This window comes from Aythya marila, assembly GCF_965140915.1.
Source record: "Aythya marila genome assembly, chromosome: 1".
NCBI lineage: Eukaryota > Metazoa > Chordata > Aves > Anseriformes > Anatidae > Aythya > Aythya marila.
The window spans coordinates 133,922,852-134,067,030 of NC_139042.1; the positions used below are offsets into that span (position 1 = coordinate 133,922,852).

General features: G+C 40.0%; 1 protein-coding gene across 6 annotated transcripts; it reads right to left on the reverse strand.

The window, feature by feature from the left end:
- Positions 1-16,851: 16,851 nt before the first annotated feature.
- On the reverse strand, positions 16,852-96,468 carry SHISAL1 (shisa like 1; the record flags this gene model as incomplete). 6 transcript variants are annotated; one of them, XM_082752742.1, is made up of 7 exons in its annotated part: positions 96,303-96,468; positions 89,496-89,709; positions 81,077-81,373; positions 62,167-62,265; positions 54,045-54,258; positions 47,608-47,913; positions 41,538-42,247 (listed from the first exon to the last, which is right to left on the reverse strand). In XM_082752742.1, exons 4-7 carry the CDS (start codon positions 62,231-62,233, stop codon positions 42,172-42,174), a joined length of 663 nt encoding a protein of 220 aa, XP_082608868.1. In that variant the 5' UTR covers positions 62,234-62,265; positions 81,077-81,373; positions 89,496-89,709; positions 96,303-96,468. The 6 variants fall into 6 exon arrangements, 5 of the variants coding, with proteins under 5 accessions (XP_082608870.1, XP_082608868.1, XP_082608867.1 ...); XR_014316855.1 differs by lacking the exons at positions 41,538-42,247; positions 81,077-81,373; positions 89,496-89,709 and adding exons at positions 16,852-20,783; positions 21,260-21,313; XM_082752741.1 differs by lacking the exon at positions 89,496-89,709.
- Between the last annotated feature and the right edge of the window lie 47,711 nt (positions 96,469-144,179).

A 144,179-nucleotide genomic window follows, 5' to 3' on the forward strand; every position in this document is an offset into this window, starting at 1 on the left:
TCGCAGATGACACCAAGTTAGGTGCGTGTTTTGATCTGCTCAAGGGTAGGAAGGCTCTGCAGGAGGATCTGGACAGGCTGGACCGATGGGCTGAGGTCAACTGTATGAAGTTCAACAAGGCCAAGTGCCGGGTCCTGCACCTGGGGCACAATAATCCCAAGCAGTGCTACAGGCTGGAAGATGAGTGGTTGGAAAGCTGCCAGGTGGAAAAGGACCTAGGAGTATTGGTTGATAGTCGGCTGAAAATGAGCCAGCAGTGTGCTCAGGTGGCCAAGAAGGCCAACAGCATCCTGGCTTGCATAAGAAGCAGTGTGGCCAGCAGGTCTAGGGAAGTGATTGTCCCCCTCTACTCAGCTCTGGTGAGGTTGTACCTCAAGTACTGTGTTCAGTTTTGGGCCCCTTGGTACAGGAAAGACTTGAGCGAGTCCAGAGAAGGGCAACGAAGCTGGTGAGGGGTCTGGAGAACAAGTCTTATGAGGAGCAGCAGAAGGAGCTGAGTTTGTTCAGCCTGGAGAAAAGGAGGCTCAGGGACGACCTTATCGCTCTTTGTAAGTACATTAAAGGAGGCTGTAGCAAGGTGGGGGTTAGTCTACTCTCCCACGTGCCTGGTGACAGGATGAAGGGGAATGGGCTAAAGTTGCACCAGGGGTGTTTCAGGTTGGATATTAGGAAGAACTTCTTTACTGAGAGGGTTGTGAGGCATTGGAATGGGCTGCCCAGGGAAGTGGTTGAGTCACCATCCCTGGAGGTCTTCAAAGGCGTTTGGATGTTTAACTTAGTGATATGGTTTAGTGGAGGACTTGGTAGTGTTAGGTCTGAGGTCAGACTAGTTGATCTTTGAGGTCTCTTCCAACCTAGGTGATTCTGTGATTCTGTGATAATTGGGATGCATTCATTTGCATTCATCTCAGAATCTTTTCCCCTAGCTTTAGCCCTACAAGTTATTTTTTCTTTGATATAGGTATTTTGGTAACACAGGCATTTACATATGGATAGCTTACCCCGTTCATTTATGTCTCTTTATCCTGGAATTTTTATTTTTGTGTGTGTATGTGCTTTTGGCCATAATCAGTTAAGTATCCAGCACTCAGCACTCACTATATTATCATATACCAGGTACAGGTACATGAACTGGGCTAATCTGTGATTCTGTGATTCTGTGATATTTGCAAATCTATCTGGATGTAAATCTACCATGAACTACTGAAACTTTTATCATATAACTTAATCAATTCAACAGTAGGTTTTCCTTCTTCACTTCCCTTTTGAAGTCCCATCCTCTACAGCCAAGTGACTGCTTGAGAACTTCAGATTTCATTTATTAAAAAGAAGTTTTCAGCTCTCATAATCATAGGTAGATGTTTAGAGAAAAGTCTCCTAAAGGATCCAGGAAGAGTAGAAGCTTAAGAAGAATTGAACATTGTTTGCTTACAAGTAATTAGTTTCAAAAGTAATCTCCTGACTAGCTGGATTTAGCTTTTTTAGGTTTCAGAGTGCCACAGGCTGTCAATACCTGTCTCTACTGAGAATCTTTTCCTAATACAAGCAATTTTGATTGCTGTCATTTTTAAGCCTAATCAGTCTTATGCTAACCTAGTTTTCAATTCATTTTGCCCTTGTTTATGCAAGATAACAAGATGTGTTCCACATTATGCTACTAGTAAGCTGCAGTTGTTGCATTTTCCCCTTCATGTGTTAAGAGTTGCTCAGTGCAGACAGGAGGGCCCAGATACCTGTATATTGCATGGGGTTTGCAATGCCTGGGGTGTACATAAAAGGCTGCTGTGCCTTCTGTCTTTACAATTCTGGTTCAGGTCTGGCCCCCAGTCTGTGGTGATTGAAGTGCCCTGCTGATTTCTTTTACTCTTTCAAGCCAGTGTGATGATGAGACTTGATGATACATGGACACCATTTTTGCAGTCTTTTTTTTTTTTTTTTTAGCCCCAAAACTACCAAAAATCCTGGCTGGAGTGGATTTCTTTACTTCCCATCAAATGTTGTTTGACCCCAGCTGGCCCAGGTTTCTGAGGGACCTTGCTTGGCTGCTGTGATGCAGTGAAAACTCAATAACCAAAATTATTAAGCAGGTATTCTTTATTATGGTGACAGGTGTGGGGGAGATCGCTCCGCCTAACACATACACCAAGGGTTACTGGCAGTGTGCTTATATTAGTGGGACAAATACATGTTCATTTCATTTCCCATAAGTCTCTTGCATATTCATCAAGTCTCTGAAGAATCATTAACATAGTTTTCTGCACCTATTTGCATGCCTACTGGAGTCCTTGGGTGGTCATCTGGTGTACTCTGGTGGTCTTTTGATGAAGGCCAGGAGTCTTCTAAATTCCTGACCCTTCCTTTCTTTGACAGACTTCACCAGTTAAGCCAGTTCTTTCTGGTTCCATTATCTATGTATACAGACTTTTACTCTCTTATCTTTGGGGTTGTTAAAATACAATTGTGCTAGCTAAGACCTATGGAATCAACATCCTTTATCTTGTTCCCTGTCTCAGCTGCATGCCATGCAGCTTGAACTGGGTGCTGCATGCAGGCAGAAATTTTAAGCCCCTGGCAGCATAGCAGATAGCTAACGCATGGTGACTTCCTCTGTGTGAGGCTGTGAGTCACCATAGGGCCCAAACCTTCAGGAATGAGTAATGGAGAAGTGTGGCAGGGGCTGAAAGGAAGGTTTGACAGAGGGAAGCATGAACTTTTTTGCTTCATCTTTAAAGAGTAGTTTTGTTTGTTTTCTGTTTGTTTTTAGAAGGCAGGGGCTTAACATCTTTAAACAGACTTATTTTCTCTCCTGCTTGTGGAGTGTCACGATCTGTTGGTGGTAACTGTGAATTTGCATTGTACCAAAAGGGACTCTTTTGCCTGGCTCATTCAAATGCAGTAGTCATCCTTTGAAGTGTCTGATGTGAGCATCTCCATGCTGCACTTGTCTTCTTCACAGCTGTGCATTACTCCCCTTTCAGTGGTGGAAATCTCTTGTAATGTTGGTTGTAGCTAAGTGTTCAAAAAACATTTTACTGATGGCCTTTGCAGCTGCAGGAGGCACCGGCCAACAGCAGTGTGTGACCAGCCTGGTTCCCTGGGTTTCTCCAAAGATGTTCACTGCCCATCACGGTTGTCCCAGGACTCTTGTGGGAAGTCTTGGATAAGCTTTTCTCACTGGCATTTGGTACTTGGTGACATTTTTGGCCTTCAAAGTATATGTTGGGCTTTGCTGCTCAATAACTTATCCCAATTTGATATTTTTAAGAAAGGTGAGACATAAACCTGCCATTTCTGATAGGTATTTTAGCTTCACAGCTGTCTCTATGCTGGGATAATAATTTGGAAAAGTTGTCCTTTGCCCCATAATGATTATTAATATGGATCACACCAGGTTTCTGCAGAGCGATACGGATATGACTAATGTGGGATGGATAAGAAAAGCAGGGGTTGGGGCCTCACAGGTTAGCATGAAGAGTGCTAGTCATCTACAGACAGAGATGGGGTTGAATGAAAATTGCATGACATTTGAATTGAGCCTCCTCTCTACTGTGAATCTATACTTCTGGAAAAAAAAAAAAAAAAAGAAAAAAAAAAGAAAAAAAGAAGAAGAAAACAACAACAGCAAAAGAAAAAACAGCCCTAGACTACATTTGCCAGCTGCTTGACTGATTTAGCTGAGCTCTCACAAGTGTTACCACTCAGTGTCTGTTTGCGGAAACCTTTTGGGCACACTGGACTTCTCATTTGTGTTTGAAGACAGGTTGATGAACACCAGCAGACATCTCTGCTCACCTTGCCTGGCCAGTGGGATTAAATCATGAGTGGCTTGTGAAGCTCACACTTGGCAGGGTTTTGCTTTTTGAAAAGAGAGCCCTGGCTGATGGCTGCTCAGTAGCACTTCAGCAGACTTAAATGCGAATAATTAAAAGAGCCAAAGTTAACGTGTGAAGACCATCACTCTTCTGTTTTTGTAACACTTCTGTGGTTGTCCTAAGCAAAAGCATGTCCTTTAACACAGTGGTAAAGTGGCAGGCAGTGGGGCTGTAGCATTCCTGTGAAGGCTGTGAGGTTTTCTGATTAGTGATGATTACAAAAAAGAACTGCTGTCTCTAGTCCCAGGTAGAGCTCTGCAGGTTGCTAAACAGCAAAATATAAAAATGCAAGTAGAAAAGTTCAATTGCAATATATATCTATTTGGAATCAGGGAACTTTCTGAACAACCCCACAGGCACAAAAGAAAGTCCTTAGGCTATTTTTGCTGGGGTGGGTTGGCATGATAATAGCAAACCTGGGAGGCAGCTCCACAGTTGGAAGTTTGTAAGCACAGGTTAGGGCAGCTCAGCAGCCGCTTCGTCCTGCTTTGTGCTCTGGAAAAAGATGAGGCAACCAATGATATTTCTGCTAGCACTGTTTCTTGTGATTTGATAGTTTATAAATGTTCTGGGTAATCTGGGCATCCACAGTCATTGAGACAGAGAGGCAAATAGAGTTTCTTTGCAGATCTGCCTGCATGTAAGCCTGCTGGAACCTAATTGTGTTACAGTGGAAGAAGAACAAAACAAACAGACCACAACAGGGTGCATGTAAGTCTCTTTTAATGCTGAGAGGGGACAAATACATTCCTTTTGTGTAAGCAGTTTAGAAGCTGTAGCTGATCTGTAATGTGTTTTTTATTGTTATTCTGGGGCAATAGTAATTTATGTGTCTTTAGCCTGATGCCTTATTTTTCCTTTAAAATGTAATATAATCCTTTAAAAGCTTTGATGCAGCTATATAATTGAGGAAAGAAGGTAATAAAGGGGAAAAAATGAAGAAAAATTAGTAAAGGTGAAATCAAGTCGATAGGAAAGCGAAGGAGATGACTATTTCTTAATTCTGTCAGCAACGTAGTATGGAAAGTCAGAGATGGCCACAGCTCCTTGGCAATGGAAACCTATACCTGTGGGCACCTTTGCACCCCTCCCAAGTCTGAAAAACCCTCAGGAGCTGGGGTATTGCTTCCACCCCAAGTGATGTAGGTGCCACTGGCAAACCCTAAGAGGACATGGGTGAATTCTCTTCATTGTCTTTTCTCAGCTGACAACTGATAGGATGTGAGGAAACAGTCTCAAGTTGTGCCAGGAGAGGTTTAGATTGGACATTAGGAAGAATTTCTTCATGGAGAAGGTGGTTCAGCTTTAGAACAGGCAACTCAGGGGAGTGGTGGAGTCTCCATCCCTGGAGGTATTCAAGAGATGTGGATGTGGCACTAAAGAACATGGTTTAGAGATGGGAATTGGTAGGTCAGGTTGATGGTTGGGCTTGGTGATCTTGAAGGTCTTTTCCAACTTAGATGATTCAATGATTCTGTGAACTGAGGTGGAGGACAGCTTCCACTGCTGCTGCTGCAGCTGGGCTGCTGGCCAAACTTGTGCACTACTGAAGGCAACAAACGTGGTGGTGGCCAGGCCACCACTCAGGCGTTTCTGAGTGCCACAAGCTTCTCAACAGCTTGCTTGTTTGGCAGCATCTTATTTTCATGATATGAGACTTCTGCTGTGCAAGTGAGCACCACACCAGCCTCTGAGGCAAATGTTGCAGAAGGTTCTCTGTGTTGCTGGAAAATAGCCCGACAAAATAGATGCTGTCAATAAAAATAAAGCAGAAGGAAAGCCTGCTAAATAGAGCTGCCCCTGAAGAAAAGGAAAACGTTTCATGCAGCATACATTGTATTTGCTAGGTTTTATTTTGGTAATTTTGACCTGCTTGAGGTAGGGTTACTGAAGCTCCAGTCATGTGCTTGCTGCTGCCATGCTGGGGAGGGCTGTGGACACCACGCTTTGAAAATGCAGCACCTGAATTTTTCAATGATACCTCAACTTTGGCAGAGTGCATGCTCTGACTTTTTAGAGGAGTTGTCTATTCAATTTTACATGCAAAGAAAAATAGTTGAGGCATTATATAGTTTGAACTCAGGAGACCTCAACTATTATTTTTTTAAATCTTATTTGTTATTTGAAGAGAAGGAGGCTGCTCCGTATGGAGCAGAAAACTTGCCAAGATGAAATTGGTAGGAGATGTTGAGAGTAAGCCAGTTGCAGGGGGGATGCTGAAGTGGAAACTCCTCTGCTTTGGGGCAGCCTCAGCTCTCTGGAAATAGGATGAGGACAGCATCAGCCTGTGATACTTTCTGAGGATGAATGTTACAGTAGTTCAGAGGAAAGAGCAGAAGTGCCTCCACAGACTTGGGAATGTTTTCTCAAGGGAAGTTAAGAAGAGAAGTAATCCTCCTTTGCTCAGTGGTCTACTGACACAAGCCAGACATCAGTGTTGTTGAGAAGACAGCAAATGATTTAGTGCATATTAAACCTGCCATATTAAACCAGCTGTATGCCTATGTGGCTGAATTACTGCTTTACCTGAAGGATGAAGCAGGGACTATTAATGAGCAGACAGGGAGGAGGTAAAGTTGGTATGGTACCAGGGATCCAGGAACAGCACTAATAGCCAAGCCTATTTTCAACCCCCTCATATCATGTCATTCCTAGTTTTGGCTTTGCTGACTTCTTATTTTGTCCAAGACATTCCCATTTTAAGTTCTTGCACTCTGTGTGATTTTTTTTTATTGGACCTTTTTTGTTACATTCTAAAACAGGTTTGTTAAGATAGACTGCAGTTAGCAGTCTATTTGCCAATGAGGTGCTTGGATACTGCAGTGCTCTGGCACATCTGGGAATGTATTTACCTCTTTATACAGCTTTTTGAATAGTTCCTTAGAAAAGGCTAGTTTGAATGTGGTTGGATTTGTGCTCTCATAGTTATCCTACAGGGAAATTTGATCAGGCCCAAAGTCCAGCAAACAAATTCATGTTTTAAGGTTTCTCTGATTATTGTTTTTACAGATGTTAGGGGAATTAATTCCATAACTTCTGTGAAATTTGAATTTCCCATTCCTTGTCAGCACTTCAGCCTCTTCAGAGGTTTTTCATCCTCCCGAGCAATTTTCCTAGTAAGCTGATGTTGGAAAATCTTTCCCTCATTATTTTAAAGAAAAATGAATTAATAAACAAAAGCATCATATGCTATAACATTGAAGGCTAATCTTTTTACAACTCCACAAAAGCAAGGAAATGGAAAATGGCACTCCATATTGGTTCATGTGCTAGTTGCTAACAGAGGGAACTCCCAACCTGAGAGTATGAATTTCTTCAGCTTGAGTTAAGATTCCCTTTACCTCTGACAGATGTTTATTTTCCATGGATCAGGGCAGAGAAGGACCTGAGAAGCTAAGGGTATATCTGTGCTAGTAGCTCTGATCAGAGAACAGATCATTTGATCCTGAAAAAAGCATTGAAATTTTGAGGGAGCTCCCCCTCCTCACTAAAAATCAAGCATTTCCAGAGACTGTGCAAATGACAATGACTGATATGTGACAATGCATTTTATTTCCATTTTAGACTTTAGAAGAAAATGTGATATGATACATACAGCTTGAAACTGAAACTGTATGGTTTATTTAAATTCATGTTGGAATATTTTTTTCTGAAACATTTGTATCAGAATAGGGTTCAGCTTCATTTTCATGAGATTATTTCTCTATACTTTCTTCCAATTTTGGTAGAATCAAAGTGGCATTTCCCACTGAAAAGCTGTCAGTAAAGAAACCATCATGTTTCTGGCCACTTCCTGTGTGTACCCCTTCCTGTGGACCTCCTGGGAGTTGTGGAAGAGGTGCTCTTTACTTGGTGGACTCAGCCTTGTCCTCAGGCAGCATTCCTTCATAGCCTTCCTTGAACCATGCGCAAACCTTCTCTGTTCTTGGTGCTCCTCTGGGCAACTAGCCTCACCTCTGTATGTTTTCCATAAAGATGGAATCAGGTTCCTTGTAATCTCAAAATGTGAAATACCTTTTCTCACGGGGCATTTGTGAATGTTGTGACTACTGCCAATGAAAAAGTTGTTGTTGGTGGTTAATCAAATGTGGAAGGACAGTAACTCTACTATTAAAAGTATATTTCTTTTTCATGAAGAAGAGGGATACTTGTAGTTACCATTGCCTAGCTATGTATTATGAAAATAATTTGCACAGAAAAAAAATATCTATATAATGAATACATAAATAAAAGGTTATAAGTAAAAAGAAAAAAAAAAGTGTAATTAACTTATAAGTGAAAGGTTATAAGTAAAAAAAAAAATAAGTTAAATACACTTAAATTATGTTTGACAGTGCATCAAGGAATCCAGGAAGGCTTAGAAAGACAGCTTAAAAACTGGCATGTTGAGGCCAGATCAAAGTATGTTTTTGGTGCCATCTTGATGTTTTTTATGCCCTTTGTTCTGGTTAAGGATGTTCTTCCTTAACTTTTCAGCTTGGATATATGCATTTTAAGCAATGGTACAAATTAGCAAAGTTTTTTTTTTTTTTTTTTCCTCTCATCTCATCTTATTTTCCTTTGGCAAAAAAATTCAATTCACTTTATTTTTCTCAAATGAAAGGCAATGCCATGGGAATTGTGTCAGGATTGAAATTGTGCTTTTCTGCTAATATGTTTTTGCCACTAGTTTTTTGCTCAGTGTGTTTTAATTTTTGGATAAAAAGGAAAAGTCCAGAGAGAGCTGGATATACATTAAACTTAGATAAAAGCTTGTCAGCAGATTAACCCTGGAAGGCAGAAAGGATGTGAACACAGCTGGACTGAATGATTGTTTTTTATTTCAAAGGAATATCCATAAAGCTCTTTATTTTGGGGTCTCACAGTATTACAAAATTATCTCTCATTGCCTTTCTTCAGACTTCCCTTTAGAAGTGTCCCAAGACTGACATACTATATACATTTATTTCTCTTGAGCTGTCGAAATACTTTCCCAGAATTCTTCCAACCCCTCTTCCACACTATCAGTGCTAGCTACAATTTCTTAGGGATTTTTATCTGTTTATGGTAAATTTTCTGTTAATCCATGAGCTGTAAGACTAAAATCCATATCACCAAGCATATGCATAGCTTGGTGCTTGTGTCACACTACTGTGTTAGTAATCTAGTTTCCTAAAAAGTGCATCTTTAAGTGTTTATGCCTGAAGGGCAGCCAGAATCCTCCCTGGGGTACGAGCTTTAGTTACTAACCATCTACCACCAAAAAAGAGTCAGAAGTAAGATGTCAGAATTTAATCTTGGAGGCAGAAACTGAAAATAGAGAAGAATAGTGTGAGGGAGTAAAACAACAACAACAACAACAACAACAACATTTTAATCTTTGAACAAAATCGTTTGCTCTGCAGGTGTCATGATATGCATGTGCAGATGTACTATCCCACCCAGGCACTTGAGAAGAGAAGGGTCTGATTCCTCTGCCACACAGCATCTACCCAATACCCTGCCTCCACCAGGCTGGGGAAGATCTTGGTTTCATGTTGGCTTTACGCTGGTGAATTGGACCAGAAACCAAACCCAGATTCACTCAACCTCATGCTACCTTTTTGGTTGGTTCGTTGGTTGGTTGAATTTGGCAAGTACAAGCTCTTGTTTGTACTGTGCTTATGGACAGATGATCCCTCTTTCTGTGCACAGTTCTCCTCCTGCAAGGTGGGGGCACAGCAATGCTTCCTTTGGCCCTTTCATATCACCAGCTCTCTAGTATCGAAGCTCACAGTGTGCCGAGTGCTAACTGTGGTGGGACAGGTGATGAATTGTTGTAGAGAAATCCATGAACATGCAACCTTGCAGAGACTGCCATGTTGCTTTGATCCTGAATTTTTCTACCTCCCCTTTACACAAAAGTGGCTTCTGTTGGCTTTCAAAACAACAACAACAAAAAGAAGCTCATCACAAAGAAACAATTCAGTTTGTCTGGAAAGGGCAGTTTCAAGTGTCAGCTAATGACGCCGGACTCTATCTGCTGCTTTGAAGGCAAAGAGCAGATTGAATCCTGAGAATCCTGAGAAAATATTGCAGGGTGGATTTGGAGATGGTAATTTAGATGGTATTAAGGAGTATTCTGAGGCAAACATCCAGTGGTGACTTTTGACAAATTGTTTATTAACCTGCATTTTTTTTTTTCTAATTTTCATGTGGGTAAAACAAACAAATAAAAAACAACAATAAAGAAACCACAGGATAATTCAAACCTCTAAAATTTTCAGTGCCCATATGGCATGAAATTTCCTGTAAGGGTTTTGATGAGAAAATATTGCAATTACATTTTATCTGATTATTTAATGTCATTTTGGTAGGGGTTTACCACTGTTGCTGGCTGAGGATGCATGTGCTTGAGCTCTCTGCTTTCTAACAGAGCTGCAGCCCCTTCAGTTCAGAGGGGAAGAAAAGTTCATTTGTTTCTGACAATTGAATCACTCTTTGCTATTCTCGGGCTGAAAAATTATGAGAAAGACTGATGGCAGCAGCACTGTGGGCATCCCCGCAGCATTCTCCCATTGCCACGGCTCCTGCCTTCTAGGCAGAGCACACCAGGCACCTCAGCTGGCTGTGTCAGTGCCTGGGGCTGGAGGCACAGGGACTGCAAAGTCCTTACTGAATGGCCTGACAAAGAAAGAAGCCTTCCCTCTTGTTCATTTATCAACATTATAAGGGATAACTCAAGCTCTGTGGGGAGGGGGACCTTAGTACGCTTCTATAATAGTGTAAGCTCATAATGAAATTTTGGCTTTGGTTTCACAGTAGGCATTTATCTCCTTTGTGCATTTAAATTTGGGTGAAAAAAATGGAGAAAAACCTCAGACAATCTATTTTATTATTTCCTGGGGTTTATTAATGACCAGAAAACAAGCAATACTTTCTATAGAAGGTGGTTATTATTGTTTTGTTCTTGCTTATGGTATAAATTTGTGTAAGGTGTCCCAATCTTCTGAATATGTTTGCACTAAATCAGTAGTTCTATTGTGTTTATTAAAATGAAGCTCTTCTTTATTGTCTATTGTTGAAGAATTAATTACCACCCTTTTACTAAGTTCCTTCCCTTTTCAGCAAGGGAGCATTCAAGCAGTAGACAAGACACTGAGGGTACTTAAACTACAATGGTTTTCATAGAACTCTGACTTGAATTGTCCATTTTGTTGTGCACACAACTTGACCAATAAATTTTCTGCATCATGGTGTTAGAAGAAAACCCTTATATTTACATTCAGTAAGACCCTTCTAGGATGACCTGAGAGGAAGACAGTGCAATATTTTCAGATATTTTCTCTGTTTCCTCCCTCTGATACAGCTGATGGCAAGAAGTAGCGTAACCTTTTTCTTTTTACTCTCGTCTGTGAAAGTCCCATGAACTGCAGCACCATGCTGACCTGTTGTGTCTGGTTGACACCAATGTGGTACACCCAAGCTGTCTGCATTATTGTCACACCCTGCCTTGGCTTTTTGGGACCAGACAGCACATAGAAACCCATGTGTGGTTCTGCTAAAGCCAATGGTTTGGGGTAAACCAGGGTATGTTTTTTTTGGCTGAGAAACCTGGCTACTTCCCTGAAATGGCAAACCTTGCAGCTGCTTTGGCAAAAGCCTCTTGTTTTTGCAGAAGTCCCACCAATGCCATCCATGTATTCCTGTGACTTCTGACATTTAGCAATTCAGGAGGTATTTCTGGTATGCAGGCTGGAACAACAGGGCAGAGGGGGTGGCTCACACTTAGAGCTGGCACAGAGGAGGGGAGTCCAAGCCTTGCACACCCAGGCCAAGCAGGCTGAAACTCTTTGTCCTCTACTGGCTTGGGTCAGATCACTCTTAATGCTTTCATATGCATCCTTGGTATGTGCTGACACATATCAAGTGAGTGGCTATGCCTTTTGATCTGAGGCATCCTCTGAATGTTTGACTTTGCAGTGGGAAAAGGAGCATGGCTGAGGTATGCCACTGTTACTTAGATACGTGTAAATAGCCATGCTAACAGGAGGCACTTGGGTTCCCTCTAGCTTAAAGGGTATCAGTTCACAGTGAGTAGATGTGCAGTTTGGCCTTCCTTCGGACTCCACTATTTTTACTCTGCTCTTCTCCAAAGTTTATTTGCCAGTTGCCAGCTCACTGAGATTTGTCTCCTCGATTCATCCGTGCTGAGCCTGGGCAGTAACAAACCCACAACTTTGGTATAAATGGGGTAGCATTTGGGTAGTAGAGCCTGGTTTTAAACTGCAGACGCAAGACATGCACTTAAAAGTGTTTTCAGTTTGAACAACTGCTTGCTTCCTTTGTATATGCACGTTTCTGTCCTAAAGAGTAAACAAGGGAATTGCATTGCTGCCAGCTGATACAGTAAGGTCCACAAGCCATGGTGGGGTGAGTGGGGGCTGGAAAAACCAACCTGCAACAAGGCAGGGTCCTGGCCAAGGCAACTGTAGTGTTTCAGGAGTAGGGCCTTTGGGGAGAGGACAGCACTAGGGGACCCTGGATCAAACCACAACATGCAGTGCAGAAATACAGCTGCAAGAGCTCATCACAGTTCTGTCAGTCTCTTTTGGGAAATGCTTGGTCCAGAAGCATGCTAGACCTGTAGCACTGGTCCTGTGCTGCAGGCTCATGCAGGAGGTCTCTGCGTCCAATGACTGCAGATGTGGGCTTGCAAAGAATGCAGAGGAAAGCAGTCTTTTAGCACCAGCTGGAGAGAGATGTTGAGTGCAGACCATGATCCAGCCAATGTATCCTTCATTTAAATGTTAGGGAGGAGAAATGAAGTAGAAAATTAATTTGCCCAGTTTGTCCATTCCTACTGAGAAGGAATGTGTGTGCTTAATGATGATGGAAGATTTAATGCATACTTCATCTGTGGGGCTAGAGAGAAGAAGAGGTGATAAGAAAAGGAGATTTCTTAATACTGGTTATTCTGCCCTGCAATACTATGACCTGATTTCCTGTTGTTTAAGCACTGGGAAATAGGAGGAGGAGTTAAGAGGAAGTTGCAGTGTTCAAGTAGCCCAAGTATTCCTATTTTATTTCATCCCTGAATCAGTTCCACTTCTGAGTGTCTGTGGTACCTGTTCCCTCACTGTGAGGCTGAAACTCTTTGGGAAAAGGAACAGGACTGCAAACAAGTCCATGGTAGGTGATGTCCTGGCTGGAAAGGGTTCACCTGCAGCTGAGGAGGGAAAATGTTTTAGCAGACAGGGTGGTTGGTTCTTGCAGCTATGTGTGTAGTTGCTCAGCACTAGGAGGCATGGCTCTGCCTCGTGGAGGGTGAAGAGGATGGCAGCATAATCAGGTGGGTTTTCACCCCTGCCCCCAAAAAAATAAAAAAATAAGAAAATAAAAGCACTTACTGCTACAGTTAGAGCAGGAGCTCATTGTATACAGGCAGTGCTGGAAAAAAGATGTGGAATAGAGGAATAATGACTGCACAGCATGAACAACCAGAGTCACCTACCGTGTAGCTTGGCTGCAGCCTGGGGACTCAATAAAAACTTGACTGTGGGCCTACATGGAGCTTTTTATTCATCTGTTGTTTGTACAAGTAGTGTTACAAAATATGAAGTCTGTAAGACTGACAGTGTTGCATGCTTCCTTCTCCTAGGGCTTGGGACTTTTTAGTTACTCTGTTTAAATTTTTCCTTTTATTTATTTATTTATTTATTTATTTATTTTTATTAGCTAGAGATAAGTTGCTTTTAGAACCATCCATGTGGTTAGCAAACACAGAAAAGGGAAAGGATGTGAAACGTCTTGGAGCTCCTATATCAGCATAATAATAGCAGATATAGTGCAGGGATGCTGTGTGTCTTTGCCAGATAAATTCCCAATTGACTTTTTCTGGTGAGGTTCATTCAGGGAAGAGGAGGTCTACTACGTGGTTACAGTGATGAAGGAGCTTGTATAGCAAGTCCTAGCTATCACATATTCACCACAGGTGGTACTTCCTGCCAGGCTGCCACCTACCCAAGCAGCACTCTGCAGCATAGAATTTCCTAACAAAATTGGTAATGCTAGAGGAAACTGAGTTCACAGTGTTATCAGTGACATAATATATCTAATTTCTAGGCCAGCAAATACTGGAGAAAGAAGCTAGTAGATCCTCTTTTTTATTTTTTATTTATTTATTTTTTTCATCTCCAGCAGATGTCAAATGAAACATAGCTTTTTAGTTGCAAAGATAAAGAAGCAGAGAGATGGTCAAGGGGTATTATGTTCATATCCCTAGCTTAATAAATAAATAAATAGGAAAAAAAAGTTGCTTGCACAATAGTAGAGGCAAGTATGCAGGCACACGCCTCACATTAAAGTGTGTTGTTTTAGTTTTTGTGATGAGCATAAGTCACTGGGGAGATGTGAACTGCATTCCTGCTGGAAAGCTTGGAGACCATGTGCTTCAGAAAAGATTTATTCCTAAGAGTGGTGTCCTGCAAAGTGGGGATGCAAAAGGGAAGTGCAGGCATCTCTAATGGGAGGCTTTGTCTGTAGCAGAGCAAGTCACTTTATATTTTTGTTGGAAACGTACATAAAAAGAAAGGTGCAAAGACTAGCTGATGAAAATATATTGAAGAGAGCCACAAGAGTTTCCCTCTCTTTAGGTGACCTTTCAGTTCTTCATAAAATCATTTTGATTTCTCATTAACCTCACAACTAAAAACCAGTGATGGGATTGCACTTAAGGATGGATTGATAAACAGAAAATTTAGAAAAGCTTGAGCCTCTGTACAATCCAGCAAAGAACGGTCAGAATTCTGATTCAGAAATTCAAGGTATTATATGTTTACACATGAATGCCCACACATGCCTAAAATATTAATGTCTCCCCCACAATCTCCCTTTTATGCACAGATTGTATTAAATATTGAGAACATCTTGAGTGAGATGGACAGGGGTTTGTGTTCTTGGAAGTAAATATCAACACTGAGATAGGCTTTTTCTCCTTGTCCTTCAGTATGTGTGAATGACAAGCAGCTCAACACCATCTTTGCTTTCCAGTAGGAGTGATCTCTTAATTTAAAGGAACTGAAGCTCCTTTTTGTTTATGTGTCAGTGATAATGGCTTGGTAATGTCAGTCTCTGTCACTATCAACATCCTAACACCTTTTGTGGAATTTTCAGAGATACTTAATTTGCTTGCTTGGTATTTAAAAGCTGTTCCTGCTGAGCATAATGTGTTGAGTATAATGCTTACTCAATCACCAGAAATGTGCTGTAAAAAATGTTGAAATTTGGTAAGCATACCGTAACATACTCAATGCATCAATTTATTTTTTTCTTCTCATTTGTCTGGCATTGTAAATGTATTTATTTTCAGAATTGTAAATACAGTTTGAGAACGGAAGTGGGTTATCATTGTTTGTAGTTATTTTTAAAATTGTCTTTTGTCCTCTCTTTCTGCAATATGTCTCCACAACTCTTAGCACAGTGGGAGGTAATGGTAGTCTCTTACTGTTGCAAGTAAACTAAGAATTATCAAAGTGTTGCTTTAAAGAAAATTATCTTTCTCCATTTCTGAGCTGACGTGTGTAGTTACAGAAGCTGCAGGAATGATCTGCATTGCATGAAGTAACTGGCATTACAACGGATTTCTCACATACTTTAATTTTGCTTTAAAATTCCTCTACTTTTTTGATCATTTAGGTATATTCCTGCAACTCAGTCTCTAGTCTGGGGCTAGTTACCTGATACTATAGCCATTATTTTTAATTTGAAAAGGTACATTTTGTGTTTATAAATTCTTGTGTTTCACTGAGACATGAATAATGCTGGATGAGTCAACAAGGCTAGACAGAGGACGGCAGCTTAGGAAAACCTACACTTGGGAACTGTAGGACAGAGAAGAGAAAGAACAGCTTCTGCCTAGGGAACCAGAGGCAAGAAGCCCCCCGTGACTCTCCCTCCTGTCCATGTGTTGTGCTAGGACCTAGGCTCACTGTGTATGTTACCGCAGATACCAGTGAAATTTTCTTGAGGATTGGGTGAATGAAGGAGAAACTTTAAGTGTAAACAAGGCTACCAACATAAAACAGCTGTTGCGTTTCTTTTTGTGTTTGTGGAATCCAGGTGTCAAAAATGTCTCATTTTACTAGTTCAAAAGCTGAAATTTCAGCTAGGCATGTGGAAGATTTTTTGGAATATTGTGAGTGATGCTTCTTAAGTGGTCTGTTACAAAGGGACTTGAGAGCACAGTGTGTTTAGTAGGTCTAAGCCTTTCTGGAAAAACTCTGTTCCCTTCAGCCCATCAGAGGAAGAAAAATGTACATGTAAGTCCTGCCTTTGTGAGCTGTTGATCCTACCTTTTTACAAAGCAAGCTGAACTGTATTTGACCCTACCTCATCTGGGCAGGTGGAGCTGCCATCACATGCATGTGTGACACTGCATCATGTATGGAAAGCAAAATGTTGTATTCTTTCTTTCTCCTTAGTTGCACATTTGGTCTTTTCAGCTTATCCTGAGAAGTGTAAAGGTGATGTTTATTTCTAGCAGTCTCCTCTCCTCTCCTCTCCTCTCCTCTCCTCTCCTCTCCTCTCCTCTCCTCTCCTCTCCTCTCCTCTCCTCTCCTCTCCTCTCCTCTCCTCTCCTCTCCTCTCCTCTCCTCTCCTCTCCTCTCCTCTCCTCTCCTCTCCTCTCCTCTCCTCTCCTCTCCTCTCCTCTCCTCTCCTCTCCTCTCCTCTCCTCTCCTCTCCTCTCCTCTCCTCTCCTCTCCTCTCCTCTCCTCTCCTCTCCTCTCCTCTCCTCTTTCTGGTTCTTCAGGTCCAAACATCATTCTTTGCACTGAATATGCTTTCTTTCTTTCCACCTGTATAAACTATAGAGTATTGGTATCTAGGGATTTCCCTGCAGATGGAAAAGGAAGACAAAAAGTCTGAAGCTACTGAAAGAAGTTGGAAACTAGGATCTATAAAGCTATTCCAGAAGGTCTTGAAACATTAAAGCAAGTTTTATTACAGAGATTAGTTTATGTTACACTCATTTATTAAAACCTAAGGACATCTTTATAAAAACTACTGTATATAAAGACAAGAGCAGTGCAATAGCAGTGTAAAACACATTTTTGGTTTACTTGGCAATCACTTTAGAAAGACAACATGATTCATAATATGAAGTTATAGTATGCTGCAAAAAATAGGACAGGATTAGATCAAAAACTAGATTAGCAAATCACTGGACACTGGCACGTATTAATTTAAAACATTGAGTATTATGTAAACAGTATTATTGTCAATGCATCAATAAAGAGTGAGTAATCACTGTAACCCTAGAATTTCTAGTTAGCTTAATTAGCCTAAAATTTGATTGCAGACTATTAAAATAGACTATTGTACTGCATATCCTAGCTTCTTAGTTATTTACTATTTATGTAAAAAAGGACTAGAAGAAATGCCTCTTTTACAAGAGGATTTTCAAGGGTGAGAAAAGATGTTTCTTCCCGGCAAGTTGGTAGAGGTTTTTTTTTTTTTTTTTTTTTTTTTTTTTTCCCTAATTTTCATACATCATCACTGGTAGTAAAATAGAACTGAGTTTAAAAATCGCTTTGATGTATTACTTCAACGCTTCTGCAAGTGGACAGTCCTCATATAGAAATTACAGCCATAATAAAACTATTAAAAACAGTTATCTAAAATAGCTGCTACAATACGCTGATGTATACATTTAGAGGCCAGGTTGTTTTCACTTTGTGTTCTTGTAAGATCGATAACCAGGCACAACAGATGGTTAATTACAACACCAAGTCCTGCACAAGCTTTATAACTTATGAACTTATAACTTTTAGAACTTATGTTCTATGTTATACACAGCAATTATTAAGAAGTTGGACACTCAGTTCTTAGTAAAATATGGACGAGAAAATGAGTTGGAAAGGGAAGGAGGCTTCTGGAGCACAAATGTCATTAATAGCCACTGAAATAGTTGCTATTGGTGAATGGGATGAACAATGAAATTATGTGCTTTCATTAATGTTAATTTTATATCCCTTATTTTTCCAACTATATCAGGACGGGCATAGAGAAATATATCTATTTTAGTCCAAGTCTTTTATTTTAGAGAGAGATTGCATTTGAACCAGGCTCTTTCTGCAGAAATAATATAGTGATTAATTGCAGTTATCTGGTTCGCAATAAGTACTTTTGATCAGGTGAATGCATAAGGATATCAGAGCACTGCTATATGGGTAGTTGGGATGTTCAGCCAGCACTCTTCTGCAATGTCTAATCAATAAGAGAGAAGGGTGGATAGTAATGGTGGTAGGGAAGTACATGTGGTGCAGTGTTTCCGTTTAGTTTGAGGCCTGGCAAGCATTAGCCTTATTCAAGATCTTATATTCTGCCAAATTAGGTAGGATATCAGATGATTATAACAACACAATTGATGAACGTCATCAGCTACGATGTGGATTTATCCATAAGTTAATTGGTAGGCAAAATCAGAATTTCAGCCAGAGAGTATCCACCTTATATTAGCTGGCTCTCTTTAGAAAATCAAAGGAAAACAAACAAACAAACAAAAAACACATCGATTACAAAGTATACATGTACTAGAAGTAAAGCATAAAACTGCTCATTAATAACGCACAGTTCCCAAAGGGAAAAAAAACCCTTACAAAATACAGTAAGTAACACAAACCAGTATGTAATACAAATCCCTTCATGAACATAAGCTTTTTACAAAGCTCTCTGTGGTAGTTATCACCTCACAATGAAAGTAGGTGCTGAAGGTAAAAGGAGCAAAGCTCCAACTGATTACTGGAGATATGTATTTTGGTGGCTGTCTACAAGGGTTACGGATCTTGGAGCCAAAGTGGGAGTGGGGAGAAGACATGATGTCTGTAGAGGCATTGATGGCACAGTTCCCAGCTACTTGGTTTCCTTTGCTTTTCTTGCAAGTTGGCACCACTTTACATCCTCATTGGAATAGGTCTCCCAGCACCAGGAGCTCCAACCTTTTTCCTGCTGAAGTGCTAATCTCCGAAGAGAGAGCAGCCAGGACTGTCTGCCACTATCTGCAAGCTCCTTACAGTGCTTGTTTGCTGGAGGTCCTTTTTGTGACCACTCGAAGTGCTTTAAATGCTTCTGCAATGCTCTAATTAAATGTTCATGTTAGAAAACTAAAGTCTCTTATGTTTAGAGTGAAACAAAGTTTAAAAAAATACTGTCTGCTTTTTATTTGAAATGCTGCATTTCTTTCAATGTCAAACAAGCCATTTGCACTACGACAGCTCTGCAAGCAGGGTTGCTTTCAGAGGAGCATGCACAGGAGCTTCTGTGAAGAGCAAGAGTGGGCCAGGCGTATGCTTACCTAGAACAGGTTGGAGCCTAATGCCTGGAGGGTGACACACTTATCTGTAGCATTTGAATTCTTGCTAATTAGCTGTTATCTGCCCTTACACAGTGATACTCTGCTTTTACTTATTTATTGGGTTTTCTTTGGAGGCTGGATACTCCTATGCCCTCCAGTCTTGGCTCCCCCAACATTTTTTATTCCTGGGTAGGTTTGGTCATGTACCATTATACACTCCAATAACTTTAAATTAGCTCATATCACACTCAGTAGTCTATTCCTGTTGAGTTCAATGGAAGGCTAACATGCACTCAAATCAAAGAGGTACAAAAACCCACCCCAACTTGATTGTTCACTAACAAGGTGTTTTTTAATACTCATTGGCAAGGCATTCCTCATGCTGGTTGTACAATAAAATATAACATTATTATAAAATTACTGATTTGTGCCATGCCTCAAAATATGAGGCACGAAAAATTAATGTGGCATTAGCATGGCACTGTGCTACAACTTCTAGATGAACTACTCTGTTTAGTTGTCATTGCCAGGTTCTCCATTTCTCTTTCTCTCTCTTAATAAATGATTAAATTTCGCAGGGTCTGCCCATATAATTGATACTGTATGATTTTAAAATGAACCTGTCCTGTGGAAAGTTAAGTCAAGCTATCGCAACTTAGTGACCAAGTACTCCACATACTTCCATAGTAGCATCATTGCCCTTTTGGCTTACAAATGAATCCTTAGATTTGTGAGGGATAAATTCTGACGCCAGTCAGTGGATGAGGGAATTGGATTATTGCCTTGTAAAGCAGAGGGACAATGGTATTATTGCTTTTGTAATACACAGTTTGTTGCTTTTCTTCTATTTTTCTTTCAGCTTCAAGGAGTACGGGGGAGGAATGGGGTATCTCTTTTGCTTCTTAATGAAAGCTCCCCTCTTCAGGAAAGCATGTCAAGCTGAAGCTGAGCTGTGCTCAGGTATTTTATGTCTTATCAGAATCATTGCCAATGATCCTAAAATGTGTACTAAGGCTGAACTATTGCTACCCTGCAGTTTGATTGGGTGTGAAGGTTTTACTCATCTTGAAGTTCATGACAACATGGGTAGCAGTGACGGGGATTGCCAGCATCTACCCCATTGTGACAAAATATTCACCAGAGAACTTTGCAAAAAGTCACATTCAGTATTCTGACACTTAGATTAGGCTCAAATGGCAATAGATGGATGGGGAGGCAAAGAAAAGTTATCTACCAAAGGTTTGTCTTATGATCTTTTTCCACCTTTGTGTGGATTTGCCAGAGCAACTTAATTTTCTTCCTACTGAGCATTTTCTAAAACATGATGATTCCTTTGAAAGACAACATTATCAGTCAAAAATTAAAATATTGCTTACTGACTACTTTCTTCTGGAAACTCTTTCTTATCATTTGCCTATAGAAGTTGTCTGAAAGGTGTTTCTTTTCAGGTGACTTGATCAATCTCCATGCTGTAGTTTTTCTCTCTCTGTTGCTTATCAACCATTTTAAAGTCTTTGTCATTTGACTGGTTTTCTTGAAAGCTGCTCCGTGGAGTCTGATCTTACCTCTCCCATCTTGAGGCACATCAATGTATTTTTCTGGAAGACATAAAACACACATGTTCCTGTAATGTTTCATAAGCATTCAACATCAAAGCATTTTCTCTAAAGATAAATGTGTTGTTTTCTCAGATGTGGATTTGATCTGTGAAGAAAACAGGTGAGAAAGAAAGAAGAGGTGTTGGGAGGCCTTTACCTTCCTTCATTAGCTTTATTTAGCCTAGTGTGAGCTTATGTGCTATGGAGGTTGCATCCCCCTTCTTTGTTTTTTGTTTTGTTTTGTTTTTACAGTCAGAGTGGGAGGTTAACCCTGTTTCTCCTTATTCATTATAAATTGGTCCTGGTCCTGGACATCAACCACATATGAGGTGTGCAAGTTGCATGTGCTCATCTGAGCAGGGCTCAGGTGTAGGCTACTGAGCACCCTTGGCCCACAGAGATGTGGATAACAATCAAGCCTACAGATATGGCTGGAATCTGAGACAGAGATAAAAATCAGATTTTATTCCAAATACCTTTTTCTGTGCGTATACCAGCATACTGTTCCATGTTGCTGAGCTGTCTGCTACCTGTGAGATAAAATGATCAAATATTTGCCTGAAAAGGTAAAAGAGGAAATACAAACAACTGCTAAACTCTTCATTCCTACTGCATGAAGTCTATTTTGAAAGTGCAGAGTGCAGAGGGCTTCCTTCTGCAACCAGAAATTTACTTTGAAGCAAATTTTATTTGCTTATACAGTCTCACTGGGCTGGTTTTCCTGAGTAAAGTGTATTCTCATGGCCATATGGTAAAGCCTTTATCAAATGTCATGGAGTGTTCCTGTTGTACTGGTTACTAAGGTGTGCATTGGACCAAACACAGACTGCTTACTCTAACCCTGATTCCTTTCACGTGATGAGAAAATGCATTTCTGTTTGCATGTATGTAAATGAGTAATTATATTCATGTGCTTTCCTCATAGAAGTGGTTTGTTTGTTTGTTTATTTATTTATTTATTTATTTATTTATTTATTGCAACTCGCCTGGAACATAACAAATGTGTTAAATCTGCCCATCTTCACCTTGTGCAGAGAGGGCGTGTGTACCTGGCTATGTTGATCCTTTTGTTTTTGAGGTAGACCATTATTATTAATCATAATAATAAATTAAAGTGATCCATCTGTTTCCTGGAGTAGGAAAGCATAGCGGTATAAACACAAGCTGCTGGAGGCACAATTTGGTATCCTAGTAGCAGCGACATTTAATTAACTTTAATTAACTTTTCCAAACAGTGTTCTTTATATGTTGGGTATTCCCAAGTCTGTGCACTACATTATACATATTGCATTTCTCTAATGTATAAAATATAAAGAAACACCTGGTTCAAACACCAGGATATCTGTGGGAATCAGCATGTCTGAGGTTATCTAGCGTTTCCCATCAAACCTGTTGAGTACATGAGGCTCGATCTCTAACCTTTGCCTCAGTGTCACACCACTGAAATGGCAGGGGTGGGCTTGCTGGGATGTGCAAGTCCACCGGGCAACTGCCTCTGATGCAGCTGAAGTATGCTGCCTTTGTCCAGGTTCAGGTCTTCCTTGCAGTCCTGCTTGTCAGGAAGAACTGCTGCAGAAATACGCAGTCCTCCCTCTAGATAATGCTGAGGATCTAAACCTTTATCCAACACTCAAAGCAAACTTATGTCAAGGTTTTATTGATAATTGCTTTCTAATAATTAAATATCCTAGTCAGCCTTGTTTGCCTCAAAAATACGGCAAAATTACTTTGGATTTTGTTCTTTCACTGTCCTTTTTTGACCTTGGTAGAAATGGGCACTGAAGAAACATGCAGATGTGCCTCTTGTAAGGTCTGCAGACAGAAGAAGTTTAACAGAAGTTTGTTTGTATCTAGAAGAGAACCTCCTGATACCTTGCTATACGTAATTAAATAACAACAACAAAACCAAACAAAACAAAACCAAACCAAACAAACAAAAACAAAAAAACCTTGAGAGAGGGGAAACAGAAGAGCAATAGCACGTCATGGCTTGGAGACACACATGTTCTTTGCAGCACCTTCAGTTGTTTCTTTTCACTCTTCTGTAGAGTGCTGTATGTGCTCTAGCTCAGATGAAGTGTTTTACAAATCTGCAGTCTACTTAACTTAAATTCATTTCTCTTTCCTTCCTCCCCTCCCCTCCCCTCCCCTCCCCTCCCCTCCCCTCCCCTCCCCTCCCCTCCCCTCCCCTCCCCTCCGTACCATTTCCTCTTTGTTTCCCCTTTCCCTTTCCCTTTCCCTTTCCCTTTCCCTTTCCCTTTCCCTTTACCTTTACCTTTTTCCTTTCTCAAAGTATTCACCCTCTATTCTCTCAGCTCTTGTCTAAGGCTGGTGCCAAATCAGTTGCTTCGGGCTGAAACCAAACCTTGGCAGCACAGGTGCCAGGTAAAAGCTGCCAAGCAGTGCTCACTAAATGGATGACAAGCTGTTGAATAAAAAAATGACCCAACAGAGCCTGCTTTCTGCAGGTGTTCTCCTTCCTCTCAGCATGATCCACTTCTTATAGTGAGGAGTAAGCATGGATGGTGAACAACAGATTGACTGATGATGGATCAGTAAAACTGGGAGATTCTGCTTTAGATTGATTGCTCTGCAACAGTGGATCATTGAAAATACTTGCATTTCCTAAGAAAAAGAAATGCTGATTTCCACATGTGGTCAGCCAGAGTACAGAAACTTTTGTCACTTTTGGTCACTTCTGGACTTTTATATATCAAGAGAGTGCTCTTTTACATATCAAGATGGAGATGGCTCAGCTTGCTCCTACTCAATGGCAAGGGTTACCACCAATGTGGCACCTCAGACTGCATCGATTTTCATTGTCTGGCGAGGAAGTAGCTAACTAAAGATTGCCTCTTTTATCACATCAATGACTGCTAGGTGCCTTAGTTCCACTGAAAAAAAAATGACATCCATTAATAACAAAAGAATGATTCAGAGCCTCTGCAGACATTTTTTTTTTTTTTTTTCAGGAACTTTAATCATTTTCTGACAAATGAAGTAAACTGTTGCCACACTCACAGTTCCAGGGAATCTTGCTAAGTTAATGTTCACATAAAAGCGCTATCAATCACCAAAGCCCCTTCAGACCTGAGATAACAAAGTAAGTGGTCTCTGAAAATGTCCAGATACTCTCTCTGGTATAAAATTGTATTACGCTGATCTAACAGACCAACCCTAATCTATGACTGCTGAGAGTCTGCAATGCCTTCAACTCTGTTCATACTGGGAGTGGAAGAAAGGCTTTTGCTCTCTCTTGTCACAGGAAGAGCCTAGCTACCAGCCTAACAGGCAGCTTTCTGCAGCAAGTAGCCCATGGCAGACACACTGATTACTATAGGCAATAGGAAAAGTCCTCCTTTCTCATACATGGAAGGACAAGGGAGGACAATGCACAATGCACTAGATTTAAAAAAAAAAAAAAAAAGCCTCACAAGTTCATGAGTTTGAAAGGAAAGGATGCGAGAAATGAATTGCAGGACAAGTACCAAATGAAAAGCCATTCAGTTGTCTAAATATATTGCAACCAGAAAGAAATAGAACATAATCTAATACCTCTGCCTCTGTGGAGGCAGACAAAGATCAGGGAAATAATTTGCATAGCTTGGCATCTGTACAGTGCAATAGTAGTATTATATATAGCATTTAAGATTGTATCTAAAATGTATGCTGAAAGACTGCTCAGGTTACTAAAGCGTAAAAACTATGAAATACAGGAATGTACGCTGCCTGTATGATCTTAATTTGTCCATCTAGTTTGTGTGAAAGAAAGCAGAAAGTTTTAGTCTTTAGATCTTTTCTTTTCTTTTTTCTTTTCTTTTCTTTTCTTTTCTTTTCTTTTCTTTTCTTTTCTTTTCTTTTCTTTTCTTTTCTTTTCTTTTCTTTTCTTTTCTTTTCTTTTCTTTTCTTTTCTTTTCTTTTCTTTTCTTTTCTTTTCTTTTCTTTTCTCTCTTCTCTCTTCTCTTCTCTTCTCTTCTCTTCTCTTCTCTTCTCTTCTCTTCTCTTCTCTTCTCTTCTCTTCTCTTCTCTTCTCTTCTCTTCTCTTCTCTTCTCTTCTCTTCTCTTCTCTTCTCTTCTCTTCTCTTCTCTTCTCTTCTCTTTTCTCTGAGAAATCTTTTCTTTCATTGGGAGAACATCAGAATAGCTGAATGATTCAGGTTTTTCCAATGTAAGGGAAACACTTCAGACACAACTAAAATTTGCTTCAGTTTGGCTCAGTAACTTGAAGAGGTTGCAAATCTTGTTCTTTTGAATTGATTATGAACATTTCAACACTAAGCAGTGGCATGGGATGTTGCTATCTTGCCAAAAAGAAGCAGCAGCATGGCCCCTAGGCTGAGTGATCGTTCTCCTCTGGTGCCACACAATTTCCCCTCTGTTCTAGTGAAATGGGTCATGACACATGCAGGAGGTCAGATGAAAGGACTGCCTTAACTGGTGGCAAATCAGTTTTGTTGCAATCGTCATGTAAAATTACCATCGTCACTGGTAGCCATTGCTAATGTTTCTAATATATTCATTGGCTCGGGGAAGATAGATGTCTGGTGCTTAAGAGTTTAAACAAAAAACAGGCTCTGGAAATTTTCAATCTGATAAGCAGACTCTGAATTTTCAACTCATTTAATTTCCACTTTAGCTGACAATTCTGCAAAGGTGGAGAGAAATGTCTAAATGTGTTTGAAAGCAAATACCTCAGGAAGGTGTTAGGGATTAAACTGAATGAATGTGTAGTGCATGTCAGATTGATCAGATTTAAGCTTATTCCTTAGCTGCAGACCTAAGAAAAGGAGGCAGAAATATCAGGGTATGTGAAGAACAAACCCAGGAGTTTCTGTTCTGATAGGTGTGTTCTTGGCAGGTGGGGGGGACACATAAATGGGGCCAACTGAGAGACCCCTTTTCTAGGTAGTCAGAAATGCCTGAGACATTTCTATCAGTTGTTAACACCAAGGGTCTTATGCCCAGGACAGGCATGGGACTAATGGATATATTGAATTTTGCTCATATTCTGCAGGAGTATTTTGGGGGGGTGGTCCTATTTGTGGGCAGCTACCAAATGTATTAAGCTGGTGGCCTATTGGTTACTCAATGCATGTGTGAATGGCAACTAGAAATATTATTACATGCTCTGAATTAAGCACCAATGGAGAAATGTGATCTCCAGCTTGTGTGCCACAGTTCTGAGGCATAGCATCAAAGTGGTCAGGAAATCACAATAGCTCATGAATCATGATCATATGATAGAGGCTTTCTGCTCATAATGTTTCTTTGCTGGTGGGGGAAAAAATAAATCCTTTCGATTGTTTGTGCAGCTGTGTGTATTTATTTACTCATGCTGCAGTGCCCTAACATCAATACAGTGCAGTACTTGATAATGAACAAGTCAGACAGAGGGCATGAATGGGACTAACTCAAGAGTGCAGGTGGAATAGGCCGTACCTACATGTATCACTCACTGGAAATGGGGCTGCATGTCACCTCTGACAATCTCGTCTCCTCCCTTCTACCAGGTAAGCAGGTAGGTGGGGAAATAGGCCTGTGCTTACTTCAATCATGGGGCATGATGCTGGGCTTATTTCTCAGCCCTGAATTGTCCAGTGTCTGACGCAGGAGATGGTAAAAAGAGTCCATGCGGAGAGCTCATTTATGGTCAGTGTCTTGTTCTACTTGAGGGACTCTGCCACCATACTCTGTAGCACTTTACTCTAGACTGCTCCGGTACCTGTCCTGCAGCCAATTATGCCCAATTCTTCTGTTGCTTAGCTTATTTTTCAGAATCCTCTTCACAGAGGTTCAAACTGGAATTGTTTGGCAAAGACTATTTAAAACTACACTTTTTTTTTTTTTTTTTTTTTTCTTACTTCATTCAGAGGTAGGAAAGGAAGACTTCTTCTCCTTGTGTTTTGGGTCAGAGTACTACCAGAAGCTGCAAATTTATTTCTTGTATGACTGCTTTCATACCATTTCTCTTTACTTACCTCCCAGGTCATTTTGAGTTCAAATTGCACCTTTTGAGACCACAACATATAATTTATTTTAAAAATTCATCAGAGGTAATGGTCTTTATAAGGGAAAAAGATAGAAGAATGGAAGCAAGTGACAGTTTAGGTGCAATTTTTTTGGAAAATATTGGTCTCAAAGAATTGAGAGTGCAAGGAATCGTTCAAACCTCAGCTAGAAAAATATCTATACATGTCAAGCAATTATTTATTTGCCAATAATTAGCATTAAATCTACATGTGGGGAAGGCAAATAATATGTTTGGGATTAAGGTGCAAAGGAAATTGACTTTAAATCTGAGGAAGTACCTTGAGTTTCTCTTGAATGGGGTGTTTCCATCACCAAAGTGTAGAGACAAAAGGGATGGTGACCTGAGATACAGCAGCAAACCTTCATTTTGTGCCATTTTCTGAGAGACTGAGCTGCTAACCTAACAATCTTTATGAAATACTTTTCAACTAATACAATGGAATATGATAATCAGCACTGAGCAGTATTTGAATTGAAGTGCTCGTGTGAAGAGAAACACTGCTGTGCATCAACTTAAAATGCATACACAAATTCTCATTTCACATTTTGATAACTTCATGCTGTAATATGAAAGTGCAAACTATGCACGCCTAAGCAAATCACTGATAGCCATCTTTTCCCTGTGCTGGAATCCATTTTGGTGACTTTGATCTGGAGCTAGCATGGAAATAGTCAACGAAAAGGCAAAATTTTCACCGTCAGTTGAAGCCATTCATCCCTAAAATATAAGCCATGATAATAAATGGATAGATCAGTAATTGGTTAAACTGTTTCATGACCTGATAATAGAGATGGCAGGAATCCTTCACCAGCAGCAGCTCTGAGGCTCCTTTGCCCCTCAAGTCCCTCTTCTGAACCAGTCATTGAACATTGAGGCTGTCCACCACTTTTGCTCAAGGCGCATATTCTTCTGTTGATCCTGGACACTGGAGTTTTTTCCCAGTCTGGTGCTCCCTATGGCCTTGTCCCAAACATAAACCCACCTGATTTCAGAAATTTACCCAGCACAACCCTATGCTCTGAAATCAAATTGCAGGGCAGAAGTTTGGTTGAGATGTGAGAGTAAGGAGCTGATGAGGTGTTGGCTGAAATCTGTTGAAGCACTACCCCAAGTGCTAGGTGCCGCTCATGGGAAATGCTGGTTTTGCACAATCCTGTGTGTGAATTTGAGTATACACACTGGTCCCTGTAAGGACAGAGGAAACAGCTGGAAAAGCAGATGGACACAGACACTGAAAGGTACTCAGCACCTGCAATCAGAACTGGATCTTCTCTAACGTGCAAAAGAAGTGAGAGACAGCACATAAAGAAGCAGAATTTGATGTTGTGTGGAAAGCATATACATGTATGTGCCTGTGATATTCTTCTGTGGGGACAAGGTGGTGGTGGTAGAGTATCTACCTTTTGAAAGCAGATCCAGCCATTGGGTCAATCTGATTTTCAAGTGCCACAATGTTGTCATAGGCAGGATTTAAGAAATAATGATGTTGTTTTCAGAGGCTCCACAGATAAAATAAGGAGGATTAGTACAAAGGAACTGTAGAATATCAGTATGTAAAAACTCAAATCAAGGAGACTGGTAACAAGATTTCTTTTTGTATCTAACATAAATTCACCAATTTATTTAGAGTATTTAAGAACAGTATGCTTTTATATCCTGGGAATACTGGTCTCATGAAATTTTATTTTATTATATTTGCACAGAATATTTCCTAAGAGACGGTGGCTTAAAATTCAAGACTTTTTTGCTGAGTACTGGGAAGAGAAAATATATTGAGCTGAATTGATGATACTTTATGTATGTATATATATATATTTAAATATAGCTACAGGAAATTCTCAGTTTCTACTCAGGAAAGTGTTAGAGCTTGGAGTTTTTCATTACCTGTAGCTATGGGAAACATTAAATAAGATAATCACTTAACAGTTATTTTCATAAATTAAACTGATCAAGCAGGAGGAATGTTTAGAATGTACTTGTTAGTTGGCTTTAAATATCTTTATTTTACATATAAGTTAGCTATGCACTTTCAGGGCAGAATTGCCTGTCTGTATTATGTAAGGTAATTCTCATATATAGGCTTAATATGTTGTAAAAGTGAATGCTGTGTCAGCTGTCTTAGAGACTGGAGCATTGTAACAATACATTCAAGAGCAGCAATGACCATTTACAATACTTGAGAAAAGGTTACTCAAAAAATTCAAGTGCATGAGTTATGAAAGTGCAATTTTAAAGAAATTTCCTTTTTAGTAATTTAGGTTATGCGTGTTGGTAAACCTGGATTATAAATTGCTCTTTCCACTTCTTAAGAATCTTGCCTGTTTTAGCCTACATTGAGAGTTTACAAGTCCTTTAAAGGTTGGGGGCTACAAAATATACTTCCTTTCACATCACTGCTGGGAGCTGTTCCTTGCCTTTAAAGGCATTTTAGGGAAGATGTGCTCCTGGGGCTTGGGCCCTTGCATGGGAGAAGGGTGGACAGCCAACCCTGCCAGCCAAGCCTTGGCTGTGCTCCCGCCCTGCGGAGGAAAGGCCTTGGGGTCGGGGGAGAAGTGGGGCTGCAGACAACCTGGCTGCTTCCTTGGTATCCTTGGTATGTGGTGCTCGGGATCTGCTTTGGACAGAGATGAGGCTTTTGGGGCACAGCTGGAGCTGCAGGGGCAGAGACCTGCCTCCCCTGCTGCCTCCCCCAGCATGGCAGGTGCTGGAACAGCAGCTGGCTTTGCTTCTGTTATTAATGTGGTGCCTGGCTAACACACCAAAACTAAAGGAGAAGATGGGTTTCCTGCAGAGGTTCTGTGTTATCTGTAATTGTACAAAATAAATACATCTTTTGTCCCATCAGCTGGGTTGGGTGGGAGAGGAGTGAAACCACACAGGATACAATCTTCTCTATATTTTACTGAAAGCCATATTTTACAATTCTCACAAAGCACAGTGCACTACTGAAATCAATAGGGTGGCTAACATAAATAATTAATTGTGTGTAATGGCTCTGAAGTAATCCTACACTTCTAAAGGCAAGTATTTTTCAATTAGTAGCAATGTTTTTCATTTGATAGCTCCTGAAATGACAGATACTCCTGAACACAGTTCTTGAGACTGAAACCATCTGGTTCTCTTGGAGAAATGTTGAGTATTTTTAAAGGAAATATGAAACATTCAAACTTCTGATTTATGTGTTGAACAGAAAAACAGATTAAGGTTTGAGGACATAAATTGAAAGATGATCACTGAAAAGCTGTATGTGTCTTCCCTCACTGAGGCTGATTTTTTTAGTAACTTAAAATGTTTTCTTCTTTCTGCTAAGGTTATTTAAAATAAATAGTCAAAACACCCTGGGACTCCCAAACCATCTTAAAAGAGTGGCTAGCCAACTATAAGTAAAACTGAAAGTGGGCTGGACTTCCTGATTTGCCAGACATCTATGAAACACTCAGGTCTTCCCCATAGTGTCCGAATCAGCTGCGTGAATTGAGGTTGAAATTCATCTGGCTGATTGCTGCCAAATTTTCCTGCAGGCTATTGTGTGGCAGCTGTTAAGTTACTGATACACTTGAAAGCCGATTAATTTTCATGATTCATAAGAAAAACTGGTTTTATTATATATAGTTTGAACTACTGTCAATTTTTTTTAAGACTTCTAGGAATTCTGATGATAAACTCAGTAAGGGTATCATATAATGAACCTTCTTCTTCCTTTTTTTTTTTTCTTTTTCTTTTTTTTTTTTTTCCTGCTTCTTTGAGCTCCGGGGTGGGCATACTGCTTCAGAAAATGGCTAGATGCCTTCATTTCAAGGGAGTCACCTTGGGCCCCTTTACTGTTATTGGAAATCAACAGGCACCTCTGCAGAGCAGTTCTCCTTCTGTGAAGGGCATCAAGTTGGGCAAATGGTGCTGTGGAGATTCCCTTTGTCCGCACCAGCTCTACAGTAAGTTGCTGGGTGATTAGTTCAGGTGCAGGTATCCAGAAGCAGGATGTCTAGCCTAGGGCATTAGAAGCCCCACTCTGCTGAAAACTGAATTATAAAAATTTATAATGCCAGGGTGGATTTCTGTTACCATCATGTTCAATCTCTTATTCTTACAGGCAAATATAGATTTTTCTAAGTAAATATACCCAACTGTGCTATTTACAATCCAGTATTACTAAATGGAAGCTGTTCTGTAGTCTCCATGTTCTTGTTAGAAACTTTTTTGCCTCAGGTTTATTCACAAGCAGATCTGATGCATGTGTTTAAGAGCTACAACATACTAAAAGATTTTGATGGAAAAACCAGGCCATGCGGCTATTTCCTCACGTATAGCTGCACCTGGTAAAGAAAAGCAGCTTCTTACACCAGATGTGTATGTGTGGCCCCAAACATTTTTCCCCCTCCCTCTTGAACTTCCAGTGGTTCAAGTGTAGCCCTGAGGCTTGTGACGAGCAGCCTGGTGACAGTCATGCTGCAGTCCTGCATGCTCCTGTGGATGGGGCAATAGATGGGCATTCTTTGGGGCAGGGATCAACATGTATTTTGTGTGTGTGTGTGTGTGTGGTTTTCCAGCCAATGCTCTTGATATTGCTGTCAAACCTTTAAAAATAAAAAATCTGTAAACCTTTGAATATTTCTACATTAATGGTAAGGACTGATTATCTGAATGTCTCCAATTTTAGCTCATCCCAGTTTCCCAGAAGCTGATGTTACAGGCTTTCAAGATCTGTTTCCACAAAGGGACTCTGATGTACCTAAGATATTCAAGTATTCTTCACATTTGCTGAGCTCACAGCAGTGTCAACCCATACATCTAAACTCCAAGAGCACAATTAAAAGTACAAGAGTCTTTACAAGAGCATGCCCTTCTATGTAAAATTCAAGTGCATGATATGAGGAAAAGGCTCCTTCCTTGCTGGCTGACAATTTGAATTTACAGATCCACATTATTTATAAGATACTACTTGCTGTAAATGCAAAGCCAGGTTGAAAAAGCAGACAGTAGAACTCGCCATGTGATATATGATGTTGCTTGCTACTACACAGCCATTCTCTGCTTGTACAACCTCTTAACATACCCCAGAACAATATGATGGGTACTTTAAAAACAAAAAGGTCACAGAAGAAAAAAACAAAACAAACTTGCTTATGACATTAGTGTTTGATTTAGAAAGATGAGCAGTTATGGAGTGTGTTATTTCATTAAGTATAGTAACTTTTTTTTTCTTTTCTGTAATTCTTTTGCCACACAGTGGCCAATAATTTATTTATAAATGAAGGACAAAATTTAAAAAGATGTTTTTGAAGGCTATACTCAGTGTATCTTTACTCAGGTGGATGGTCAATACTAAGTGTTATAATTGGTCTTTGCCACTTAGAGCTGAAGCCAAATGCTAGCTTTAAAATACATACAAGTGTATGGTTTTCAACTTGAAGTAAATTGAGCTGTGCAGAAAACATACCATGTGAAGGAAAAATGTGGCCATGTGGAAGTGTGTAGGTATGTGCATAGGGGTGCAAGTGCACACATGTATTTGTATATACAGCTGTGTATCACGTTATATTTTTACCTATTATTTATAATTCATATTTGTTGGGCCCTCGGTTTCTGTATATACATGTACTCTACCAGATTCTACACATAACTGTACACAGGCAAGATAGAAACTGTAGCTTATTTTTTTTCTAAAATTCAAGAAAGATGGACTGAGTTATACCAAAGTGAGCTAACCTTTGTCAGGTGAATAGCCTGCTCCTTATATTACAGCTCTTTTTGCCTCAGTGCTCTTTGCCACCTTGGCATCAGGCAAATCTCTCCTTTTAAAATTGCCGCCTAGCATGTCCTGAAGGCCAACAGAGGATAACACCACCTACATTCCTCTCCTTCCCCCTCCCTCTTGCCCTTGCCCTTCCCCTTCTCCTTCCCCTTCATTCCTCTCCTTCCCTCTTCCCCTCCCCCTTCCCCTTCCCCTTCCCCTTCCCCTCCCCCTCCCCCTTTCCCTTCCCTTTCCTCTTCCCTTTCCCTTTCCCCTTTCCTTTCTTTTTTTTTTTTTTTTTTTTTTTCTTTCTTTCTCTCTCCTCTAAATTAAAGGCCTTCTAGAATAGCTGCTTCTTCCTCCAGCAGAGCTGAAACAATACACCTATGCTACTTCCTTCCAGAGGCTGAACTTGTTCCAGCTGCCGAATAGTCAATTTAGGGGGAAAAGTCTATTTCTGCACTTGAATTTGAATTGAACCCCAAACCTGTGGTTTAACCCAGGGTCTTACATTTACTCTCAGTTAAATCAGATTTTTAAATTCTCTCAGCACCATGCAGGATATTCTTTCATTTCTTGAAAAAAAGGCTTATTAATGGCATATGGAAAATTTGTATTTCTTGAAATAGTTATTTCTTTTACCCAAAAGCCTTGTTTTCTGCTTTCACTTTTCAGTACCAAGAAGGCTAGCTTTCTGATTCAGAGCTCAAGAAAAAATACATAGTAATTTCTGTGTTGAGAGATGGATTTCAATGTAGGATGAAATATGGTGTCATCATGTTGCCTGTAACTGTTCTTTTTCTGTAGGATTTTTCTTTTCTTCAGCCATTTGTGTGGCTTTTCCAGCAGTATGAAACCTAAAACTATTTTGTTTTAATAAATGTCTGAAGACGCTTCAAACTAAGAACACAACAGCTTTTTAACATTAATGGAACAATTGTGGGAACAATTAAAAAAAAAAAAAAAAGCAAAGCTTTTGCAGTGTAACATGGTTATGTGTTTGGTCTCCTGTTGAAGTTCATATTTCTCTGCACATAATGACCCAAGCAATAAATAATTTTTAACTTTATTTGTAGTTAGGAGCAGAGATGTAACACCTGCAAGGCCCACACCTGAGCAGTACCACATGCTGGAAGGAACGTTAGAGAGCTCTGTGCAGAATGTCTCTTCCTACATAAAAAGTCATGGGAGAAGTGGAGGTTTGGAAGGAGAAGAAGCCAAGGACCCTGGCTAATTTTAGCAGAGTGAAGGAGGGAAGAAAGCAATTTCTCTTTTCTGGTTACCTGAGAGGTACTGCCAGCTTCACAAAGAAACATGCTTCAGCTTCAGTGAACTGTGACTGGTTTATTATTTTTGTATCACAGTGAACTGTGACTGGTTTATTGTTTTTGTATCATCCCAGGGCTGCATCTAGACACTGGGCTGCAAAGTTTCCTTTAGCTGCAACAGGCGCCTTGTGCATGGGTTACAGAATCACAGAATCACAGAATCACAGAATTTCTAGGTTGGAAGAGACCTCAAGATCATCGAGTCCAACCTCTGACCTAATGCTAACAGTTCCCACTAAACCATATCCCTAAGCTCTACATCTAAACGTCTTTTAAAGACTTCCAGGGATGGTGACTCCACCACTTCCCTGGGCAGCCTGTTCCAGTGTCTAACAACACTTTCAGTAAAGAAGTTCTTCCTAACATCTAACCTAAAACTCCCCTGGCGCAACTTTAGCCCATTCCCCCTCGTCCTGTCACCAGGCACGTGGGAGAACAGGCCAACCCCCACCTCGCTACAGCCTCCCTTGAGGTACCTATAAAGAGCGATAAGGTCGCCCCTGAGCCTCCTCTTCTCCAGGCTGAACAAGCCCAGCTCCCTCAGCCGCTCCTCGTAGGACTTGTTCTCCAGGCCCCTCACCAGCTTCGTCGCCCTTCTCTGGGTTAGTGGCAGTGCGTGAGCCCTACTGAAGAGCATTTCTTGAGTGCAGAGAAAAAAGAACAGTGTGTGCTTGGCGTCATCTGGAGGAGGTATTCTGCTTGGTATCATTTGGTTTGAATGATAATTTATGAATCATGGAGATTTTTGTTTTGAGCATTTATTAAGGCCAGCTGGTGGTTATTCTCTGTTAGTTCCATATTATTCATTATTTATTCACTTGTTTGTGGATGCACATTTGTATTGTGGATCCAATGCATGCTCATTTTTTCATGACAGATATTTATGTGTTTTGCAGTTGACCAGTGATGACTGTGGTTTTCAGCTATGCACTCTAATATTAGAGGCGGAAAGAAAGTAATAATTCACAATGAATAATTCAACAAGTATCACATGCACACACTGCAACAGAGAATCCTGATGTGCTGTGTCAATGTTCTTGTGTCCACTACAATCTTACAACACTTGTAAATAAAAAATCAGAAGCCAGCTACACACTAAAATAATCCTCACCTTCTCAGCCCTCCTATAACCATCAGCTTTCTGTTCCCACAGAGCAGTAGAGATGAGGATTTCGCAGGTGAGATGAGAATTTGCCCAGAGATTTCCATTCTTTGGTCTGATTATGCAACCACCACGTAGTCCCACTGGCATCAGCAGCTATTATGCCGCAGCTGCATTATCAAGCATTTATTGGAAGAGGTGGAGAGAAGGAAGGCCATGTTTGTCCCTCATGTTCCCAAATAGTGGAGGGAACCATTGGAAAAAGCACTGTGTGATTTTGATGTGCAGCTGTGGCCCCCTGTTTTCTGACTACTCTGTAAGTCTGATGAAAATGCAATGCTAGAAAAACTGATGTTGGTACGAGTCTTCTGGGAACCCAGCCTCACATATTCCTCAGCTAACCCAGATTTCAAAGAACAGTTCAGCTTAGGGTCCTCTGCTTAGCCTCCTGTGCAGTCCTACATTCCCAGCCTGTGGTTCTTGCTTATATTCCAGAAGCCATCATGCCTAGCTTTACAATGACACATAAAGAGTATTCTGGTGCATCTCAAGACATTTCCTTGGACTATGACCAACCTTGAAAAAAAACTTCAGTGCAATGAACACACACACATGCAAACTTCAGCTGGTTCAATGTCAGTGATGTGTATAAGGTCATCTTCAACATACTGACCAACAACAAAACCAAGAGAGCGAGGCATCCAAGTGATTCAATCCATCCTAACAGAGGTGGTTTGAATAGCCCTCTGGAAACACCTCTCTCAGTGTGTTAGTGAGGAGGCCTAAATAACTTGCTTGGAGTAGATGCCCGAATTTCAGATGGCTAAATTGATGGAGGTTAATCCTGCTCTTTATTGCCAGTCTAGATTTGTACATGTATAAATTGATGTACCAGGTATTGTTGTTTTTTTCTTTTCTTTGTTTGCTACAGCCCTCCATTATCTGAAATCTCCTCACATAGAATTTAGAGACTGGGATCAAATTGCTTTTTAATGTTCTTTTATCCTTGAGCTTCTTAAACTTCTCACAGTTTATCAGACTTTCCTAAGTCAAACAAGCTCTGCAGCTCTTTTCTGAATGCCTTTGCATCTGCCATTGCAGTGTTTTCTGCTACGGGCACAAGTGAAGCTGATGTTTCCCTCCAGCATTCTCACCACTACTAGTGAGATAACAACTCACTAATTAGCATCTCTTATAATTAGCATCTCCATCTTTATATACTCAATAATATAATTAGCTTGCTTAGCTATCACACAGCATAGGAAATACATGGTGTGTAGTTGCCTAATGTATTCAAGTATCTTAGATGGTTCCAGGATACTCTACCAGCAGTACCTACAACTGAACAGTCAGGCAGGTGATGTGCTTTTACCGTGTACCTTATCTCCCCTGTTTCTACTACATAATACAAAATGTGTGACCTCGGAGCTGTGAGGCAGGAGCATTGCTGCCCAGGTAAGGTGTTCTAAATTTAAGACACCAAAGCAAAGAACAGTATGCTCTGTCTTTAAGAGCCATATTATAGTTTGACATATGGCTAATCTTTGTAACACTTTATGGAACTAAGGGAGTGACACGTAGAAACTGCATGGAGAGGCAGCAGTTTGTAAATCCTTTCATGACCCCTTTGTCTCCTCTCTGGCAGTCTCTTAGAACCTTGCCAAAGCACTAGATCATGTACTGCACTGCGCAAGCAATCCTACTCAGTGTGCTGCCATGGCATTTCCTCACATCATGTCAGGTGAGGAACAAAGCCCAGTTGGAAAAATCAGTGTTCGCTTATGTTTGTGTGTAGAGCACATTGCACTTGGACTGTTGGAGCCCTAATCTAAAGCCTTCTGCTCACCTCCACTATCCCAGGCTTACTGCCTCCCAGTTTTCAAGGAGGTCTGATCCCCTGGAAACTGCAGCCTGGGGGGAGAGGGCTGGGCCAGTTTCCTGCTCTTGTCAAATACTTCCAGCAGGGCCCTCTGCAACAGGTAAGCTTTTCTGCCTCATCTCTCAAACTGAAATAACAAAATGTACATAAGCACTGTGAAGATAAATACATCTCAGACTATCAAGTATTTATTTACTTCTCTAACATATAGGAGCAGAATGTAACTCCAGCTATAGCCAGTGGTCATGAGAACTGACTTTAAGAAAGATAGGATAAATGACAGCCAGTTCCTTAGTTTTTCATTACTTTTGTTTTCTAAAGCTTTCCAGACCATGTTTGCACTAATCTAAATGGAATAAAGGAACTAAGAAAATGAGACAGAGATTTCCCATGCAACAAACACTGGAAGATCGGGACTTAAAATGGGAAGATGTGGATTACTTTTGTCACTATCCTAATGCTGTGCAAGCCCTTTTTCTGTTACTTTACTTGTCTGTAACCCCTCCAAAACCTGCCCCATTTCTGCTAGCATCATCTTGTGGATATACTCAAGTTAAGTATTTGGAATAGTTGTTGGACTGCTTCAGGTATTTTCAATCTGAGTTCCTTTTACTTTATGTATTTCCAAGGAAAAGAGAAGAGTCAACCTGAGCGACAGCTGGCAAATGATGAACCAAATTTATTTTTGGTTTCAATAGCATCACAATTTGTTTGTATTCTTAACACATTTACAAAAATTCATCCACATTTTTATCTTCTTTTAGTAGTGCAAGCAAACAGTAGGGCTCTTTTCAGCTGGAACACCATTCTTACTCTGAGCTTTGAGAGGCTTCACTGAATAGTAAAAAAGAAAAAGTCAACCCGCAGCCCCCCATACAATTTTCTTCAAAATGTCTAAAAAATTAAATTAAGCAAGCATTTTTTGTAGATGGTATCAGTTATATTAGCTTCAGTCACTGAGAGTTTTTTGGTGATTAGAAAGGGTGAATTCTGGCTGCTTTCCAATCAGAATTTCTTTAGAATATTTTAGGTGGAACTGTGATCGAGATGACCTACTAGCATAATACTGATGAAAGGTACTGTGCTCATCAGCTCCCAATGACGTATCACTTCCAAGAGCTGAGAAGTTGGGAATGCAATGGAAAATATCTTGCCGCCCTTGTCTGCATGACTGATTAAAATCTGTATCACTAATCAACCTAGAATATACTTAATGACTTTAATTAGTTTACTATAATTTTTGATGAAACTCACTGCAACTACTTTTCCACATGCTGCTATGTGATAGTAATGTTTTTCAACAGGAAGGAGGCAGGCTGTTCACTGTGTTTCAGCTCTCAGAGCAGCATCACTTTAATGACTGCAAAGAATTGCTCTAATGCAAATCCACCTCAGTGGTATGACTCACCACTATTATCACAAAGTTCCCTTAACTATGAAGACTCCTTTGTGCATAAACTACTCAGCTATGTGCTAGAGCATCCATCCTTCAGGAAAACTGCAGGCAGACCTTGCACCATTTTAGATTTAAGCCCATCAGTCACTGTTCTGCAAAGTGATTGCATGAACCTCTGAGCAAACACCTTTCCATCGCTGCTTTTAACATTTGCTGTAAATGGCCATGTCTCCACCACTATTCCATCTTTCAGGCTCTTTGGAGCGTAAGTACAGGTTACCAGCACTCACAAACAACAGGAAACAGATTACCCTACCAGGATGTAAAGTGAGCCGGTCTATTTATTTCCCACGTAGCTACTTTTTACATAGGTTCCTGTAGTTTAAGCTGTGTGCCCACTTTCAACCAATTATTCCTGTGATGCTGCTCTGTGTAGGCTATGTAATTGTGCTGACTAGCCTGTCTTCTCTGATGTTTAAAGTACTATGTCTCAGGCTTGCCTACTTGTTCTGTTTTGGGACCATGTCAACACCTGCCATTGGACATTGCCATTAGTGGCATTTTTAATTGTTTGAGCTGCATTTGTCATCTTCCTTCTGTTTAATGTCTTAAATTTGGGTTCACCTCCCTAGCATTTGTGATTTCCAAGAAACATTTTACAGTTGACTTCCAAGTCTTTTCAGAGGTGTTTTTTTTTTTTTTTTTTTTTTTTTTTTTTTTTTCCAGTGAATAGATTTTCTTTACAATTATGGTTATAGATACCTGTGTACATATATTTATTACAATGTTGGTAATGTAACTTCTCCATAACATTTTCAGTTCTTGAAAATGGTTTCCTGATTGGTGTGTTCTCTCCTGACCTAATGGACAGTAAAATGACTCTAATGTTCCCCAAATTTCAATGCTTTTTGATCTATTTTACTTTTGAGACTTAAACAACCATTTATCTGATACTTTCCTAATGATGAACAAACTGACTGTGTCTAATTGCTGGCCTTTTCTTAAACTGTGCAGTGAAAGATCATTATAAAACCAAGGTCATACAAACATGCTTTATCACTTTTCTGATGAAATGCCTAATTGCTTGCTGCATCATGATCTAATCGGGGAACAGTAACAATTAAAGTAATGATGTGGGAGATCTGTGAACTCAACTGTCACTGCAAATAATTGTCTGACATTGTTACCATGTACGGTCATAGATTCAGCATCATCACATCAGCTTTTTATGATTATTGTTTGGAATTCTACAGTGTGCCATTATTTCATGCAGAAATGTTAGCATACTTGAACAGATCTTCTGCAACTCTATAAAAGAATTATTACATACAGCTGTTGTTTAGTAATAATTCTGAGATATGAACTGGTCAGTACATGACCTTCAGCTGTACTACTTGCTTGTTCCTCCTTGAGTTAGGAGGTAAGTTATCTGTTTCTTCATAACTAAAATATATGCTGGAGTTGACTTTCCCAGACACTAACAGCAATGGGATTTTAATTCATAGGCTCTTATTTCCACTGGATTTTTGCTTTCTTCTTCTTCATTCTCACTTCTGTTAAAAACACACAGTGTACATATATAGTAATTTTACAGGTTTTTAGTAGTTTTCTGAGGTGTAGCCTATTTAAGATTGATAATATTCTGTCCATCATTTCCTTCCCCCTCCCCCCTTTTTTAATTTTTCAAGATATATTTTCTTTCATTTCTGAAATCTTGTAAGTTATGCCAAATTTCCTACTCAGAAATCCTGCTGCAACTTTCCATGAATGCAGGAAGGCTTTCCTGTTTGGATCAGTAACGCCAGCTCCTTGCCACTTTCCCTTTCATCTCTTCTGCCACCTGCAAAGTCATTGGCTGAAGCTGTTGATTATCCCTCTCACTTTCTTGTCCATCTGCCTTATTTAGACTCTAGAAAACTAAAAGCAATTAATTGCATTTTATTAGCAATAAGTTTTGCTCCCTGCCAGTCAAAGTTTAACTCAGCTGAGGTTGCATAATTCAATACAAGTATGGGATCAACTCGCTCTTTCTTGCATTTGCCAGATACAGCTGCTCTTAACAATATGTCAAATGCAGCTAAGCTGATTTTCAGCTACATTTGTATTTACAGATCTAAATCAAGGGTGACTCTGAGCACCTGAACTGGATTTTTAAATGCAGATATGAAGTTCAAATCACCCAGCCTGGACACCTTTGAAGTGTGAAACGGACAGACTGAGGCATGAATATATATATATGAGTACTTTTCCTTGAAGCTCAGAAGTTGTACTCAGCTTATTTGAAAAGTGCTTGGGGATGCTTTAAAGTTTCTCTGTGATACTTCAGAATCTATGCAAGGAGCTTCAGAGCTTGTCATTTTATTTCTCAGTATGAAAAGTGTATGTGCTGTTGAGCATCTGACTCCAAGGTGAAGGTAAGGGGTAGGAGAAAGAACTATCCAAATAGCTCTAACCATCTTTAAAATTAAGTGGTGTTTGCTGTGAGAGAAATGATGGGTTTTGTTGATAAAACTTGCAATGTCATACTCATTCCTGTATATGACACTATAGTGTTGTTACATTATACAGTAAAATTGCAGTCTTAACTGATTTCTTCTAATTTCACATGAATTAAATGCTATCTGCTACCTCAGCAGTGCTACACTCTCTGTCTGTTATTATCTAGATAAGTTAAGGATCTGGCTGCAAGAAAATCTACTCAAAATATAAGAGAAAATTTAAATATGGAAGTTGTTCAGAATTGGTTTCCAGTATTTTGACTAGCTTTCATTTCTCAGCATGAAGAGTTCATTTATCAATAACTTTCAGCTTTCCATTTAACTACTCACTTTTCTACTAATTGATGTTTTCTGACAATTCATTACCACATTTAAGATAGTTAAATCACTTTAACTGTACAGTTCATTTAAAGGAAAGACTTTCATAATGTTGATGAATATGACAGTCCCAGGTTGATGGACAGGCTGAGAAATAACTACATAGGGAATATCGATCATCTCATATTCAATGAATATGCAGTTTACACGAATGTGAAGAAATAAATGTTGCATTATTGGGTCTATTACAGAACAAAAGCAAAAAGAGAATAGGCATGAAATGAACCACATGTGCTATTTATGTATCAACAGAAGAAGCAGTGCCTATCAACATTTAGAAGGTTTGCTGGGATTCAGACTGAAGTGGGCAGAAGCTTTGCATATTGTCTTCACGTCAGTAGTGAATTTCTAAAAACAACAAAGAAAGCACTTATTTATGTATCTTGAATTGTTTAAATGAAAGTTGTGAAATTCAAAATTAAACATTTCCATTTATTTCCATAATTATAGTGTAGTGGCAAGTAAACAAAAATTGGAGCATTAAGGAATTTGAGGTGCTTGCTTCCAAGTCTCCCATCCGTTTTGCTGGTCTCCTGCCCTGACATCACGTAAAAGTCCAGGCAGGAAAAGGGATACACAGTGCAAAGCCAGTTTCATGATCTGGCTCTTCCAGGATCAGAAAGCGATTTCCCTAGTTTTGTTTTAGTTTTTAAGCTTCTTATGTTTTTACAGTTATGTTGGTCCTAGCCTTCAACTGGATTTAGCTCCATTCACCAAAACTCTTTGGGTCCAGCTATCCAGACAGTTTGAAACCCAACGAAGCGTACACCAGTCCAAGCCAAGACCCAGTTTCTTGAGGAGAATGTTGTGGGAAACGGTGTCCAAAGCCTTACTAAAGTCAAGGTAGACCACATCCACAGCCTTTCCCTCATCCACTAAGCACATCACTTTGTCATAGGAGATCAGGTTTGTCAAGCAGGACCTGCCTTTCATAAACCCATGCTGACTGGGCCTGATCGCCTGGTTGCCCTGCAAGTGCCACATGATGACACTCAAGATAATCTGCTCCATGAGCTTCCCTGGCACTGAGGTCAAACTGACAGGCCTATAGTTTCCCAGGTCTACCTTCCGGCCCTTCTTGGAGATGGATGTCACATTTGCTAGCCGCCACAGCATTTAAACTAGAACAAGAAAGAAAATGATGAAATATTAAGCACTTACATTGTTTTTTAATCCAGGAAGATCCCAAACTACTTTACAAATCATAGGTTAATCCTGACTTTGTTCTTGGGATGCTTTCTTACACTTTCTGTCCTCTGCAATAGGAGACTGCAATAGAGAGTGCTGCTTTGATTCTTGATATACAAGAATCACTTCCCCATTATCACAATGTACCGTCTTCTAGCTTTTTTTTTTTCTAACTGTATTATGATAAATGTAGTACAGGAAGCTAATAACTGACAACTTTTGTCATCATGAAAACTTGTGAACTTTTTTGCAAAACGTTTTAAACAGTATTTAAGTTTTTATGCCCTGGGATATATTCATATCTCACAGGATTAAAAAATCTATTTTCTATTTTCCTGTTTTTTTTGAAATGAAAGAAAGCCCATCTGTAATCTGGAGCTGCTCTTATGGCATGACACCACCCATATATATGTAAATGTGTTTGTGAGATGCTAAAGAAAAACACACATTTTCTCTATGACTGGAAAAGCAGGGATAGGTTTAAGACACTTCAAAAATGTGAACACAAACTGAAAAGTTGATTTTATAACTGGAATCTTGCTGTTACCAAAGCAGTTCAAGAGGCTGGTGTCATCATCTGCAATAATGGAAGTTCAAGTATAAAATGGAAAACAACAAAATGTGAATAATTGAGCAATCTTAAAGACAGTGGTGAAAATGATAAATCCTTTAACTCCACTGCACTTCTTCACTAACAGTATGATTGAATTTTGAGAAGACGGTACTAAGGTCATTCATCAAACATAGACTGCAGCAGAAACAGACTCTAAACAGAAGCTAAACTTAATTTATATATATACATGTATATTGCAAAATTACCATATTTTCCATGTATATAACCTGCAGATTATCTAATGGAGAAATAAATAGCCAGGGAACCTTCTCTTACTCCCTACTGTCTTAGCACTTGCTGTAGTACACAAGTCTATTTTTCTGAAAGACCTCTTTACTCAAAAGCCTCTTCCACATGCTAATCACCTTGCCTACGATCACCACTGCCTACTGCGTTTTTGAGACACCTGTGCTGGGTCTGGCTGGGATGGAATTAATTTCCCCCACAGCAGCCCATATATGAGTGCAATGTTCTGCACCTGTAGGTAGAACAGCATTGGTATCAAACCACAAACAACCCTGATATTGCACCAGTGTTTTGTCTATTGCTGTGCTGTGCTGTGCCCTACAGCACCAAGACTCCCTCCAGCCCCCAAAGCCAGCAGGCTGGGGATGGGCAAGTGGTGGGGAGGGGACATACCAGGGCAGCTCACCTAAACCAACCAAAGGGATATGCCATACCAAGTGGTGCCACACAGCAATAAAAGCTGGGGAAGGGGAAGGAGAGGGGGTGCTCTTGTTATGAAGATGTCTCTCCCCCCAAACAACCACTACGTGTATACAGACCCTGCTTCCTGGGACATAGCTGAATGTTGCTTGTTGATAGGAAGTATTTTTTTTTTCTTCTCTGTGCTTCTGTGTGGCTTTTTTTTCCCCTCTTTCTTTTCCCTTTAATTAAATTACCTTTATCTCAATCCATAAGCTTTTTATTTTTTTCTGTCCCACATGTTTTTTCTTCCTTTCTTCTGCTGAGAAGGGGGAGTGAGAGGGCACTTCTGGTGGAGCTCAGCTGCCCAGCAGCATAAAGCCACCACAACATCTATGCACTTAGTTGAAAGGTTGTAAGTTTCAAAAGTAGCAGGTTATAAACTTGAAAATATGGCATTTCCTGTAGTATCTTATGTGCCAGAATACAAGGGATAAACACGGATTTGCTAAGGAGACATCTACTTATTTCTTTCATTGAGCAATGAAAGGAATTAAGAAAAAAAAAATATTATGGGAGCTGTTGGGAGCATAGGCACACAGTGCAGTGGGGAAGTGGTGAAGGTTACAGCAGCGATTTATCAATGCTCATCTCCTGCAAACACAGGAAAAGGAGCATGTGTGATATGCTCACCTGATCCTAACATACAATCCCCACTTAATGCTTCAAAAAAAAGCACAGAAAAAGAACAGCAAAAGTCAGGAATGGAAGTTGATTAAGAATCCTTCAAAAATTACTGGAGAGTTTCCTTCGATTTGTAATAGTTTGGCAGAACAAGCAACTAATATAGCCAGGCCTAATATTTTAAATATATAAACACAAATATAAAATAAAGTTATTACATTTTTGTATACACACGTAAGTATGAAGCTAAACCACCAATACTGTATTACAAATGTTGGTTTTAAGCTGTACGGCAATTCCAACTAAAGACTGGGAATTCCATGTGCAAAAAAGCTGCAGGGACTGGAAGAAGGAAAAAAGAAGGGAAGAGGAAGAAGAGGAAAGGAAGAATGCTTATAACTAAGTACGAGCAAGTATCTACCTTATGGAGCATTATTGGGACTCTTCCATTTGGACACCATCTGCTGTAATATAATGGTCCTTTAAGTCTGAGCTGCACTGAATATATTCAGTCAGTACTGACTGCTACACCAAATGAGTTCCTTTCTCACTGATCCTTTTCCTTGGTCATACTATCATTACCTTTTCTATCCCAAAAAATCTTCAACCTTTTTGCTCTAGATTTTCTTTTAAAACTAAAGAGCAAGTTATGAAATAAAAGGACTGCTGCTAATATCCTTTTTTACAAAAGAGTGCCATCCAAAGGTTTCAGATCAAGACCAACACTGTCTTTATATGCTCTACAGCTTCAGGAACTGCTGTCATCTTTTTCACCCTGCTCATTCTTGGATCACTTAATTTTGCCAAATCTCGGTGTCTAGCCCTCTGGAACACTTCTAAATTGCACTGGTGACTTTCCGCCCTTTCCCTCCAGGACAAGTCTAGAAAACTCTTCTTGCCATGAAAAAAATCACCTGCCTCTTTTGACACCTCATTCAGAGTATTGGTTTATTCGTCTGTCTTCCTTTGATTCTGTTTTCTTTGGTAAAAAACAGGTAAAAATCATTCAATGACATTTTGTCCCATGGTTATCAGTCCTCAGTTTCTTCTTTTTATGTTCTTGCTACTCCTGAATCTGTCTCCCATTAGGCATGTGTTTGTTTTTTTTCTTTTGTTTTGTTTTGGTTTCATTTAACTTTACAGTAGCCTACTTGTGTCATTCTGTCAAATGAGATTCAGGTATGCTTTTTCAGCTATGCATATAAAAAACTAACCTGGTTTTCATATTGCTTCTGTGTCTCATGCCACAAATGGTGTGCATTGGTGACATCTCACATTGAAGTTATTGCACTGTTGATATTTATACAGTCTTTTAAAACCAGACCAACAGACACGTAGATACACACAGCAAATTGTCTTTGGTACCAAATGAAAATTAACTTTATAATGGTTGATGCAGAAACAAAGATTTGTAATTTATTTGTACCATAGAGCAGAATCACAGAATGGCTTGAGTTGAAAGAGACCTTTAGAACCACTTAATTCCAATCTCCCTGCCATGGGCAGGGACACCTCCCACCAGACTAGGTTGCCCAAAGTCCCATCCAACCTTGCCTTCAACACCTCCAGGAATGGGGCATCCACAGATTCTCTGGGAAGTCTCTGCCAGTGCCTTGCCATTCTCTGAGTGGAGAATTTCTTCCTTAAACTAAATGTCCTGGTTTCAGGTAGGATAGAGTTATTTTTCCTGCTGGTAGCTGGCATGGTGCTGTGTTTTGGATTTAGGATGAGAATAATGTTGATAACACACTGATGCTTTAATTGTTGCAGAGCAGTGCTTACACCAAGCCAAGGACTTCAGCTTCTCACACTGTCCTGCCAGCGGGCAGGCTGGGAGTGCAGCGGGAGCTGGGAGGGGACAGACCCAGGAGAGCTGACCCAAACCGGCCAAAGGGGTATTCCATACCATCTGGCATCATGCTAAACAATATATAGGGGTGGCTAGCCGGGGTGGGGGGACCAGCTGCTTGGGGATAGGCTGGGCATCGGTCAGTGGGTGGTGAGCAATTGCACTGTGCATCACTTCTTTGTACTCATTATTAGTAGTATTACTATTATCACTATTATTATTATTTTCCTTTATTTTCTGTCCTAATAAACTGTCTCTATCTCAACCCACAGGCTTCATTTTCCTGATTCTCTCCCCCATCCCAGAGAGGGAGTGGGGAGGGTGAGCGAATGGCTGTGTGGTGCTTAGCTGCCAGCTGGGTTAAACCACAACATTAAACCTCCCCTCTTTTAGTTTAAAACCAATACCCCTTGTCCTATCAGTACATGCCCTTGTAAAAAGTCTGTCTTATAAGCTCCCTTTAAGCGGGCAAGAACCTTCTCTTCTCCAGGCTGAACATCCCCAACTCTCTCAGCCTTCTTCATAGGAGTGGTGATCTAGTCCTCTGGTGATCCTTGTTGCCCTCCTCTGGACCTCCTCTAATGGGTCTATGTCTTTCTTGTGCTGGGGGCCACAAAGCTGGATGCAGTATTTCTAGATGAGACCTCATGAGGGCAGAGTAGAAGGGCATAATCACCTCCCTTCACCTGCTGGCCACTCCTCTGCTGTTGCAGCCCAGGATACAGTTGGCCTTCAGGACTACAAGTGCACATTGCCAGCTTATGTCCAGTGTTTCATCCAACAGTACCCCCAGGTCCCTCTCCATAGGGCTGATCTCAATTCATTCATCCCGCAGTCTGTACTTACGGATTGTCCCAACCCAGATGCAGCACCTTCCAATTGGCCTTGATGAGCTTCATGAGGTTCATGTGTGCTCACTTCTCAAGTCTATCCAGGTCCTTCTAGATGGCATCCCTTACCCATATAGTGCCAACTGCACCACTCAGCTTGGTGTCATCTGCGAATGTGCTAAGAGTGTGCTCAGTCCCATTGTCTATGTCATTTATGAAGACGTCAAACACTACCAGTCCCAAGATGGACTCCTGAGGGACACCACTCGTCACTGGCATCCACCTGGACAGAGAGACCTTCACCACCACTCTCTGGGTGTGGCTATCCAGCCAATTCTTATCCACTGAACTGTCCACCCTTCAAATCACTTCTCTTCAATTTAGAGACAAGGATGTTGTCTAGGTGTAGTAAAACTCTTTACCACTGAAAAATGGCAGCACCTATTTCTCTGAGACAACAACATTAAAAGATAATTTAAAATACTCCAGAATAAGAAATCACTCCTAAGCAGTAATTATGTAAGACAATTCACAATATAAAGAACTATCTGCTAGGTTCTCAAATGGTGTCACTCAGCCTGAATTTGTAGAAACTTCCAAATGCAGATCATTGTTTAAACTACAAAACAAGAGAGTCAAAAAATACATCACAGAATGGCTTAACATACTTACCAGGCAGATGTACTCTGAAAAGACACCAGAGGTGGGCTTAAAGCATCTCCTTTTAAAGTATGTACTGTCTGTGACGTTTGAGGCTGTGGCTGAGGCTGATGCTGTGTCTGTACTTGGCTTGGATCCTGAGCAGGGTTAATCCATCGGCTCTGTCCTTGTGTCATCCACTTTCCCTGGATTCCCCACCGTGCCAGGTAAAGTTTGCAAATATCATAGTTCATTGAAGAGTAATATAAAAGGTCCAGTACCAGCAATATCACCACAAAAAAGCCATAGATCCACACCCCTAACAGTGCACTGTAGTTGCTGTGAAAATAACAAAGGCAAAACAAAACAAGTAATGTAATATGTATAGTGGTCATTATAGTAAAGGTTCTTTGTTCCACTAATTATGTAAAAATAATATACAGATGAATGATACCAAAATTTTGTTTTAACGAATGTCGTAAAATATTATCTATTATTTTAATCTGTCTAAATACTGCTGTATGCATGATATGGGAGGCTTTTAAAAATGAAGGCCCCCACCCTGCAAACATTTTTATTTCTCTCTCATCTGTGTACATATATATAAACGTGGTATGTGATTAACTTTGATGCTTTAAGTGAGCCCATTGATAAACAAATGTTTGATGGGTCTGATTCTAAGTTTTATTCCGCAAATTCTCTCTCAGAGAGCCACCCTTCTGGAAGCAACAGGGCATTTATATGAGTGAGGATTAACAATATGAAAATATGCTGTAATCATTGAACCCAAGGGTGCCTCTACTATTGAAACATTCACTGCTGACAAGCATTATAAACCCCTTGTCTTAAAAGCTGTTTAACATGTTTGGACTTGCTCTGAATTTTATGACTAATAATTACTGGTTGCAGAAGAGACTTTCAAGAGCAACTGCTAAAGATCTAAAGTTAAAAGCCTGCTAAAGTTAGCTCGTGCTCAGTTTAGGTAGGAAGAATATGGACAAAACTGTATTATATAATGCATTCAATAAGAAAGAAAATGCGTACTATGTTTGTACATTCATGTTGGTGTAGCTATAAGGTACTTATGGGTAAAGGCAGTGAAAATTATCAGCTGCCGGCATGGTGCATGGAGCTTTGTAGCTAAGACAGGTGAGTAAAGTTACTAGAGGGTAAAGAAAGGAAGAAAAGGTATAAGGGATCAACAGTACAGAGATCAAAAAGGGGAAAAATGCTAAAGCTACTGATGCAATATTCCTAAAAGAAAAAAAAAAAGATTACGAGTCATAAATGTAGTTTGAATTGGAAATTCTGTGAGTGGGGAAGAGGAGACCAGAACAGAGATGCGAAGAAACAAGTAAGAATGAAATTATTACGTGTGCAGAGAAAGAAGTCCGATCTAGACCTAAGAGCTTATGTGGAAATAATGTGTAGTAGAGACTATAAAAACAAGAGCAAGCAGAAGGGATACTAATAAAAAGTATCATTAGGAAGACAGTCTTGGGGGAAAATGACATCTAAGCATATCAACAGGCAGCCCCCATCTATTTGAACCTGAACTTACGTGAATACAACTGAACACATGTTCAACACTGCTCTTTCACAGACTTTGAGGGAACTGTTTTATCAGAACATTGATGAAAACTAAAGTGCTCCAAGAGGAAAAAAGCCTGAGAACACATATTATAGATATAAGCCAGAAAGATATATTGACAATTTCAAAATATGTTCCAACCCTTTTAAAACCTAAAACTTTTCAAGTCTCTGCTTCGAACTTTCACTTCCATTTAAACTTTTATACAGATCTTCCATTTTATAAACATAATCAGCATTTGAAGCAAGAGATCAGATAAGAAAACAGAATTTTAATTTGTGTTGCTGCCTGTCAGCAATTAATGAGACTGATTTTCCTCTCCAGTGAATGGTTCTTCCACTACACTGATATAAAATGCTTAGATTAAATGTGGTTCCATAGCAAACAACTGTGAGTAATGAGAGCTGTTAATGGGCCCTTTCTGTCTAACTTTATGAACATTCATTCTAGCCTAGGAGTTTTAAACTTTTCAGTAAGTTTCTAGGAGGATTAGAAGTAGACAAAATGTAGTGATTCTGAAAACTCTTAATTCAAGAGTCTTTGCCTCTGCTAAAGACCTGTACCTGCATGCCTAAATTCAAACAACAGTGGGTAGGCTTTTGACATGCATTGAAATCCTTGCAGTCCAAAGCACTTGGAACTGTAAGTGGGTTTGGTTAAGCTAGGCTTCTCAGTAGTGGTACTCTTCATTTTCAGTGGGTTTACTCCTACTGGGGTAAAATTCTCTATCTTCTGCTAATATAAATAAAAGTGAAGGCCAGAGAAGTCAGGAAGAAATCTGCTGTGACAAATCCTGTTCCTATTCATTACTAATACCAATGCATGTTAGGAATAGGTGTGCTGTATTTGATCCATAGTAAATATTGGAAAAAACGTTATTTTTTGTTTTTAGAGCAATTTGAGAGGCAGAAACATTTCTTTCAGTTACCTCAGAAGAATTCTTTTGTATTTTAGGCATCTACTTTTACCCAACAAACTTTGGCTAGTGAAAATTTGAGCTATTTTGAGAGTTCCAATTTAAATCTGTTCCTTCTAAATAACATCTGTCTCTCACTAGTACAAAAATGAAAGACTTCTTTATTTAAAATAACAGACAGTGGCACTACAGCACTGTCAAAGGTACCTTGTGAAAAATCACAAGCAAAATTGATAAGTAGTATGTTTTGTATACAAAGGGAAATGCCATACTTTGATATATTTTGTTTCTCAAAGTATTAAGATGGTAGAAAGTACTAATTTTGCTGATACTTACTAATCACATTAAAAATTAAAACTTCCCTACAAATTACGAAGATGCCTTAATTAGAAAATAAACAACCTTTCTTCTGTATCACTGAATAAAAGTAGGGCCAAAGATACAGCAAAGAACTGTGAATCAAAACACCTAGACATGCTCTCATGTCTTGTTAGACATTGGAACAGGCTGCCCAGGGAAGTGGTGGAGTCACCATCCCTGGAAGTCTTTAAAAGACGTTTAGATGTAGAGCTTAGGGATATGGTTTAGTGGGGACTGTTAGCGTTAGGTCAGAGGTTGGACTCGATGATCTTGAGGTCTCTTCCAACCTACAAATTCTGTGATTCTGTGATTCTGTGATTTCATTGAACTAAATAATTTAACAGTAAAAATTTCATCTTACAGACGATTTTTTCTGTACTTCTGTTCAGAAGTTTCATTTCAATTAAAAATGAAGTGTGAGTGGATTCCAAATCTGTCGGGATTCAAATTACTGGGGTTTGCTCCTTTGCTCGGACAATCAAATATAATAAGATTTTTTTGGTGTGGTTGTGTATCCTCCTCCCCTTCCCCAGCTGAAAAGTTTGGTTGGCCTTGCCTCCCAGTTCTCCTGCCCTCTCAGTCAGTCACTTTGGAGCTTCTCTTTAGGTTCAACACAATGCTTTGCAATGTAACGCTGAAAACTACTTCCACAGCCATGTTGCCCAGTCCTCTGCTGTTGCATGACCAACAATACAAAAGCAAAATCTGGAGTAGAGTTGCATGATAATTTTTTTCTAGCTTAGTGAGAGAGGGTAATTCATAGGTATGTCAGAAAAGCTCAGTGGCTCATTATTTCAAGATACTTCAGCTTTTACAAAAATACAATGTATATATGGTAGACACTTGATACAGAGCCTACTTGTGTAACGGTCAACCCTGGAAAACTTAGCGATAGCTCAGTGATATGGTTTAGTGGAGGACTTGTTAGTGTTAGGTCAGACATTGGACTAGGTGATCTTGGAGGTCTCTTCCAACCTAAATGATTCTGTGATTCTGTGAAAACAGGAATGAGAGATAAGGAAAAACATGGATGTGTTACAGACTGCCATAATGTATCAGATTAAGGATCAGATTAAGGATCCCTGCTGATACCCATCATATCTGCTGATACCCATCAGAACTTGCATAATAGAAAAACAGAGAGAATATGAATACAAGATTTAAGTAAATACTATTTTTAAGACAGATTAAGTAATTTATTAGATGGAAAAATACTTTCGATGGTAGAACTTTTTTTTTAGTCTGTTAGACATCATTGGTATTTCTGTATTTAATACTAAATGAATTGTTCACATTCAAAAATATTATAAATTGATTAGTTTGCATGATTGCAAAGATATAATAGCCCAGTATTCTGCAGTTACCAAAACAGGGGAATCTTTAGTTATGGTAATGGAAATAATGTAAATAAATCTGGCTACAGTTACACTGTATGACTGTAGAAGACGAATGTGTTTTTTCATCTGCACTGTGACAAAGAAGTTACCTGTGACTTCATTTTTTTTTTCCCATCAACTGTATGATAAAACAAGAGGTGTGTTTTGATGATCACAAGAATGGCTATGGAGAAAAATAAATCAAATAATGATATCGAATCACTCTTCCCTTACAACTATATACATTTTTTCAGTTCATTGCTATTCCCATATCCTAAATTATTCTCCCCAGCCACAGTGCAACCACAGCCACAGTTCTACTAGAAGCTTTTTTCAGTGGTGTGTGAAATTAGATCTAAATAAATAGCTGACTTTCTAACAGTAAAGTGAACCCTAGATGTATTAGAATCCAGATGAAGTTAAATTATTTTACATGTTAAATAAAGTCAGAGTGTATTAAGATGCTCATTACAATGGTCTTAATGTAGGCATCTAGGCTTCACATTTTTTGGCCCCTCCACAGCATGTTAACATTATTAGGAAGTCTTCCACCAATCTCAGTGAGCTCAGGATGATGATCTCTCTCTCCCTCTCACTACATTGGAGGAGTTTTAAATAGAAAGTTAGCTTCCCTTCATTTTTCTGGCCCTGATGGAATTATCAGAGGTAATATTTCAGGAACTTACACAAGGGGAATACTGGTTCCACTCTGGCACTTCTCTAAATTACATCTCCAAAAGCTTTTTATTGTATTTAACATGTTTTCCCCTATCTTCACAAAAGATCAGCATGTAGCTAATGTCCACAGGAAATTCTGGACTGAAGACATATGTGGAAATAAATCTGAAGGTGGCTCTCAACACTGACTTTTGACAATAAAGACATATACATAAGTAGTTTTCTCTTTCACTTGAGATGACTTACAAAAAATGATAGCTTGATTATAACTAAAATAACACACGCATTAGGCTCTAAGTACTTAAATTAAAATTAGATACTGTAATCCATAGAATACCAAATAGCCTTCTTTCCCATTGATGAACTGCTCACACACAATAGCCCTATAATATGAACAGCTCTACTTGTTTACTTTTGTGGGTGCAGGTGCATGTCTGTACATGTACACAAGTGAGTGGGCACACAAACAGAGAAGGCAGGTAGCAGAGAAAGGTAGTACACGCCAGGGGATATTTTGCAGTCCTAACTCTTTTATACTACACATGATACAGGCTTCTTTATACTACGTGATTGCCACTAACACCTGTGAAATTAGAGTGTGTGATTTTTACATCTATACAAGATTCAAACTTTGCTAGGCAGAACTGTATGAAAGGTGGTTGTTAAGGAAGACAACAGTTTGCTGACACTGAGCTGGGCTGCTGCTGGCTGCAGCTGCACACAGTGAGCTGAAGAGCCAACATCAGTATTCCAGCACCATAATCTCCTAGCAGACTTGCACCTTGTTTCATATGAATGAATGACAACACACTGACCAAGTTTGGCTCCAGAGAAGAAAACACTGAAATCCCTGTAGTAATCAAAAAAATCAATAGACTGGAATTCCTGTTGTTTTTAATCCACCCCTTTCTTGCCCTTGGGGGGGCTGGATACAAGAATAAGCTGACAGGGGAAGGCAGAAAGATCAGAACTTGACCCTGGGGTTTTACAGGGAATTCCATCAGCTGGAATTTGCCCTCTGAATCAAAAGAAATAACAGTGGATTAGTGTGGCCTGAATATCAAGTAAGAAATAGGATACAGATCACAAGTGAATATTTAGCCATTATAAATAGGTAATCAGTAACAAACATCTGCTTGCTACATATTAGTTCCTTAGGACAAAAATCAGTGATATTTAACTTGGAGGATAGGTCTCAGAACAACATGGAAGTATCTCACGTAACAGGCAGGAAGACCACATGGTTACAGTTTGGATAAGACTGAGGTTGGGGAGAGACACTTCATGTGTAACTTTTGTATGTAACTCTCTATTTCTTACATTTAAATGCAACTTTTACATACATACTGTCCTAGCAATGTTTATGGGAAGTGTCAAAACAACAATAGCAAAGCTAAATATCCTTTTCTTTTAGGTGTTCTGTAAGCAAGTTTCTGTGTGTATGTAATTATTCTAATTGCTTCCATCATTAAGTACACCTCAGATTACGTTACTAGACCATGAACAGTTTAGTGAAGAGCACTTTAAAAACTCATGTACTCATACTTACTTATGCATATATCCATCTGCATTCCCTGTTAAGTTCATCTGCATAACAGTCTGAAATTCTGTCTCATTGCAGCAGTATTTAAATACTGTGTTGTTATGGTGACAGCAAAAGATGTAAGATTTATTGTCAGAAAGACGGGGGCAGTGAAAACCGAAGTGGTAGCGACCTTTGTAGTCTGTATATGGCTCACAGACCCGAAAATGTGCAGACAATACTGTAAAACAAAGAAAAATATTGGCTTTGTAAGTTACTTGTGTTTTATGTATGCAATAAACTGTAATTTTTCATTGGTTAAGCTTAAATATTTTTCTTTGATTTCTGAAAAATGTTAACACTTCAGAACTTTCAACTTCATAACATTTAACACTAAAACATTTAGCATGGTTTTTGACTGTTATCATTGCTGTCGTTCTGATTATTATTTCTTTTAAGGGATGAGAAGAAATACCCTTCATGCAAGAAACCCAAAATTATTCAGGGAAACATTTTCATACTGCACACACTAAATATACAGATAACCACAAAGACTTAACAATGTTCATGTTTGATTTTCCTGTGATGACTTCATAAAAACAAAAAGCCTATATAAAAACTACAATAAAAGTTTGATGACACTTGATTTACAGTCACAGTTACTGACAAAAAATTGCTTTTCCACTGTAAAGGTAATTCTTTGATAAGGATTATTTTGCCATAAATAGTAAGTACAAAACAGTATAACAGATCTGAACGACTCTGAATTTGCAATGATATAGAACTAATAGAAATATTGCTACTCCTGGAAGTTCTTACAGGTCTTCTTTATTGAATTTTCATGTGAAGTGTTTATTACATCTCTGAGAACATTTTTTTCTGAAGAATGTCACAATGATTTCACCATCATTTTCCCTGAAAATAAATAAACAAATAAATAGAAATGTTCTCCCATACATATCCTTAGAATGCAGACTCAAGGCTGCTTGCTGCATGGTGCCTGGCACACCACAGTTACATCTTTGTGGTAAGATTGCTGGGGACCTAATGGTTATAAACAGCTCTGAACTAGAAGCTTTGCAAGCATCTCAGTTTTCCAGAGCTAATCAAGCATGCAGAGGAGCAGCACAGCAATCCCTTCCAGCATGGGCCTTAACCACCTGCACGTGACTTCCTGGTACATCTGAAAAGGCTTGCAAAAGAAAAGCCTATGGCCAATATTTGGCTCCACACACTGCCAACATTTTAACTGATTTATAGGTTTTTTGTTGTGGTAGGCCCTGTGGCATATGAATCAACCTCTGTAAGTTCCTCTCTCTACTTGCCTCTATCTCTATGGATTGTAGACCCTGCAGAAGCTATCCTCCTTTCTCATACCTCAGCTTCATTCCTAAAATTAGTTGAGATGAACCTAAGCTCTAATATAAGGTAAGCATAGTATATATATATAAGCACAAAAGTAACAGAAGTAAGTAATTTCAGCTGATTGGTAGGATAATGCATCCATTGTTCATGTTATAGATACATATACATCCATATGCATGCCTGTCACCATTACTTTAACAACTTTGTTCCAAATCCAATGACACTATAACCTGTAAATATTTTTTTTTCTTTAGACCTAGGTGAGCCTCTGTAGCTCTAACAACAAATATGCATGATCAAATTCTGTTGCAACATCCACAAAGCAGGTAATTGCATGAACATGTATTTGTTTGAACATATACTAACTTCCCTGTCTACTCCCCCTTTAATTAACACAACAATGATGTAAGTGTTCCAGGATTGATTAAGTTTAGAAAAATCACCATGGCTGAAGTTGTAACAAAGACCACCTGGTCCAACCCCTGCTCTAGCAGGGTCACCCAGAACAGGTTGCCCAGGACTATGTCTTGGTGGCTTCTAAAGATTTCCAAGGAGAAGACTCCACAACCTCTCTGGGTAACCTGTGCCAGTGCTCCCTCACCTGCCCAGCACAGAAGGGTTCCTGATGTTCAGAGGGAACCTCCTGTCTGCCAGTTTGTGCTCACTGCCTCTTGTCCTGGCACTGGGCACAAAGCCTGGCTTTGTCTTCTTTGTATTTCCCATTCAGGTATTTACAGACATTAAAATTCCCATCTGAGCCTTCAGTTCTCTGTACTAAACAACTCCAGCTTTCTCATCCTTTCCTCATATAAGAGAGGCTCCAGTTATTTCATCTTAATGACCTTTTGTTGGATTCTGTCCAGCATGTCTAATTCTCTTGTACCGGGGAGGCCAGAGCTGGACACAGTGTGGTCTCACCAGTGCTGAGGAGAGGGGAAGGATCTCCTCCCTTGACCCACTGGCAATACTTTACCTAATGCCAGATACCATTACCTTCTTTGTGGCAAATGCACACTGCTGGCTCACATCCAACTTGGTATCTACCAGGATACCCAGGTCCTTTTCTGCTAAGATGCTCTCCAGCTGGGCAGCCCCAGCATGTACATGTACATGGGGTTGTCCCTCCTTAGGGACAAGACTTTGCAAACTGCATGAGGTTCCTGTCAGCCCATTTCTCCAGTCTGTCCAGGTCCCTCTGGATGGCAGCAACATGATCTCTGGCCTATCAGCCACTCCTTCCACATCTATATTATCAATGAACTTGGTAAGGGTGCACTCTGTTCCATCATCATATTAGTTTTATCTATTTATTTATTTATTTGAAAACATGAGACGTGGCAGGAAAGAAATTCATAAACCAAACAGAGCTTTTAGCTAATTATTTGTTTCCTAAAAAGAATGGGAGCTTCATGCAGTTCCTTAAATACAGGACTCCAGTGCCAGCTAAGATTTCCCTAGCCTGTCTCCAGCTTTCAGTGGAGGAGGTAGATGTCTCTCATAGGTCCAGTGCACACATGGATGACCTAGGGCAAGCCAAATGGTATTAAATGAACATGGTTAAGCATTTGTAAAGGGCCCTAGGTGTTTGGTACCAGCTTGCAAGGGTGCATTACATGCACATTGCATATATACATTGCGTATAGTAGTATTAGTCATTATTCCTAGTTTATAAAAAAAAGAAAAAAAAGGAAGTTGACCCATTTCTAGTAGTCATACAAAGTGGCATATCAAGGTAATGCCTGCCTAGTGTTTTACTGTAAGTCTCTTCAAAATCAGGTTCTAAGTCATATTATTATTGTGCCTAATAAATTTGAGTGAAGTGGTAGCCTTCATAACGTAGCATTACACTTCAGTAGTGATGTTTATTCACAGCATTTTTATTTTCAGTATTGAACAGGACAGCACCCATCTAATCCTTCTCTGATAAATGGCTAGCTTCAGATGCTTCAAAGGAAGATACATGTGCCTTATTTAAAAAGCTATGCAAAAAAAATGTAGTAAGACACATACACTTATCTCATTATACATGTTTTTCACTTGTATATTTTATTTATAGATATCTAAATTGTAATATATATATATAATAACAAATGCAGGTATAATTATTTTTGTTATAATGCCTTTTAAGGCTTAAGATATATTAACTTATTTTTCTGTTAAAAATGTTGTATTGTTACAACTGATTACATGTTAGTAATTTTTGAAGTGTTTAGTATAGATTGTTGTTTCAAGTTTTGGACATTTTAAAGAAAAATGCCAGAACTGGCTTTGAAAATAAAAGGATATTAAAAATACCATTTTTCATACGTTTTATGTTGTTAGAATTGAAACTTGTTCTTTATGTTTCACAAGCAATCGAATACTTCCATGCTTCTGAAATTATTCTGTGCTGTGACAGAAACTGAATAGTGACAATGCATTAGAAGACTATAGAACTTTGAGAGGCTTAAATTACTCCTCACTGAAAAGCAGTTTATTTATCCACATATGTGAAATATTCCCTGATCCCTAGAGAGGTTCTTAGTACATTTTAAAAGGAAAATTAAACCCAAACTTCTTTGGTGATCAAAACTCGGGGAAGGGTAACTATAGAAAGGGGGGAGAATGGAAAATAACATCAGGCCAGATCATGAGTTATGCCTCTAATAAAATGTATTCCAAAGCAAACCCCTAATAGTAAAATGTGTATCAGCGATTAAAATAAATAGACAAGAAAAAGCATAAAGTTATGTATTAATTCAGTCACTGTGTTAAACCCAGTATGTAGCTAATCACCACAAAGCCACTCAGTAACTCCTTCCCCCAGGGAAATGCTGGAGAGGATCTGAAGGGCAAAGCAAAACAACTTGTGGTTCAAGATAAAGGAAGTTTAATAAGTGAAGAAGGAAGAAAAAAATAGGTGACGTGAAAGCAATCACTAACCACTAGCAGACCGATGCCTAAGCAGTCCCCAGGCAATGGTAATTTTCAAAAAAACTCTCGTCCCAGTTTTATGGCTGGGCACAACATTATCTGCTCTGGAGTATCACTTTGGTCAGTTGGGTTCAGGGGCATCAGCCATATGTCCCTGCAGCCTCCTTGCTGGTGAGAGGGACGGGAGCAGTGAGAATCAGAGAAGGCCTTGATAGCGCCCAGAAACAGCTATGACGCTGGTGTGTTACTGATGCTGTTTGGTCACCAGTCTATAGCAAGGCATCACGGGGGCTGTTGTGAAGAAAATTAATCCCATGCCAACCAAATCCAGTACACAGTGAAAAACCTTTATCAATTTATTACAATCTGTGTAATTTCAGTTGCTGTCTTTATTGGATCTCCGATTTCCTGATAAAACAAAGTACAATGTTTTACAAAGTATTCTTCTGGAAAATACATGTAACTTAAATCCTGAGCATGAAAGAGCTTTAACTCTGCTGAAATTAGGATAAAACTGGGACAACTGAAAGGTTTTAAGCTGTCTGTTGCAAAGATTGCAGCTGTTACTGAAGTGGAATTGCTTGTGCAAATTCTCGTCCTATTTCTGAAATGTATTATTGAACAGGTTAGTGATATAGATGCTCTTATCTCTGTTCCTACTAATTGATGGATAATGGTCATGCTTCAAACGACTGATTTGAGCTCATCTTAAAATGTATCTACCATAAAAAGTAAACAACCAGTGTACATCAAGTTACTACTTCACTACTTGTTAACAGTTAATCTGTGTAATGTTGATTAATTTTTTAATTTAGCTACCAAATTTGTAAAGTACCAGGTTTTGAGAATGGTTGATCTTTATAAGCTTTCTGTATGAATCTATACAAATATTCATATATATATATATGTTATTTAGCACAATGACAATCATTTGAAAGCCTCAGACAATTTTGATATACAGACATTAATTTTTTACTTGAAAGGATAATTACTGTAATGTGCAAATAATCCCTCACCTTTTGCTTTGCTGCCATCCCTGATTTTATAAATGTGTTTCAATCTATTACATGAGTTTAAGCATCAACATTCCTGCAAAATAAATCTAGGAGATAAAGAAGCCTGAAAGAATATTCTTATGGTATGACTGCATGCCAGTCCTCCCTTTATTAGGCAGTCCCTATCAGATTAGTACAATTAATGTGTCCACAAATCCTAAAATTGTGTGCATTGTGATCTTGATAACATTGAAAAAACATTAGTCTGAAGTTTCGGTATTCCCAATTTGATTTTATACTCCTTTCCTCCCTGCACAAAGCCGCAGCCTACCTACTCCAAACTAAACCCTTCCTTTTCAGAGTTATTTCTCCTTGCTCTGAGAGCTTTTTGCCCACATTGGGCAACTGCATCTCCTTCCTAGCCACATAGCTAAAGCTGCCAAACTTTATCCTCATTCTGAGTCACCACCTTAATACCTAACCTAAGTTTGTTCCACTGCCATTGCTTCTCTCCTTTTCTGACAAAAAGACTGGGTGCTGAGAACAGCTCATCTGAGAGCTTGCCTGTCACTTGTGCCTATATTTTCCTTCCATTGACAGTTACATTTCCAATTCTTAACTGCAGTTTTAAGCCATGCAGAGAACTTCAGTATTAAGATTGCACAACTTAATATATCAGACTTGGAAGTAAAGAATGATCTTACAGACAGAAGTTTGTAAATCTAGGGAACTCCAAAGGGCTTTTGCATTTAGATTTTGATTTCCGCTCAGTTTAAGAATGATGTACATAACATTCCAGTGAGAGTAGTAGCCTATTTTTCCTGTCATTGTCACTGCATGAAGCCAATAGTTGTCCTTTGTGGAAGCTGATCTATGGTGGACAAAAATGTACATTCAATAAATAATAAATTTCATCTATGCCCTGTAAAATGCCAGTTAGCAACAGCCTAAGTGCACTCCTACAGATGTCAGTAGCAAAACTCCACAAGAAGTAAAGTTAGGCTGGCACCAAAGGCTTGTGATGATTCCAAATGAAGCCTACTTGCTCTACTCTACTTGATAATAATCAGTGTTAGGTAATAAAATACTAATAACCAAGAAGCAAAAAGGTAAGGTACATTTACAAATACAATAGTTTATGATGTTAGTAGATAAATTACATAAGAAGTAAAAGCTATTCACAATTAGTTTCAAATAAAACGTTTTACTTCAGAGGCAGTACATTTCTTTTCCTAAAAGAAAAACATGTCAAAACCCTGGCTTTATGTTTGGGTTTGAGGGAGTAAGTGTACATATATCAGTGGCTGACTGGTACTATTTGCACTCTTAATGTGATTCCCAGTCAGCTGGAACAAAGCCATTTATATAATATTGAGGAAAATGATTGGAGAAGTAGGATTTGAGGAAGTCCCAGTAGAAGTTCCCTAAAATGAGTGGTAAAAGTATGGAAACAATAAAAAGCAGCAGAAGAGACTGGAGCATCTGGAACAGTTTTGTGATGTTTGATCAGTGGTATACAATCACTGAAGTCTTCTTGAATAACTGGCTTCCTTTATATATCAGCGAAATAGCTTTCTGAAATGACTTTAAACTGGAAAATGACAAAGAGGTTGCTATAACCCCCTATGCCTGACTCTAGCACATAGGAATAGGTTACTTAGATAACTAGGGATGCAGTGCCATACATAGGGATATCAGTGAGAGGACTTCACAGGAAATGGCTAGAGAATAAACTGTCATTAGTAAGAATCAGCTTGAACACTTGCAAACAAGCATTGAGACTGTAGGAAATAAAATGCATGATTCAACTAATTGATGAGGACATTACACTGGATATTATAGGCATTACATAGATACAGTACTGTAACAACTTTTACTGGAGCACAAAGATACTTTAAGATATATAATACCTGGTGAAGTTTTAAGTATGGTGATTATGGATGTGTACTACAAGGGAGTATGAATCAATTATGACGAAAATCTCCTTTTGAATTAAAAAGCAGTTCAAGAATGGAGGGTAAAAGAGGTTGTATGTACTCAGAGTTTGAAATACCTAGAACCAAATATATTTGGACTGTAAATATCCTTCTCCCCCCTTCCCCCTCTTTTTTTGTAAATCATCCTTCACTACAAAAAACTTTAATGCTATAGATAACTCCTGAAGAACAAATGCAACTAGTAATCATAGCACTCAACTAATTCTCAGTCTAACAGTTGACAGATTTCTGCACAAAACATCTCTGTGTGCTAGTAGCAAACATCTAGGGCAGATCTAACAAACACCTAGAGAAAAAAACACATGCATACTCCCTGGAACAGTCAATTCTTCAGATTCAGAAAAATAACACAATACTTGCATACTGCAATGCCATGCACTTTTATTTAAGAATGTATGTATTTAAAATAAATAACATCATATCTAATTTACACTGATCTCAAACATAGCTTACATTCCATATTCGATGCTTCACATGCTCATATAGTTTTGTGTACACTTATAAAAATCTGTAACCCAACTTACTCTTTTTCTAAGAAATGGTCATTTAGCAAAATGGTTGGATATTATGCTGGTGCAGAGCTTGCTTTTTTTCTTTTAGATGAGCTGAAAAACTAGCATATCTAAACAGTAGTTTTGTTTCTTTTAAATTTTCAGTCTGCTTTACCATGTCTGTGCCCACCACCTTTGATTTCTTGAACTAAATTTTCAGTTACATTTCAAATTTCAGCTTTAGTTATTAAATGCAAAGATGGCTTTATGCTATTCAATTAACAATTCATTTGATCTTTTTTTTTTGTAGGAATTTAGTATTAAACTGAAATTAATTTTTCCCTGTGACATATATCAGTGAAAGAAAAATTCAAGGTACAAAGGTTACCTGCTGACAAGAGCAATGAAAGCAGAACCATTAGCACATTCAAGGACTGTTGACCACAACTTGTCATCGTTGGCTTTCATTGGTCCATTACAGAATCACCTGTTTGACAAGATGCAACAATATGGTTAAGTGTCTGTTTCATCTCATTTTCATTTGTTCAAGCATGTGCTTCCCCACAAAGCTTTGTGAACTGAGACTGTTTCATACAATAAGAAAAAAAAAAAATCATGTCTTTCTGGACCGGGTTTTAGAAGAGAAATAAATTATTGTTTCTATGATTCCTTTCTCATTTCACCCTGAATGTATACAGCTATTTATATACTTTTCATTAACCCAGGGTAAAGATAAATTTAATTTAAATTAAGTCTTTATTGGATATTCACACTTCCCTTGTAATCTAAGTTCAGCACGATTGTGCTTATTTTATTATTTCATGAATGGGCTGTTGTATTTTGCCTTTAAGAACTAGAAGGATATAAACAGTATAAAAGTAAATTGTCTGCTTTGAAAGTCAATCTGTTTACCCCATTAGAGGGTGCAGTCATTCAGAAAGTGGGTTAAGCAACTAAGATGGTTGGAAACATTTCAAAAAATGTCTTTTCATGACAATCAAAGCATTTCATGGGATTATTCTTATTTCTTGTTTTCCTGGAAATGAGAGCGAGATGTGATGCAATTTGGCTGGCAGTTGTTCATAAAAAGGCTCTCCTAGTCCTTTTGTAAAACAGCCCCACAACTGGTGGAATCCACACATCTTACATCCATCTTGATTAAACATCACCAGCTCTAGATCATGTAGCTATGGTGGAGGTTGTGTCCCAGTGCAAACATCATTATCAACACCAGTAGGAACATCTGGTACCCTATCCTCTTATCATTGCTAATGAAGACTAACTCTGGTCTTCAGCATCCTGAACTCACATGGACATTGGAGAATAATGAAGAAATAATTTGTTGATCTGTACAAGACTAGGAGCTCAGGCTATAAACCAGAGAGATGAGGTGATACTGATGAAGGTTGGTGGGACACATCAAATACTTGGGTGTTTGTACTTCCCCCCCCCCCAAAAAAAATTAAAAAAAAATAAGGTGTTTATAAAGGCACAGCTTGGAAAAATTAGAGGAAAATGGCAATTTCTGCCAAAAATTAAATTGTTTTTGACATCTCAAGAGAAACATGACACCAAATGCTTATGAAATCAGTACTGTATAACAGATAAATACAATGTAGTTTACTAACTGATGCCTACTATAGGCTATGGTAGCAAATTAAATACTGAGGCAACTGCACCCGCATTTTAAAAAAGGGAGAAAATATTAGCACTATTATCATAAATAACTGCATTCTGAGTAACATTCTGAGTAACATTTTTTGGCATGGGGAGGGAGACAGTGCTATTTACAAAGTGTTTAGGGACAATAGATTTCTCAGGAATAAAAAAATACATGTTAAGCACAAGTAAATTCTGTAAGAAAGCAGATGAAGAGAACAAATCACAAACCTAAAAATCAGTGCTAACTTCTGTACAAGAAGTCATGATAGATTACACTGTAATCTGCAAGTGCAACTAAAGTCCAAACCACTATAATGCTTGTAGCTTTAAAATAAATCAATTGGTCAAAGGGGAAAACTATTGGAGGTCATAACACTATGAAGGGAAAAAATGGGACAGAAAATTATGTATGCTAATTAGGAGCATATTAAGAATACTTCTATATACATCAACTCTGTTTGAAAAAGCCATCACCTTTTTCCAAAGGAATATCACATCAATTAAAATATCAAGCAGATTTAAAGGTAGAATTTCATTAAAAAAAGAGTAACACAGAGTATAAGACAAAGGTTAAGAATGTGGAAGTTTAATCAAGCAAAACAGATTAAAAGAACAAGTTATTACCCATATTGTAAGGAATAAAGAGAATAAGATTTTTTTCCTGTGTAAACCAAAGCTGCAAGAATTCCAGTAGTGATTCATTACAAGAAGAAAATCTTGGCTTTAGTAACAGTTAATTAAAAAGAGATCAATAAGCACTTATGTCGTGTATCTGGGGAGACACAATGTTTGGTATAGCTGAGACTACTAGATAATTCCATACAAAGGAATAATTTTAAATCTGCAATTCTGTGTAATCTGTATCCAGTTATTTCAGAAGAGATGGCTGGGGAGCATATATATCCTTTTCTTGTTACTTTTGTTGGTAAGCTATGGTGGCTTTCAGAGGAGATAAAGAAACCTAATGACATTTTAAGCAGTAAATTGGATAATCCAGGTAATTTTAAGCTTGTGAGAATGATAAGGAGAAAGTTAATAGAATGGTTAATATAGAACCCAATTAATAACTAGTTAAAGAGAGTAATATATGCATATCACAGTAGGCTAATGGAAAGTAAATTGTATGTTTCAGTATTGATGTTGATGAAGGTTGCCTAATAAAGAGAGTAATAACATCATCGATTTCTGTAAAATAGTTTATGAAGTATCACAGAATCACAGAATTTGTAGGTTGGAAGAGACCTCAAGATCATCGAGTCCAACCTCTGACCTAACGCCAACAGTCCCCACTAAACCATATCCCTAAGCTCTACATCTAAACGTCTTTTGAAGACTTCCAGGGATGGTGACCCTACCACTTCCCTGGGCAGCCTGTTCCAATGTCTAACAACCCTTTCGGTAAAGAAGTTCTTCCTAACATCTAACCTAAAACTCCCCTGGCGCAACTTTAGCCCATTCCCCCTCGTCCTGTCACCAGGCACGTGGGAGAACAGGCCAACCCCCACCTCACTACAGCCTCCTTTAAGGTATCTGTAAAGAGCAATAAGGTCGCCCCTGAGCCTCCTCTTCTCCAGGCTGAACAAGCCCAGCTCCCTCAACCGCTCCTCGTAGGAACTTGTTCTCCAGGCCCCTCAGCAGCTTCGTCGCCCTTCTCTGGACCCGCTCAAGCACATTGACGTCCTTCTTGTAGCGAGGGGTCCAAAACTGAACACAGTACTCGAGGTGCGGCCTCACCAGAGCCGAGTACAGGGGGATGATCACCTCCCTAGCCCTGCTGGTCACACTGTTTCTGATACAAGCCAGGATGCTGTTGGCCTTCTTGGCCACCTGAGCACACTGCTGGCTCATTTTCAGCCGACTATCAACCATCACTCCCAGGTCCTTCTCTGCCTGGCAGCTCTCCAACCACTCCTCTCCCAGTCTGTAGCTCTGCTTGGGGTTGTTGTGCCCCAGGTGCAGGACCCGGCACTTGGCCTTGTTGAACTTCATGCAGTTGACCTCAGCCCATCGGTGCAGCCTATCCAGATCCTCCTGCAGAGCTTTCCTACCCTCGAGCAGATCGACACACGCGCATAGCTTGGTGTCATCTGCAAACTTACTGAGGGTGCACTCAATGCCCTCGTCCAGATCATCGATGAAGATATTAAAGAGGACCGGCCCCAGCACCGAGCCCTGGGGAATGCCACTAGTTACTGGCCTCCAACTGGACTTGACTCCATTTACCACGACTCTTTGGGCCTGGCTATCCAGCCAGTTTCTAACCCAACAAAGCGTACTCCAGTCCAAGTCAAGAGCAGCCAGTTTCTTGAGGAGAATGCTGTGGGAGACGGTGTCAAAAGCTTTGCTGAAGTCAAGGTAGACCACATCCACAGCCTTTCCCTCATCCACCCAGCGTGTCACTTTGTCATAGAAGGAGATCAGGTTCGTCAAGCAGGATCTGCCTTTCATAAACCCATGCTGACTGGGCCTGATCGCCTGCTTGCCCTGCAAGTGCTGCGTGATGACTCTCAAGAGGATCTGCTCCATGAGCTTCCCTGGCACTGAGGTCAAACTGACAGGCCTGTAGTTTCTCGGGTCTGCCCTCTGGCCCTTCTTGTAGATGGGCATCACGTTTGCTAGCCGCCAGTCAACTGGGACCTCCCCCGATAGCCAGGACTACTGATAAATGATGGATAGTGGCTTGGCCAGCTCCTCTGCCAGTTCTCTCAGTACCCTTGGGTGGATCACATCCGGCCCCATCGACTTGTGCACATCTAAGTGCCGTAGCAGGTCACCAACCACTTCTTCGTGGATAGTGAGGGCCACATCCTGCTCCCCATCCCCTTCCACCAGCTCAGGGTACTGGGTATCCAGAGAACAACTGGTATTGCCGCTAAAGACTGAGGCAAAGAAGGCATTGAGCACCTCCGCCTTTTCCTCATCTCTTGTAACTAAGTTTCCCCCCGCATCCAGTAAAGAATGGAGATTCTCCTTAGTCCTCCTTTTTATGTTGATGTATTTATAAAAACGTTTTTTGTTATCTTTAACGGCAGTAGCCAGATTGAGCTCCAGATGAGCTTCGGCCTTTCTAATTTTGTCCCTGCACAGCCTCGCTACATCCTTATAGTCCTCCCTAGTGGCCTGCCCACTTTTCCAAAGATTATAAACCCTCTTTTTCCTCCTAAGATCAAGCCACAATTCTCTGTTGAGCCAGGCTGGTCTTCTTCCCCGCCAGCTCGTCTTTGGGCACGTGGGGACAGACCGCTCCTGCGCCATTAAGATTTCCCTCTTGAAGAGCGCCCAGCCTTCCTGGACCCCTCTGCCCTTCAGAACTGCCTCCCAAGGGACTCCACCAACCAGTGTCCTGAGCAGCTCAAAGTCAGCCCTCCAAAAGTCCAATACAGCTGTTTTACTGGTCCCCTTCCTGGCCTTGCCAAGAATAGTGAACTCCACCATTTCGTGGTCACTCTGCCCAAGACAGCTCCCGACAGTCACATCCTCCACCAGTCCTTCTCTGTTTGTGAAGAGAAGGTCTAGTGGGGCACCACCCCTGGTAGGTTCACTAACCAGCTGTGTCAGGAAGCTATCTTCCACGCTCTCCAGAAACCTTCTAGACTGCTTTCTCAGGGCTGTGTTGTGCTTCCAGGATATGTCAGGGAAGTTGAAGTCCCCCACGAGTACAAGCGCTGAAGATTTTGCAACTTCTGTCAGTTGCCTGTAGAACTCCTCATCCGTCTCCTCATCCTGGTTCGGTGGTCTATAGCAGACCCCGACCAGGACAGTAGCCTTGTTGTCTCTGCCGATCCTAACCCAAAGGGACTCGACCTTGTCATTCCCAGCCTCGAGTTCTACAACCTCGAAAGACTCTCTAATATAGAGAGCCACACCAGCACCCCTTCTGTGCTGCCTGTCCCTTCTGAAGAGCTTATAGCCAGGCATTGCAGCACTCCAGTCATGAGACTGGTCCCACCATGTCTCCGTGATGGCAACCAAGTTGTAGCCTGCCTGCTGCACGATGGCTTCCAGCTCCTCCTGTTTGTTACCCATGCTGCGTGCATTGGTGTAGATGCACTTCAGCCGGGCCATTACCTTATCCCCCGGCCTTGCCATTGTTCCCCCTGGCACAGCCCCAACAATCCTTGCTTCAGCCCCTTCTTACCTAGTTTAAAGCCCTCTCAATGAGCCCTGCCAGCTCCTGGCCCAGGATCCTTTTTCCCCTAAAAGATAGGGACCCATCTGCGGCCATCAGGCCAGGTGCTGAGTAAAGTGCCCCATCAGGAAATGAGAACAATACAAAATAACAATATAGTTTGTCAGCTATGGAAGACTAACTCAGACTGCAAATAAGATGCACATTTTTTAAAAAGTATAGTCTTACTGGCAATGGAGTGCAACTTTACTAGAAGAAATAAATCTACAGAAATCTAGAAGGTTTTCAGGGAGGCGAAAATTTACCCAATTACATCCAATCAATAAAAGTGGCAACAATGATTACGGCATTTTAATCCAAGTCTTGTTATGCTTGCCAGCTCAGAAGATCAGAGTGAGGAGACTTGAATGGTAGAGATATATAAAAGAGGCCAGGAAAATGACAGAGAGAGAGAGAAAGAGAGAGAGATATCTGGTGCATCATCCACCAATCAGTGTGGATTATCATATCACCTACGGTGATATGGCGTATCATGACACCAGTCAGTGGATGTATATATATATGTATATACACATACACATATAAATGTACATATAGAATCACAGAATGGTTTGAGTTGAAAGGGACCTTTAGGACCACCTAATTCCAACCTCCCTGCCATCGGCAGGGATACCTCCCATCAGACCATGTTGCCCAAAGCACCATCCAACCTTGAACACCTCCAGGGATGGGGCTTCCACAACTTCTTTGGGCAGCCTGTTCCACCGTTTTAATTTTTTAATTTTTATTTTTTAAAAGACAACATTTGAAGAAAGACAATTTTGTTGTTGTTGTTGTTTTCTTTTTATAAAATTTGAACAGCATGTAACAAACCCAGTGGGAAAGGCAAAGGGCCTGGAAGTTAAGAGATTAGGTTTTCTTCCTTCTTCTGTACATTGTTGATTAGCTGTGTGGTCTAATGCACCAATTTTAATTTTCAATGCACCACTTCAAGCTTATTTGTGGTCAGTGTGATGGAAAGGAGAACACCCATTCTTTTCCCTTTCCCTTGACAACCTATTCCTAGCCTTACACCACCTTCTCTTTTCTACCAGCAATTGCAAGTGTCACTGCAACTACATCATAAATTAGGCTGAAGAAATAGTTTGGGAATCACAGTTTAAGAGGGTGGTGGTTTCCCTTTCCCCCCTCCATCCTCCCCCGGCATTTCAACATTTCTACTATGAGATAGAAGTAATGGTCCTTATAAGTGATTTGCTGTCTTTTCACAGAACCAGGATTATGTTAGGAATATTGCTTTCGCTTGCAGAATATGCAACAATGAATGATTCAAAGAGAACCAAATTCAAAATAAAGGTGCTGTGATGTTATGATCAAGGAGAATAGACATTAGTATGAGACAATGGGTGGGTAGCTTTTTGTTCCAGCTGACAGAGCCTGTGGTTGCACTGCACCTTCTAATCTCACCACCACTACAGAAACCAAACTCATTTGCTTTTAACCGCCGCCCTCACCATGTGATCACTAGATGAAGTGATTAGATATATGTTATCAGATCATTATACAAGACTACTCTTCAGCCACACACTGTGACATTCTAGCTCATTCTTTGCTGCTACGTACACTGCTTTGGTTATACATATGTTTTTATCTTGCAGTGTTTTCTTGAAAGGAATCAGTGAATCATTTGAAATAAAAGCTGCCAAGAAAAATAACCATTTCACATGGCACGATTTTATGCAGAAATATTTTCTCCTCTTCACTCTGAAGGAAGGGTAAAGCTATGTTTAGGTGAGATGCTTGAAATATATTGTACTTTTTTGTTGTTATTAGAAAGAACAAAAGGTGCTAGCAAGAGGATTATTAAATACATCAGCACAGTCTCACAAGTTAGCTCTGTGCACAGAACAACAGAAAATTAGGCTAGTAGCAATCCAAGAGATCATCTAACCCATCTTTCTGTCACAGGATTAAGTACACCAAGTACATTCTTAGGAGAAGTTCACAGAATCTTCACCACCAGAGGCATTTTCCAGCCTCTGAGGGAGATTCCCTTCCAGTGTTTGTCCAATCTCATGGCTAGAAAGTTTTCCTCTACCTAACTTGCAGCTCCTTTGCTTTTATTCAAGCCCATCCTCTTGAGTCCAATGGACCTGGAGAACAATTTGCTCAGGGACATATTAGTTACACCTCTCTCTGTGTCAGCCTTCAATTAACATATACAAAAAGAGCCATCATACCCCCACTCAGTCTTCTCTTAGGTTCACAACTTCTACTTCTTGCAATCTTACCTTTAAGAACACATTCTCTATACCTCTTCATAAATCTTGCTCTACAGTTTATGGAAAGGATATCACACACTTCTGTGGTGTGCCTGTAGTACTGTTTCAGCTTCAGTTGTTTAATTCATACTTTGTTAGTGCTCAGAAGGTCCTATTAAATACCCCTGTGCTTGCCAACTCTTCCAAGTTAGATAAAATTATGACATCGCAAATGTGCGGAGAGCCACAGGGCTTCTGCTAAATCTCACAGTTTGTCAAAAGATATGTAGGTATGTTATAATCAGATAGGAACATCTACATACAGACATAACAATATGCCATACAGACATAAAAACATGCCACCACATGTGACATAATGAAGGACTCCTACTCCTTTCCACACCAATCTCCAGCAGGTCTTCCAATTTTAGTGATGTAGTGGGTTTAAATGGCAAGTTTTTGGTAGCAGGGTGCCATAGGGGTGGTTTCTGTGGGAAGGATCTAGAAGCTGCCCCATGTTTGGGAAGGGCCCCACTGCTGACCAGAGCCGAGCCAATAAGCGATGTTGTTTTGCGCCTCTGTGAGAGCATATTTAAGACAGGGAAAAAAACGCTGTGCCACACTGGGAGTGTGAGAGGAGTAAGAGACAGCCTTGCAGGCACCAAGGTCAGTGAAGAAGGAGGGGGAGAGGTGCTCCAGGTGCCGGAGCAGAAGTCCCCTGCGGCCTGTGGTGAGGACCATGGTGAAGCAGGATGTCCCCCTGCAGCCCATGGAGTACCATGGTGGAGCAGGGTTTCATGCTGCAGCCTGTGGAGGAGACCACGGTGGAGCAGGTGGACCTGTACCGACAGAGGCTGCCGCCTGTGGAAGACCCCTGCCAGAGCAGATTCTGGGCCGGACCTGTAGCCCGTGGAGAGGAGACCACACAGGAGCAGGTGACCTAGCAGGAGCTGCTGCCCGTGGGGGAGCCAGGTTGGAGCAGATTTCTCCTGAGGGATGGACCCCGTGGTACAGACCCATATCTGGAGCAGTTCTGGAAGAGCTGCTGCCTGTGGGAAGCCCATGCTGGATCAGTTCATCAAGGACTGTATCCCGTGGGTGGGACCCCACAGCACAGGGGACAAGAGTGACCGAGAAGGAGCGTCAGAGAAGAAGCGCTGTAGACTGACCATAACCCCCATTCCCCCATTCCCCTGCGCCACTCGGCTGTGGTGGAGCTCGACTGCCTTACAAACTTACTTGTCTTTGGGTTGCAGTAGCCAATGTAGTTCCATTTGACAGAACTTTATGATATGGTCTCGCTGATAGTGTTGTATATGTAGTGGTAATTCGTGTCGAGAAAATGGTTGATATTAATAAAGAAGGGGGAGATTTGGGAATGTAGCCATGGGGGTTGGAAAACCCTGTGACTGAGATAACATTAGACTCTTAACGACGAGGCCATCAGGAATATAAAAGAGTTCAGAGGGAACAAAGAAGGGTGATTCAGGAGACTCCATGCAGTCTCAGGTTTCTTGTTCTCCAGATGGTTTCTTGTTCTCCAGCTGTTAAGGCATGGATGTTTCCGGATGTTTGCTGTTGTTGTTACATTCAAAGTTGTTTGACCAATGAAAAGTTGTTTTGAAAAGAACTGCTGTGGAGAGAAGAGTATAAGAGGGGAGCCTGCCCTCCAGATAAAAAAAGGCAACACGATGAAGTTACATCAATAAACAAGCAGGAAAAAGAAGTGAGGGGGAACAGGCTGGCAGAACAGAGACCAGGACGGGAACAGGCACTTTGATTGCCTCATGAAGATAGGTTCGGCCAAACTCAGCAAACTGCTCAGAGAAGCTCATACAGAAAGTCACTGGAAACAGGCGCACTGGAGCTGGAGAGAAGCTCGAGCTGAGAGAAGCAGACCCGTGCACACAACTGCCTCTCGCTGGTAAGCAGTTGCGCATTATGGGGAATCATACGTCCTTAGGAACAAAGACTGTCCTGGTAACCTTACAGCTAATTCTCCTTATTAACAATTGGACAGTTTATGAGCCTGAAATATGGGACCAAACTGAGGTCAAGATGTGGGACTCTGCAACTAAAAATGACAAGGTTGCAGTGGGATTGCTCGGCACCTGGCGAGCAGTCTCTGAGGCCTTAAAGAGCCATGTGGACCCACAGTCACAAACGTGTGGCTTGCCAGATAGTGAGGGAGCTGCAGGCTCCTTTACTGATCCGACTGCTACGCCATCGGTCCCTCTGCTGCTACAGCCATCAAAGGCCTTTGCTGTTACGCCCCCTGTTGACCTGAACGTGCCTTTTGACCCAGGCCTATTGGCCTTGAAAAGGAGATGGATATGCTTTTCTTCAATCTGGGAAGAACGGGATACATAAGGCCTGAAGACAGAGTTGCTTGACAACTTAAAGTGAGACATATTGTTCAAAAGGAATGGGAAATGGAGACTGTTAAGTCATGGAACTGAAAGGATTGTTTGTTACCTTTTCTGATCATGAATATGTATAGGCGTACTCCATTTTAGTAAGTTATGGAACTTAAAGGATTGTTTGTTACCTTTCCTGATTGTATGTATATATATAGGCATGCTTGCGTTTAGTATGTAAAGCAATGTTCTGTATATTTAGAATGTTTGATGTTTGTGTGTGCATGTTGGTGGAGCGTAGACTCCCTGCACACCCAGCGCTGTTTACTTGCCTTTTATACCTTTTAGAAGTATTTGTTTTATAAATATTACAAAATTCAGATTGAGTTGAGACCTCATTTATAACAATAGCGACAATTGCTTCTTCTTCACCTTATACACCAGCATACAGAAAATCATTGACAGAACATACCAGCTGTAAATAACACACACAAAGTATAACATTCATCATGAGTGTTACGCAGCAAAGATTACTAGCAAGCAGTACTGCAGTCATGCAATCTGTTTCTTCTCCTAGATACTTCAGAGTCCAAAGAAATGAAAAGAATAATAGTGGAGATTGGGTACTATTTCTATTTTCCAGAGAGAAAATGATGCATGGAGAAGTTACAGTCATAAACGAAGAACATACCAGATTTGGGAACTGCACATGAGGTTTCTAGATCTGATGACTTAAACAGGAAACACTGATTAAAAATACCATGCTCCTGTGAAAACTGACCAGGTTAGGGGAAACTGAAAAAAACAGACTCATTCTCTATGAGAATATAAACTCATTTGATGTTTAAGTAATTTTCATACAGTTTACATATGAAAGAGTGCCTGGCTAGGTAATTTTGCTTACCCTACTTAATAGTCAAATTTGAAGTCATTATAAGCCTCAGTGATGCCTTTGGTCCTAGTAAAGCTGGAAAAGCAGAGTCAGAAGTCCAACTTAGGACAGGAACTAGATGCCTGCCATTGTCTCTGAGATACTCCTGCAAAATCTCTAACCTAAGGAACTCGAAGGAGAATTACTTAACCAGTGTGTAATTAAATATACACCTTAATTTATGGAAAGATTCTGATGAAGGACACCAATAATGCTTTAAACGATCCTTGCAGATTATTATTTTTTTTTAATCACTGTTAGATATCTTAGAATAGCCATACCAACTTTCAAATTTAGAGACAGTGAGGAACAGGACACAACTTATATGTGCTAAAGAAGCCAAATAAGAATGTAGAGTTTTGAATCACTGGAATGATTTGATTTTTTTTTTTTTTTCCTGGAAATTGTGGCTGATTAACTACATTTCCTATCTGCAGCAACACCACATTATATACATTACTTCATCACGGTCTAAGTGAAGAATCCATTATCAGCACAGGGAACTGTTTCTCACAACCTAATCCCAATGATGCATTCTTTTGGGTATTTCAGAAAAATGAAATTGGTTAATTTATTGTCATAATTTTATTGTCCTGAAATACCGATAGTGTTAGCTGTTTTATTTGAATGAGCAACAGAGAAAACTGGTTGTAAAACTTCGCATATGACCAAAAAAAAGCTGGTGCTACAGCTTCTAAGGGGGCACACTATGCACGCAAATTTTATAAGCAGAATATTACTTTAATCTTAATATCTCTATGGGCTTTCAAGGTCTATTTGCAAACGCCCTATCTATTGTCACAAAGTTTTTTGGACTCTCTTGTCTAATAAAAATATAATCTTTTGGCAGTTACCACAAACACTCATTATGGAGTGAGATTCTTTTCACTAACCATAAGACTTTTCATGCCCATTGTGTAATGTATTTGTCAGTATGGATGAAGTCATATACCCCAGACAATCAATTGTGTCTTGGGACAGTAAATGACATCCAAAATATGCTGAATTATGAAATCCTTAAATCTCAAGTATAGTTGAACTGAACCTAATGAGGTCTCTGAAGTGCAGAGAAGCTTTTTGTTTAGGCTTAACTTACTTCAGCTAGAAGTTCCAAAACTGAATTCCAACCTTCCCACAACAATTTTTTTTTATGCTTCTCTATTGCATCGAGACACTGTTCATCTTGTTGCCTCATCCAAAAATGTGATATAAACACATTTTCTGAAAATTATGTGTATTTGTGACACATTTAAACATAGCAGAAGTGAAAGATTAGCCTAATCACTGGAACTTCAAACTGCTGTAGCCTGTCCCCGCCTTCCTTCCTTCCAGGCAGTATTATACCTTGCTACAACTGTCATAACTATAGTTTAAACATTCTAATTTTCTGTTTACTGGCCAGGCTGGTAGCACCATTAGAGGGTTATATTCTAGTTAGTTAAGGTCACCTCTATTCTTTCAATCCAGTTCTCTATATTTCTTTCCCGTGTAATTTAACTGATAAAAGTTTATACAAGTTCTTGTTCTTAAGAAGTCTTCTTTGAGCAAAAGAGCCTATTTCCTGGTTTCCTACTTGACTGTAGCATAAACCAGAATAGGTCATTTTGTCTACACTGCATAGAATCATAGAATCATAGAATACCCTGAGTTGGAAGGGACCCATAATTATCATCGAGTCCAACTCCTGGCACCACACAGGGCATGCACCAAAGCAACCACAAAGTCAGGTAAAAAGGTTGTTTTTTAAAAATGTGAAATGTTTCACATTCTAAATGCAGACATTGAAGAATAAAAACAGGAAAAAAAACCACAAATGTTGTTCTAGAAATGTCTAAGTGCTTTTTTAATTTCTCTTTAATTTATAGAGCAAGAGAAATATATGTTGTCCTGGGTCAAGTGAAACATTCTTTGGTTGACTTGACAGTTTTTTCTTCCTTCCTTGAAAAAGCAAAACCATTTCTGTTTAACCCTATTTAATGTCACTCTGTTCCCCACACAGTATACTTTATTTTTTCCATATGGCCACTCAGAAACCTAAATTAAATGACAACTTCATTACATTGAAATCAATGACAGAATTTTCAATAAAAGAACAAAGCCTGGAAGTTTTGTTTCTTAACAATAGATTTTTGGTAGTATTCCTGTAGGTTAGAAAGAGGCTACAGTTAAATTCCTATTAAAAACTTGTCTGTCATACCAGTCACAGGTCAAATTCATTTTTCCATTTCCAGAACAGACTGCTAGATATTTGAAAATGGACATGATCAAAAGTTTATCTTAGAGGTAAACTTCTATATCCCTATGATTAGGGGCTCTGGAATGTCTGGAACTAAAAAACAAAACAAGCAAACAAAAAAAACCCTGAAAATTCTTTAGTTACTAGAACAGTGAATCATTACAGTTATCTCATTGCGTCTGTTAAGTGCCTACTCTTCTCTGGAGCTCTTGTTGGCACAGATACCTTTTAGCTCAATGACTTCTATTGATTAGTTGTAAATAAATAGTAAATGCTGTTTGACTGGTTTAACATTCTATTTGTTATGTCATCTCTAATTTTGTATGTCCTTTTGAATCCCACTTCCCAATAAATGGTTTCAATCTTTTCCATATTCTTTCTGGAGCAAGTTTAGTGTCACATGTCATGTGAGGAATATGGGAGAAATTCAAGAGTCCTTGATTATGAAACTAGGACTGTTTTAATAAAACTTGCATCATAATGCTTATTACAAATACATGCTTAGAAAATGAAAGTGTATTGAAACATCAATTAATTTGAAGAAGTAGGAAATGATTTTGAAATGTTTTTATTTAGATTGATGTTAACATAGGTTAAAAATTGTTTTCTTCAAGAAGTTGCATCATAAGCAGTTCAGAAACCCTATCAATTAGAAATACCACCCAGGGAATATCAAAAAGTCAGTTAAAAGGAGGCCTTGTTCTTAACTTAATATATTCCTAGCTAGGAGCTATTTGTTCTCTCTGGATACTTTTGATCTGTATTCCCATCCCAAAACCCACCCCTATCTTTATACCAGTTGTATACTGAAAATACCAAACTAGCATGGTTTAAATGCAATTTCACCTTGCTTCTAATCTCTAGGAATAGCAGCTTCTGAAGGTGATTTTAAACAGATGAATTTCCAAAGCCAGTCATGCAATTCGTTATCTTCCTCATAAGGTAATTAAAAATAATTGGGAAGCCCATTCCAACTTATACGAATCACAAATCTCTCTCAGTCTAAAAAGAAAACTCATCTTGTAGTATAGCACTGATTAAGGAAGAATTTGCCTTAAGAGAATAACATTTTGGAAAACATTTCCCAGTTAATCAGGCTTGCAGCTTGATATTGCACCAAGACCAAGCTCTACTTAATCCTTTGTAGAAAGGTTCACATAACCAAGTTAAGCATCTGCACTGGAACTGCATTCTAATGTCATAAACCTTGTCGCAAAGGAACTCTTCAAATGAAAACTATATCCAACTGTGCACAGAGATGAGACCAAAGTTCACCTGAAGAAGTAGTAATTTTTTCAGGGAAGTCAAGAGGCAGCAATTAGAATTTAAACATCACAGTTTGCTTCTTTGTAGGGCAGTCACTTGATAATTTATAAAGGTAAAAGTTGCAAAAAGCACACATCTAAGAATCGCTGATATATATATCAAAGTGTAAATGGATCTGTTTATCTACTAGAAAAATATCTGTGATCTTCAATTAGATGAAGCAAGTCATAAAGAAATCCAGAGAGCATTGTTTATTAAGTAAGCAGAAAGGAAAACTGTATAGGAATGAAGACAAATATGACTGTTAGTGTTTATAACCCAACAAGCTATGAGAAGAATCAAAACAGCAGCTTATGTGATGGCAATACACAGATTTCTAAAGATCTCTGACCAACTGCTAAATGTCTGCAACACAAAACAAACTGATGCACTTAAGAGAGGAGACCTGTGGGGATATCAGCTCAACAAACCTGAAACAAGCTAATAATAAAGTGCTGTCTCAATTGCAGCCGTATAACACCATCGGTTCAGAAAAACAGACATGTGAATGGCTAACAAAGCATTTGCAATTAAAGTCATACATTTAAAATTTTGGTAGTTGAACGGTATGACTACCCCAACAGACTTTTTTTTTTTTTTTTGAAAGCTGGTATTGCAATTAAAAAGGCAGCTCTGCCATAGAAGTACGTATGCAAGATTTCAAAGCCAATAAGGGACCAAAGGTGTTGCCAGTTAACCTGAGGTGTTTGGGTTCTGTTATTTGTCTAACAGGTGGACGAAGGCAACAGCCAACTAAATTCGGCCTTACACAGCATACCAGCATGTTAGTGGGTATCTGAAACTACTCACAGATCACAAACATCAGTACCACCAGGAACATAAATGAAAACTTCCATCTTTGTCTCAATACAAGAGAATAGCATCCCAGTTATCTATGTTTTCTCCAGAGTCAGGCCTCTTATTGCACAATTAAGCTATTAGCTCACAAGAAACCAGCATTTCCAAAAAGAAGAGATAAAAACAGAATGGGGAGCCAGATGAGATCTGTATGCCTCCTACAGCACATCTTCTGGTTACATAGGCTGGTCTTTCAGCATGGGAGGAAGTTTCTTGCAAAGAGGTAGACAAAGGAAAATGTATGTGCATGTCTTTGTATTTAAGAAATAAAATGCAATGTGAGAAGTCTAAAAGCCACTTGGTTTTATTACAGTAAGTTTCATAGTGGGCATTACAACAAAAGCATATCCACCAAAATGGATGTATCAACCTGTCAACACTACACCAGGGCACCAAAATAGCCTGCTACTTTCTATCCACCATCCATGCTATTTTAATTTGCCTCTGTAGTTGGAGCATGAAAAACATTCTGGAATGGTTTGCTGTACTCTAAAGAAAAAATACAAATAATGAACCTTAAGTATTTATATCATACAACTTACTGATGTCACACATTCTTACCACAAAAACCCAGACTGCAGGCTTTTTGGCTTTCAATAAAATTTATTCTTGAAAACAAAAACTCTTCGCATATTATGTATAATTCAAATCGTTCTGTTATGCAAATCCATAATTCATGTTGTTCATTCATATGAAAATAAACATGTTTATTCTTCCATTGACTCAACGCTAAAAGGAAATTAATGCAACCTAAACCTACCTAAAATATAAGTAAAAAAGTGAATAGTCAATGCTTCAGAGCTTTCTTACTGGAAAAAGGCAATTGGATAAATAAGGAAAGCTGTTTTTCACCAGGAAAATCAGCAGTGTTGCCATACAAAATGTGTACTGGTGCAAATACATTAATATTTTCTCCACTGTTGCAAACCTGATTCAATCTGAAAGTGTGCATCAAGATTATTTCCAAATATTTAGGTGCTGACTACAGACTGCTTAACAGCCTCAAGTGGTACTCTCTTTTTTACCTTTTCAGCTACACACAGGCTAAAAATCTATCCGGTTGCTTCAGCACTCCATGACCAATTGATAACTTAGGTCTCAAGCTTGACAATCAAGTACTACAGAAATACATGATAATTACAGCAGTATTGACAGGTCAGTGTAAGCACACCTTCTTTCCCCTATGTAAATACAATTCTGCCACAATACTGCAGTATACAAGTACCATTTCAGTCTGATTTATTCAGGGTTTGCTAAGTGAGAGCTAGATTTGAAAAAAAAATCAAAGATCCTACTTTTCTCAATGGACATGGACCTCTTTGATGTGTCACCTTTCAAAAATCAGCTATTTTAAAGATAAAAAATGTTTCTTCTATTAACTAAAAACAGTGTAACTTCTATTCAAATGCTAGAAGATTTTGCATCTGAAGAACGAGTGCATTATGTTAAAGTGATTTCCCCTCATTCCCCTTTTGAAAGATTCCTCTACCATTTTGGGACAATGTATTTTCAAGAATTCATCTTAAGTGACAGGGAATGCTCTTGGATATTAATGTTTTGTTTTGTTTTTATTTTTTTTCCCACCAAAGTATTTCTGAAGTATTTCTGGGTTTTTAAAATCTGTATATATTCATACTGACTTAGCAAGCAAGCCCCCATTTGCATGTAGTAGATCAATTTTCACCCACTGGATTTTGCAAAGTTATTGTTACACTAGACCTTTTGGTCACAGAGAAGGATTCTGTGTTGGAGAAAGTCAGAACACTCAATGCAAGCAACACACAGGGGCAGAAATCGGTTGCAAAGACTCGGCAACATTATTGTTTTTAATTAAATTACAAAAAAAAAATATTTATAAAATTAAAAAAATATATAAAATTATAATTAAATTACATAATAATATAATATAATAATATTATAATATAATATATTATATAATATATTATATAATTATTAATATATTATTATATTATAAAATTTTAATTAAATTACAAAAAAAACCTTGCCACTGGAAGTTTAATGTTACATGTACTTCACAGCACAATGGAAATTACATTTCAGGCTTTTCTGCTTTAACATTTATCCTTAGTTGTTTGTACTAAAGTGATTCAAAATCAGTTACCTAATTTTCTTAAATGATTATGGCTAGGAGCAAGCCATAATGCTAGGAACTCCTACTCCCCCGTTGAGCGGTGCTACACCTGTACCAAAAAGGCCATAGAGGTGCCCACTCTACTGCAGCTGTTCCATGTAATTTGCAAAGTAGGAGACATACTACCCTGTATGATTTGATACAATGGGGCCTTGTTTTTCGGCAGATTCTCGTAAGATTTGTTATGTTCCACTAGAGTAACTTGTGTTACCCAGACTTTTTCTGAAGTCTGAGAAGAGCACCAGAGAGGCTCAGAAAACAGGAGGCAGTCAGAATACTGGGTAGTCCTGAACCTTGACTGACCAGCAAAGCAATGAATTACATTACTGTAATGCATATTACATATTTGGTGTAATAAAAACTTTTAATTTTGCTGAGTTTATGAAGATGTGTCCACTTACCAGCTTGATCACTTGGAATCTGCATGAACTAAGCTGAAATCATGGTACATTGTCACAAGCTGCTAGATATGACAAGTCAAGTTTTCAAACCCACTGAAAATATTTTAAAATTTACTCCAAAAACCTTTTTACTATCTTTCAATAGTATCACCTAATAATTATGTCAAAATATAGTGCACTACATAACAGAAAACAAAACAATAATATGAGATAGGTTATCAATAAAAATGAGTAGTGAGAAGATGGACCTTTTATTATTGAAGAAGGAAGCCTCTTAGCAATATGATGCATAATGAAAATGATGCTGCACATATAAACCAAGTTTACACAAAACATAGGCTAGTTTCCAACTGAACAAGTATCTATCTTCAGGTGATAAAAGCACATTTCTTTAAGATGTTTAGGAAAATGTATAGTTAAAAGTGTTAGCACTTATTCACTATTGATAAATGAACTATGAGGTACAGGGAAACTTTTTGAACACTGTAATGGATCAAATAATTTTCTGCCCTAAATACACTTTGAAACCAGGACCAGTTGTGCAGGATGAAAATTCAAAGCCTGTTCCAATTCTTGTAAAAATGAATGCATCTGGAAGACTTAAAATATCAACAATAGTATTTTGTATTTCCATAGTCATCACCATAATATAATTCAATATTTAGCCATGTTTTAAGTTGTCACTTTACAGACTATCTAAGCAGAACCATTCCTATAGCACTGGAAACACTTTCAGAGTTTTGTTATCCAATACTTCAGATCCAAGTGACTCTGCTAACATGTGCTTCATTTTGGCACACATCTTTTTAATCAGTACCATGCAACCGGCACCTGTGTGATTTTCACTGACTCATCTCTCATTTCCCCAATCTCCCATCTGCAAAGAATACTGTTAACAACTATGACCAACCAAATAGAGCAAGACACAGAATGTAAGACACTTAAAAGGAATAAACAAAATACTTATTTACTTATTAATTAACTGACTACACAATGCTGCACATACCTGTGAAGTCTTGGATTTTCTACACACTAGAGCTCTGTTGTCTCAGCTTGCTTTGCTTGTCCAAGATCAACTTCTTCCAAAAGATGGACTGAGTATTTATCCAGTATTAGATATTAAGAAGAAATGGATACTGGGAGTAAGTCCTCTGGATAAGCTTCCATTATCTAAAGTAGGGACCATCTACTGTCTCATCATGATGGACTGACTACCTGTGACCATTGCTCTTGCTCTCCGTCTCTAGATCCAGTTATTTCTGGTGCTCTTGTGGGAAGAACTGCTGTGCTCCATGCTTCAATTCTAAAATCAAGTACATAATAGTATTCTGAGAAGGAAAACAAAAATAAAAACAAAAAACACATATGCAACAAAAAAATGACTCTAGGACAAGAAATCTGTTCTACTGTATATTTGATGCCTCTAGTAGAAGAAAGGTAAGTTAGGGATTCCTAAGCAGAAATCCCTTGGTAGATGTTCAAACTGCTGGGATGCATCTCACCTGTCTTTATAAAATGTTCTGCAGATCTAGATCTATATTCAATTATTGAAGAAGAAAGCACTTTCAGCATGCAAATCAATATGAACATCTCTATTTGGAATATATGGAACATATAGCGGATGGAGAGAATTCCATTGTGCATGAATACATCCAGTTTAATGAATCACATCCTACCTACTAGCACCAAGAACCAACAAGTGTATGACGGGTTTAGAAAACCTCATTTCTGAAAGTAGTCGATTGTCTTCTAAGTATTTTTAATTCAATCCAGCAGATGGGACCAACTATAGAACATCCTAACAGGTAAGTAAGGAATACTGCACTGACACCAGGCTGTGACTCCAATATACAACAGGAAACCAAGAAAGACCACAGGAAGATGAAGGCTTGACCATTTGAAAATAAATGAGGATTTGTCAAATGAAGCAAATCTAAACACATGGTGGACAGCCACATACAATTTGCAAAGAACTCAGGCTACTACAAGCAAAAGAATTCTGATACAGAAGAACCAATCAAATACATAAAAAAATAAAGAGGAGAGAGATCTGGGGAGACAAATGATTTCAAGTATTTCCTATGCCTTAGGCAGTCCAAGCTGCCTTCTTCTTAAAGCTCTTAGAAAAACAGAACCTTTATGCCTTGTTGGTACCCCCACGAGAGAATGTTTTCTGTTGCTAGATCAGAGAGAAAAAAAAACCACACCACCATGACCACAGCACAAAGACCGCTTGAATATTTCTGCTGCTAACCAATCAAGCATCTGACTGTTGATATGCTGTTTTTCTGATATAATAGATTTCTGGTAGAGACCACCCTTAGTCCCTTTCTTTGTGACTCCAGGTCTTTTTTCTTCTCCCTCTCAACCACATACCTATCTCTTGCAATTGCATGTTCTCCAGCTGTTGCCCTTGATCCCAAAACTAGTAAGGCAGGCTTTCCACAATCCTGTTGTCACTCCTCCTTCACAACCTCATTTGGCTGTCAAGTCTTGCCCATTAACTCCTCCAAAGACTGTTGCAGAAGGGCACCAAATACGTAGGCTTAGTATGAGAATTTCTTGACCAGATTTATTTTATAGAACTTAGGAGTTCCAACTCCATGAAATGGTATCAAGCCCTTAGACATACACTCCCTTATACTGAGCTGATTGCCTCTTCAAAGTATGCATGGCTTGGCAGAACACTTCTCTGCCTTCACCCGGAAATCATTCACATAGAGTCCACCATTCAAGATACCAAGTCACTGAGGGATAAAATAGCAAATGAATTTCATGTCAGTAAATGCAAAGCAATGCAGGGTTGAAACCTCCTCCCACCACTAGCTTTACACAGTGGTGGCCTCCAGCATAGCTACTGAATCTTAGAAGGGAAATATGAAATCAGAAATAAATAATCTTATGCAAGTCAAATAATTCTACACAAATGGTGATTCTGTTCTCAGTAGCAGTCAGCAGACAGAATTTTAGAAGCTGGTGGGAAATGAAAAAAAGAGAAGCTCATTATGTCATAGTATAAATTTAGAGCTCATCTACGTATGTAGAGCTGGAAGGGGAACAGGAGAGAATGAGGACAGTAAAAGGTGTAAAAGACTTTCTGTACGCATGTAATTAAATGGACTAGGAAGATTCAGCTGTGAAGGGAACTCATAAAAGTCCGTAAAACCTACAACTGCCATGGGCAAGCTGAACAGGCAGTAGTCATCCACTGCTTCTCATAATACAAGAACTGTAAGCTAAATAGCATTGTCAGAAAGCAGTTCTAAAATAAACAAAAAGATGTGTTTGCTTTTTTTCCCCCACACAAAATACAGCTTAACTGGATTTTGTAGATGACAACAGCTTATATTCTAAAAACTATTAAACAAATGTCATCGGTAAAGCATCCACCAATAGCTATTAAACTCTAAGCTATGATCTCTGATGCAAAAGGTACCTGTGATGCAGATGGCCAGAAGCTGGGAGAGCATATCTATTTGTGGAAATGTCTGCTTTACACCATATGATATCTACTCCAGCCAGCATCGGAGCTATGACAACAGGCTAGATGGATGTTTAATCTGACCCAAAATGTCTATTCTTACATTTATTTTCTGTGTCATCTACCCTATCCAAAAAATATATATATATAAATACATAAAAGTACAGTCCCCCTCACCCTGTTTGCCATCCTTACAAAATGCCTAAAAAATAATAATAATAATAACTCTAAAAGAATGGATTAAGAGTTCAAAGTCACCCTTAATGGTCCCCAAAATGCTGGTTTTCTGAAACCCCTTGATACCAATTGGTAACCTCTTGGTATCAACGAAGTTGCAACCCAGGGTCAGAGCATGCAAGAGAACTCTTCAAACAGACTTTTACATCTAGAAAGTAGATTCCTGTTAAAGGACAAGCCCCTACACTGATGCAGTTATTACTGTGTGTATAGGCAACTACTATCTAGATAATCGACTTAAAATTGCCCTATACCCTACACAGGGTACACAGCAGGCAAAAACTTCAGAAGACTCCTGTGAAGTGATCAACTTGTACATTGCTTAGTTGTTAAGACTCTGCAGGAAAAAAAAAAAAAAAAAGGACTTGTTCAGTCCTTAACTTGCTTCTAAGAAAGCAGCTGATCCCTTTTGTTATCATAAGGAGACAGGAATAAGAATCTTTCCGTGGTCTTTTGTTGTTCCCAATCTAAACCTTATATATATATATATATATATATGTATGTATGTATGTATCTTACTGATCAGCTGTGTGTTTTGGGGGTTCTACTTTCTATTTCATTATTTATTTAATGACAGTGAGACTTCACTTCTAGCTTAAAGAAGCATATTCTTCAGACTTTATTTCAGCCTTCTAATGGGAAAGATCCACAGCTAATTATTCATACCATTACAGTTTCAGAGATCCTTCACTCTTGTGATAGAACAAACTTCAGCATTGCTTAGCTGCTTATTTACTGATGTCTTTTAATGCACTGACAGTCTTGCTGCAAAGTCTGGATTCCTTTCAGAGGTGGAGGACAGCCTGAGTTTCTGGCATCCCAATGAATTTCTGTTAGATCCATCACCAATAAGTCCTTCAAAATCCAGGCTCTGCATTTATTTTATCACTACATTTGTTAGCAGTAATGAGCTGTGCAACAGATGGCTTCCTTTATTGGGTCTGCTTTGTTACTAATAACTAGCAAATTAATTTAGGTGACATCCTATTCCAGGCCCACTACCCCTCAAAAGGAAAAAAACCTTCATACTTACGGATTGCATTCAGATTGGATATATAAACTACATGTGAGATAATGCCACCATAGAACCCAATTAGTATCTATCAAAAATGTTTTTACAGTTCATACTAACAGCACTTTTTTGTAATTGGATAAAAAAGTTCGTGCAAGCATAGCCAACATGGTTATAAGATTCAAATTACAAAGTTCCTTATGGACCACATCTTACATTTGCTTTCAAGAAAAGGATACGGGTAATCTACTGTCTTAAAATTAGCTCTTTCCACCCTCCCTTCACCTCTCCCCCAATTCATGGTTTCTGAAAGCCTTCACAAACTCTGAATCTCTCTGGCTTCTCAGTCATGGAAAATGCTTTTGTGCAAGAAGACAGGACTTCTCTTCAGGAAAAGAGGACTTGGCTGTAATGACAACTCTGGAACCCGTCTGATTGTATCATGTGCTCAGGATCTCAGTTCACAAGAAAACACTTTTTTTTTTTTTTTTTTTTTTGGGGGGGGGGCGGGGGGGGCGGGGGGGGAGGAAGGCATTCTGCGTCACATATAAATTCTCCAATATAAGGCTATGCAACCGACTGTGTTTTTTTTTTTTTTTTGTTTTTTGTTTTTTGTTTTTGTTTTTTGTTTGTTTTTTTGTTTTTTGTTTTGGCAGCTAAGTTGGAAAAAATTAGAGAAGACATTCATGGTGATATGGGATAAACATTTGTTTAGTTTTGGTGCTTGAAACTAAAACACCCAGAACATTTACTTCATACCAGACAGAAAGGAAAAGCAAAGGAAATAGAAATTTGGCTCACAAAACAGGGAAAGATTTTCCTTGTTCTAACCAGTGTTGCATAAAACCAAAACCACTGCCACTGTTCCTAATACAATTACCTGGGATAGATACAAAGAGGAAGAAGTTGAGTGAATTTTGGAAGCTTGTAGGCAGCTGCTGGACACCGTAACTTTCATTTGCCCAGCCCATGCCATCAGTTTGCTGCAAAACAGTCATGACTGACTTTGGACATTAAAACAAATGGCAAGATTCCTATTACTCTCCACCATGTGGCTGCCTAAACCCACCTAAAGAGGGATAGGTGAGATAACTTAGAAGGCAGAAGGAACAGAAAAGGAAGAGAAAGCTCAGCTTTGATTGTGAGAAGTGACAGCACAACAGTTTTATTTACATTATTTAAATGTTATACATTGCTTTTAATTGTTTGTTGTAGATAAATATATTATGCATAAAGTTGCAAAAACAACTCTTGCTTTTAATGCCTAATTATCAAAAAAGAGACACTGATATAAACACAGCCTGCTTAAGAAAGGTGCCGACTTCACTGAGAATATTGCTCCTCTTATCTCTCCTTAAGAAGCACCTACCACCAAGAGTTCATTAAGATGTGAGACAGGTGCAATACAGAACACATCTGAAAAGCATGCCTGTATTTTTGTAGTTCTTGCTTGATGTTTTCAGGGCGGACTATAAATATCAGTGATTCAAGACTACTGGATTAAATTTCATACTTCAGAGAAGAATGAAAGAGAAAAATAATCTGTTAAATGTTAAAACTAAACTCTTGTGAATATGTGTACTCTGTATTTCAATTCCATCACTGCAGGAGGTTTAGGAAGCTGTTACCTGTGTTCGATAGGTAAAGTGATACGTTTTGTTCCTACCAATCTCAATCATTTGGATTCACATTCATGACACTGCCAATCTTCCACTGAAGTCCAATGTCAGAAGATGTAGGGAGAGGGTAGGTAGAGTTGATAAATAGTTATTATAAGGGTAACAAAGTCTGGATCAAAATTTGCCATAAGCAGTAACCTTGTTGTACCCCTCATATTATCACTGAGAGATTAGAGCAATTAGAAAATTACAAAATGAACATACGTTATGAAAATTCATTTTAATGAAAGCTATGCATGTATGCCTATATGTGTCCATGTGGATATATATTAATTTCTCTTATGTGTAACAGATTCTAGGAAAAAAAAAAGGAAGGAGGCTTCGAACTACAGCCTTAGGGCTTAAAGTGACTAATGATGGATAGAACTTTCCCTGCTATGAGTGTGTCACTGAGAAAGAAGACAGAAGATAGAGACTCTCTAACAAAGACAATTAATAAACTGCACAGCTCTCTGCCAAGAATGACCCAAAAGCGTGGGAGTGTAGTGATAAAGAGTAGAAAGGCAAAGAAGCATTATTACTGTCAGTTCCCTTCCTCATAAATTTTACATTGTTATATTTAGATTACTGGCCAGGAGTGCATCCTGATTCCTGCATAGGGGACTCACGAGGGTTTGCTTTGCATGCACAATTGCATCCCTCACAGATATGGGGCTTGACCCCGCTTCCATTCAAATATGGACTTATAAAATTATAATACAAGTCTTGAAACAGTTACTTCAAATTAAATAAAAGTTTGAGCCCCTTCATGTGTGCTCTTCTACCCTGAAAAAAGGTGAATTGTTTCTTCATTGCAAGATGGGCTTCTAATTTTTAAATACATTTCTATTTGTGAAGCTCCTAAAAAGTAAATACTAGCAACGCATGATGTGGGCTGGTTTCTAACATAAAGTATACACCTCTAGAGTCAAGAGACAAATGGTAAAGTCCACTCAGAGCAAAAAAAGAAGGGAACAGGAATGAGAAATAGTGAAGAGTGACTGAACCTGATTTGTGCAGCAAAGATCACAGAATCACAGAATTGTAGGGGTTGGAAGGGACCTCAAGAGATCATCAGGTCCTACCCCCTGCCAAAGCAGTTTCCCTAGAGCTGGTTGCCCAGGTAGGTGTTCAGACGGGTCTTGAGTATCTCCAGAAAAGGAGACTCCACGACCTCCTGGAGCAGCCTGTTCCAGTGTTCCGTCACCCTCACCATGAAGAAGTTCTTTTGCATGTTGGTGCAGAACTTCCTGTGTTCCACTTTGTGGCCATTGCCCCTTGTCTTATCCCCACAAACCACTGAAAATAGGTTGGCCAAATCCCTCTGTCTCCCACACTTAAGATATTTGTAAACATTAATAAGATCCAGTCTCAGACTTTTCTCAAGGATGAACAGACCCAGGTCTCTCAGCCTTTCCTCGTAGGGGAGACGCTCCAGGCCCCATATCAGCTTTGTGGCTCTCTGCTGGACTCTTTCCAGGAGATCCCCGTCTTTTTGTACTAGGGAGCCCAGAATTGGACACAGTACTCCAGGTGAGGCCTGACCAAGGCAGAGTAGAGGGGGAGGATCACCTCCCTTGACCTGCTGGCCACGCTCCTTTTAATGCACACCAGGATTCCATTGGCCTTCTTGGCCACCAGGGCACACTGCTGGCTCATGGTCAACCTGTCGTCCACCAGGACCCCCAGGTCCTTCTCCTCAGAGCTCCTCTCCAGCAGGTCGTCCCCCAGCCTGTATTGATACGTCTGGTTGTTCCTTCCCAAGTGCAGGACTCTGCACTTGCTCTTGTTAAACTTCATATGGTTTCTTCCTGAACTTCATTTGGTTTCTTCTTTAAAGATGCTGACCATACAGCAATTTGTACACTTTGCCACTTTTCTATTGATAGAACAACTTGAAATCTGTCACAAATCACAGATTAGAAGCAGAATAGCACCAAGCCCAAAGGAACCTTTCCATTTGCCATGAGTCCTGGAAGGGTGACAGGACAGGATGTGACCCAGTAACCATTGCACTGGCAAATGCCCCTGCACTGCTTACATGGCTACTGAGTTGCTTCATATGGGAATTCACAGATTTACCCAAACAGAGATGAGAGCCTGCAATTAAAAGCGATAATTAACAGTCTCTGACTTGCGTGTATAGAATCTCCTTGCATAGTTGGATTCAGTGATTGTTTGTTCTCTGGCTAGAATCCAGCTTCCTAAATCCCTGCCAATAGTATTTCTAAATATGAAAACTCAGTAGTATGTTGATCAGGGAAATGCTGCTGCGTCACCATACTTTACAACACGATTGCAATGAATTACTCTTAAACTGTACACAATCAAAAAAGATAACAAGCATGATTATACTGAACTTACTTCACAAACACGTTTACAATATTGAGAACAGCCATGAACTAATTCCTCTCATGACTTTTCAATTCTAGCCCGATCTGTCAGTGAGCAAAAAGCCACATAGGCATGTCAAAACTTCTATACCTCCATCTGTATAAAGGGAATTTATTTCAGGTGCAACTGAACACATTGCATTTAGAAAAATGAGTCTTAACATTTTTCACAAAACAGCAATGAAAACTGTCCTGTAAAGATGTCATTGTTCTGCTTCCATTCACACATGCTTGACTTTTTCATCATTTTGAATAGCTTAAGTTCTTCATGAAGCTTCATTGCTTCCACTGACAATACTTCTGCCTTTAGTTTTATGTTGTCTTCTATGGCTTTAGAGTAAACCACACAGCTTTGTACTGAATTTCTGCATTTGGGGATATTTCATGTGAGTAACTTCTCATTTGGTCAACTTTGGAAGCTTTCTGTCCACATTATATGCCATGGTTATACTGGAAAGACAAGACAGGAACAAAAAAAAAAAAATCTCAACTGTGTAAGAAAATGCCAGTATTTTGGATTTTAATGTTTTTTGAAGATTCATATTTGCTATTTACAATAAAGCATCTGAAGAGAACAGAATTTCCCTGGAAGAGTTTACCACTGTAGAATTTTTCCTGTGTTTTTGAATGGCAAGATGACCTACCTGGGAAGTGACATAATGGGAAAAAATGTCAGCCACACACTTTCCAAGACAGAGTTTCTTTTCTTTTCTTTTCTTTTCTTTTCTTTTCTTTTCTTTTCTTTTCTTTTCTTTTCTTTTCTTTTCTTTTCTTTTCTTTTCTTTTCTTTTCTTTTCTTTTCTTTTCTTTTCTTATGTTCAAGAATTGTTGGGCAGAGGAGCATGTTGATGGTGGATGCTTTTAGGATTCCACAGGAGAAAAAAAAAAGAGAGAAAAAGGGATGCAATCTCCCAAACTCTCACCACAAAAAGCAATACAGTACAAGATGAGAAATTACCAGGTGAAGCATGGTTATCAAAGGAAGTGGTGTTCTGATTACCACAGGCTGAAAATTATGTGGAAAATCAGCCCTGGCACTCTCGTATTTGGGAATGCTACACAGATGACAAATGCACAACGTATATGGCTCAAGTGACTACCTCCCCGCCCCCTCCTTGCACCTCGACAGCTATGTAACAGTGTCTCTCTATGGGCAAAAATAGCGAAATATAGGGATTTTGGAAAGCAAGCACAGAGCTGCAGAGATCTACAAAATACATTCCTGGAACAGCCTACTTCCAACAGGCTCTAGGTACTTCACTTGAACTCCTTTTAGAGAAAATGCCTGTAATTGAAAAAGTTCCTCTGTTAAGGGAACCACTGGAACATCTACACGGTAATCACAAAGGGTTAAGACCAAAGCGGGGGAAAAAAGTGCTAAGCTAAAAATACCCAGGATATATAGAAAAATCAAATTGTTCTAGTTAGGAATCAGTCTTTCTAAACTATCACAATTCCCAGCAACAGGACGCAATCTTTAGTTTTCCATGATAACTTCCAAATGTACCCTCATCAGTGTGGGAAAGGGCCTTTTGTTTCTCCAGGTGAACTGAAATCCCTCTGCCTTTTCTGCTTGAGGCAGTGAATCCTTTGTGTAATAGTTACTAAGTCACACTTCACTACTTCCAGACCGTAGCAGGACTGGAATTCTAAGGGACTGAACAGTGCCAATTAGAATAAGTAAGATTTTAATCAGTGACATGATCAAGCCTCAATTGCTTCTCAGAGCAGGCAGAACTGGCAATCCTCCACAGTCCTTCCAGGAATGTCCTGAGGTTTGTTGTTTGCAGTCCTTTGTCTGCAAGCATGTTACTGTTGAGAGGTTTGAGGCATAAAACAATGCCCAATTCTTTGGTGTAGTGTTATAGTCCAGTTCTTTTTTAGGAAGTTTCTTTCTAGCTACTGAAGTATGTTTAGGAACACAATTTGTTCCTGTGGCAATCAGCAAGAATTTTGCCATTCTCCAAATAGAGCAGGAACAGATTCCCTGTCTGCAACATCAGACACCCCAGCATTAAGTGACAAAATTGTGTGGGCCTGCTAAGCTTCACTAGTGTGAAAAGGTCAGTCCACAAATCAAGAGCCGCAAAGGGAGAAGCGTGCAGATTCTTGCTGGGGCTGCTGCGCGCACAGAGGCTAAGTCCCTCCCTGTCTTATCCCAAGAGAACATCACAGAACAGTACCTTAGCTTACACTCTGAGCACACCACTTGGTGGGTCTGCCAGGCTGTATCTCTTGCTAGTGAAAAAGCCAAGGCAAATCAGTCTTACCATAAAAGTGTAATACTAGTCAGGTGAAGATAAGGCAGTTTAGATGTAGCATCAGCATCAAAAGGTTTAGATGCCATCTGAACTCATGTAAGTACTTAACGGCTCCTCTCTGTAGGCTTTATATATAGGCAAGGGATATTGAACTGTAAAATAGGGAATGCTCTCTATTTTGCTTGCTGTGTATCAGTTTCGTGGGGGTGTGTGGAGTCCATCTTCCTTGCTTCTATTTTGGTGAGGAGTGTTATATGCACCTAGAGTACCAATAAAAGCAGAAATCCTCTATCACAGGAACTGCTAATAGAGAAATTTGCCTATATTTTTCTCCACCATAACCAAGAAAAAGAAAAAAAATCAGAGTTAAAGCACTGGAAGAAAAAATTAACTGCTCCAAAGGTAGCACTATGCTGCCATTAGATTTTCAAGATAGCAGAGGCTTCTGAAGTCTGTTGGATATTACCTGGATGGCAAAGCAAAGACAGGATATGGCAAGGATAAACAGTTTGTCTCTTTCTTGTCTTTTGCCTCTCTCTCTAGAGAAGTCAGTCCCTCTGAATTAAAATTACACCACAGACATTTCCAGTCACCAGAGGATGAACTCAGAATCACACTCTTTATAATTGAAGCTAAGTAAGGCACAGAAGACTTCATACTGGGGAACCCACAGAGGCCAGCAAATAGCTCTTTGGTTTTGTTTCAGAGCCTTTGAAAGGAATCCTTTTGTTCGATATTTCTGAAGCAGTAAAGCAGTCTGGTCTGCTCCCTCTCAGATTTGATTCAAACTTCTGTGATTTAGCTTCTGCCTTTACTGGGCTTCTGGTGACTATTAACACCATTGTTTCTACCCAAGTTGCCACTATCTAGATCAATCTTTTGAAATGTCTGTCTTCATAGAGTGCCATATTTCTTCCCGAATTTTTAAGTTCTTATAAGCCTCCACACATTCAGGAGGCCATACCATGTTCAGCAGGACTTTGTGAGAAGAAAGATTTGCTTTGCACTTCAGACTTCCTATAGTCTGTATTGCAGAGATGCACAAACTGATCACTAGCTGGGCCCTACAACTACTGACTCCACTATTAGTTTGAGCAGTAAGACGATTTGAAAGTAACAAATCTGAGCGGGTGTCTCCTTTCATCTCTCTATTTTGTAAGTAGGAAACAGATCCAGGTCCAAAATTTCCAAACTCACCAGTGAATTTGTGCATGTCAACTTGCAGGTGCGCAACATCAGGCATTTTAGAGACCTGGGCTTTTCCCCCTCCAGGTACATTTTAAAAAAAATAAATCTTTGAGTTGTGTCAAATTCGGGCCCTAAAATTCTAAGTCACTTTGAAATCATTGTACAGAGTTGATTAAAAATAAGGCAAGTAAATGAAAGGATCGAAAAGAGATTTCTAGATCTTCTCATGTAAGAGATCTCATCTTTAAGAGGAATAAAATGTCTCAAACACAAGAGCTTTATTTCACCTTCCAATAATATGCAAAAATACTATATCAGAATTTAGCTGTCAAAGTAAGATAAAGCAAAAAATGCAAATCTACCATATAAAGCAGAAAAGTGGGCAGTTTAATAAAAGTCCGGTTTTCATCTGTAACCTTTCCTAGGAAAGAACCTTACCTCGATCTAAAAGCCTAGTTTATCAGAAATCACCACTATCCATTTATAGGGTGATTTTGAAAAGTAAGACAAACAAAAAAACATAGCTGGACTTACCACCAAGTACATCATATTTTGAAGTGTAAACATCTTTATAGTAGTTTATCAAGAGCATAATTAAGCTCCCAGCTAGAACAATACAGAAACAGTTCTCATACCTTCCTAATGTCATTACTTACTGCTGTCAAATGTAGCTGTATGCTTTATAAGATCAAAAATGGTACTTGGAAACTCCTCTGCCTTTCTCCTACTTACAAACACAAGAAAAGGAGAAAGAACAAGTAAGTATTAAAAAAAAAAAAAAAAAAAAAAAGATTCCACTTCATTTCTTTAGTGCTGGTTTGTGTGCCACTGACAAGCTCCTTCCCACTAATATGCACATTTTAAATTCATGATTACTCTATTTTTACATACAGAAAATTAGTACATTCACCCTGACAGCAAACATACATGTTCAGGAAAAGCGGGAATGAGATATAATTTATTTTCTAGCCCTTGAAGGATAGATATGTGAACTCTTTCTCTGAGAGTCTTCTATAAATATATTTAGCAAAAGAAATTTTAAGGTACTAGCATTAGAAGCAACTCCTCCATTACCTCTTCACACTGATCTGTAACAATCTTACTGCCTCTCAGACAGTGGCTAGAGATCATGCCAAGACCACAGTGACTGATACAGAAAAAAATGCTGCCTATCATTTCTTGTTATTGTACCGCAGTAGCGTTTTGCTGCTCCAGCAGAGATCTCTCTGGGCACAACAGACTTTACACTGGAGATCCTACACTCAAAAAAAACAAGACTGAATGAAAATAGGAGGATGACAAATGGGGGAATGATGAAATATAGAGGTAAAGCAACTTGTACAAAGTAGATCTGTTACAGAGAAAGGAGCTCAGCCATCTCCACTAAATACTGGTCTTGCACATTATTCACCAAACCACCTGAGGGACTTCCAACACCACAGAAACAAACAACACTTAAGTCTACTTCTACATGCCACCAAAGTTTAAGCAATACATGGCTTCAGCAACACGTAGCTTCTTGAATATAAACACTGCCAGAAGCATTTTTGTTTTAGAAAAAAAGTGTACATTATATCAAAGTTATGTTGGTATACTACTGAGTAAAATATAACATAAACCCATATCATCTGTACCTATGGATTTAGCCTTCACGTTTGCTTTTTTCTCCACTCCCTCAAATATAACATCTTTATCAGTAGCAGCTCATACACTTAAAAATCTATTTACAAACCTAAGCAAATAGTGTTCTGAAAAACAACTCTAAATACAGGCTTTTTATGAAATATCTTTCATAAGAGAGCCCTGCTATCAATATTAAAAAAATGAAATGAAGACCACCCTCCCCCCCCCTCCCCCGGCCACTAGGGTCTGAGAACTGAATTGGAATATCTGTTGTCCTTACTACCACAAGTAATAACAGACTGAACTTTGCAGAGGACATAAAGCACAGAATAAAGCCCAGTTCACTTTCAGTCTGTCTATATTGACTGTGCAGCACTAAGTACAAATTTAGTAATTCAGTATAAGAACGTAATTTAATGACATTCAAAGGAGATGAGATATTAAAGTATCATTTCTTTTTCTTTCTTTGTGTAGGGTTGTCATATATTTGCTTCACTAGGGCTGTTAACGGTCAGAAGGTCCTCAATTCCCAAGAAATGTTGTCAGGCAGATGTTTCACTACTGAGCTGCTAAAAAGACCAGAATACAAAAGGCAAGGTCACAGGCTTTGATTCCTTAGAATGTTTAAATAAATGATTGAAGCACAATTTGTCTACGGATATTAGAGAACACTAATGCATTTGGAATGAGGCATATATGTTTTAGCACTTTGCTCAGCTCAGCTTGGGATAGACTCTTCCTCAGAGTAGGAAAGAGATACTTAATTTAAAATAGATACAGTTTGTTCGCTTAAAAGGAGCTTTAAACAAAGAATAAAAATGTACACTTCTTACTAAAAGTTCCCCTATTGCTATAACTTTCTACTCAAGTGTTTATAATTGAACATCAATTAGACAGTATTTGGGTTTTGAACTGCATATTCTAAAACATTTCTTACACGTTCCCTTCCAATGCTTCTGTACAGAACACTACATATTAAAACGTTTCTTGGAAAACTATGAAAATTAATAGAACTGTTTCAGATGTTTAACTTGACATACAGTTAAAAGTGTGTTGCTCATTTTCTCTCTTTGTCTCTCTCCCCCCCTGCCTCCCTCTCAAAAAAGCTTTTAATTCCTTCTCTGGTTGCAATACTAATGCAAGTGATAAAGACTGTCATTCAATTTTAATCTTTTCTTTCTTTACTATTGTATAACCGTGCTAGATGTATACTCTTTGTCATAGTAGGCATTCCTACAAATTTAAATCTGCCAAGGAGTCACATTTTTACCTGAATCTGATGGAGTTAACCTGAGACAGTAGTGACTGGTTGTTAGCATAAATAGGATTAGAATTATCGATTTCAGATGGATAACACTACACATTACCCAAAGAGCAAGCAGGACTGTGCTAGGTTGATTAAGACTGAAGCTAAAGAAGGAAATTTTCACTTGAATCATTACAGAAGAGGAACATAAAACACATATTTACTACTCATAACAGAAAACAACACATTGAAATTTAACAGTACTTCATCTCAGAAGAATTGCTTGATTAGCTTGGAACACTTCGCAGGTATGAGTGGGCAATATTTCCTTTTTGAGACACAGTAGGATATAAAGAAGTCATGAGGCCTATCAAGGTCACACCACAAGAAGGTGACAAACAGTAAGTCACTCCTGACTCCCAGTCCTGTGCTCTATCACAACTACAGAGAAGGCGACACCCAGCCTCCCAGAGGGTTCTGTGCTCAGAAACGATACGCAAAGATAACAAGCATCACACTTGCAGTACTAACATGGCTAAGGAGCGCTTGCTTGAGTAAGAGACAGTTCAAACTGTATTTTGGTCCCAGCTTTATGGCCAGAGGAGATAAACCAGTAAAGGAAAAGGTGAGGAATCTCGTCCAACTCTCCACACAAGTCCCATCCGCGCATCGTTAAGGAACGCAGGCAAGCAGCCGGGTGGCAGCGGACCGCTGCACCAGGAATGCAGGATCGATCAGGTTTTATTTGCTAGCTTTTCTCCTCGGTGACAAAACACGGCGTTAGCACGAACACATTTCACGAAATGGAAAATAATAATAATAATAAAAAGCGGGCAAAGAGATAACGCCGAAGGCTCGGAGGGGTCTCGTTGTCATGGAAACGAGTCACCAACGAGCTTTCTAAGACAGGCGTGATTAATACCCGAGCCCTGCTTCGATTCGAACCATCGATTCAGAACCCAAACACATACACACGGCACGACCCCAGCAGCCTGGACGAGCAAGGCAGCCGTCCCGGTGCCGCGCGGCCGGGCTGGCAGGAGGCACGCGAAGTTTCCCAAAGGCGACCTGGCACGGCTCGGCACGGTTCCCCCAGCCCCTTCCCCTCCCCAAGCCCACCCCAGCCCGCTGACCTCTCGCCAAGTCGCTGCCGGGCACGGCCGCTTTCCTCAGCAGCCCCCCGGGGCTGTGGGTCGAGCCGGGCGGGTGCGTCAGTGTTCGAGGCGGAGGACGAGGCGCCGGCGCTGAGGAGCCGCCACCTCCGTCGCCATCTCACAGCTCCGCGGCTGCCCCGTCCCCTCCTCTCCCCGCCCGTGTCCCCTCCCTCTCGCTCTCCTCTCCCCGCCCCGGCCCCGGCCAACCGCTCCCCAGCCACCTGCCGATGGCTCTCAGGTGCCTCCTGGCTCTCTCCGGAGCCCAGCAGCGACTGTCCCGCGTCAGCCCGCCCCGCTGTCCCGCACGGAAACTTCCCCGCCCTCCTCCCTTCTTCTCCTCCTTTCCCGCGGGGCTGCCGCCATCGCCTCACGGAAGCCGTGAGGGGGCTGCGGGTCAGGACCGCTCCCCTCAGAGCCCCAGGTAACGGCCAGCCGTGGGGGTTAAACGGCCGGCCCTTTGCTCCGGGATCCCTAGGCAAACGCGGCTCCAAGCGAGGAAGGGAAGGAAGACGTGCGCCGATTTTGAGGCTCAATTGCCTAAAAATGTCAAAACTTTATCTTCCCCCGCCCCCGCACTCTTCTGCCTACAGTCGCGGAGAAGCAGGCTGCCTTAAGCCGGCGCCCATAAATGATCTCACTCGTGCGAATTTGTAATAAAAACTATTTTTCATTTACATTTTAATGCATAAGCCGTGCAAAGCAGGGAGCTCCGCAGACACTGTTGCAGGAGTGATGACTCATGCCCACCGCATGTATGTTATTTACTGTCTGGGGATGCAGCTATATTTAAATAGCTAATCGGTAAAAAATCGGTAAAATATATATTTAATATATTTTTAATATATTAATATATATTTAATATAATATATTAATATATATTTAATATATTTAAATAGCTAATCGGTAAATCAAGGGGGATGTTGTAAACTGTCTCCCATCACTGGGCTCTTGCTCCTTGACATGTCTTAAGCAATGGTCTAGCATGAAGGTATGCTTTGAATATTCAAGCAACACTTTTTGCACAGGTGGTGCACATGGAAAGGAGCAATCACGGATGTACTTCTGAAATCAAGAGAGAATATAACTTTACCAAATTTAGCCACTTGTTTAAAATCTGAGTAAAATGATTTCAAACATAACTCAAGGTCCCTTGTCAGCTTGTGCTGGTTTCTTATGGTAGGATCTCTCATTACACAGCCACATAAAACTAGGCTATACTGTCCCATTGGGACTAATTCTTTTACAGACACCAAATAAAACTTATGACGAGGTGGGCTGCTGTTATTTTTTCATAAAATAATTAGAGCACAGGAATTGTGGACCACCAGTTAATCCATTTGTTTTCTTTTCCCCCCCTGTATTCTGTCGTATCGCTGATTCCTCAATTTAACTCAACCCTGAAAAGACAAGAGCAACAAGCCATTCAATTTACCTTTTCTTTTCTTTTCTTTTCTTTTCTTTTCTTTTCTTTTCTTTTCTTTTCTTTTCTTTTCTTTTCTTTTCTTTTCTTTTCTTTTCTTTTCTTTTCTTTTCTTTTCTTTTCTTTTCTCTTCTCTTTTCTTTTCTTTTCTTTTCTTTTCTTTTCTTTTTTCTTTTTCCTTTCCTTTCCTTTCCTTTCCTTTCCTTTCCTTTCCTTTCCTTTCCTTTCCTTTCCTTTCCTTTCCTTTCCTTTCCTTTCCTTTCCTTTCCTTTCCTTTCCTTTCCTTTCCTTTCCTTTCCTTTCCTTTCCTTTCCTTTCCTTTCCTTTCCTTTCCTTTCCTTTCCTTTCCTTTCCTTTCCTTTCCTTTCCCTTTCCTTTCCTTTCCTTTCCTTTCCTTTCCAAGCAGACCATAAGAAGGAAGCTCTCTTTTCAAGTAGACCATAAGAAGGAAGCTCCCCCTACACGGACACAGAAATTTGAAGCCATGCTTGAGAGGGACTTGGGCTTCAGACACTCCTATTTTTTTCTGGGCTTCTCTTTCTATTAGAGTGATGCTCTTTCACTCTCATCCATTTCATTGTTGTAAGTGACCAAAGGAAAAGCTGGAGTCCTCTTTAAATAAGACACAAATGGTTTTGTATTGTTCAAGCCTATTTCCTGAGGAGCAGACATGGTGGAGATTGTACAAGTAGGAGGGGCAAGAGCAGGAGGCAAGGTGTGTATTTTTGTGTGACTTTGTTGAGGAAAGAAATTCTGGACTTTTACTGGTATGAGCCTTTCTTCAGCTGGCTTTTTGGTCAGATCTCAAACCCACAGGGCTGAAATGCAGCAAACAGTAGTAGAAAATGCAAATTAGGACAAGAAATGAAAATTAAATCCTGATCAGTTGTTCTGCCATCCCACGCTAATGCCAGATGTAGCAACCAAATGCTTGTGTCCTGATAGCCTCATCATCATCTGCTTCATGCTGTATGGCTCTCTTGCAGTAAGTATAAAATAAAACAAATCTTACATTTTAGGTAGCTGGAGGAGACTTTCTTTTTTGTTTGTTTGTTTTTCCTTACATAGCCCCAGGTCTTCCTGCTCTAGCACTCTCATACAATAAAATCTGTTTAAAATCTCAACTTTTACTGTTTAAAATCACAGCTTCTACTGCTGTGTAGACTTAAAGTTCATGCTTTGGTATGGAGAGTGACACTAAATAGAAAAGAGGGGAAGTGAGTGATTTATCTATCAACCCTGCCTAAACCAGTGCTGGAACTGATGTTAGGATCAGCGCTCCTAAGTCTGGTGACAGAGCTCCCATTTAAGCCTGTACTACTTTAAGTTTTCAAATATGAAGTTCTGTAAGAAAATACAAAAGATGGCTGCAATCCAGGCAGCAATTGCTTGTGTATTTGTGGTCTAAAGAAGCCTTGAATGGGAACCTCATTTGGGCCTTGAGATGATGTCACCATAAATAGTATAGTCACAAAAAAGCATAGCACCACTATTCATATATTCCTCCTCCTTTCTCCTCAGGCTCACCTTCCCTCCCCCACCCCCCCCCAAAAAAAAAAAAATAAAATAAAATCAGAGGAAAGCACTATGTTAAAGCTCACCACATCTGAGCAGCTATTTTATTATTTTAGCCACTTATGGACCAGATACGGGAAGGTGCCATTGACTCCGGGAATGGCAAGCTTGCACCCAAGGCTTTATATTACAGAACCTTGCACTGAAGCAGACAGGGCAGAGGCCAAATGTAACAATCTGCATGCATGAGTTATGCATAAAGATAATCTTATATGTAAGCTCTAGTGGGACCGACCCCAGATTTCACAGGGTTTCATCAGTGAAGATCATGCTTTGTCAAATCCAACAAGGATGTATTCTTCCATCCTTGGAATTCCACACATTTTCACCCTCTGTGTAACTGCTAACATAGACACAGCTTTTTTCCTGTGCCACACAGGGGAGTCTTAATAATGCATTATGAGTGCAGAAGTATAGCACATGTCAGCATCAGACTCATTCTTGAAGTGGCTGATTCACTTTTCCTAGTACTTTAAATAGCTTTAACTGGACTGTCAGGACATGGAACACACAGTGTTTCCATGTAGTATTTGGAAAAGAGAGAGTCATCAAGTATTGCTTCAACCATCTTTCATAACTCATCTTTAAGTATTATCTAGGGGGAGTTTCCATGGATTTTTTTGTGATGCACTTGCATGCTAACCAGGTACACCCATGGCACTAGGTGCTACCAGATGAGAAGTGTTGACATCTGTAGAGAATTAATAGTCAGAGTGCTGACTGCCAACAAGGAAGTCCAAACTCAGGTGGTTTGGACGTGGCTCTGGCTACCACATGGTTCTGAAAGATTGACAAAGATGTTTTTCAAAACCAAACGTCAAGAAAATGATTCAGGGAGAGACCTTGCTCTAGATGTCCAAACTGTGTATGTACATGTATATATGTATGTGTTATTTGCAGGAAGAAACTGATACTTAAAACTGATACTTAAAAAGTGGATGAGAATCAAAAACGCTGGCATATACTGCAGGTTTACTGGAGCCAAGAGATTGGAAGACATAGCTACAGCAGGAACATTTTGCTATTGTTTTAATTTGCTTAGGTTTCCAGGAGCTAAAAAAAAAAAAAAAAAGAAAAGGTAAAACAGTACTTAGTGATAATAACATACACCACACAGACACATTATGTGCACATTCACACTAATATATGTGTACTTTCAAGCCCTTATCCAGGGAAGCAGAATGGTTTGCAACATCATGGAGCACTAATGGCCCTGCTGTGCTAGCTTGTGGTAAGGACTTGTACTGATTCACCTCAGAATTCACCTCAGAATACATACCAGTGTGTGGAATTGGCATTAATCCTGTTATCAAGGAGGGAAGGACATTCACTTCTCCTCCCACAGAGCAGTCGACTGTGAATTCGGGATGCGTTCTCCTCCATTTGATTGCTAAGCAAGTCAGACTGCAGCACCTCTCTCCCACTCGCATGCACCCCTGCCAGCTGCTGTTCAGCAGGCAAAGACAGGAGGATAACTATTTTTGTGGAAGCAAATAAAAAATATTGGCTACTCCTTTGTGTACACAGTGGGTTATGCTACAACACCTGATGCTTAAAGCCTATTAGCACTGTCATAGAAATATTATGCAATGGATTAGTTATCCCACAGTAGCCATGTGAGGCCATCACTAGCCTAGCTATATCTCTTTTTTCCCTTAGATACTTTTGTCTCTTTCTCTTTCTACTGATTGCCTAGGAGAAAATGTGCAATTTCTATTGTTCCCAAAAGGTTAATAGATTTGTGCTTTTTGACTGTAGAGCAGAAGGAGGAGAGCTGGAGCAGTGTTCCTGTCTGACATTCAAAGCAAAAAGAAAGGGGTCTCTCTAGTTTTCTGAAAGGACACTTTTTTTTTTCTCTCTCTCTCTCTCTCTCTTTTTTTTTTTTTTTTTTTTTTTTTTTTTCCCAGAGATAACCTACCCTTCTGAATTATTCTGCACATGGCAGAGAAGGTACTATTTCCAGAAGAGTCAGAACTGGACAGGATCGTATAACTTTGTGTTGATGGAGAATGGAGGGAAAAAGTGGAAAGAAACAAAGAGGATTTGGCTCTACAAAATCCCAGTAGGTATTTGTGGCCGCAGGGTCCAGCCAAACATTCCAGTTCTGAAAAAAAGAGATGAAGCTAGATGCAGTATTAGGACTTGGATGTGGAATCCTTAATAAGGGGAAAAAAAAAAAAAGTGATGGAGGACACTTGTAAGTAGAGTTACGCAAAACAAATGGGGAAGTGTGAAAAGTCAGTAAATGCTGGGATGAATATTGTATTTTCCACAATTGACAGTTTAAATTACTGTTCAGTGCCTAATAGTTTTCTAGTCACTGTTCACTTCCTGTCAGTGATCATACAGAGCTGGATTGCTAAACAGTGGATACATTTAATTCCCAATAAGATTACACTTAAGGGGTGGGATTGTTAATGCTGAGCAGTATCTTTTACAATTTTTAAAAGAGTCTGAAATCCGTGACATGGAAGAGCCACACAGATATGTGATGACTAAATTTTACTGGGAAATACTAAACCAAAGCAGGGAGAATAGCAAATAGAATAGGTTTTCTTGTGGTTACAGCACAATCTTGTGAATCATTTTTTTCCCCTGATTCTGTGGCTACCCTTGACAATTGAGCACCATTTTAGTCTAGCTATCCTTAACATAACATAAAAATATGTGGTCTCCCAGATGTGTTGGGGGACACATTGTTTGTAAGGTATTTTAAGATTCTCCAAAGGAGAAGGAATTGGCTTTGTTGCAATTTGCTTACTATAAGCCCCCAGGAGTTCTCTTGCAGCTAACTGCCGGCCTGCATGCTTGCTTTATGAGGTTTGGAGGGTGGTGGAGATGGGTGGCACCAGTGAGAAGGGCTGCAGCCCGTGGCGCTGACTGCATGTCCTGATTTCTCAGCTGACATACATGACCTTTCCAGGGTGGATTTCTTAGGATTTTTGCTGGGAGTATAGGTTGGCTTTGTGTTCACCAGTCTTCTTCAGTCCTGCTACAGCTATAGTACATTTAACAATCTGGTCCAAAGAAGGAGAAAAGGACGGCTTTTCTTTGAGTCAGAAAAGGTTTTATTTTGATGGGTGCGCAAAATGAGATTTCTCCCTAATCTCCTGTGTAATTCATTCACGTAATCTCTTCGTAGGCACATCATATTAATCCCTGTTATTACACAGAGAACCTAAAACATTTAAAGTGTCAAAATATACTGCTTAACAGATAGACCAAGATGTTGAATCTCCCTGCTCTTTCTTCTGTAATAAAAATTTACATTGTTCATATGCTAGCATATCACTGGAGGTATTCCCTGAAGTTGGTATTCTCTGTGAAAACAAACAAACAAATAAATAAATAAATGCTATACATGTAGTATAAAATAAAGCAATGACAACAAAGGGATTTTTCTGCTGTAAGGTAATCAACTGCAAAAGCTGGTTCAAGGGGCTTTTAAGGGGTAAGTCAAATGCAGAGACTGAAGTAAGCTTTGCGAAGTTGCTTATGTTTACTTTTATATTCAATTTCCATGGAATCTATCAGTGCAGAGCAAACACTCAGAAAAAATAAATTATAAAACCATCATGTATATAGAGTTCTCCTGCACAATGCTCCATGTTCACAGGTTTTTGGTTGCCAGCCTTGGTCTAGGATTTGCATACAATAGATATGTCTTTACTGTTAGTGGGAGTGGTTTGTAAGCTAAATCCCCTGTGGATTAATAAGTGATTACATCCAGAAAAGTATTCCATCCTCATGTTTCGGATTTGTTACTGATGGACTAGAAAAAGATTCAGAAGTTCATTTAATTCCACAGAACAATTTCTCTCCTGCCTGAAATGGAAACTGGGATGATTACCTTCCCTGTAATGGCTTGCTTCTCCCTCAAGGTGAATCCTCTCTTCTACAGTTAACCTACATTCACAGAAATAGGTGTGAAGAGACAGTAAAGCAGACTGCACCAGTACTTTCACCAGTGCCTGGGTATTTCCTGGAAATTCTCGAGAGTTTGTACCATGCTTTAATTTTTCTGTTATTTGCTGTATTGTGCTCTCTTCAGTACTTTCTTCTTCGCAAAAATGAACACACTGACCACGGGCAGTTTGGAGGACAGACTTTTAGATGTTCTTCTAAGTCATCTCTGCCCATATCCTTAAAATTATTTAGGCATTAGAGTAAAACTACATATTCTAGATGATCTGCATCACAGATTAATTAGAAAATGTTATCTTCACTTTGAAGCACAACTTAATACAAATTTACTTGCTTCATGCTGCTCCTTCCCTTCTTGCTTATTCATATCAGAAACCTTTTTTTTGTTAGTGAAAATAAACTGAAATAGTTTACTTGGTATTTCAATTCTTCACAGCTGTCTGAGCTAAATAAATGCTGCTCTGTACGTCTTCTTGCATCAAGGGGTTATGAGTGAGACTTCCAAAAACTAAGGTAATTTTCTGTTCAACACAGCGTTAATAAGATGTTGCGATTTTGCTGTTCTTTTCTAAACGATGGCTGCATAGCTATGGTGTTCTGCATGACTGATGGAATATTTTCAGGATGAAATATATTAAACAATATCAGTGTCTGGAAGTAGTAACTACTAGGCACTTGATGTCATAATATTAAGATTATTCTTCCATTATTGTCATATAAATAGAGGACTGTTTTGCCTGCTGCTTTATTGGGGAAATTTTGCTTTATGTTGGCTAAAATAGTTTTTGCTTCTCATAGAAAAAACTCTGTAGGTTGCCAGAAAGCATATCACTTTGTATTCAGTCATACTCAGGTTGCCTAACCCACCAAGAAATGTCCACTGCACTGAGCTGCCCACTGTGCGTGAACAGAGAGAGCAATCTAGACTTTGGGTCAGTCCATGGTAGAGGAGGGGCTTGAGGAAAAAGAGAAATGTCAGGCTTCTGGAGAACAGAAGCTGTTGGAGAACAGAAGTTGGAAAGATAAGGTGTATCAGAGTGTCAAAAGAGAAGCGGATAAGGGTTTGCTGATGAAAAAGGGAAGAAATGTAGAAATAATAGGGAGAATCCAAGAAGGCAGAAGAGAACTGACTCGAGAAAACACATAAGGAACCATAAGGGCTAAAACTAAAACCAGCTCGCTATAGAGGCCAAAGGGCTCCTGTAAGAAATGTGCAGAATTAGAGGGCTGGAATTCTTTAATACTGACCATGGTGAAAGTGACCATGGTTGTTTCTTATGCAAATGCATGGTGATACTTACATGTCAGGGTTTCTGAATCCTGTTGTGTTGACTCTCACACTAAAGCCTTTCCAAGGTAGCCAGGGAATGCTACCAGCATGACTGGTCATGCCCACTGAAATTCCTGACACTTTCTTTAGGCAAAATACACTTGCAAAGGAAAATGTACACATAAGTAAATAAAAAGAAGTCACAAATATTTTCAGAACTATTTCTCAGTTGTGAAGGCAAACATTCACAAATACATCCCCCTCATCCCTCCCACGTATCCAGTGCTTGTCCCAGTCTACTGAGGACCAGAACTGAGTACTAGAGGAGCTGCAGTGTCCAGAACAAAATATCTTTTTTTTTTCTTTATTTTACATAATTCCAATATTTATTTCTGAATTTTCATATATTCTTTTTATATTCTTGTATGCATCTAAAAGGATATGGTTTAATCATGAACTGCTTCTGCTTTAGCTATAATAGCAATATTTTTTCTACAAAGCTATGTAAATCCAGCAGTCTCACAGTTCAGTGTAATATTTCCACATTTCATTTATTTGCAATATTCTTAAGAATCTTGTGGGAATTATCTAAACTGTCTCTGGTCTCCTTTGCTGAAGGAGAATTGAAGCCAGTTTGGCATTCTTCTCTTGGGCTATTCACCACCCAGTTTGAGATGCGGACAACAACATAAGATTTTCTGGAAAACGTGTCTACCTGTTCACTTTTGCTGCACAACAGCAGGAAAAAAAGTCACACGATATTCTGTGCTTTTTCCTTCATTGCCAAGACTTGCCCAGAGTCTGGGTGGATTAGGAAGAGCTGCTAGAAGAAATACAGATTCAGCTGACAGTGCCTGCTGTAACTTGGGATCAGCCAGCAGGGACTGAAGAAGGGCCTTTTTGAAGGTGTTCAAGTGGCAGACAAGAAGATACATATTAATAGCAGATTCTAATAAATCTTCATGGGACAAGAATCAACATCCTACTGTTGCAGCCTTTTAAGCACATGCAGTTGTGGTAAATCTTGCAGTCCTGACAAAGAGGAAAGTCCCACTAGAATCAATAGGCATTTGCATGAACCAGGATTGAATGACCACAGACTTGCAACCCAGCCTGACAAGCCTTTTCTCATGACAGCATCCAATTAAAATTAATGAAGTAACTTGTTCAGGATCACTCAGTGAAATGTTGGGAGAGGGAAGAGGAGGGGAACTCAGATTACATGAGTCACTGACAAGTTTTCGTGATGTTACAAAGTCAAAACCCCATAGAAATGCTGAAGAATACTGAGAAATGCTACCCATTAGTTAGAGTGGCTCCCAGGCAATCTGTCTGGTGTAATCAGTTTGCTTATGTATCACTACTGAGGTAAAAAGTGCTACTTTCTGACAATATTTCTCACACGTTATCAGGTATTCTGATTAAAATGTGAGAATTGTCTTTACTTGTCAGGTAGACTAGATCCCTACTCTCTTCATTTACATCATTTCAGCTTCCACTTGAGATTTCAGAGTAGCCTGGAGATGATGCTTTTTCAAATGTAGCTGTCTGTGCCTGATTTTGCCCCTTGCCTATCTCAATATATTAAAATGTAATGTCCATGACCAACTCTTCTTTTTCCTCTAGCTGATTCTATACACTGGATACAGCTGAAGGGTGATGATGTCCTTTGATAAGCTAGCTGGGAAGACATCAATTTAACGTCACCTGTGGTATTAGACTGCATGAGGGGAATGGGGAAGATGTAGGGATTTGGTGTGCTACTTATAAATAAACAAGTTTCCTTGCTTGTGTTGCAAATGCTACAAGGGAGTGACTGAAAACAGGAAGAGTTTCAGAAATCTAGTTTACTTTTCCTTGTTTATGCTACTTGATTACCTTGTACATTTCTGTTTGCAGTAAAAATAGTTACTATCCAGTCATTTTCATTTGAGATCTCTCTAGCACCCACACATCAATATAACATTTGAATTGCAAATACTGAAAGATTTATTAAAGACAGTAATTTCCTTTCAAATTTTATGTATATATGCATATATATCTTCCTATTGTTTTCAGTTCATTTAATGCACTTTCTCAGAAAACTATTCAATCACAGTTTTTGCAAGAAACATTTGAGTATAGTGCAGGAACTTAAACGCTCAGAGAAAAGCCTCCTTGACTAGACACTCAGTACCACGTTGTCTGACACCCATGCAATTTAAATGATCAAAGGAATTCAAGAATAAGATCCTAAATTGCATCCTCATCTATTTTTCCAGCTGCTTCCCCCTCTCCCAACTTGCTTTACTTAAAATGAGGTGCTTGCTTGCTATGGTCTGTTGTACTCCAAAAAGAAGTAGAAAGTGTCTGAACCATAAATATAAAACATGTCAACACATGTCCACAAACACCATGCTGGTGTCATCCAAATATCTGAACCCCTGAATTCAATGTATTTCCTACAATATGCCAACTGCTCTCCTAGAAACAGTATGAGAGGCCTGAAAAAAACTCCCTAACATACAGAACAAATTAGCATAGGCCATTGATAAAAGCAAAACTGGTAAGTCCCCTGCAGGACAAAAACTTCTTCCCAAGCGCTTCTTTCAGGGAGAACTTGAAGTATTTTCCCATTAGTGGGAAGACTGTTAACTTTTTCTGAAAAGGATCAAAGGCCACACTGGATTTTCATTTCCTTGAGCTGAAGTTTCAGAATTCTGTGTGGCTCTGCAGTTATGATATGAAAAGAAAAGAAAAAAAAAAAAAAAAAAGAAAAAAAAAAAGGGAGGGGGGTGAAATATGGTCCCCTGAAATTAAACACTTATGTTATAAAAATAAGATTCTAATAGTCTTAGCTTTCTGCTCAGCATTACAACCAGCATTTCAAAACAACTTATATTTGCTGCTCAGTGGATACCAATTCTTTTGGGAAACTGTTTATACTTTTTAGACTTTGGTAGCAGAAACAGTTATTAAGGTAATACAGCAATACATTAGCGATTTTTCTCTGTTCATAAGGTCTGGCTTATCTTTCATGGAAAGCAGTTGTAGATACATAACAGCTGGTATAAAGTCAGGACCTTTCCTATTTTTGTAAGACTGGTGATTATAGTGGCATTGCCTGTGATATAGCCAATATATCTCTCTGGTTTCAGTGACTCATGACATTCATAAACATAAATCAGATTAGAAGAAGGCCCCTTGATTTCTCTGCATTCCTGTATTTTCTGTCTACTTCCACTGGCAACCATGAGTTTCCATCTTTTTTCTTAAATAAGTTGGTAGAATGTTGTCAACTTAGTCACTTAATGCTTGATCAGTCGTAAACAATCACCTAAAAGGGAAGAGAATCAAGAATCCATATTTTTGTTTTAATGTGCCTAGAGCCATATCTCCAACTGATATAACTCAGCACAGATCCATTGTTCTCAGACAGTGTCTTTGAGGAAAGACTTTCTGCTTCAGATCTAAAGGAATGTGCTTCTTGCACTGAAATTCATGAGAACACTGACACTGGTTTGAATAAATGCAGGATATAGGCCTTGAATAATCTGATTTTCAAAAATTCTGGGCTCCAGCTTTTCCCATTGATCTCAGCTGAAATGGAGGAAGATAAACAATAAAATGCTGGTCCCAAAATAACAGGTCACCAATGCTTTGCATGGGTCATTCGCAGTGGTGGAAAGGAGGTTTCCACTCATGCATGGCTATCCCACACTGGCTACAAGAGTGAAAACATCAAGCTTATGTTCTACAGGCAATATTCATGTTGCTGTCAACCCAGCTCATGTGTACTGTCTTTCAGAGTGTGCAATATTTTACATCGTATGGTAGGCTGTCCCATATATTAAATAGCAGGGTACTGCTGTGTAATACAGCAGAAAGCTAAATAGCAGGTTATATTAACACTATTATAGTATAAAATACTATAAAAATAATATAAATAAAAATATACTAAAAAGCAAGTTATGTTAAAAAAAATCTTTGAAATTGTTCACAGTGATACATAAAAGAAAAGCTAGAGATTCAAGTGAACAGAATATGCTACTTTAAACAAAGTCAATGTATGAAGCACATTGCCACGTTGCAACTTATAATTAACTCTGGCCATTCTTGGCACAATGACATGACAGTGCCTGGATCATGAAGACAAATCAAATTCCAGTGTCTTCAGTTTCCTGACAAGTGTTATTTTACTAGCAGGATGTCCTATTGTCCTACTGTCTTACTGCATTCATAAACTCAAATCAATATTTTCAGTGTTATTTGCAGTCTAAATGATGATAAATGTTTTAATTTGAGGGTAGCTGCATTGTATAGTGTCATTAGTGGATTTTTTCCCTCTCTACCTCCTCTAAATAATGTCCCTATTTTCCCTTCCAAGATAGTCTCTTGGCTACCTTTTCAACACTACCAGATAGAAATAAATTTCTATTGTTTATTAAGAAATGTATTTTTAAAGTTAATTTCTTTCTTTTTCATAGTAGGAACATGTATAAAGTTGTTTCAGAGCATTATCAACTGAAATATGATTTGAGATTGGAACAATATAATTGCTAATGTAGAATCAGTGGGGAGACAGACTATACAAAATCTTTTTTGGTAAGTCATACTCATAACTCAGTAAGTCTAATGGTTTAGCAATTTAGACCATATACTTCTTGTACAGGTAAATCTAGTTGCTGATTTCATTCTTCTAGCTTCTGCGGCAGCTTCAGCTGGGATCCCAATGAAAACAGAGCAGTAAATTCAACTATGGTTTGTGTTGGGTCTTTCTTCCCCTGAAGAACGTACACATTGTTCATTATAAATTCAAGCTCACCTCATCTATGACAAAAAATTGCTAAGATGCTTTATTCCTTCCTTCATAAGAAAACAACTGCTTTGCCAAAATGTCAGCTTACTATAGTCTAGAAGAATGAACGCCATGCACTGGTGGATGAACATAAACCTCAGTGTCAGTCATAGAGGACAGAAGGCAGAGAGAGGACAGAAGGCAGAGAGGCCGTTTTTGTTGAGGCCACAAGATGAACATGTGGTATTTGAAACAACTTTCCATTTTCATTCTGCCATGTATGCCCAGTTAGAGAGAAGACAGAAGAAGTTCGGCTAGGTTGGTGATGCTTGTCTGAATGAATTGAAGCTTTCTTTCACTTACAGAGACAAAATAATACAATTTATTTCAATCACTTTCACTTCTGTAAGGTGCATGTGCACATTACCTCAACCTCTGGCAGAAACCGGATTATATGTGTGAGAGTATCCTTGATGTTTTTGCTTATGCTGTTGGCAGAGCACAGAGGTGGACGTTACTGTAAGACACTACCAATGCAGCCTTCATGCTTGCCCAGGAAATAAGACACTAAAAAGATATACTGGGAGAATCATCTCTCTGACCATGCTGCCATGACATTTAGGTAACATTTATCTAATTTCTGCTGACTTGCATTCCATGTCTTCTGCCATTAAGATCAATAAAAGCCTGTTAAAATGAATGGGGCCATGTTTTGGCAATAGAAGGAGCTTGTTATTTGGTTGAAGTGTACCAAGCCTTTCAATTCTGACTGAATGGCAGTACAACTTGATATACTAGGCACTGTCAAACATAATTAGAGAGTCAGAAAGAGAAATACTGATACTCTAGAGTGGAATACTAAAGCAACCTGTGATATCACATTTTTACCAGCTTGTCTTTTTAGGGACCGTGACATTATAGGGACTATATAAGAATCTAATTCACTTTTGATTCTAATCATATCCTATCAAATAGATGAATACCAAAAATAATAATAATAAAAAAGTGAATTATAAATATGGACAATAGCACAGCTCCTTATAGATTTTGAGGCATACTGTTGCTCTTATATTCATAATAAAGCTATAGAAATCTGTATAGGCAGTTTCTTAACAGATTAGTTTATAAAAAATCCAAGAATATCCAGCCAGCTACATAGTCCAACCAACAACATATGCCAGCTTCACTGCTAACTGCCTGTTTTAAGCCAGACCAGCTGGGTGTCTGCTACCTTACATTTTCAGTGGGCTAAATCCATTATTTTTTTTCAGTAACAGATCGTAAAAGAAGTCATTTGAAGTTACTAAATATTTTGGCTGACCAGAACAGAAGTGTAACCCTTCATTTTTAATTCCCCCCCTTTTATTTTCATGTTGGCAACTTTAAACTAACTTTGAAGGCAAAAATGGAAACATCTTGTTTGAAAATATTGAACTGCAGCATTTTTATACTTCCAATTTTTTTTTTTTTTTTTTCATTTTTAAGCTATCAGCCAAATTGGTGAAGAATTGTGACTATTGAACATATGCATTTTTGGTAAATAAATCATTAGTAAAATTTATGAGTCTGAGTCACTCCACTCTAGACACTGTGTCATAATTTTCTAAGATCATTCCTTGCTTAGAAATATGTCTCAATGTGATCCATTTGTAAAGCACTGAGTGTATATTTAACCTTGAATCATGCAACTGACTGATGATTGATCACTAACACTGTCAAAATTTTTACTACAGCACAGCCTCACTGATATTGGACTCCCATTGGGTTAAACTTGGAGAAAACAAGGGTGATCCCACTGTTAAGAGCATTCATAATAAAAGTGCTTAAAAAAGATCATGGTAGAAGAAAGCTCCATAATCTAAATTTTTGGTTTAGTGCTGAGATAAAGAGAGAGAAACAAATTTTCTTGTTTTGCAAAAGATCTGTAAAAGAGATCAGAAACTGAACCACCATTTCTTGAGGCATACTATGATGCATTACTAGAAGACAATCCTTCTTGGAATGAAATGACAAACCACATTTTTTAGTTCTTTATTTGCTGAACTCCAAATGTGAAGCTGCTAGGCCAAGACCTATATGTCTCTATGACCGTGGCATTAACTGCTCAGATCTGGAGCAGAGTAGGGTGAGAGTCTTCAGTCCCACATGAACCAAGTGGTTTTCTCATTATTATTCATTATGTGTACTGGTATATTGTCTTTGACTCTAAGCCATTGATCCAGATCAGATTGCGGTAGGCACTGTACAGTCAAGGACCAAACAAAATAGCACTTTTCTCAAAGATTTCACAGTTTAAGCACTGTTGGTACTTACAGTACACAAGGTGCTTATGATCACAAATGAAATTAGGAGTGTATAGTCATGACATATGCAAGACTTCACTATTTTTATAAATAATGACAGACTGAGAGGCATATGAGGATCTGAATTTTAATATGCAGTGAAAGGTTCTGTGTTCATATTCTCATAAAATGAAGTATCTTTGGAAGACATTTATCATAACAGAAAGTTCTTCTTTTATCTTGGTTGGAACATTTTATTCTTTGGGAGACTTCAAGTCTTGATTTGAAATAAAATTTCCAGAAGAAAAAGACAAAAGGAGAAAAGATGATTTTTTAATAGAGAAATTACAAGTAAATATGAAAAGGAGGAAAGATAGCTATTCTTCTTCTAACTGGCATGCAAATGAAATAGATATAGTTGTCTTTAAGAAAGTTTATTTGCTAAAAGTAGTGTAGCTATTTATAAGAAAAGAAAAAAAAAAAAAGATGAGAAAAATCAAAGGAAAGATTTTTAAATTAAATTAAATTAAATTAAATTTAATTTAATTTAATTTAATTTAATTTTATTTTATTTTTTACCCTTCCTAATTCTAGCTAAATTCTTACATTTTAATTAAGAAGGAAATAATCTGGTAAGATAGCGCTTTTTAGATTCTGAATCCAAGGACACCAAAAACATGAAATTCTGAAATTGTTGCTGGTAGCATGGATTGGGTATAAATACATTTAAATTAGAACGTTTACCTCTTTCTTGAGCAAACTAACTTTTAAAATCCTTATTTGTTATTATTATTAGATAACGATAATGAGCGGAACCATATCACAGAGAATCACCCAGCAAGAGTTCCACTCAAGTTGAAAAGCTGTTTCAAGAAAGCAGATATTGTTATGTTATAGCTTTTCACTCTTTATGCAAAAACTTCCTTATGCAACAATTGTACCTCAATGGCAAAACAAGACCTTCAGCAAGAGACTCAGTAGAACAAGGGTCTTTTTCCAGGAAGAAGCAGGAGACATCCCTTTAATGGTCAATAACGTTTGACATCATAGATCAACTTTGTTTAAAATTTTCTTACATTCTCTGTGGAAAGTTTCTTACAGACTATTAAAAAGCTGACATCATCTTAAGCAAATGGACTGGAATAAACCTTTCATTTCTCATTAGTCTAGCAAAGAATGGTTACTTTTGCATGGTAGGTGTCTGTGTGATTGCAAAAGAACAGTTAAGTTTCTCAAGAGAGGAAAGTGGGTGAAACAGGAGCATCAGAATAACCAGGGACTGGAAGAGTTTTTAATAACTTCTTCAGCTTCTGTTAAAATCCCTGATTTTCATCATTGTAAAACATAAAATATACTTAGCAAGAAAAATGCAGTTTTCAGCCCAGTGGTCTGAACGCACAGTGGTCTGACTTTATAGAAAAAGTTTTTTAAGGATTTTTTAAGGAGAACCAGCAACTTATTGGTGCTTGATTTACCACCTTGCAAAAATCACCAGGTTTGAATCTATATTTGCAATGGTAAGAGATTTCAAATAAAGTTTCTTTCATGTAGGAAGACAAGTTGAAGGTTTGAAAATCATCACTGATTATTTTATTTTTATTTTTTTTTTCAGAATAGGTTGCACTACCATTTGTTTTGAATTATGTGGATACAGTTAATTTTTCCTTGGGAGAGTGTGATAAACTAAATGATATCCTGAGGTCTTTTGCAGGTTCCATTTTTGTTGTTTCAGTCTTTCCCTTCCGGGAATAAGAACGTGTGTTTCCCTTCCGGGAATAAGAACGTGTGTTTCTCTTGGTGTTCACACAAGATTCCATATCATGCTAAGAGCAATCGCCATTATTCCCAGGCCATGGATGAACTGTTGTCAGGCCTTTCAATTAAAGCTCAGTAAGGCTGAAAAAGAAGACCTTTGGAGAACACCAAGTTCCTGAGAAACAGTAGAAAAGTTGGAAAAGGACAGAACTGATATCTTTTGCATGAGACAGAGCATCACAGTTGCAGTATCTTCCAACTATTGTTCAGTATATCACCATAGTGGTTTGATGGCATGTGAATATCCTGGCCATACTCACAGTTGGCCAAACATTTCTTGTTCCCTAAGCTCCCTTTGTGGTTTAATAAATAATAAGGCTCTTTCTGTCCCAGCTGTATGCTAAATACGTGATCCCTGATGGCCAGGAAGGAAGATCTACAAGAAACTCTGGGGGAATCAGAGCTGTTCCTGTTTTTTATGGCTTACCAGGAGAGGACTTTTCTGTTGACAGGTTGGAGCTGTACCACACAACACGATATAGATGTGTCTCAGTTCTCTCCAAATTAACTGTTAAAGCATCCAAGTGAAGTACCAGGCTAAATAATCTGCATTGCTTGTAGCACAGAGACAGCTATCTAATTCAGGTATCTTTTTATACTACTGTATATATGTATATTAACTTATGTGATGAACAGTCAATGTTGAGATTTATTAGTCTTGTGTTGGAGCCCACTGTTAAACTGAAGTTGTACCCCGTTTCATGACTGAAATTACTTCTGGGATGAAAAGTCTCTACTACACATTAGAAAAGTTTATTTTGAAGGGACTGGAGTGGACTCTAACACAGCCTTCCCAAATAAATATTATTGCACGGCCACTTGTATTTATGTTCAAGATCTTTGAAGCCAGCTGAAGAGAAACATTCAAAGATATGTCAAATCTAAATGGGAGAACTTCACAGGAGTTTATTCTGCAATGGGAGTTCCTGATGGGACAGAGAATAACAGTTTCTGAAACTACACCCTCCAACCCTTTAAGAGATTTTTACCCAGAGGGATGAAATTAAGTTTAATTTTGATAGGTTACAGGCTTCTAAACCAACATTGAACACTAAACCTCAGGAACTGATTGGTACACTTTTCAAATTCTCCTTAAAGGAAAAAAAAAAAAAAAAAGAATGCAGCTAGCCTATGAGCCTGTGATTAAAACAAAAACAAATGGAAGCAAAACATAAACTGTATTAAGGAAGTGTGTAATATGATAACTATTTTTCAACATTTAGGTGAAAGACAAGGAAGAGAGATGAGACTTTTCATCTATATGCTAAGCAGGGGAGTCCATGTTTTTTTCAAGAACTTTCCATAGAATCATAGAGTATCCCAAGTTGGAAGGGACCCGTAAGGATCATCAAGTCCAACTCCTGGAACTGCACAGGTCTGCCAAAAGTTTAGACCATATGACTGCACAGTCCAAACACTTCTTAAATTCAGACAGGCTTGGTGCAGTGACTACTTCCCTGGGGAACCTGTTCCAGTGTGCAACTACCCTCTCAGTGAAGAACCTCTTCCTGATGTCTAGCCTAAACCTACCCTGCTTCAGCTTGACACCATTCCTGTGGGTCCTGTCACTGGTGATTAAGGAGAATAGGTCACCTGCCTCCCCTCCACTCCCCCTTGCAAGGAAGTTGTAGACTGCGATGAGTTTCCCCCTCAGCCTCCTCTTCTCCAGGCTGAACAGGACCAGTGACCTCAGCTGCTCCTCATACCTCTTCCCCTCTAGGCCCTTCACCATCTTCGTAGCCCTCCTCTGGACACTCTCCAACAGTTTCACATCCTTTTTGTACTGTGGTGCCCAGAACTGCACGCAGCACTCAAGGTGAGGCCACACCAGCGCAGAGTAGAGCGGGACAATCACCTCCCTCGACCGACTAGCAATGCTGTGCTTGATGCACCCCAGGATATGGTTGGCCTTCCTGGCTGCCAGGGCACACTGCTGGCTCATAGTCAACTTACTGTCAACCACAACCCCCAGATCCCTCTCTGCGGGGCTGCTCTCCAGCGTCTTATCACCCAGTCTGTACGTATAGACATGGTTGCCCCATCCCAGGTGCAGGACCCGGCACTTGCTTTTGTTAAACTTCATGTGGCTGGTGATCGCCCAGCTCTCCAATCTGTCCAGATCTCTCTGCAAGGCCTTTCCACCCTCAACAGAGTCCAGAACTCCTCCAAATTTAATGTCATCGGCAAATTTGCTCAAAACACCTTCTACTCCTACATCCAAATCATTTATAAAGACATTGAAGAGGACTGGCCCTAAAAAGGAGCCTTGAGGGACCCCACTAGTGTGCCAGCTCTTTAAGCACCCTGGAATGGATCCCATCTAGACCCATTGTGTTGGGTCTGTCTGGGATGGAGTCACCTTTCCCTGCAGCAGCCCACACAGTGCTGTGCTCTGCACTCATAGCTGGAACAGCACTGGTATCATTCCAGTGTTGTGTTTATTGCTGCATAGTGCTGGCACAGCATCAGGACTCCTTTCAAGCACCCAAGAGCCAGCAGGCTGGGGGTGGGCAAGTGATGTGAAGGGGACATTGCCAGGGCAGCTGACTTAAACCAACCAAAGGGATATCCCATAACACCGGATGTCACACTCAGCAATAAAAAGGAGGGCTCTCGTTGGGGAGGGGGCTGTTCCTCCTGAACAATCACTACGCGTTTTGAGGCCCTACTTCCCAGGATGTGACCGAACATCCTCGTTGATGGAAAGTAGAGAATATTTTTTTTCCTTCTCTCTGTGCTTCCACATGGAATTATTGTTTCTTTTGTTTCTTTCCTTCCCATTCCCTTTCCCTGTAATTAAACCTTTCTCATCTCAAACCTCGAGTTCTCTGTGTTGTATTTTCTCCCCCTTCCTCTTTGAGGACAAGGGGAGTGAGTGAGCGGTTATGGTGGAGCTTGTCTGCCCACCTGAGTAAAACCACGACATCCATGGACTTGCATGGATCCAAGTGGAGCAGCAAATCCTGCACACGTTCAGGGTCAGTTGGAAGTTTGTCATTCTCACCGTCATGGTCCTCCCACTCAGGGCACCCGAAGCCCATCATCAGCATTGAAGACAGAGGTGAAGAAGGCATTAAACATCTCTGCTTTGCCTATGTCCTTGTCTCTGAGGAGACCTTCCCCATCAAGTAGTGGACCTATGTTTTCTTTGGTTCTCCTTTTTCTGTTCACTTATCTAAAAAAACATTTTTTATTGTCTCCCACAGACAGGACCAGCTTCAACTCCAGTTGGGCACTGGCCCCATGAATTTTCTCCCTACAAACATGAACAGCATCCCTGTATTCCTTCCTCATTGCCTGACCCTCCTTCCAGCAGCCATACACTTTCTTTTTCCGTCTTAGCTCCAGTAGAAGATCCCTGGTCAGCCAGGCTGGCCTTCTGCCCCGCCTGCCTGCTTTCCGATATTTTGGAATTGCCTGATCTTGTGCTTTTAGGAGGCAGTGCTTAAAGACTGACCAGCACTGATGGACACCAATGCCTTTAAAAGAAGTTTCCCAGGGGACCTTGCTGACTAGTTCCCTGAGCAGCCTGAAGTCTGCTTTCCCCATATCCAGGGCTGAAGTTTTGGTGGCAGTTTTCCTTCTGTCACTGTAAATTCTAAACTCAACCACTTCATGGTCACTATGACCGAGACGGCTGCCAATTGCCACATCTCCCACAAGACCCTCTCTGTTTTCCAGCAGCAGATCAAGGAGGGCAACTTTCCTATTTGGCTCCATTAGCACCTGCACCAAGAAGTTATCATCTAGGTGCTTTACGAACCTCCTGGACTTGCTCTTGTCAGCCATGTGGTGATACCAGTTGACGTCTTGCAAGTTGAAATTTCCCATAAGGACAAGGGGAGTTGATCTCGAGGCATCTCGTAGTTCTGCAAAAAATAAATCATCGGCGTTGTCATCCTGGCTGGGTGGTCTGTAATAGATTCCCACTGTGACATCCCCTTTATTTGTTTGTCTCTTAATCCTTACCCAGAGGCTCTCAACTTTGCCATTCCCAACTTGAAGTTCCATGCAGTCCAGCCCATGCTTCACATACATTTCTACCCCACCACCTCGCCTACCCTGCCTGTCCCTCCTGAAGAGCCTGTAACCATCTATTGCAGCACACCAGCCACAGGACTCATCCCACCAGGTTTTGCTTATGCTGATGATGTTGTAGCTGTGGGACTGGGCCAAGACTTCTAGCTGCTCCATTTTATTCCTCATACTGTGTGCGTTTGTGTAGAAGCACTTCAAATAGGCTTCCTTACACACAGCACCTCGTGGAGCTGACCAAAGGACCTCACTGGCACACAGTCCCTCTGATTCTAGTGCATCATCACTGGCATGCCTGGTTTTATCCCCTTCCCCCTTCCACTCTAGTTTAAAGCCCTGTCTATCAGCCCTGCCAGCTCCTGAGCCAAAATCCTTACCCCTATCTGAGAGAGGCGCATCTCATCTGGTGACAGCAGGCCTGGCGTCACGTAGACCTTCCCATGATCAAAAAACCTGAAGTTCTGTTGGTTGCACCAGTCCTGAAGCCACGTCCTAATGTGGTGAGCCCACTTATCAGCATCGATCCCCCCAGTTGGAAGGGCAGAGGCAAACACAACCTGTGCCCCTGATCCTTTAAGTAGTTGTCCCAAAGCCCTAAAGTCCCTTTTGATTGCTCTCAGACTTCTCATTGCTACCTCGTCATTACCAGCCTGAAAGACCAGTAGCGGGTAGTAGTCAGTGGGCCATACCAGGCACTTGACTTTCTTAGCTAAGTCTCTCATCTGAGCCCCAGGAGACAACAGACTTCCCTGTCAGTTGGGTCCAGTCGGCATATCGGGCCCTCTGTCCCTTTCAAAAGGGAGTCCCCCATGACAATAACACTTCTGTCTTTCTTGACAGACGATGTAGCAATGCAGGGGGTAGGTTGCCTTGCCTTAGGCACCCTCTCCAACTGGGACTGGCTTTCGTCTAATTCATTGTTCTGACTGTCGTGTTCTAGACCCTCGTACCTGTTACATAAGGGTAGATGGGAAGGTGAGGTGGGCAGGAACAGGGCTCGCCTACCACCCCGAACAGGAACCTGCCTCTATTCCCCGCCTTGGCCTAGGTCTCCTCCTGCTGCCTGGCGGGATGGGGGAACTTTTGTCTTCTGCGTGGCAGGAGACACTTGTGCTGCGACAGGCTCCTGAGTCTGTCTCAGAGAGTGCAGAGTACACCTCCTCCAGTCAATTTCCCTCTCTGACTCCCTGATGCTCCTGAGCCTGCTCACCTCCTCCCAAAGCTCCGCTACCTGTTTGAGCAGCTCTTCAACCTTGGCACACCTCCTACAAGCATACCCCTCGCTGCTGCTGTTGGATACTGACAGGAGACTCGGGCACATCCTGCAGCCCACGACCTGGACGGCAGTGTGTTTCCTTGAGCTCTCCGTCTGAGTAGCCACATTGGTGACTGTGGCAGGAGAGGCCGCAACAGATGCGGAGGCCATGGTTTTCTACCTGGTTGATACCATGGCCAGGTTTCTCGTAAGCAGGCTACCAGTACCAGCACTGAAGGGAAAGACCGCGGCAAGAGAGCGGCGAGGGGCACTCCCTGCTCGCCCTGCCTGCGCTAACTGCCGCGCCCCGCCCTGTTTGCCTGTCCCGGTCGCCGGGCTCCCCAGGGGCGGCTTTCGAACGGCCGGGAAGGGGGCGCTGCCGGCTCCACCTACGCCTCGTCAGCCTCCCTCGCGCGGGCTGCCGGGCCCTGGCGGCTCCCTCGGCTGCCTCGAGTGGCCTCGATGCCGGAGAAAAAACCCTGCCTGTCCCGGTACCCCGCTCCGCTGCAGAACACGTCTGCCCCGGAGCCGATCGCTTCAGCAAGGCGATCAGCGCAGCTTTTCAGCCTTGAAGCTTTACTTCAAGATTCCTTTTCAGAAAACAAGAATAAGATTAAATATTTGTACTAATTCTTTTTTCCACACTAATTTTTTTCTAGTTATTAGTTGTCTATCCTGCTTGCATACAAAAACTTAACCAGTGGCTGTGAATAATAAATCTAGTAAGCTTTTCAGCTCCAAGCACGCCAAGCATGTACTTTATAATCTCCTACAATAGGGTATAGCATGTTTACTAAATGGCTGAATCTGAAATGGCCAGGATTAAATAATTAAAAGGAGTATCTAATTCCATGGAATTCTTAGGGGAACAAAGTATCTGCAGGAAGAATGCATTTAAATGGTGTTATCAGCTACATGAGGTGTCTTTGGCTCCTCTAGCTGTAGAAGGAAGTTAATGACATTGTCAGACACACCTAGCTGGACAGGTCAATATAGATAATTTGTTTGCAGATAGTACAATGTTATCTCAGCACTGAAGTACATCAAAGAGATTGTTTCCCTGCAGGAAAGTGCTAACTTCACTTTTGAGAAGCAGTGCCCACAGAAACCTCCTCTTTGCCATCGTGTCTGGCTTCTCAGAGTCCACAGAAGCTTGTGACTCCATGAGTTCGAAGTACAGACAAAAGCTGCTCTTGCAAAATGATACAATGTGATGTGTGAGTAACCTGAGTGATGCACTGACGAGGCAGCTGAAAGAAAATAAAAGTTGCTGAGCTATGGAGTACAGTGACTTCCATCCATCTAGAGCTTTTCTTCTGTCTTTCGTTTCTTTTGACTTTTTTTTTTTTTTTTTTTTTTTCCTTAAATGTTCCCCCTTTGCTACTACCAGTCCCCTCTCTTCCACAGGTCCAGTCCCTTCCCCTGTTTTCCCACCCTTGCTCACCCAGTATCTGAGATTTTCTGTCCCTATCATTTAGTCAGAGCCCCTCAAAAATGCTAAGACCCTGACTGTAGCAACATGGTGTATGGAACCTTAATACAAAAGTTTATGATTTGTGGCAATCAACTTATTTTTCTCCAGTCATTTCTATCTGCCTTTAATACAGGAAAAGGAAATAATCATTGCATGTAAAGTCTCTTTGTGAGGATGTAGAGCCCACACAGTGTCAAAGGTCCCAGTTCAATCCCAAGTCACTGTGACAAGTACTGCTGTGCTATGTTAGACAAATATATTCAGATGAAGCAATAATAGGCATCAATATCTGACACCAGTTAAAAAACACCACATTTTCTAAGTTTCCACTTTCTGTGTCCCCATAAAGTGCTTACTGTCCTGCCATATGGGGAGAACCAAATGATGTGAGAAGGTACTAAATGTTGGAAAAACTCCTGACCAGAATGTCACCATCTTCTCACCATGTCCCACTCCCTTCTCCATCTCAAATACACAGTTTAGTAAGCTTGTTTAAATGCTAAGTGCTGTTTTTCATCATAATTTGATATTTAGCTGATGAATGAAAAGATATTAACAAAAATCAAGGAACAGCAAGGCAGACTGCAAGGAGCTGAAGACAATTGCAAGACAGGCTGGGGCGGTGTCCTCACCAACTAGGGGTCAGACCCATTATTAGCAGTGGAAGGGGAGCAGACAGGGTCTGGTGATGTTGACCAGCGTCAGCCAAGATTCCTATGATTTCCACATATGTCTGCAGTGATGGGGCAGCTCTGAGGCACCAGCCTGAGAAGTCAAGTCATGAAGACAGTCAGGATCAGCAAGATGCATGGCCAGGCAGAGCATGCCTGCAGTACAGCTAAAGCAAGGACCAAGGCTGAGGCTTGAGTGAAACGTGGAACTCAAGACAGAAGGGGAGGTCACTGGCAAGGTTTCTCACAGCTCTTTCTCCTGAGCTAGCTGTCTTCCCTGCAGCCTGGCATGTGTCTGCATCACATCAGCCAAACCCCTAGTGTGGGAGAAGAGGTTGCAGAGCTTGGCAGTATCCTTCTGCCCAGGGCCCTGACACCAAAGTGAAAATGAATCTAATGAATCCCTGCTGGTCTGTTTGTATGAACCCAGCCTCAGGGATTATGATGCCTTTCCAGCTCTTTTGTTTGTTTGGTTGTTTGTTTGTTTTTTTTTTTGGGGGGTGTTAAATTACACACAGATGCTATGGTTGCTTTGGTAGTTTGATTCCCTTTATAGGTACATCTAGCTCCCAAAGTCATAAGCCAGACAAAAGTACAGTGGTGCTAGAATTACATTTCAAAGATGTACAGGTAAGTAATATCTGGGAGTTCATATATCCTAAAGATAGAAATTATTCGTACTTTTGCTGTTGTCTGTGTTCTGTGCTTGGGCAGATTTCTTCCTGCTTTTCAGGAAAGCTTGTTAATTTTCTAGCTGACTTGTGTATTGCTACAACTGTTTTCTGTGACTGAGCATTTACAATGCTATGGTCATATAATATATGGTCATAATACACATGGTAATGGATCCAAGGAATACACATGGGAAATAGTTACGAAATCCAAACATTTTATGGAGGAAAATAAACTTGCTAGTGAAAAGTAAAGAAACAACGCCCCCCTCAACCTGTAACAAATACACAAACGTATGTCCTATTGAAATTATTACTATTACGGAGAATTCTTAAGATACCTTGAGAAAAAAAAATAATCAAAAACCAAAAAACAACAACAAAAAAACACATTATTTCAATTTAACTGATGTTCTAGACTGTTTCCAGATCTGTAGCAATCTCTGGCTAGCAGCAATATGAATGCCAAAAAGTGCACTCACATCAGACTAAATTTATCTTTCATGGATATGCATTATTTCTGGGAATTAGTTGAAAACAGGTGTTTCTCAGCTGATTAAGGCTGAAAGGCTTTATTACTTTAAATAGTCCTTTTGCATAGAATAGCAGACCTCTATAATAAGAAACAGTAAATTATTAACATAATATAAGGATTTCTGATAATACATAAGAATTATTTCAGTTCTCAGAACATGAGGTCTCATTGGGTGTAAGCACACCAGTGCAGTGGGGCTACTTAAAAATTGCCAGGAGCCATGGCAGTCCAGCAGAGCTTTCATCATGCTATGGGCAGGGACACCTCCCACCAGACCAGGTTGCTCACAGCCCCATCCAACTTGTCCTTGAACACCTCCAGGGATGGGGCATCCACAGCTTCTCTGGGCAACCTGTTTCACTGCCTCACCACCCTCATAGTCAAGAATTTCTTCCAAATACATAGTCTAAATTTAAACTTTTTAATTTAAAACCATTCCCCCTTGCCCTATCACTACATCCCTTGACAAAGCGTCCCTCCCCGGGTTTCCTGTAGGCCCCCTTTAGGTGCTGAAAGGCTGCTGTAAGGTCTCCGTGGAGCCTTCTCTGGAATGAACAACCCCAGCTCCCTCAGCCTGTCTTCATAGGAAAACTGCTTTGATGGTCTTTAAGGTCATCCTTCCAGTCTAAACCATTCTTTGATCATCTCATGAGATGGCTGCACACGAAGAAGTTGGAAGTGGGAAAAGTCTGGAGGACATTGTCACAGAAACTCACACACTATTATACTTCTCTCCTTTTAAGGTACTTTGACAGTTTAAGGAGTCATTTTTTCGAGAGTGACATTGAGGGAAGTCCTAATATGATGCTCCTTAACTAAAGCAGGGATGCCATGCTATGTTTTAACTTCAAATTGATGTCTCTTTTCAACTACACTGTCAGAAGACTGGTTAAAAACTAATACAGACAGAATGAAGTCCTAGCAATGAGCCTGAAAATGCTCTGGGGCTCTTTTTTTTGTGTGCATCCATATCAAGTTGGACTTGTTAAAACTTGACAGCCATTGACAACTTATTCATACCATAGCGTGATATCCACTGATTTGAATATATTTTAGGCTTACATGGAGAAAGTGTTTATCTACCATCTACAAACTTTTCAATTTGAACATCTGTTATTTACAGCATTCAGATCTTGTATTCTCACCAGCTTCTCACACCATGAGCTACAGAGTCATTGATGTTTTCATTATCTTCAGAGGCATTAAGTCATCATCATATTATTCCTTTCAATTTGCTTCTGAAGCAAAACTAGGTAAGTTCATCTATACAGCAGACATTACAGACTCATCCAACAGGGCATAAATTTATAGTATATAGTGATAATACACCATGGTACACATATCTGACGCTCCAACCCAGAAATTCAGTCTTATTATCAGTTCATTCCACAAATGAATCAATATTTCAGCCTGAAATTAATTGGGAAAAATATGAATTATTGGAAATCTCCCAGCAGCCATTACAATGGAGAACCTCTCTGCAACAATTCTCCACAGGGAAATGAATGCATTTAAGGACAAAGGTAATAATTTGCCAAGAAATTTTAACTAGCTAAAGAAGACTTATTTAAACCCTGAGTTCCCCCAGTGAGGTGAACAGAGAGTGCCATCTCTGCCTGAACTACTACAGAAAGATTTTAAGTACAAAAATTAATATTCTACATAAATACCTCTATATCTTCTGCTGCCTCTCTGTATACACACTCCTAACTTATTAAATGTAAATTGATAGTATTTGTAGAGTTCTCCTGTGTGATTCTGGTTAGCACCCTGTCCATCATTTGAAGAAATCAAATATAGTATTATCGGCAAAGCGTCAGAGATATGTTTTCCCTTTCCCAATGTGGAACAGAGTTCTGACATACTGCCTTCACTACTGTGTAGATAATTAAAATTAAGAAGCTAGATCGGATACTCCTGGACTGTCACATGTCCCAGAGTGCCCTACAACCTCTCACCCATACACTTCACTAATGAAGAACTCTGCAAGCCTGAAGCTCTTTATGAAAGCAGGTCACTTCTTAAAAGGGTCCCAGTGGCAGAGTGTATGTTGTAATGGTTAGAGGGTTTTTTATGGCTTGCAGACAGCTTCATACAAAAAAATATCAATATCAGCTTTATCAGGCACTATGGAGTTTGAGCTGGGCAAAGGCCTTTTTCTTTTAATGCCTGGGAATACTGTAATATAAAAAAAATAGGGCACTGGTAAGTGTTGCCTGGGACTGTCTGTCAGCCAGGCAGCTGAAGGAACAGACAGAGACCTAAGAATTAAAGCCATCTTCAGTAGCCAAACTTCTGCTGAGAATCCCGTTCACTATGCTTATTTGCCAAAATTTATTAAATTAGGCCACAATGACTTTGTTTTTTTTGATGGCTGCAGAGATCATGCCTGCATTAAGCGCATGAGTTTACAGAAAACTGGGAAAGAAGCCTGAGCCCAGATTAGAAAAAAGGTACTTGGCTGTTCCGAAGGAACAGCCACAGAAAGAAGAGCTTCCCACCCTACAGAGCAAGGAGACAAGTTCAGAAACACTTGGAGCATGCAACTAGATACAATTTTTAAGAACCACTGAGACTGCTGAAAGAATTTCATCCCTCCATTTCCTTTTCTACCCTCCTTTCCCTATTATGCATATTGCCTCTTAATTTATAACTAACACTCAGTCTAATGTGTTATGTCTATGCTGTATTGTCTGGTCTTGCATTGTCTGCAGATTTTACGAGTTTTAAAATTGCCTAATTGCATGGTTTTATCTGAGATACTGGAAAGCACACAGCATTTGGGAATGTGTTAAATATATGGTACTTTTTATTTGCTTTTCTGACTTTGTAGAAAAGTTAAGTTAAAAAGCTTTCCACAAACAGGCCAGAATAGAAGTTCTCCAAAGACAATATGATAAACCTTGTTTGTCACTTTAAAAAGTTAGTGTCTGCTTTTACGGTGCAGTCGCCAAGAGGTACTTTGCTTCTGCTGTGTGTGATGGTGAACACGGAGCAGCAACATAAACAAGCAGCATGGCAGAGGCTGGTGCTGGAGCAGAGAGGTAAGCACAGCCCTGATTCTGCAGAAGCTCTGCTGAACCCAAGGAGAGAGTTATATCTGACAGTAACAAGAGAAAGAATAGTTTAAAAGGCAAAAGAAAAAGGAGAGGAGAAGACGTATGTGCCTGGAAGCACTGGGATTATCGCCAGATTTTGCATATTTAAGACAATAGTGCTGGAGCTTGCAAACCAGGTCACGGGAAACAGAAATTTTTGGGAACCCACAACACTCCGGAAGCTGTGTGAGTGAATGAAGTGAAGACTGAGAGAGTGCAAGGGCCAGCATGGTGCAGAGTATAACATACAAAGTCCTTGTGTAAAAATAGATGGGTTTCAGAACAGAAATAGAGTTCATGGTTTGGATGAAAGATGAAGTCAGGCCAAAGTGCACAATTAAAGATTTAATAGATTTTGCCAACCCAAAGGATTATAAAGTTGTCTACTATCTGAGATCGAAAAAAATATATTTCTACATATTTGAAGTCACATACATGTATGCAGCAAGAAAAAGCTTAATGACAAATTAACATGGAAATGTACTCTGGAGCTGCAGCTCCTAAGTATTCTGCCCAGTAAAGCTTCTCAACCATCTGAATTCCCTTTGGGTCACTATCTGAATAGAAAACATACTTTATCTGCAAGTGAAATGATTTCCTAGACTATTTATTGTTGTCTCATTGACTAGTAGTTTGAGCATTAGGCCATTTTAGAGGCTCCAGAGGTCATAAGACTGAAGAACAAGGTAGCAGAAGGAGCTGGGCAGTGGCCTGGGACAAGGAGAAGTGACTGCATCCTGTCAGGGAAAGGAGGAAGGTATGGGACTAGAAACATGGGGAGTAGGACATGAAGGCAGGATAGTGGGATATTTTGATCTGAGAGACTGAGCTGGTAGGCCTAAATTGCAGACATCGGACAAGAAACCGTGGATGGAGAAAGCTGGGTCTGCATCAGAGACAGGTAGGTAAGTAACATCTCAAAACAACAGTAACAGGAAAAATAAGGGCAGTAACAGCTCAAAATAAGGACAGTTTTGTCTCCAGAGACTATAGCAGTCTGAAGCTCTTTAATTTACTAATGCCAACAAATTTTTTGTGATATCTACTGACAGAGTCCCCTGGAACCCGTTTGCACAAAGGTTAACCATGTACTGCTACTGCTATCAGTGGCTATCTTGGCTCATGTAGTGCTGGAGAAGTCTGCATGAAAACTTCCATCTTCGGTAAAGAAACATGCTGAGTCAGTAGCTATGTATCTTCAGTTAATCTGTTGGTCCCATTCCTTCATATATATTCCTTCGTATCCTATTTGGATACTTTTTACTGAAGTTATCTTCACCAAAGCAGGTTTTAAAAAAAGTACTCACAGCAAATCCAGGACAGTCTTCCAACTTTCGCCCTTAAACTCTCAAGGCATTGGGATGCTTGCACTGGTGTTATACTCAGAATATTATGCTCACACTATCTGGGAATGACAGCCCTGAGAGGGCACCAGCTGGCAGACATATTTGCACTTGGTATATTTCTAGCATAAGTTAAGGATCTAGCTTGAGCTCTGCATCTGTCACAGTTTTTCTCCTTTCAAGGTCTGTGTCATTACTGAAGTTCCCTTTAGAGTATTCACAAAAAACTACAGGTGGGGACAACAAAGAACAGACAGCCACAGACAAATTACGCATCCTATACTACAGAAAAGGTCATTAGGATCTGGCACTGTGAAATAAGAAACCTAGTACTGCCATGGAGTACAGTAATGAAAAAAACAGTGAGTATGTAGAACATTAATTGCTATTGGATGGATAAATCATTCCAGATCAAATGGCTGTAAAAGGCCACATCACTACAAAATTTTCTTTAGCTTAGGGTTCCCATGCTCCTACTGAGTTTCTGACTGGCTGGTGGGCAGGAGGTGTGGCACCAATCAACATAAAGTAGCAGCAGTGTTACTGTATCTGTAATTGTCTACAGCTACCAGCCAATAAAAGTCTGCAGGGAGTGGTAATAGCTTTTCACAGTATCACAGAATCAGAGAATCATCTAGGTTGGAAGAGACTTCCAAGATCACCTAGTCCAACCTCTGACCTAACACTTACAAGTCCTCCACTAAACCGTATCACTAACCTCTACGTCTAAATGTCTTTTGAAGACCTCCAGGGATGGTGACTCAACCACTTCCCTGGGCAGCCTATTCCAATGCCTAACAACCCTTTCAGTAAAGAAGTTCTTCCTAATATTCAACCTAAACCTCCCCTGGTGCAACTTTAGCCTATTCCCTCTCTTCTTATCACCGGGCACATGGGAGAATAGACCAATCCCCATCTCACTACAGCATTCTTTAAGGTACCTGTAGTAGAGAGAGATGAGGTCGCACCTGAGCCTTCTCTTCTCCAGGCTGAACAAACCCAGCTCCCTCAGCTGTTCCTCATAAGACTTGTTCTCCAGACCCTTCACCAGCTTTGTTACCCTTCTCTGGACATGCTCAAGCATCCATCTCGATGTCCTTCCTGTAGTGAGGGGCCCAAAACTGAACACAGTATTCAAGGTGCGGCCTCACCAGAGACAAGTAGATGGGGACAATTGCTTCCCTAGACCTGCTGGCCACACTGTTTCTTATACAAGCCAGGATGCTGTTGGCCTTCCTGGCCACCTGAGCACACTGCTGGCTCATATTCAGCCAACTATAAACCAGTACTCCCAGGTCCTTCTCCGCCAGGCAGCTTTCTAACCACTCATCTCCCAGCCTGTAGTGCTGCTTGGGGTTATTGCGCCCCAGGTGCAGGACCTGGCATTTGGCCTTGTTGAACTTCATACAGTTGACCTCAGCCCATCTGTCCAGCCTATCCAGATCCTCCTGCAGAGCCTTCCTACCCTCGAACAGATCAACACACACACTTAGTGTCGTCTGCAAACTTACTGAGGGTGCACTCCATCCCCTCATCCAGATCATCAATAAAGATATTAAAGAGGACTGGCCCTAGTACTGAGCCCTGGGGGACTCCACTAGTGACCGGCCTCCAACTGGATTTAGCTCCATTCACCACAACTCTCTGGGCCCAGCTGTCCAGCCAGTTTCTTGAAGAGAATGATGTGGAAAACAGTGTCAAAAGCCTTGCTGAAGTCAAGGTAGACCAAATCCACAGCCTTTCCCTCATCCACTAAGCACATCACTTTGTCATAGAAGGAGATCAGGTTTGTCAAGCAGGACCTGCCTTTCATAAACCCATGCTGACTGGGCCTGATGGCCTGGTTGCCCTGCAAGTGCTGCGTGATGACACTCAAGATAATCTGCTCCATGAGCTTCCCTGGCACTGAGGTCAAACTGACAGGCCTGTAGTTTCCCGGCTCTACCTTCCAGCCCTTCTTGTAGATGGGCATCATGGTTGCTAGCCGCCAGTTAACTGGGACCTCCCCTGATAGCCAGGACTGCTGATAAATGATGGATAGTGGCTTGGCCAGCTCCTCTGCCAGTTCTCTCAGTACCCTTGGGTGAATCCCATCCGGCCCCATTGACTTACATACATTTAAGTGCTCTAGTGGGCCGCCAACCATTTCCTCATGGATTATGAGGGCCACATTCTGCTCCCCATCCCCTTCCACCAGTTCAGGGTACTGAGTATCCGAAGAACAACTGCTCTTGCTGCTAAAAACTAAGGCAAAGAAGGCATTAAGTACCACAGCCTTTTCCTCATTTCTCATCACTAAGTTCCCCCCGCACCCCATAAAGGATGGAGATTCTCCTTAGTCCTCCTTTTCTTGTTTATGTATTTATAAAAGCATTTTCTGTTGTCTTTAACAGTAGTAGCCAGATTGAGCTCCAGATGAGCTTTGGCCTTTCTAACTTTGTCCCTGCACATCCTCGTAACATCCTTATTGTACTCCTGAGTGGCCTAACCTCTTTTCCCAAGGTCATAAACCCTCTTTTTCTTCCTGAGCTCTAGCCACAGCTCTCTGTTCAGCCAGGCCGGTCTTCTTCCCCGCCGGCTCGTCTTTGGGCACGTGGGGACGGTCTGCTCTTGTGCCTTTATGATTTCCTTCTTGAGGAGTGCTCAGCCTTCTTGGACTCCTCTGCCCTTCAGAACCATCTCCCAAGGGACTCTGCCAACCAGTGTCCTGAAGGAGTATCTCCTTTTATAGCACGGGGCTTATGGTAAGTACTGTTCAGCAGTTTTGTTCATACAAAATGAAATACCATGGTCTAGGTAGTTCCAAAGAAAACACAATGCAGTAGAAGGCAATGATTGTTCTTTGAAGAATGGAGTACAGCAGATTCCTTGCTGCTGGAAGTTTTCTGTAAATAGAGCAAGATACTGTAAGATTACAATTGTTGCTAATACAATGTTTTCTGTCACTTGGCAATGTAGTCAGGTCTCAAATGTAAAACTGTTCATTGAGGAGTAGAGTTCATTGAGAATATTGTTCTCTTATTGAATTCAGCCAAATTACCAGCCTAGATTTTATTTAGAAGTTGAGAAAAATATAAATCAAAGCAAATTGCAATTGAACCTACCAAACTTTGCATGATTTCCAGTGAAGCCATGCAATTACAGTGAGGTTACCCTGATCCCTCTCCCAAGCCATAATGTGGATTAATGTTGATAAAATTCAGCCCTGTTTTGCTGAAAGTTTTATGAACTTCATTCAACCTGGGAACTGACTCAATTTTCAGACAGATCACATAATACCTCAATAGACATTACGTGGGTGGGAAGACGGATATGTGGCAATGGCACAGGTTTTCATGTCTGTTTGAATTATACTTTAGAAAACAACAACATTAATAACAGCTGAAAAACTAACTTCAGAATCAATTTTGTTCAACATAGCTCAGGTTGAGTATGGGGATTATGGGAATTTCTGTCTTTGATGCCACTGCCTGGAAACAAGAAGTGGATATTCAGACTGCATCTACAGAGGGACCTGCTTCCTGGCACTCCCACCTACCCACTCACTCTCTTTCAAAAACTGAAATAACTAAAACTCCCACAAGAGAGAGTATACATTTTGGGTCAATTTTTTTCTGATTGATGATATGATCCAACTGTCAAAGATGGTAAAAAATAAAAAAAAAGGGGGGGGGGGGGGGGCAAAGATGTTTACCAAGCAAATAAAAAGTGTAGAAATAAGAAATGGAAGGCTGTGGGAGTCCCATCAGCCTGCTGTTGGCGGAGGAAGTCCATACAGGCAGAATACTTCCCATTTATACCATACCTTTCATAGATCATCTGTCTAATTGTTCTCTCCTGATGTTTAAGGATTAGATCAATCCTAATTTAGGGCTGTATATTGTCCTTCTCTCTCCACCCCTACATGATGATAAAGAGAATACAGGTGCTGCTACAGTTGCCAAACTCCAGACTTTCCATAAAATAATTTCTGTTGCCTGGTGAGTTCAGGCTTTTACACTCATACCCGATGTGGCTGGGGGCAGGGATGGGTTCTGTGAGCAGGGAGCTGCCTACAACCTAGATTGCCATCACGTGCATGGTATGTCTGTAACTGTGCCTAAAAGATAAGGTTCCTGGGCAGAGTTCAGCCCATGTAAAGGGCCATTGATTGTGCATATTCAGCTACTCAAGTACACTCACTGTGTAGATGTACACTCTTCATAGGGCATTTTCCTTTGCCAGGTATTTTCTTTGGTCGGTGCATCATAAATCACCAGCAAGTTAAAAATCAGTTAATGTGTGTAAATTATGTAAAATCCTTTATGCAATGAAATAACTTACAAAATTATGTTCCTTGTCATTGGGGCACTTTTTCAACATGAAATCATTTTTTTGAACAACTCGACCCCATAGACAAAAGAAGCAGTTGCAGTAAGAAGGCACCATTCTTGTGGCAACTGCTGATTGGAAAGTTGAAAGACAATAACTCTATAATGTTTTAAATGACTGAATTGCAGAAAAGTCTGTAGTTATTTTTGACTGTGATAAAACAAGCTAGTTGGTGGTTGGTTGGTTTTTGTTTTTTGTTTTGTTTGTTTTCTTTTTTCTGAGGTGTATTATCGAATTCTTTCCACAGTTCATATACAAAGTGAATTGAAACCTCTGCATCCTGAATGAAAGAAAATTGTAGCTTCTCTTACTTAGTGAAAGAACTGAAGTTGTCCTTCACAGATTTATTTAAAACTACAAAAATATGTAAATTTTATGTAAGTTTTCCTCCACTGCAATGCTATGCAAAATTTTGGCTTTCAGAATTCTTACAGAACCATATTGCCGGCACAGAGGAGATGATTTTTTCTTCCTTATAAAAGCTCTTCCATCATTTTTTGACCTATTTTAATAAGTTGTTTTGTCATGGTAGGGGAAATAGTAGAAATTCATAAATAATTCAGTTGTATGTGTTTACACAAAGGCTTTATAGAAATGAATCAGAATTTAGGATGAACCCACACATTGACAGCTTCGCTTCCACCTCTGCCTATCAGGGCAAAACAAACACGTGGGTGAAGCACTGTGGGCACTCAGTAGAAGCGACACAGATCTGACTGCTGTGGCCAGCGCTGCTGGACAGGGAGCATTGCTGCTCCATGCTTGCAAACAGGGTTCTCCTGTGACCAGCCTTTCATCACTGCCTGGGGGAAGCTTCTTGGAGCTTTACTCCCTCTTTCAGGGCTGTACTTGTCACAGGAGGGCAGTGAGAGCGATTGGCACCAGAGCTGCCTGGAGAGCTGAGGAGTCTGTGAAGGCTAGTAAAGGCAAGAGCTTGGACATGAGTAGCCTTCCCTCAGCAGCAGGAGAGGGGAAGCAGAGGAGGGTACTGAATTATGGCCCAGCTTTGGAGCAACCGGGACAGTCTCTAGGAAGAGAGCATAGACTTGCAGTGTCTTCATTTGCTCCTAGTCTCTTGGGGCACTTGAGCTCACACTGAGGCAAAACTAAGTGTACTTTCAAGGAACTGAACTCACAAGTCATCTACCGAACAGCATGGTTTCACGGATGGGTCCAGGGGTTATGGCTGGGCTTTTTGCACTTGAAAGCCAGTTCAGATTCATGTAGGAATGTGAAATGAAATAGCCAGTATTGAAGCAATGCCCTGCACAAATCCTCTTGTTCTGTAACAAGCTTGTACATTCTGATATTGATTAATCCTTTCCAAAAGCATATTATGTTTGCATGGAAAGAACAAGGGCATTCAGAAAAGGAACTCATTGAGAAAGAGCTATTGCACAAGGGTTAATTTTGCAGTTGCTATTCAGCACAAACCCTGGTTTTACTGGTCTGTCTTCTGGAGGACTATTTACTCTGCCTTCTCCCATTTGGAATGAAGCAGTGGTGTACCCCTGGCACACACAAGAGTTAATTGCCAGAATCATCCTGGAGAAGTTGCTAAGCAACGTTGCTGGACCAGGCATCATGTTCAGACACTTTTGCTGCAACTTGATGGCCCCCAGCCAGCACCCTCTGAAAACTTACCTCACTTCCTTGGATCCTGTAGTTTAACTAAGCTCACCTAACAAAAATAATTATTTTTTTATTAAGCTCCAATTAATCAATAATTATTCTGAGTGTAAAGATTGTCTGTACAATAAAAAACAATCATTCAGTTAATATCCATTCATTTTATGTGTTTTAATCCATAATTCCTACTTGAGATGAGCTGATTGGCTTTCATGATTTTAAAGTGTTAGTTGTAATAAAAGAACAGAAGTACTAACATCATGTAAATTTTGAAATGGGATAAACATCCATCCAGGAACTGTAGTAACTATACTCGACAGAACAGAGCCTGGGATTTTCTGAAAAATTACCGTTTATTTTTTAGTCTGGCATCTTAAGCAAGAACAAGGCTCTCAGGGAACTTGCAACCCAAAGCCAAAAGTCCTGGAATCATTACAAATGCAGGACTGTGTATGCTGTCACCCCAACCTGATGACAGATGAAGAATTCTGGGCTAGGTCATCTGATGTTAATAGAGACACAGACAATTCTGGGCATGCTTTGGATCTTGCCCGCTGTATAGAAGGTTGAAGTCCCAAATACTCTAGAGATAGTAGCAAAACTACATATCAGTATTTGTTCTCAGAACAAATCATTCTGGTAGTGCCAGGGGTGATAAAAAATTCATTTTTATGGGTTGGTGTCCAGCAGTGATTATGAGGTGTGACGGAAGACACTGGCATTTAGCAGTCTTGCTTTCTTTGTGGATTCTTTGGTGTCAAGGGAAGCAGAATTCACACAGCAACTTCTCCCCCTTGTCAGCGTGCTTGCTCTGTCTTGCTCTTTTACCTGTCTGCCCTTAGAAAATTTATAGGAACTGAACGAGTGGTCAGGTTTGGCTGAACTTGGACCATTCATAAGATAAGGAAGATAACAAAAAGAACATCTATCATTAAAGCTAATAAATGAGGAAATCACTGTTACCACAGTCTTGCTCTCATCTGATAAATTAATCCCATGTGTACTGATTAACCACTGATGTCGTGCTGAGCATTAAACTGAACACAGAAAAGATACAAGATGAAATCTTGACACACTGGAAGAGTTAAAACCTCCACTTAATTCATCATAGTAAAATGTTGAGATTTCATCTGGCTCTCCACTCAGGAATATTGCATCTTAGAGGCCAGCAGGCATGGCACTGAGAAATGCATACCTGAATTTAAGTTGCCAAGTGCCTATTTAGGCTCTGAAGTAAACAGCTTAATTTTCAAAAGCATAGAGAATTTACTGGTTCCTGCTGATGAGATCGTCCCAATGAATAATCACTGTAGCTTATTCTAACATACACAGACAAGTGAATATTTAGTCCAAATAAACATTATTCACTTTTCTTTTTGCATCTGTCAAAAGACACTGCAAAAATGTTTTGAGTAAAAAAGTGACAAAAATAGAGCTTACGAAAAATGATACTGTAGAAATCAACTATTCTGTTTGATATTTTCTTTCCCATATGTTCAGATATGAAATAAAATGAGGATTAGCTGCAAAATTAAAAGCAGATGAGGATCAGCTATCTTCTTTCTGCTGCATGGCCTAGATCCTCCACTGGGAATGCAACAAGAAACTGACTCTGGAGCATGACTTGAACATACTGATGAGGAAATGTATTGTACTGAACTCTCATTCTTTTTATTCTGTGCACGGTCAGAAAGCATACAGCTGATCAAAACTGGTAGGTTTTAGGTTTCCTTCACAGGCTAAGAAGATTATCTGTACAACTGAAATGTAGAATCTGACTTAATTTGGGGGGAGTAAGCAGATTAATTTAATCAAAGTGGGATTTTTCACCCTATGTTTTTGTCCTGCAAGTAACCTAGGCTCATCACATCAACACTTATGCTCTTAATATAATAGTATAACTTTTCAGTCAATTCATGAACACACAAGGAAATTTTTTAATTCAATCAGAACAATGCCCATTTGTCTAGCCAGGATGTTCTGGTAGGGTCTCTGTTTTGATGGAAGACATTAAATCATTTTAAAAGTAGGGTCAGTTTGCAATAAATAAAAGTCATGGTCATTGATCAATAAAGGAGACTCTTTGTCAATCTTTGGTAGTTTTGTATAAATTGAATCACTGAGGTTAAAAAAGACCCTTAAGATCCAGACCATCAAAAACCATCAAGAGGAGCTAATATCTGTCCCATTAAATTGAACTCAGATTAATTTAAATGTCCTGTTTTTTTGAAAAACAGTTGTCGTCTACCTATGTGTGTGTTTACTTCATAAGACCTAACCTGATATTTAAAGTGCTGGAAGAGTGGCTTAACTGAAGTCTTGTTTTAAGTCTATTGAAATCGAACCATTGTAGTCATGTGTAGATGGACTTAAATCAATTTATAGTTGCCATATAAAAATCCATCCTTTGAATTAAGCTAAATCAACATGTCATTTGTAAATCAATTTAACTGTGTCCACATGTGGATTTGCTTCATATTTAATGAAATTGATTTAATGAAACAATCCTAGTGAAACCACTATCACTTTCTTTTGCAGCCAAAGCCTAAATTATGTTGATTTATTTGGAGCTAGAACTCTTCTGGCATACATATTGAATAGCTAGTATAACTCTACAGCTGCACTGTTGAACATCAACCTGAATTCTTGGTCTTGTTATGGATTAGGCTAATAAATTTCCTTACGCGAAACCATGTTTCTCCCTCTCTGAGATTTAACCCATGCATTTGTCTTCCCAAATGCATTGGGAATTTGGGGGGAGTAAGCAGATTAATTTAATCAAAGTGGGATTTTTCACCCTATGTTTTTGTCCTGCAAGAAGTAACCCAGGCTCCTCACATCAACACTTATGCTCTTAATAAAATAGTATAACTTTTCAGTTCAATTTATGAACACATAAGAACATTTTTAATTCAATCAGAACAATGCCCGTTTATTGTCTAGCTAGGATGTTCTGGTAGGGTCTCTGTTTTATCTGTGAAATTTATGCTTCCAAGAATTTAGGGTTTCTAATAACAGCAGTCTGTATGTTTGTACCGATTAAATAACAACATTCATTCTGGGATCGTCGCTCCAACCATTTGTACTTTTAGAAATTGTGTAAAGATTAATTCATCCACATGGAATATGTTTATCCTTTAGTGATTCCTATCGAGAAGTCATAATGTATTTTTTATGTATACATAATCCATTTTGATGAATAACTTCAAAAGAGAGCAAGAAGGGAAGATCTCAGATATGCACATCCAGATCCTAATGTCTTCTCTGAAAGTCACAAATTTACATGTATGAGAGACAAATATATAATTTTTTTTAAAGGCACTTATGATTTTGTCTAATTTTTGTTTGTTTGTTTGTTTGTTTTTAATTCCAGTTTGTGCCAGTTATTCTAGTAAAATACGTATATATAATAATATAATAAACATACTTGGAGCTGGAAGCCATCATGCAGCAGGCTAGCTATGACTTGGTTGCCATCACTGAAACATGGTGGGACCATTCCCATGACTGGAGTGCTGCAATGGCTGGCTATAGGCTCTTCAGAAGGGACTGGCAGCACAGGTGGTGGCGTGGCTCTCTATATTAGAGAGTGCTTTAATGTTGTGGAACTGGGGACTGGGAATGATAAGGCTGAGTCCCTATGGTTTGGGATCGGCAGGAAGGCCAACACGGTAAGCATCCTGGTGGGGATCTGTTATAGACCACCAAACCAGGATGAGGAGACGGATGAGGAATTCTACAGGCAGCTGGCAGAAGTTGAGAAGTTGTCAGCATTTGTTCTTGTGGGAGACTTCAACTTCCCACACATATCCTGGAAATGCAATACAGCTCAGAGGAAGCAGTCTAGGAGGCTTATGGAGAGCGTGGAAGAGAGTTTCCCGACGCAGCTGGTTAGCCCAGAGAAGAAAAGGCTTGTGGTGGTGAACTTAAAAAGGTACGTAAATATTGACTGGGAGGGACTGCAGACAAGAGATAATGGACATAGATTGAAACACAAGAAATGATCTTTAAACTGAACATCATTATTTTTATTTTTTTTAATGTGCTGTTGACAGAACACTGGCACAAGTTGCACAAGTTGCAGAGAAAGGTTGTGAAGTCTCCTTCTTGGAGATCTTCAAAAGCTGCCAGGACGTGGTCTTGGGCAACCTACTCTGGGAGGCCGTGCTTGAGAAGGGGGTTTGGACCAAATGGTCTCCAGAGCTTCCAGCTTCCAGCTTCAGACATTCTGTGGTTCAGTTGAATAGGGTGGTTTGTCTTTGGTATCAAAGAACTGAAGCCTATGCTGCCATTTCTGAGCTATACCGGGTAAAACTTGATCACATTTGCTACAAAGATCATGTGAAAACAGTCAACTGCAAGGCATCGATGCTGATCATCTCTTTCTTTAGTGGAAAGGTTTGGTGCTTGTGAGAGGTAACTTTTCTAGAAACACTTTTGGAGGAAGAGCAAGATGTGTATACCTTACTGAGTTTATTTCCAGATAACAGAATGATAGCTAGAACAGAAGAACCCTAAAAAATAAATAAATAAATAAATAAATAAATAAATAAATAAAATAAAGCTTATACAGCTTTTCATTACAACATGGCTTGCAGTCCCAGATAATTGATTTTAGTAAAGAGTCTTCTTCACTTCTGCTAATCAGATTAGGAGGAATGCAATTAAGTATCAGCTCTTACTAAGATAGAAGATTGAAGACCCCTTCCCAGGCATTGATAGGATAAGGAGCTGGAAAACCTTTTCTGTGTATTTGGTAGAAGGGAGTAAAAGAATGAGGATTATACAATATCACAGTGAATTTTAAGAAAGAAACTCAAACACATGCCATTAAAATTAAACCAAGTATCATGCTAAAGGAAATAGAAAGCTTTCTGTTTCTGGGCCTCTGAAATATAGCAGAAATATTCAGGACTCCATTCAGGATTCACAGAAAATATTTTTCCTACAAATGATGCCCTTTGGGTGAGAATCACAGTATATTGGTAAGAGAAGGAAAAGTTCCTACTGTCTGTACTAGTGTATGGTGTTACTTTCCATGAATGAGAAGGTTTGGTCTGCAAGGCTATCAATTTGACAGATTCCTCAGAGTGAAAGTCCCGCTGTACTGCCCATGGAAGAGGACCTTTTCTATTGCTCTCAGTAGTTACCCAGGAATCAATACAGTCACTGAAGTTTTCACCTCTGACTTCATCTTGCTCTGTGTCAAGGGCTCTCAAAATGTGGCATATAAACTGTTTCAGAGAACTGTGCCTGTAATTTGCTGCTACTGTGGCAGCTGGGAATCTCATCCCAATTCATTTAACAGCACAGACAAAGTGAAAATCATCACGTGGTCCAGCAGCTTGGTGAGGCTGAGCACCCCTGTAAGAGATGCCCGGGAAAAAGCAAGACATCCTGCAAAGCAGGGCTGGGATAAGTACAAGCCCACCTATGTCCAAGCACACGAGCATAGGATGCAGAAGTACAAACAGAGCTTCCCTAATTTCTGTTCATGTGTACAGCGCCTGGCAATGGCACCAGTTGCTGCTGAGAATGACAAAATCCGGTCAAAGAAAGTTTGGTCAGTATTACTTATGACCAGGTATACAAAATGGAGGCACCAAGAAGAAGCAGAAAACAAATTGTGACTGTTAATGAATTTCATCTTACAGCTTTCATCTCATACATCACACGTTAATGCAGCCTTTAAATTTTTATTTTTTTTTAATCAGTAATAGAAAAATTAAATTATGCATTGTTAATAATGTAACTTACAAAGAGTCTGAAGACATTCAAGAAGGTGAACAGAGATTTCTGAGACTATTGAAAAAAAAAAGATTACGGTGCTACCTACTGAGAAAAGTATTTGGAGTCCTTTCTAAAACCTCTCTGAAGTGTGTTTGTGAACACCATCAGCTATAAAGGATTTACTGCAAGGATGGCATCTCTCAAAGCTTGTGACAGTCTAGGAACAAAGCTGGCTTTGCCATTCAGGACAGATTGGTGAGCACTCCCCTGTCCAAGTGCATGTTACACACAGATGTAATTCATACAGTACCATTTGTTAAAGTGAAAGGTTGTTCTGTGACATTCACCAGTCTGAAGACAATTACAGATCTCATAAAAACTAATTGCAACACAAAGCACCTTGCTTTTCAACAAAGAGATGGAAAATAAACAACAAACAAACAAACAAACAAACAAAAAACACAAACCACAGCTCTCAGGGAGACTGTTAGTAGAAAGAAACTCTCCACAGAAATTGCTGTGTCAGTGTTACAGAGATGTGTGAGCTTAAGCAGATGTGTGATATCTGGTATGTGTGAGGTGAAACATAAATCAGAATTGGATAGTAACCCGTTTGCATTTTCAGAGACCTCATGCTCATAAAAACAGTTTAAAATGGTTTTCACAAAGCTCTATAGTGAGAAATCGTGCTTGGGAGACCAGATCTGCTTTGCCAGCCTGGTCACAAGCACCTTGCTGCCCTCAGCATCATCTCTGCTCATCCCAGCCTCAACCTCCTGTTTAGGGGAATGGGCAGAGCCATGCTCCTCTCCCTTGCAAAGACCTTCCATGTCACCCCACCATGAGGCTACTGTTCTTCTAATAGTCAAACTTGTGCTTTAAAAAGCCTTGCTCCTGCACCCGTTTAAACAGCATCTTCCCATTTTCATACACAAATTAAACTGCTTTCACTACAAAGTATAATATATAAAGCAGATCCCTTTCCATAGCATGGCTGTGTGGATATAAAGATGGCAGTCTCATTGTTACTGTTATGCATGGGGTAAAGAAAAAAGCATTGACAACAACTGAATGGATCCATACTACGATTTCTATCTGTAAAACCATAAACAAATCCTCGCTTAGCTATAATAGTTAAACCAGCACAAGAACTGTGCTAAGAACTGTGGTCATGTAATCCAGAGCACCTGAAGTACTGGGATTTATGTTACTGCACATCAGCAGGGTACCATGATAATCTGTAGCCTTTAACATACGCTAATTAATATGAGTGTATAGTTCCTTTAAACTAATTTTACTGCTCAGTTCAGATGGATTAAAAAAGAGCACGAACAGAGTTGCAAACAGAAATTTGCAAAGTAGTGGTGATATAATAATTCTAAGTCATAAAGCAATATCCTACTTTTCTTATGCTGCCAGAGCTGAGGTGAAGTGACATTAGCGCAACAGAAAGAAAGAGATTGCTTTTGTAGACTTCCTGGGCAAGGTCTTTCAGCGGGGTGTACCAAGCTGAACAGAATCAAGCTTCCTCCCTTACTGCAGTAATAATTAATTACTGAACCAAAGCAGATAAGGGCAATTACCAATGATCTTGAGAATGGTTACTTTAATATGGAACAGCGCACTGTTAAAGCAATTAAATTGCTTGTAAAAAAAGAACAACAACAAAAAAACACAGTGGGACTTTAACACCTGCAAGTATGTAAGTCTATAAACACTACTGTTGTGTATTCAGTCAGGCACAGTTTACACCACGGTCCTAATCTGTTCCATGGTGCCGCTTCTCCTGTCGTACTTTGCTACTCCTTTTTCACAAAGACTGTATGCGCATTAGTAGTGAGACTTAGCAAACCCTGCCTGCCGTAGTGATAGTTTATGCAGTCCCTTCACACCCTGCCACACACATGCAGGGAAGTCTGCCTCAAATTCTGAAACATTTCCTTTTGAGCAGGAATGGAGGCAAGGAAAGGAAATGCGACAAAGAGCTGGGAAGGAGGGAAGCTTTTCTGTAAGTCACAACATGGGAAATATAAGAAGAATTTCCAAGTGGTAAACCCAGAATTCAATTCAGGACACTTACCCTCATGCTGAAATTCTTTAAAAAAAAATAAAAATAAAAAATAAAAAAATAAAAATAAAAAATAAAAATAAAAGGCATTACATAATCTTTATGCAACAAAGTGAAAAAACACAGCTTGTTTTTGTGCTATCTCAATTAGCTTATTCAGATTAGAAGCATCTGGTATTGAACTGACTTTCCTTTACTATGTGAGCTAGTAAATATAGCTCCCAAGTGAGCTACATACTGGAAAATATTTGTGAATATTTTTCAGTATATATTGACAGAAACTTTTATTAGTTTTTCTTTCAAAACATTGCTGATTGGGGTGGGATAACAACAGATAATACCTAGACCTCCATGTTTGTCCTGGTTTTAGCTAGGATAGAGTTAATTTTCCTCCTAGTAGCTGGTAGGGTGCTATGTTTTAGATTAGGATGAGAATGATGTTTTTATTGTTGCAGAGCAGTGCTTACACTAAATAAACTTACACTTGATAAACTGTCTCTATCTCAACCCACAGGCTTCATTTTCCTGTTTCTCTCCCCCATCCCAGAGAGGAAGGGGGAAGGATGAGCGAATGGCTGTGTGGTGTTTAGCTGCTGGATGGGTTAAGCCACAACAGTCCTTTTGGAGCCCAACATGGGGCCCGAAGGATTGAGATAACAACAGACCTGACCAGAGTGTGTTAAACCAAAATTGGTATAAGTATTAGACCCACTTAATGGTTCCTAATCACAACGTTGATTGCTTTTATCTCAGGTCTGCTGTGCCTGTTTTCCAAATTGAGTTATATAGCACATTACTTACTTTATGTGTTCCCTATTGTGCTGTTATCCTTTCTGGGGCCTGGTTTAAGATCATTATTTTACTGTGCAGTGTAACACTGGCTTATGATGTGATGAAATTGCTGGTCATGAGACTAATCTGGTATTTGTACTCTGCACTGTTGTCGACTCTGTACTTTGGAAACCATACCTCAAAAACTATTAGCAATTACCCCTATTACCTTATTTCTCAGGTAGGCAATCTGTGGAGGGGACAGGGGGAGAAATTTTTTCCTACTTGTTCACTCTCCCTTTCTCCTTCACCCCCTCTTAGCCTCTGGTCTAGTTATGATAGTTTTTCAAGATTTTGAATATCCTTGGGATGTTCAGACCAGGATGTTGTTATTGTTATGTCTCCTGAATGCACTTCAGATTTTGTTTAAGGTTAAACAACTACTGAGGAATGCTATCCAGAGATCTGTCCTGAGGTGGGATGGTTATGAGTGGCAGGGAGCGTGAGAGGATATAGGCAGGTATCTAGAGCAGTGGGCACTTCCAGTACTTTGGAAATTCACCCCTGAACAACTGCAAAATCCTAAAAAACTGGTAGAATGCTTGAAAAAGGGATGTCATCATTCTGGCAATTCCAAAGAGACACAAATCACTGCAACATGATGGGGTCTGGCCTATGCCTATTGAGCTCCAATTGATGTCACTATAAACCTAGTGACAGACCCAGCAGCCACTCCAAGTCCTGTGACAGGCCCAACAGCCATTTCAATCCCGGCAGCCACTCCAACCCCTATGATGGACCTTGCAACCACTCCAGCCCCTGCAGCCACTCCAACCCTTTTGATGGGCCCAGCAGTTGTTCCAGCTCCTGTGACAGGCCCTGCAGTTGTTCCAACCCTTGTGCCAGGCCTGGCATTTATTCCAACCCCTGTGGTGGGCCCTGCATTCATTCTAAACCCTGTGGCAGGTTCTGTGGCTGGGTCAGAGAAATGAAGTGTAGCAGAGCAAGTTGCCCCTGTAGCCAAGGTGAAAAAAATGGTTTGGAGTCAGATTGTTTAGAACACAGAGAAACTCCTGCTAAGACTAAGCATGAAGAACACGAGGCCGGGCCATCATTGGAACAGGAGGATGAAGACGAAGATGTCAAAAAAAAAAAAACAAAAAAAAACCCAGAAGTAACTACCTGAACCTTATACCAGCATGAGCTATGAGATGTGAGAAAAGATTTTGGTTGCTGTATAGGTGAGCAGCTTGTCACCTTGCTGCTCCAGTGCTGGGATGCCAAAGCCAATTGTCTGGAATTAGAGGGCAGGAAAGCTAGGTGGCTGGGATCCCTTGCTAGAGATGCAGGCATTGACAAAGCAATTGGAGATGGAGCACACCTTACAGCCTCTGGAGGCATCTCCTGTCAGATGTGTTGAAGGAAAGGTATCCCTTCAAGGAAGAATTTGTATGTCTACCAGGCAAGTAGACTGCTATAGAGAAAGGAATCCAGTACCTGAGGGAATTAGCCCTATGGGAGGTGATTTATGAGGACCTAGACAACGAACAAATATTCAGAGATCCAGATAAAGTCAAGTGTACATGACCCATGTGGTGGGAGTTTGTACAGAGTGCACCATCATCATATGCCAGCTCATTGGCAGTAATAGCCTGGAAAGAACATGAGGAACCCACAGTGGATGAATTGACTAAACAACTCCGGCAGTATGAAGATAGTCTCTCCTCTTCCCTACAGGCCTGCATCTCAGCTGTGGAGAAACTTTCTGAAGAGGTTCACCAACTGGAAGAGAGTTTATTTTTTGCCCCACCTGTACAAACCAGTGTCTCAGCTATCAGGGGTAAGTGTCCATCCATGCAAGGAAGACCATACAATGGGTAGACACCCCATGCCACCCTGTGGTTTTACCTATGTGACCATGGAGAGGACATGAGAAAATGGGATGGAAAATCTACCTTGACCCTAGAGGCACAGATATGTGAGTTGCAAAGAAAAACACTGGGGAATAAGGGGTTCTCTGAGAAGCTTGCTGCTCAAACTTCCAGCAGGCAGTCCTTCAGACACAGAAATGAAGATTCTGACCAGGATTAGGGCAGCCCTGCCTCCAGACAGGGGGAGGAAAGGGACAATCGAGTTTATTGGATTGTGTGGATTCGATGGCCTGGCACATCAGATGCACAGAAGTATAAGGCTTTAGTAGACACCGGTGCACAATGTACTCTAATGCCATAAAGCTATAAAGGGCCAGAACCCATCTGTATTTATGGAGTGACGGCGGGATCCCAGCAGTTAACTGTATTGGAGGCTGAAGTGAGTCTAACTGGGAATGGGTGGCAAAAGCACTGTATTGTGACTGGTCCGGGTGCTCTGTGCATCCTTGGCATAGACTATCTCAGAATCACAGAATCACAGAATCACAGAATTTCCTAGGTTGGAAGAGACCTCAAGGTCATCGAATCCAACCTCCAACCTAACGCTAACAGCCCTCCACTAAACCATATCCCTAAGCTCTACATCTAAACGTCTTTTGAAGACTTCCAGGGATGGTGACTCCACCACTTCCCTGGGCAGCCTGTTCCAGTGCCTCACAACCCTTTCAGTGAAGAAGTTCTTCCTAACATCTAACCTAAAACTCCCCTGGCTCAACTTAAACCCATTCCCCCTCGTCCTGTCACCAGGCACGTGGGAGAACAGGCCAACCCCCACCTCGCTACAGCCTCCCTTGAGGTACCTAAAAAGAGCGATAAGGTCACCCCTGAGCCTCCTCTTCTCCAGGTTGAACAAGCCCAGCTCCCTCAGCTGCTCCTCGTAGGACTTGTTCTCCAGGCCCCTCACCAGCTTCGTCGCCCTTCTCTGCACCCGCTCAAGCACCTCGATGTCCTTCTTGTAGCGAGGGGCCCAAAACTGAACACAGTACTCGAGGTGCGGCCTCACCAGAGCTGAGTACAGGGGGACGATCACCTCCCTAGCCCTGCTGGTCACGCTGTTCCTAATACAAGCCAGGATGCCGTTGGCCTTCTTGGCCACCTGAGCACACTGCTGGCTCATATTCAGCCGACTGTCAACCATCACTCCCAGGTCCTTCTCTGCCTGGCAGCTTTCCAACCATTCCTCTCCCAGTCTGTAGCTCTGCTTGGGGTTA